At 38.8% G+C, this 144,179-nt stretch overlaps 1 long non-coding RNA gene and 1 other non-coding gene across 4 annotated transcripts; one reads left to right on the top strand and one right to left on the bottom strand.

Annotated features, from left to right (window-relative positions):
* Positions 1 to 15,285: 15,285 nt before the first annotated feature.
* Positions 15,286 to 99,621, bottom strand: LOC131819939 (uncharacterized). Of its 3 annotated transcripts, none has more exons than XR_009349397.1 (3): positions 99,417 to 99,621; positions 26,465 to 26,524; positions 15,286 to 15,486 (listed from the first exon to the last, which is right to left on the bottom strand). It is a non-coding gene; the product is annotated as an uncharacterized LOC131819939 (long non-coding RNA). The 3 variants fall into 3 exon arrangements; XR_009349396.1 differs by lacking the exon at positions 99,417 to 99,621 and adding an exon at positions 35,021 to 35,107; XR_009349398.1 differs by lacking the exon at positions 99,417 to 99,621 and adding an exon at positions 28,781 to 28,867.
* A 42,351-nt stretch (positions 99,622 to 141,972) lies between these two features.
* LOC131820266 (U6 spliceosomal RNA) lies at positions 141,973 to 142,079 on the top strand. Its single transcript, XR_009349561.1, has one exon. It is a non-coding gene; the product is annotated as a U6 spliceosomal RNA (small nuclear RNA).
* Positions 142,080 to 144,179: the final 2,100 nt, after the last annotated feature.

Consider the following 144,179-nt stretch of genomic DNA (forward strand, 5'->3'; position numbering starts at 1 on the left):
GGGCTTAATAGTGAGAACTCCAACAGCAATTTTTGCAACTGTGAATAAAAAGCCATGAAAACCTCTAAGATACTTCACTTGACTTTCTTAGGACTCTGAACCAACACCAGAAAACACTCTCTGTAGTCTTCTTGTTAAATGAAAAAATATGGTTAAACCACTTTTGACAGTCTACTACATACAGCAAAATGTAAATCTTAATTGAAATATGTCCTCTCAGCTGTGCTTAAGCAACTGAGTCCTGAGCTTTTCAGGTTTTCAGTCTGAAAGAGTACACCTCTGGTGCTCTGAAAGGGAAGAGAAAGGACACCCTGTTCTCCATATAAATTAAAGAAGAGAAATCTGTGCATTTAAGTGGGCCATATAAAATTTATCAAGCAATTATCTCCTAACTCCTTCCTATCCAAATTACCTGATATGCTCTCCCTACTCCTTTAATCCACGTTACTGCCTTTTCCAGGATTCTGTATCACATCACAACATGTCTTCTGTTATTTCCTTCTTGCAAGCTAGTTTTGTTTTCTCCATCTAAAAAAATCAACAATCATTGTGTATTTCAATTCCCATTTTCCTCAAATGCATTGATTCTTCTTATCTATTACTCTTTTCTCATACTCAGTGTCTTTGTCTTTATGGGGTTTGTACTTTGCTTTACCCCATCCTTTACTGCCCTTATATAATCAAATCTAATAACTTCTTAGAGAAAGTTAAAAATTCCTGCATAGCCACACGTGAACACAAAGTCACTGATTTTTAGCAAACCTATAAGATAGTCAGACATCCATTCAATTTCTTTTTTTAAAGATTTTATTTATTTATTTATTTGACAGAGAGAGATGACAAGCAGGCAGAGAGGCAGGCAGAGAGAGAGGAGGAAGCAGGCTCCCTGCTGAGCAGAGAGCCTGATTTGGGGCTCGGTCCCAGGACCCTGGGATCATGACCTGAGTCGAAGACAGTGGCTTAACCCACTGAGCCACCCAGGCGTCCCTCCATTCAATTTCTTAACTGAGTCTCAAATGCATCCTGAGTTCTAACCTAAACCTAAGTTCTACTTCTTACACGTTGTTCTATGACCAAATTCTTTCAGTTCAGTATTTTGTAACATGTAAATATTACTCAATTGATGCTTTGTTTGTGTATTTCTATGAAAATAATTTGAATGATTTATTGTTATATTTATAGATTTATAATCAAAGTTTCATCAGTTGAAGTTTTTGGAAATTTCAGATATAATGATTAACCTAAAATGATACTGCCTCAAATCCCTCTGATATCAAGGCCCAACACCTGATTATAGCCAAACCTGTGGTGGATAGTTCCATGGGAAATTGCAGCTACTTAACACTGATAGCATCTCATGTTCTCTCTCTCATTTTAGAATGTCTCCAACACAACCCAAAAGTGTAGGAGAGTTAATGTCCTCTGAGGACAGCTCTCAGTGAAGTGGAAATAAGAACCATAGGTAAAATTGTCAGTTTTCAGGTCTTCATGAGGACAACTTAAAGAAGTTTCTTAGGACCTTTCAGTAAAAGCAAGCCTTCATTTTCTATCCACAACAATTATATCAACAATGTACCTCTTTGACAAAGTTGCTTCTTCACTGTATCACTTTCCCATTCTTTTCTACCTTGGGTAATCTCCCAGATAAACTAACAGTACTCAAATCCTTTGTCCTACTCTTTGCTCTCAGGATAAATGGAGCCAAAAGTCTTAGATTAATATCAAGTTCTGAATGGGATCTTAGAGCTATTTCTGTCCAGATTTTCATAAACATAGGGACCTTTGAATTATCAGGCTATAAGTAAGTTCTAAATGGAGGGGGCAAAAGCAAAAAGTAGAAATTTTTATGTTTGATTTTTAATCATGATTAATTGACTTTATTGATTATTAAAAATACTAACATTATAAAAGCGTGGATCTTTGTAAAACAATGTCATTATGTAAGAAATAAGTTGCATAGTCCTTTTGAGAATATTAAACCAAGTGTTCAGGTGCCATCTAATTTCTTGTTTAATCCAGAACTTTGGTGTGCATTATCTTGAGGAATAGGATTTTGAAGTCCAGACAGACTAACAGAAAACTGATCGAAATGTGTGTGTTTATATTTCTGCTTTTGTTGTAAAAATCAAAGTGTGATTGCTGGTTTAAAATGGTAAAACTAATAATGTTCATGGACTCTATTATAAATTTTCTAATTGTATGGGAAGAATCCAATAAACATAGAATTAATTGATTTGCAAATCCTCAAAGAGCTACAGGATCAGGTAGTGGTATGTTCTGATTCAACAGCATCATAATGCAGCATTTTATATGTGTGGCTAATAGATATTTTCATGAGTGTTTGCTAGCTAGTCATCCAATACAGAGAAATATTAGGTAGGGTAATTACTCACAGTTGTGTTTAATAAAATGAGAGAAAATTATCAAATGACACTAATAATAATAATCCTATAGCAGGCTAAATAATTCAATGATAATTACAAGTATTAATCCGGCTTTCTTCCCTGATTATGACTCTTTTCTCCTTTATCCTAATGGGAGTAGCAGATTGTCTGCAATGAATTGTGAAAACCCAGCAGTGACTTTGGCAGTGAAGGCCTCCCATCAATTTTGATAGGTTAAAATGATTCTGGTTGGTCTTGAGCAAATGTGCCAATTTTTTTTTCGGTGTGTGTCAGAAAAGAAAGAAGCAATAGTAAATTCTTGCTGTTATTCCATGGAGCCAATAAAATCATACTGCCAACAAGAGGCTGTTGACACCGTAACTGTAGTTAACTGTCTTGAATACTAGGCCTGGAAATAAAATTCCAATATTTCACATAACCTCTTTTTTTTTTTAAAGAAAAAAACAAAACAAAACAAAACAACTATACAGCTTACATATAGGGCCCTGCTATTGTGTAACTATTTTTGAACATGTCTACTGTGTGTGTATATATATATGTATTTTTTTTCTGTGCAATAAATTCATTTGGAGATAAATTTGGATTGCAAATTATTTTGGGGGAGGCATGGTATTTGTGGCTAGTCTTACAAGTAAAAAGGACTAAAAGAAAGAAGAAAAACATTGTTTATTACAGCATATTTACATCTGTCCAAAGTACTTATTTACTATAATACTGACTAATGTATAATACTGTACACAAAGAAAGAAGTTAAATGAGTTATAATTCAGTTGAAGTATAGCTGGCCATTTTAAAACTTACCACTGAATCTTTCTGGTATGAAATGTGATATCTGGCAATCTGGTCCAGTTCATTACATCAGGTCATTTGTATGTTCTTATTACCATTTTGATAGCATAGCACATTTTATAACCCAGACATTTTACAATGGAACTATGATGCATGTATTTTCAAAAATATAGACATACATGAAGCTAAGAGGTCAAAAAAGATGAATGTCCGTAGTACCATATAGACTCAACAAATAAAAGTGTCCAAGGCTCTGAGTGAGATTTATGAATATTGTATAAGATTAGGCCAACATGTGGTTTTGATATAAATAATCTGTTCTTAAATTAGAATTACAGTCGTTGAGTACAGTGTTGAAAATGGCAGATAGATTTTAGCTATCTTTGCTCACTAGGGAAAATGGAAAAATGTTTAGTTTGGTCAGATTTTCACTTAACTTCTGAAAAATCTTAAGTTTGAGAGAACCCTTCTGAAATAAGAATCGTTAAAGACATAACCCCTTTGGCACAAGTTTTCAAGAAACTTGTTGGATGTTGTAGACAATTATATGGCACGCGTACTGCTCTAGATGTTTCATGCCAATAATATGTAATCCATACCAAGGCGACATATACATATAGAGATGTTCCTCAGCTTACAAGGGGGCTATGTACAGAGAAACACATAAAAAATTGAAAATGCATTTAATACCCCTAAACTATCAAATATCATAGCTTACCTTAAGCTTATTTAAACATACTCAGAACACTTACATTTGCCTGCATTTGGGAAAAATCATCTTAAGCAAAGCCTATTTTATAACAAAGTATCAAATATCACATGCAATTTATTAAATATTACACTAGGGACGCCTGGGTGGCTCGGTTGGTTAAGCAGCTGCCTTCGGCTCAGGTCATGATCCCAGCGTCCTGGGATCGAGTCCCACATCGGGCTCCTTGCTCCGCAGGGAGCCTGCTTCTCCCTCTGACTCTGCCTGCCACTGTGTCTGCCTGTGCTCGCTCTCGCTCGCTCTCTCTCTGACAAATAAATAAATCTTTAAAAAAAAAAAATAAAATAAATAAATATTACACTAAAAAAAAGAAGAATGGTTATATATAGAATGGTTGTAAGAATATCAGGTGTTCACCCCTGTAATCTTCTAGCTGACTGGGAGCTGTGGCTCACTGCCGCTGCCCAGCATCACAAGATGGCACCACCACATGTCACTGGCCCAAATTTATAAAGACCCAAATTCAAAATTCAAAGTACAGTTTCTACTGAATCACTTTCACTTTCACATCATTGCCAAATATATCATAAGTTGAATCACTGTAAATCAGGAGCCATCTTATTTGAAAGGTAAATCACAGTCACCCATATACACACAAAAAAAGGCCTTCATGTAGGGCCATCTATGGATCTCTAAACAACATAGCATGACATATCAACGGCAAAAAATGGACGTGAAGGGGACAATTGCTTTGCGTCAGTACTCTGAGCAGTAACATACATGGCCTTACTCACCTAGCAGAACTCCAGAGCTAGCTGATGGCAAGGAATTTTACAAATGTTTGCTGAACAGATGAAGCACTATTCTTTTTAAATTAGTGTGCATATCTGTTTTCTAAAAATATGTTAATTTATTTTATTGACTTATTACAAAACCAAATAATTTCCTCTTATTTAAGTGGCAGGTAAACAGAATTCTTTTTAATTTAAATCAAATGGCTTTTTAGGGAAAATATACTAAAAATTCTGAAACTTGTATTGCTTATGAATCTTTTATTGGAATCCTTATCAAGTTGTATTTTTCAAGTTTTTCCTAAATAATCTTCAATGAATTGAAAATATTTTTTGGATTTTATTCAAGGCTATTAACACACATTTTCACTTTGTTAAATATAGTGCTAAACTTTCAACCAAAACGTTGTTTCTTTTTTTTTCCACTACCACATCCTCCATCTACTGACTGGATTCTCTCCCCAACTAGCACATATATACCATTGTCTATCTTTAGGATAAGTAAGGGTCATCTTTTGTCTTTATTCTATTCCTCGTATGCTTCTGAACTTGTTGAATTTTAATATAGTCACACCATAAGCATCACATATTTGATTCCGCTTTAAATAGTAAACAGTGCACAACCAGAGCATACCTTCAAAGCTATCAATAGACTTACTCTGATATATTATTTTTGTATTTTTGTAAATTAAAATAATTAAATTATAGAACAAGAGTTTCAGGTGGTAGGTATTGTAAGTTTTACCCAAACTGACTTTTGTCAAACTCGTTTTTGTCATCATATATGTCAAGTAGTTTTCTCGGGTTTATTTTTAGAATATCCTTGTATAATGAATATTTACACTGATATCTAGTATAAAAATCTTGCAATTTATTTTAGAAACATTAAGATATTGAAAATCAATCTATTTCTTTAATTCATTGAAGACATTTTTGGCTTGTTTCTAGTACTTTCTTACTGGTTAAAAAATAAATTTGAAGTAGTCTGAATTTCATTATCATATGGCACTTGCCCTTTGATGAATACAAAGACGATATTCTATATTAGCTATCTGAGAAGAATTTATTTTTTTAATTTTATTTATTTGTAAGAGAGTGAGTGAGAGAGAGCACAAGCAGGGGTAGCAGCAGGGTGAGGGAGAAGCAAACTCCCGGCTAAGCAGGGAATCTGTTGCAGAACTGAGTGCCAGGACCCTAAGATCATGACCTGAGCTAAAGGCTCAGGCGTTTAACTGACTGAGCCACCCAGGTGTCCCAATCTGAGAAGAGTTCTGTATGTTATTCCTATTAATATGCAGTTTAAAGTCTAGGTAATTAACTTAATATTTAAGTGGCTATTACATAGATAGCACTATGTTCCAGGCAGAGGGTAAGAAAGAAATATTAAATCAACCATATTCTATGCATTCTAAATAAAAATAATTAATCAATCATAATAAATCCTTCTATTTATGGAATATCAACTTATAAGCTTTCCTCCATATGAACAATGCCAAATACCAGAATAAAGGGTCATCTAATACAAATAAAGGATAGAATTAAAGAATTCTGGTAAGCCATTTAATTTTGAAAAATGGTGTTCTATTGTTGCTGAGTTGTGGTTTTCAGTTACATAATATCTGATAAGTGTAGAAGTAACATGAGTGTTACGTGAGATGAGAAATGGTATATAATTAAGATATTTTTAAATGTACAGATAAATACAAATTTGTAAACATAGCATTATGGAGGAATAAAAATAAATGATAGCTACACACTCTAAAGTGAATAAATCTTGGAAAGCTAATAGAGAAGTAAAACAAGGACAGTGCAAAAAGTATGGTACATTTTTATGAAGTTCAAACAAATTCTGTGAAATCATAGATGGACTTAAAGATACTATTATGTATCAAATATTGTAAAAATTAAGCAAGGAAATAGCAAACATAAAATAACCAAAGCATACAAACTTGGGTAGATACAATAGGTGTGATCATGTTCTACTTCATAAAGAGATGAGTTAATAGATAAATAAAAGTAACTAGACTTTTTAGAAGTTAATAAAACTTTGCCTGTTATTTCTTAGTCATATAAAATATATGGTTTTCTAACAAAAACGTTTATCTTAAAAATATTTAAAAATAAATTTCAGGCTACTCATAAGGTTATATTTACTTTTCCACTGAAGGAAAAGCTGGTTGTTGTAGTTGTAGTTGTTTGTTTGTTTTAGTCTCCTTCTAGTTTTTATTATTATAATGTGGAATGAGGAATGTTAGATTGAAAAGGGAATTATTTTATAGACAAAAATCATTACTTGATTCACCTCCTGGTACAGCAGATGGAACTCCTGAATATATGCCCTTTTGCCTTACGGAAGAGTAACAGTTACGCTTACTTCTGAAACATACTTGGTGGTGGCCCTAAATAGTGACACCATAGTAAACATTTTGAATATTTGCAATTAATTTTTATAGTCATAGGGCTCCAAAAGGCACTGCTGGTATCGTAGCAGGTATTTCAATAAAGCTTAAAGTTGCCTGACTGTTAAAAATATTAACAAGGCACAAAACATGGCAGAAGTATTGTCCTCAGATATTATTTTTTCCATATGCTCCTGATTCCAGACATGACAAGTTATTTTTTAAAAAATTTTTTAATAAAAGATTTTATTTATTTATTTGACAGAGATCACAAGTAGGCAGAGTCAGGCAGAGAGAGAGAGGAGGAATCAGGCTCCCTGCTGAGCTGAGAGCCCGATGTGGGACTCGAACCAAGGATCCTGGGATCATGACCTGAGCCGAAGGCAGAGGCTTTAACCCACTGAGCCACCCAGGCGCCCCCATGACAAGTTATTTTTGATAGATATATATACAATGTATTTTCCAGTTATAAGAAAAATGGTTCTGCTATTTTAAACCTTTTTTTAAAATTACATAATTTTTTAATTAAAATTTTATTTTTTAATGTTTTACTTTTCTTTTCTTTTTTAAAGATTTTATTTATTTATTTGACAGACAGAGGTCACAAGTAGGCAGAGAGGCAGGCAGAGAGAGAGAGAGAGAGGGAAGCAGGCTCCCTGCAGAGCAGAGAGCCCGATGCGTGACTCAATCCCAGGTCCCTGAGATCATGACCCGAGCCGAAGGCAGCAGCCCAACCCACTGAGCCACCCAGGCGCCCCAATGGTTTACTTTTCAATATACTACTTAGAATATAAAACCTATTCCATTTTGTAAGAAGTTTAACCATTTAAAAAATGGTAATTTTCTCATTGTGTCTTCCCCTCACATTGCTTTATTTTGAAAAAAAATTTTCACAATAAACATAACTGATGCTTTCCTTCTGATGGTCCCTCTGTTGGTCATAGTGTATATGAGCCATGACAATTAGTTTTACAAAATTTATTGATGTTTGTTGATATGTTTTATCATAACTAATTTTCCCTCCCTTATCTAGATTCCCCAGCTTTCAGACAGGTGGACACTTCAATAAACCATACCCAAGGGTTGTATCAAGTACTTCTTAGACATTCTCTCAGATCCTTGAGGTCTAATTTTGCCTAGGGATTTGCAATAGGTTCTGCCAGAGGCACCACTGTGACAACTGATGTCCATGGTCTATCTCCTGCTAAGCTAAAGAGGTCACTGGTTTCCAAGTTTATCTATACAATTAATGCATTCCAGCAAGTTCTTTTTTTTTAATATTAACAAACTTATTTTAAAGTTTATATGGAGAGGCAAAGACTCACAGTAGTCAACATAGTGTTGAAGGAGAACAAAGACTGAGGACTGACTTAAAAGTTTACCATAACGATGGGGTGCCTGGGTGACTCAGTGGGTTAAGCCTCTGCCTTCGGCTCAGGTCATGATCCCAGGGGCTTGGGATCGAGTCCCGCATTGGGCTCTATGCTCAGCAGGGAGCCTGCTTCTCCTCATCTCTCTCTCTGTCTGTCTCTTGCCTATTTGTGATCTCTATCTCTGTCAAATAAATAAATAAAATCTTTAAAAAAGTTTACCATAACGATAATTGTAAGCAAGATATTGTAATACCACAGAAAGACTAGATTAAAGCAACAGAATATATATTATCAATTATATTTTATATTTAATATAAAAGCAAAAGCAATACAAGAGAGCAAAATACAATCTTGTAAACAAATGGTTCTGGAGTAATGGTGAAGCTAAATGTAAAAATATAAAATAAAATAAATTAAAAATATAAAATAAATCCAGGCAGATATCATACACTCTTCACAAAAATTAACTCAGATTGGATTATAAACCTAAACATGAAACATGTAGAAGGTAATATAGAAGAAAATTTAAATGACCTTGGTTTTGGCAATAACTTTAGCTACAAAAGCACAAGCCCTGAATTTAAAAATGTCTACTCTGTGAAACACAATGCCAAGAGAATGAAAAGGCAAAGCACAGACTATGAGAAAAAATTTGCAAAATACACATCTGGCAAAGGACTGTTAATCAAAAATACACAAAGACCCCTTAAAACTCAACAATGGGGGGAAAACCTGATTAAAAATGAGCCAAAGACCTTAGCAGATACCTCACAAAAGAAAATATTACAGATGGCAAATAAGCATATAAAAAGATGCTTCACATCATATGTCATCAGGAAAATGCAAATTAAAACAAAAAAGAGACACCAGTACATACCCAGAATCCAGAGCACTGACAACAGAACACGAAATGTTGGTGAGGATGTGGAGCAACAGGAATGTTCTTCCATGTCTATTGAGAATAAAGAATGGAAAACAACTTGGCAGTTTCTTAAAAAACTAAACATATTCTTGCCAGATGATTCAGCAGTAGCAGTTCTTGGTATTCATCCAAAGAAGATGAAATCTATACCCACAAAGATGTCTATAGTAGTTTTATTCATAACTGACAAAAGCTTGGAAGCAACCAAGATATCCTTCCATAGGTGAAAGGAAAAATAAAGTGTAGTATAGGCAAACAATGGAATATTATTTAATGCCAGAGAAATGAATTACCAAGCCATGAAAATATATGGATATAAATATTTAATAAATATTTGATTTTAGGCTTCTACCAGTCTATCAATAGTATTAGTATATTTTAACAGTGAATGCTCAGCATTCATGAATTTACCTAATAAAATATTTTGGTCTCAATATTTTAAATACTTCAACCTCTATGATTATATTCCTAATAATTTTGAATTGGGGTAAATAAACCTTAATTTTTTGTAACTTGTTTCTTATTGCAAAAGAGATCAATGAAATTTTAGAAAATACAAATTTACAAAAAAAAAGTTTAGTTTACTATTGCCAAATAATTTAAAACTTTATCTTATATTCAAATACATATATTTTTCTAAATTGATTTATATGCTACTAAAACCAAAAACTTTTAGTTATACTAGATTTCATATCATGCAATCAATGCCAGAAATCCATCTGGCAATGATTTGTCTTAAATAGAGTTAAGATGGGTGTTATTACAATGCAAGATGGAAACAAAGATAGTATAACAATTGGTGTTACATAACTTTTCCGTTTTGATCAAGTTACTAATCTACAAAAGGCTTTTATCAGTGACAGACTTGGGAATTTAACAAAACTTTTAAACTAGCATGTGCGACTCATTCCTAGAAAACAACACAAGAAAACAACACTTTATTTAGATTAAATCATGACTATTTCTCCATTTGAATAAAAAAGGTCGCAACCCCAATAAGTTTATTGAACATGAAAAGTTGAAATGCTATAATGCTCCTAAGGAATTAAATGATCCAGTCATGAATTACAAAAAAAGGATATAAATTACCAAAGTGTTTGTATAATTGGAATGTACAACTGCCCATTATCGTTCAATAGTGTAGGCTTGTACAAGAACTCTATAAAAGAACTCCACTTCTAAACTGTGGAACATATGTTCCCTTTCCCCCTATATACAACTATTAAGCCATTCATTTAGCTTTTAAAATATCCACTTAATACAGGCTTTTTACACATTTGAACAGGCAGCAGGGCTCTATTCTTATTGCTTACATCTGAAGGATAGACGTCTAGCGTAAGAGGTAAAGCCCATAAAGGAGCCCAATAATAACAACAAAATACAGTTTAGTGAGCCCTTACAATCTGCCAGCTACCTTTCTGAGAATACTTCAATTAATAAAACATATAAAATACCTGACCACAAAGAGCTTACATTCTTTTGAAATATAATAGTGAAATAAACCAATAATAGAGGGGCACCTCGGTGGCTCAGTCCATTGAGTGACTGCCTTTGGCTTGGGTCATGATCTCAGGGTCCTGGGATGTAACTCCCCAGCACGCTTTCTAGGCAGTGGGGTGTTTTCTTCTTCCTCTGCGCACCCTCCCAATTCTCTCTCTCTCTGTCTCAAATAAGAAAATAAACCAGTAATAGAATAATGATTGATGGTTGATGGTGATAAGTGTTACAAAGAAATACAAGAAAGGGAAAAGCCATTGCAGAATGCTGGGATGAAAGTTAATTTTATTTTGTGTTGGGTGGTTATATCTCATTTAGGAGATATTATTTGCACAAAGACCCAGGAAGTGAAGGAGAGTTTTATACAAATATTAAAGGAAAAGATTGCTCTAGGCAGAGCAAGTAAGTATATAGACTTTGTGTGAACAGCTTGTCTGTTGCTTTTGAGGAAAAGCAAGGAGGCCAATGTGGAGTTCATACTGGTAGAGAGAGGAAGAATGTATTGATGTATGACCTTCTAGTACATTGAAACGCCTTCAGTTTTTATTTAATATGAAAGGGGAACATACCAAAAGACTTTCAACAGCAGAATAAAATCATCTGACTTGATTTTTAGGTTAAATTGCTGTACCAAAATAAATTTGCAGGGAGAAAGGAGTGCAGTATGTGTGGAAGTGGGGTTATCAATCAAGTCAATAATTCAGGAACATATGATGGTGTTTTTAGCATGCTGGGTGTTAATAGAAGTGGTGAGGTATGGTTTTCATTTTGTATATATTTGGATGGTGAATATTCTGGTGAACGGGATGGGGTATGTGCAGGACAGACAATATCAACATTTATTTTACCTGCACAAACAGAAGGGTGGAGTCTTCATTTCCTGATATGGAGAGAACTCTGAGTTCAAATGTTCTTCCTCATTAAATGGCATAGTGATGATGAGGATTTAGTCAGACAGTGAAAGAGAGCAGTAAGCAAAGTGTTAAGCGGTAAGACATTATAATACATTTGAACATCAAAAAACGTTGTGTTGGATCATCTGTTTATGTGAGTAAATAAATAAATAAAGCTTCCTGGGGTTCTGATAGAGGTAAAGAAGACTGCTATATGATCCAAAGGGGCACGTGCACCAAATGTTTAAGGCAGTAATATCCACAATAGCCAAACTATGGAAAGAACCTAGATGTCCATCAACAAATGAATTTATATATATATATATATATATATATATATATATATATATATATATGCGATGGAATACTATGCAGCCATCAAAAGAAATGAAATCTTGCCATTTGCGTTGACATGGATGGAACTAGAGGGTATTATGCTTAGCAAAATAAGTCAACCAGAGAAAGACACTATCATATGATCTCCCTGATATGAGGAAATGGAGGTGCAATGTGGGGGGTTTGGGGGACAGGAAAAGAGTAAATGAAACAAGATGGGATCGGGAGGGAGACAAACCATAAGAGACTCTTCATCTCACAAAACAAACTGAGAGTTGCCGGGGTGGTGGGGAGGGTAGGGAGAGGGTGGTGGGGTTATGAACATTGGGGAGGGGATGTGCTGTGGTGAGTGCTGTGAAGTGTGTAAACCTGGCGATTCACAGACCTGTACCCCTGTGGCAAATAATACATTATATGTTAATTAAAAAAGAAGAAGAAGAAGAAGACTACTATAAATCATATGCTCTGGTGTTCAGCAAAGAGTGTGTAATCAGGCATATTTTATTAAAGTAACCAAGTAAAATGATGGTCGAAAATTGGAATAACAGAAAACATAAAAATCAGAGATTTTAAAAAAAATATGGGACAGTGTAGAGAATATAGTGAATGATATTATAATAGTGTTATATGGTGACAGATGGTGGCTATATTTGTAGTGATCATAGAATAATGTATGGAGATATTGAAAACCTGAAACCAATGTAACACTGAATATCAACTATACTCAAATGAAAAAATAGTAAAAATTAAACATTTTAATTTAAAAAGATAAAAAGAGGGACAAGAATTTGAAAAGTCAATTTCAAAAAGAGTAAGATGAGGCTAAGACATACTCTGAACCTTGAGGAAAACACCATTTTGAAAATTCTTCCCATTCTGAGAAAACTCAAATGAATCAGTACCATAAAAGAACCCATTTTAACTGAGAGATGTAATGAATGCTCAAGAAATAATTTTATGACAGGATAATTCCTCCCTCTGAAACAGCATACAGAAACCAGGGGAAACACCTGGAAGCAAAATAAGCTATACTGAAAATAAGAATTAGGAAAAAGATAAATGATGAAAGATAAGAAAATTAGACCTGCGACAAAGACCTAGTGAAGAGAATTTTTAGCTTGTGGTTTAATGTTTTTGAGGATAATCTAGAGTTCATAACTGCCTTTAGGCAGACTGGTTGTAGGCAGTTTAGGCAGACCCCTAAGACAGGCCTACTTTGGGCAGGTGGTGTTGGAGGAGGCCATTGGGCTGGACAAAGACAAATCCAACCATTTGACTAAAGTGTCTGTGAAGATGTTGAAGTCAGATGCAACAGAGAAAGACCTGTCAAACCTAATCTCAGAAATGGAGATGATGAAGATGATTGGACAGCACAAGGACACCATCAACCTGCTGGGTCCTGCACACAGGACGGTCCTTCGTACACTCTCATGGAATATGCCTCCAAAGACAACATACAGGAGTACCTGCAGGCCCAGAGGCCTCCTGACCTGGAGTACTGTTACAATATCAGCCACAATGCAGCAGAGCAACTCTCCTCCAAGGACCTGGTATCCTGTGCCTACCAGGTAGCCTGAGGCATGGAGTACCTTGCCTCCAAGAAGTGCATACACCAAGACCTGGCCACCAGGGAAGTGCTGGTGACAAAGGACAACATGATGAAGATCTCAGACTTCAGCCTTGCCAGAAATATCACCACATCAGTTACTATAAAAAGACAACCGACAGTGGACTGCCTGTGAAGTGGATGGTCCCTAAGGCCATGTTTGACCAGATCTACATCCACCAGAGTGACTTCTGGTCTTTTGGGGTGATCCTGGGCAAAATTTTCACTCTGGAAGCCTCCCATATCCTGGAGTGCCTGTGGAGGTGGTTTTCAAGCTGCTGAAGGAGTCATTTGATGGATAAGCCAATAAGTGCACCAGAGAGTTATACACAATAATGAGGGGTGGCTGGCATGTGGTACCTTCGAGCTGCTGGTAGAAGACCTGGATCATACTGTGGCCTTGACCTCCAACCAGGAGTACCCGGACCTGTCCTTGGCCCTGGAACAATACTGTCTATGCTTTCCCAACACCCAAAGCTCCACCTGCTCCTCAGAGAAGAATTCCACCTTCTCTCATGTGCCGTTGCCCAGGGAGGCCTATCTGCCCTGACACCCAGCCCAATTGCCAATGGTGGACTCAAATGACTAGTATCCCTATTACTCCTGTCCAGATTCTGTCATAAGCTGTAACCCTTACCCCCCACCCTCCCTGAAAGACTCACTGCCTTCTCCTTTGTCCCTTTCCTACTGGCAGGAGCCGGCTGCCTACCTGAGGCCTCCACCCGTTGAAGTTCACCTCTCTTCCCCTTTCTCTTCCTCCTCCTTACAACCTGCTCATGAAAGAAAGGCACAGAGAGGCAGGTACTTGCTCGTGGCTACTTCCTTCCCTCCCATATGTTGGACCAAGACCCCTCCCTGTCATCTGGTACTGCCTGGACGTCGAGGGAGTTGGAGATGAGGCATGCCAGTGAAAGCTGTCGGAGCTTTCCTGTTTTGGTTTTGTCTGCTTAGCATAACATGTAAGACTGAGTTCTGGTGGCAGGGACCTAGTCCTTGGGGCTATAGCACTAGCGAGGGGAGGTCAACTGCTCTGGGCCTTGGCTAAGAGCAACCCCTGCTCCAGAGATATGGTGCCAAGGGCTTATTAATTTTGATACTAATTTGCTTTTCTGACCAAATACCTGGTATCAAAAGATGGGAAGGCAAAGACTGGAAGCAGTGTTGTGACCATTGGGTCCAGCCCCAAACTATGAAGAAAACACAAAGTGTATAAATCTGAGTAAGTATATATTTACACACCTTTTTAAATAGGTTGTTATCAAAGATTTAATCAATGGGTAATATGCTTCTCGTGGCTGGGAAGCATCAGTTGCCATATATTAAAAACAAAGAAAAGAGGTGTCTGGGTGGCTTCCTCCATAAGTGTCCCTTCTTTTCAGGTCATGATCCCAGGGTCCTGGGATGGAGCCCCACATCAGGCCCTATGCTCAGTGGGAAACCTGCTTCTCCTTTTCCCTCTGCCCTGCTTATAGTTCCTCTTCCTGTCTCTCTGTCTGTCAAATAAATAAAATATTTAAAAAAATACAAGAAAGAAAAAAATGTTTTTAAAAGGTCTTTTTTTTTTTTTTTAATTTTCTAGGGGTGCCTGGAAGACTCAGTTGTTTAAGCAGATGTTTGCCTTTGGCTGAGGTCATGATTCCAGTGTACAGGGATCCAGCCCTGCATGGGACTACTTGCACCCCAAGGAGCTTGCTTCTTCCTCTCCCTTTGCACGTGATTCCCCCTGCTTGTGTGCTTCTTCTTCTTCTCTCTCTCTCTCTCTCTCTCTCTCCTGCTGTCAATAAACAAAATAAAATCTTTTACTAAATAAATAAATAAACAAACAAATAAATAAATAAATAAATAAATCTACTTTCACTCTAGGTCCCTTAACAAAAATTGGTACTGCTTTATTTAAAAAAAAAAAAAAAAGATAATTTAGAAAGATGCTTCCAGAGTTAAAAAGCTGTTTTGTTTCTTTGTCAGGATTAAATATATAAGTGCTTTAAAAAGTAAAAGAAAATATATGCTATATTAACACTAATCACACTATAACTTTGGTGGTTATATCAAGATAATGAAAAGTGATTTTAAAGCAAATTTCATTATCAGACATAAAGATCAATTCAAAATTACAGAAGAGTAAAAGGATGAATTCATCAGGGAGTATAATAATTCTTGACTTTTAATACTTAATAACAGGGCACCTGGGTGGCTCCGTGGGTTAAGCCGCTGCCTTCGGCTCAGGTCATGATCTCGGGGTCCTGGGATCGAGTCCCACATCGGGCTCTCTGCTCAGCAGGGAGCCTGCTTCTCTCTCTCTCTCTCTGCCTGCCTCTCTGTCTACTTGTGACCTCTGTCTGTCAAATAAACAAATAAAATCTTTAAAAAAAATACTTAATAACTGATTTGGGGATATATAGGGAAAAACTAAGAACAAAAATCATAACTTCTACCTTAGAAGAGAAATGGAAAAAAATTTCAACACCCTTATTTTAAGATTATATAAGATTATATAGACAAATGGTCATCAAATTGGTAAGATATGTAAGACTTGAACTAAATTATCAACTAACTAGATATGCTTGATATTACAGAACACTCCCAACAACTGCAGACTACATATATCTTAATCCATGATTTTCTTTGCAAAATCAACATTGATAATGTTCTAGTCATACCGCCGTGTACCAGGAAAGAAGTAGCATATTTCTTGAAAAACACAGCTATCAAAGCTCCATTGAGAAACCGTAAAGATGGAGAAGGGATTTGCAAATTATATATCTGATAATGGACATCTACTCTGATTATTAAAAAATGAATAAAAATAAAAAACCTTACTAATAACCAAACAGAGTATCCAATTTTACATGTGAAGAACATTATTGAAGAGACATGTCACCAAAAGTATATGGATGGCTTATAAGCACATGACAAATTTCTCAACATTTAGACATTGAAGAAATACAAATTAAAATCATAATGAGACATGCTTACATATCTATTAGAATGGCTAAAATTATGAAGGCTAATTGTACTTCGTCTGAGCTCGATTGGGAAGCAACAAAAAATCTAAACTGTTGTTGGCATATATCATGATACCACCACTTTGGAAAATAGTTTGAAAATTTTTTTAAATGCAAAATATGTTGCAGTTACACAAATAGCCATTTTACTTCTAGGCATTCAACCAAGAGAAACAAACCCTATGTTCATACAAGGACTTGTATATGAATTTCATAGCAGCTTTATTTTTAAGAATTGAAAACAGTGGAAATGTTCATCAATGTCCATCAATAGAGCAAAGACAAATTATGATCTTTTCATTAAAGAGATTACTGTTCAACATCAAAATGAACTATTTACAATTGGAGATTCTCAAAGTAATGATGCTGAGAAAAGAAAAGCCAGACAATGAATAGTATATACTGTGTGATTCCATGACTATAAAAAATCAAGAAAATACAAATTTATATATAGTCACAGTCATCAAATATATTGGTGTGATTTTAGTGCCTTCTTCTGTGCTCCCATAGCTTCCTCCACTTGGATCTCCGAGCATTTGTTACACCATGTGAAAATATGAACTCTTTTTCTTTATTCTGTATTACTAGAATAAGAATCCTTGAAATTTTATGGACATTTGAACTCTCCGTTATTAGCAGAAATTCTATCACACAGTAAGTTTCCAAATATAAAAGCCAGAGTTTTACAATGACTTCTAAGCTTTTACATGATCTAGCCACTCATTTAACCTCTGTGACCTCTTTCCCTGCTACTCTTCAGTCACTCACAGTGGCCTCCTTGCTATTCCTCAGATATGCCAGGCATGATCCAACCTTATGGCCTTCAAGATAGCCAATTCCTTTGTCTGGAGTGACCTTATTGCTGATAGTTCTGGGCAAATTCATCACCTTTCCATACCTTTGTTCAATTGTCAGCTTCATTGTAACTACCCTGATCTTCCTATTAAAAATTTTAACTCCCCATCCCCTGCCTAGCAATCTTGATTTTTCTCACCCTGATCGAATTTTTCTTTTTCCCCATTGTACTCATCATTTTTGAATGCACTATGCAATTTTTATTAAGGTGTATAGCTTTTGATTGTCTCACCCATTAAAATAAAAGTTCTACAAAGCCAAGTATTTCATTTACCAGTGTAGTCTGAAGTAATATCTGCCATATAATAGGTTCAGTAGACAACTGGTAAATTTCAAAATAAATTAATGTTGAGAGTATACTGAATTTCATAAGTCATTTCAATATTTTTTCCAAAAAATAAACTATGTAAAACATACTTTATATTTACTTTCAAAATATTTTATAGCATATAATGGACAATATACATAAGCCTTAAAGAAACAATCATATAAATAACCATTTCATACCTGCTTAAAAATTGCATAATACCACACTCCTAGATCCTCTCTGAACGCTCTAAAATAACCCATCAAAGGAAATACATTTTTAAAAATAACAGAGTTTTTGGCAAATAATTTAATAAAATTAAAGTTTCATTCATCTATGTAGATCATAATAAATGTTTTTAATAAGCATGAAATTATAACTCTGAAGTGTGCTAAAATGAAACCACCTGCGAAGGGTGAGAGAACAAAAATAAACATCATTTTTCCAAATAAGAGGAATTTATTGCCTTTGAATCAAAGCATGTGGATTTGTTCAAACTGGCAATAAAGGATTATGGAAACACAAACCATAGAAAGTCAGATTTTAGATTTCTAAAAGACTTCGAAGTGAAGAGTATACATTTTTTAAATGCTACATAATGCTACATAATGACAAGATGACAGGTTGTGACAAATAGCATTTTAAAAGCTCTACTCATAATGGAACGGAAGGTGTCATTTCCCTATAATTTTATATATATCATTAATTTACTATATCTGGATACAACATATTACCAAACAGATGTTCATCAAAGACTAAATCATTTCTAATGGAACATAATAATTTGAACCTACATGTATTAATCATTTTTTTCGATCTAACATTTATAGTCTCGCTAAACATTTTATCAGTTGTCGACAAAATTCAAATAAAATAGGATAAAAAGTCGTGTTTGGAAAAGTAGATTTTTTTTCAAATTTGCATTTAAATGAAAATATTTGCTGATATTTTTAAAACTTTAAATGTAATTTTATATATATCTGACCTATCAGATGATATAAAATTCTTAGAGAAAATATGACATATTTTTTTATCTTGGTTGAAGGTATTAATAAAGAGCAACTGTTTGTATTATTTGTATTGTGATATCTTAGTTAATAAACATGAATAACTGGTATAAAATATGTTTTTTTAAAAATTTTATTTATTTACTTGACAGAGATCACAGGAAGGCAGAGAGGCAGCCAGAGAGAGAGGAATGGAAGCAGGCTCCCTGCTGAGAAGAGAGCCCACTGTGGGACTCAATCCCAGGAACCTGGAATCATGACCTGAGCTGAAGGCAGAGATTTTAACCCACTGAGCCACCCAGGCGCCCTAAAATATGTTTTTTTTTTTTATATAGAATTATAGTTCTTGCCAAAATATGGAACTAGCTGGAACTGAATGCCTCCTTCAAAGTCCGCTCTGGAGAAATTATGCAAGTGTAATATGGAACTATTTCAGATATTAACCAAAAACAAAGAAATGATGATAAATTCCTTAAAAGACTCAAAGTTGCTCTTGACTGGTATGTTTCAAGCTCTATTCCTGGTTTGAAGACAGGTTTTAACAGGCCTGTCACTGTAGAAATCAGCTGGATGTTTAGAGGCTATCAGAACTGTACAAAAACCTTAAAGGGGTAAGGACTTGAAAATCCTTTAGAGAGATTAGATCCCTAAGGCATTATTCCTCCACACATTTTCCTCCAATCAATTAAGACTGATGGATGAGGGGCACCTGAGTGGCTCTCTCATCACGTGGGTGGTGGGTTAAGCCTCTGCCTTCATCTCAAGTCATGGTCTCTGGGTCCTGGGATCCAGCCCCACATCGGGCTCTACTCAAAAGGAAGCCTGCTTCCCTCCCTGCTTGCCTGCCTCTCTGCTTACTTGTGATCTCTCTCTCTCTCTCTCTTTCTCTCTCTCTGTGTCCAATAAATAAATAAAATCTTAAAAAATAAAGGCTGATGGATGATAAATTATGAAAACTGCTCCCTCCAAATGATGCTTCTTCATAAGGATTTAAGAATTTAAAATTTTAAGAATTTAAAATTGAAACTTGATCATAGGATTTATCTTATAGAATAACATCAAGTGAAGGCAGTTATTATTAGTTCTTAAGTATTTGTGATTCTGAACTCTTGGCCTCATTAGTAAATTTATTTTTAAATTCTCCCATGGAGTGGTGATTGGCCTTCAGTCTTTCATTGATGTACATCATTGGGTCAAATGAGATGTGTGTGCCCAGAACTATATATAATCTTCTTTGTATTTCACTGGAGATGGCATTTCTGAGTTTTGTTCAATTGAATTTGGACAGATGTTTTAATAGTCACTTCTAGAGTTGGCCCTGGAGAATATCTTCCTTTTTTTCTCTTCCCGATTCTCTGAAAAACCTAATTCACATTATCACAGTGATATCACAATTCAAGTTTTTCCAAGCACTATAGCTGCAAAATAGAAGGAAGCTACTCAGAATGTAATACTATTGTGAATGATTGAGAAAGAAAACATTATTATAATTAAGCTACCAGGTTTCAATGTATTTTATTGTTGCTTAGAAAATCCTAGCATACCCAGACTTTACAGAGATTTGATGATCCGAAGAGGAGCTGAACTCATGGACCAAAATAACTATGCACATAAAAAGTACAATTACTTACCTAAAAAAGATGATGTGGTTAACTTTATATGGCAATCCAAGTGTTATTGGAACAGGAATATAAAAAAAAGCTTAGGGGCGCCTAGGTGGCGCAGTGGATTAAGCCACTGCCTTCAGCTCAGGTCATGATCTCAGGGTCCTGGGATCAAGTCCTGCATCAGGCTCTCTGCTCAGCAGGGAATCTGCTTCCCTCTCTTTCTCTCTCTCTCTCTGCCTGCCCTCCTTCTACTTGTGATCTCTCTCTGTCAAATAAAGAAAGAAAGAAAATCTTAAAAAAAAAAAAAAAAGAATGACTGTACTTTTAAAAAATAGCTTAAAAGGGGCGCCTGGGTGGCTCAGTGGGTTAAGCCGCTGCCTTCGGTTCAGGTCATGATCTCAGGGTCCTGGGATCAAGCCCCACATCGGGCTTTCTGCTCAACAGGTAGCCTGCTTCCCTTCCTCTCTCTCTGCTCGCCTCTCTGCCTACTTGTGATCTCTCACTGTCAAATAAATAAATAAAATATTTTTAAAAATAGCTTAAAAGTATATGATAAAATAATGATATACATATACAAAGAAAAGATACTATACTGTGAATATAAATTAAGTGAAAATTGTTGAAATAAAGAATACAATAAATGGAGACTAAGATGAATATAGCTGTAAAATGAATAAATGAGTTGGGAAAAACAAACAAACAAACAAATTAATGACTTCTGCCCAAATGCAGCAGAAGAGAAAAAAAAATAAAGAAAATATTTAAATAAGTACTGAGATAAATTTTGGAGAATTAAAGAAAGATAAAAGACACCAGACTTAAAATGATGCCAAACATGAGAAATCAGAAACAAAACAAAACAAAAACCACACACACAAAAAAACCACTCATATACATTATGGTGAGTTTTAAGAATATCAAAAACAGAGAAGAGCATAAATGATGCCCAAGAGAAGAACAGATCACCTAAAATGTACAAGAATAATACTGACAACAGAATTCTCAATAGTAATAGCATATAAAGGAGACAGCTGGGTGTTTGTATAGATGGAAAAGATATTTGAAACTAGATATTATACATCAACCCAAATTATTTTTTTTAAAGATTTTATTTATTTATTTGACAGAGATCACAAGTAGGCATAGAGGCACAGAGGCAGGCAGAGAGAGAGAGAAGGAAGCAGGCTCCCCGCCAAGCAGAGAGCCCGATGCGGGACTCGATCCCAGGACCCTGAGATCATGACCTGAGCCGAAGGCAGCGGCTTAACCCACTGAGCCACCCAGGCGCCCCCATCAACCCAAATTATTGATTAAATTTGAGAGCACAGTAAAAATACAATGAAGCATGTTAGGTCTTAGAACATTTATCACACAGCGACACACATTTTAGAAAACTTCCTTGGAGGACAGCTCAATTTAGATAGAGAAAACAGAATTATGTACTCAAAGGCACATTTTGAAGGAAGGATTGAATATAGTCTGCACTGCAAATATTCTTTAATCGTATGTTCTGAATTTCCTAAATTTAAGAAGTATTTGTTTAAATATTTATCTTTAAATAAACCCTAGGAGACTTTTTCTTGGATTCTGGAAAATCAGTCCATTGGGATACAAATCTTTTTGCCACTGATGGAAATTGCCTAATGTATTGTTACAGCAATTGTGATTTGCCAATACATGGGTGATGTGTGTGTGTTGTGTGTGTTTATTTTTATTTTTGATGGTTTTACTCTTCTATGAGATTTTTAAGTAGACATAATTTTAATAAATTATGATTTGTTGAAATTTATCTGAGGTTATATATAATAAAATGAAATTTGTGTGAACTAAAGAAGTGCGTCTCCATTTTTTTGTTTTAAGAGTAGACTGGTCTTTAAATATTGTCCAAAGAAGTACATTATATTCATTATTAAATTTGATAATATACAATAAAGTATTTATGGGCATATGGAACCATATCAAATTCTACTATTAATTCATATTAATAATTACCATAAGAGGAAAAAGGGATATTTTTCAAAATGAAAATTAGCATATTCTTCGGAATATGATATAGTGTTATTCACTGAACAGAGGGAACAAATGTCAAAGTTTAACACAGTTTACAGAATGTTTTAACATAAATTGAAATTTAAATCTGACCAAATTTCACAGTTTTAAGTAAAATGGTAGCATTTTATATCCTTGAAAAGTGGTAAGTGACCCAGAACATTGCTTAGAAAAACAAATTTAACACTACACTAGTCTGCGATGGTTAAGTGATGGTACAACTTGCCATTGTGTATCATCAAATGGTATATTTTTTTCTTTTGGTCTTGTCATTATATTTTATTTTAGCCATTCTGGTAAGTGTGTAGTGATATCTCAGTGTCATTTTAATTGCATTTCCTTGATGTCTAATTATGTCAAAATATATTATTTTGATGTTTAATGTTCTGAGCTTTCTCAGTTCAAGACCATGAAGCCACTTGGGAAAAATACAGTTGCAGATGCACTCATAGACCAACTCTTATTTAGAAATAAGAAGAAACATTACTACCCATTCCAACAAAAAATAGACTTGTTATGCAGTAGGGATTTTATAAATTACCTGACACAACTTATATAGTAAGATGAAATGGGACAGGTGGCTTCTTGCAGCTATATACAACATCATTTTAATTTCAATTTTCAGTATAATTTTTCCAAGGTATACACAGAATATATATTTAATGTAAATTGTGAACATTTTAAACTCTGTATATGGAAATTAATCAATCTTAAGTTTATAACAATCAAAATTAACGGAAGTTTATTTAAAATTAGTTAGCTTTCTCTGCATTGCAAGACAGAATAATCAAGAATTGGTAAGAAAAAAATAATCTCTGTAAAATTACCGGGGGTGCATTAATAAGTGTTCGGTAACCGATCAAACTCACAATTTGGATTGAATGGCAAGTGATTTTTAAAATCTGGAACTCATTGTCAATTTTTTTTTCTTCATTGTGTCTTAATAAATTACTCTGTTCATTTGCATGGAAGTGAAGAAAAATGCATGACATTTCATCTCAACACTAACACTTTTAACTGGCAACTCTGAATGTACTTTACAGCAGTGTCACAAAGTAAAGATCAATGATGTTTCATGAAATATTTGTTATAATTCTCAAGGAGATAGGGAGTTTGTGCAAAAATGCAAATCACTTTGCGACTAAACACATTGTTTATTTCAGCTAATTTTAAGAAAGTATGCTAAGACTCTCTCAAAAAAGGAAGCAATGATTTAGGTTTTCCTTCAAACTCCTTATCTAATCCTGAACCAACAGCACATAGTTCAAAGAGCAACTAATTGGAGCAGCTCCAATTTACACGTTTCCTAACAATGCTTAATTTAGTGGAATTTCTGTCCAATTATGTTAATTTGGTGTAGTGAAAGACAAACACTCAAAAAGATCATCCTTAATTTATATAGATTGCCAAACTCTGCATTTTCTGAATGACGCCCAGGAACGTATTTTCAAAAACAAACAAACAATGGCAGAACCACTATTATGTCATCTCTAGGCAGAAAGTGACTCAGAGCCTACATTACTCTCTACCTGAAAGTATACTGTAGGCACTGAAACTACTACCCTGAGTCTGTGCTATCAAATTCCTTAAGTTAGAAAGTTTTAAACCCGTCTGTGTGGGAGTATTTCATTTACAGATAGAGACTTGGTTGTTTATACATTTTCATACTTGATTTTTAGGGTGTAATAACTATGTTTTAAAATTCATGGTGGTGGGACGCCTGGGTGGCTCAGTTGGTTAAGCAGCTGCCTTCCGCTCAGGTCATGATCCCAGCGTCCTGGGATCGAGTCCCACATCGGGCTCCTTGCTCGGCGGGGAGACTGCTTCTCCCTCTGCCTCTGCCTGCCACTCTATCTGCCTGTGCTCCTGCTCTCTCTCTCTCTCTAACAAATAAATAAATAAAATATTTTAAAAAAAATTCATGGTGGTTTTGAATACTGTTGGATACTTGTGCTAAAATGGTATATCCATTCCTCCTAGGAAACAGAAATTATAGAAAGGTAGTGCTTTTCAGATCTGACATCTTTGAGTCATTGCAGTTTCAGTATAAATGCAATAGGAAAAGTGACATTCATGTTTATGATATTTTCTATAAATAAATTAGAATGTACTGGAGGCCTGATATAAAGTGGGATGCCTAAACTTCAGTAAGATCTTGTTTTCAATTCAAAATAAATTTTATTTTTTATTTTTTTTATAATGTCCCTCAATTTCAGATAAGTACCCCCCATTAGGTCCACTCCATTTTTTTTTAAGATTTTATTTATTTTATTTGACTTATAGAGATCACAAGTAGGCAGAGAGGCAGGCAGAGAGAGAGGGAAGAGGAAGCAGGCTCCCTGCTAGGCAGAGAGCCCGATGCGGGGCTCGATCCCAGGACCCTGGGATCATGACCTGAGCCAAAGGCAGAGGCTTTAACCCACTGAGCCACCCAGGCGCCCCCAAAATAAATTTTAAAGTGAATTATGCACCTCTAAGTTCAGAGACAATAAACATCAACCAACACAATTAATAAGTTCTATTTCTTGAAATTTCGGGAGCATTGATAGTCTCATCTCCTGGAAGAACAACAGCTAAAATTTTTGGTCATGGATTCTTGCTAAAATATCACTTTCCCAAAGAAAATTAATCGAATTTTCATTGATTGTTATTGATCATGAAGAATATAACAACCACGATAAAAAGAATAGGAAAACCATGATATCTCATCTGTAAGGGCATGTGGAAAGTAGGAAATGCTAATAAAAATAACTACCATTATTTCCTAAGTTTACATAATATAACAGAACAAAAATATTTCATAACAATATTTTCTAGGCTCATTCTGATAACTCTTTTCTACATTCAAATTTAAAGGTTGAGGCATGTGATATATATTACACAAAAAACATCCCAAGGAATTTGTTAAAAAAAAAAAAAACTCTTAATAAAGGACAAATGCAAAGGAATTTTTTTCTAATTTAATTAACAAATTGTGAATCGACTTACCTATTTCATCACAGTGTATCAGGCACCAATAATATTTTTTAATCGTCATACCTGATGCAATAGTTACCATCTTTCAGACATACTGATCAGGAACAAGCAAATAAACAAGAGCACTGTAGCTTAAGATCTACCTGCATAAATATAGGACTACTTCAGACAATCTCTTCACCACAACATAGCAATGAATAGAAATCATACATGCTCTGTAATGGACATACAGATGAGATAGAAGGGGATGGGTGTTAATATATGCAGAATCTTTATTAATTACATTGTAAAACATAATATGGAAAAACAGAATACAATTTTAGAAATACCCAGGTCACCATCATTGTTTTATTTTTATATGTGTAGATAAGGAGTTTAATAAACAATCCATGACTATTCAACTTCTTATATTTTGTAAATTTTAGCAAAAGTAACAAACCTAGCAACTAGAAAATTGTATCGATCTGCAAAATACAGCTTTGCCAGTATGGTAGAGGAAAAGCAAAACAAAATAAGTAAGAAAAGTTTAACATTTCACAAGAGTTTTACTTTTATTTTTTTATTTATTATTTTTTATTTTTCATTTATTATTTACTTCTATTTTCTACTTTATTTTAATGAAAATGTCATGACCATAACATAAAAGCAGAATTAAACCAACATGAGAAATTATTTTTTCATAAGTTATAATAAACTAGCTTGGTGATTCATTCAAAAATTATATTACAAACTTCAGTGTTCTTGCAGTAAGTATCACTGCATAAACAAATGAGTCAGGAGTCATAAACTAATGATGATTCTAAATGTTATTTAGAGAGACATTCTGTTCTTAATATATTTCAAATATTCTACACAAGGCAAAGTGGATCCAAGTAATCTGTAGGCAAAATAAGATTTTAGAGAAGTATATATTTCCAACAGTATTTATAAAATATTACCTTTATGTAAGGCATCATCCTGGACTTTGTGGAGAACACACAAAGGAGTAAGAAGTGGCCCTTCAAGAAACATATACAATATCAAGGTTTAACATGAAGCAGCATGTCTTCTCTAAGTAAAAACACATTGTACCAACTGACTTTACTGAAACTTTATATTTATTGCTCTCGTTTTAGGTCATAGTGTCCTTCTGCATGCAGGCTGCTATAACGGACATGATATAGACTGAATAGCTTATAAAGAACAGGAATTTATTTCTCACAGTTCTAGAACTGAGAAGTTCAAGACTAAGGAAGGGGCAGATCCAGGGAGAGCCCACTTCCTCATAGATGGCTATCTTCTCACTGTAAACGTACATGATGAATGAATCAAGAGAACTCTCTGGGGTCTCCTTTAAAAGGACTGTCATCCCACTTATGACCTAATCACCTCCCAAAGGCCCCTATGTTTTAATACTATCACTTCCAGAGTTAGATTTCATAATATGATTTTGGGAGACACAAACATTCACACCATAGTATATATAAACAAAAAAAGACACAAAAACAACAAACAACAAAAATTATTTTAACTACCTATTATTTTCAACTACATAAAATTTTAATTTGTTTCTATATAATATTAAATAACTCATTTGAGTGATTCACTTATATCCAATGCATCTGAGTGCAATTAAATTTGCTTACCCAACATATCCAGCAGCACATTTCTTCAGACTATCCCATTCCCCACCTTACAGGATTTACCACAATTAGAAGACAGGGGATAGAGGATAGATAGATAGATGTATACGTAAACACACTTGTACATACACATATGCACAATTTTCCCTGTTAATGATACTCATGCAAATAAAATTGAAGCTCAAGGAAACCTGTCTTGTGTGTTACTTAATATCCAGTTTTTAGTCAACATCCAAAAACAAATAATCCAATAAAAACCTGGATAGAAGACATGAACAAGTGTTTCCCCAAAGAACACATTCAAATGTTCAGTAGATACATGAAAAGATGTCATCATCATGTATCATCAGGAAATTGCAAAGCAATACTAGAAAGACATACCACCTCACACCTGTCAGAATGGCTAAAATCAACACTACAAGAAACAAAAAGTGTTGGAGAGAATGTGAAAAAGTAACACTTGTGGGGGCTGCCTGGGTGGCTCAGTGGGTTAAGCCTCTGCTTTCAGGTCAGGTCATGATCTCAGGGTCCTGGAATCAAGTCCCACATCGGGCTCTCTGCCAGGCATGGAGCCTGCTCCCTCCTCTCTCTCTCTCTCTACTTGTGATCTCTCTCTGTCAAATGAATAAAATCTTAAAAAAAAAAAAGAAAAAGTAACAATTGTGAACTGTTGGTGGTGATGCAAACTGATACAGCCATATTTGAAAACAGTATGGAATTTCCATAAAATTTAAAAATAGAAGTCCTTTGTGATCCAACAATCCTGTTGGTGTGTATTTACCCAATGAATATAAGAAAACTTATTCAAAGGGATGCTAGCACCCCTATGTTTATAGCAGCATTATTTGTAAAGCTAAGATATGGAAAGAGCCCAAGTATCCATCAATTTATGAACAAATAAAGAATAAGTGGTATGTATATACAATGGAATTTTAATCTGCCATAAAAAAGACTGAAATCTTGCCATTTGCAATAACATGGATGGAACTAGACAGCATAATGCTAAAAGTGAAATAAGTCAGTCAGAGAAAGACAAATACCTTTACTCATATATGGAATAAAAGAAAAGGAAACAAACAAGCAAAGGGGAAAATAATAAGACATAGAAAGAGAAACAAAGCAAGAAACAGACATTTCATTACGGAGAGCAAACTGATGGTTACTTGAGGGGATCGGAAAGGAGTGATGGATTAAATAAGTGATGGGGGTTAATTAGAGCACTTGTCATGATGAGCACTGAGTGCTATATGTTATATTGTACACATGAAACTAATACAACCATATATGTTAACTAACTGGATTTCAAATGAAAACTTTTTTAAAATCCCAGTTTTTAGCTCACATTCTGGCTTACAAAAGGGATTTAGTCAGGAATTTGGAAATTAGTTAATGAACAAATAAGGGGTGAACAGGCAGTTGTTAGATAAAATTACTATCCTTTCTGGCATGATCTTATACCTTTTATCTAGAATTATTTTTAGCACATTAGACTCTTCTTATTTTATTTTGAGTCATTAAACAAAAATTTCCTCAAAAGACCTTAGACTCCATCCAATTTGAGCAACACTGTGAGAGAGGAAATGGTGTCAAGGAGGAAAAAAAAAAAAAAAAGATGAAACTACATGTGTTTACTAGTGAATGCATAGTTCTTCCACAGAAGAAGCTCTAAATGGTCATGGCTCCAGCTTTATATGTGTTCAGTCATATGTTCAGAAGTAGGTAACACTATCAAAAAATATAAAGCATCTGAGATTATTTTCCCTTATTTGAAAGCTGGTGTATGAGTCTGCCGTGGTTTCTTGGGTGTTGATAGAAGACGCAGACTCATGGTTCAGAAATAATATAGTTTATTATTCACAGCAATAGAGGTAGCCAGAATATTAACAGTATTTGTGTGTGTGTGTGTGTGTGTGTGTGTTTGTGTGTGTGTGTGTGTGTGTGTGTGTGTGTAGGGGTGGGAGTTATATATCAGTTCTGAGCCTCAGTTCCCACAAAAAGAATCAAAACAGAGGCAGATAATATTTGCAAACACAACAGGTTAAGTTAAAAAAAAAAAGATACTATTTCTGTCTTCCAAGTCTATTCAATACAACCATCTTCAAAGGATGGTCTAGAACAAATAATAAATGCAGAAATGTAAGCAACCAATTGAAAAGTGTCTCCCAAGAAACACACTTTGAGAGTCTTCATTTGACAAAAATACTATAGGATATTACATGGATCAGGTACATTGAATACTGGAAGGTTAAAATTACAAGGGACCAAATATTTTTAAGCAGTTCTGGCATCCAGTAGAGTTCAAATAGGTTTTATAAGATTGAGGAAAGAAGCCATCAAAACCTGGGCCCAGGGGCGCCTGGGTAGCTCAGTGGGTTAAGCCTCTGCCTTCGGCTCAGGCCATGATCTCAGGGTCCTGGGATCGAGCTCTGCATCAGGCTCTGTGTTCAGCAGGGAGCCTGCTTCCCCCTCTCTCTCTGCCTCTCTGCCTACTTGTGGTCTCTGTCTGTCAAATAAATAAATAAAATCATAAAACAAAACAAAAAACCTGGGCCCAATTTTCCCAAAAGTATGATTCTGATCCCAAAAGTATGATTCTGATTCTAGTCTCTATGATGTTATCCCTTGAAGACAATGTCTCTAATTGACTTGAATTAGTTTACTAAAGAGCATACCCCCATTTGTTGTAGGAGATGAACAATATTTTAACCTATGCTCACGTAAGTAACTTGGTGCATAATCCCTTTTCTATTAAACCATAGTGCAAGGACCAATGCCGCGTTTTTGAGAGAACCCCAAGCTATTTTTCTAGAATGGCCGTATGCCTATATATCAGGCGTCCTGTTTTCACTCCCTTTGTGGAGCACCTACCCTGGAGGTCATGTAATAACCAATGACCAAAAAACAATCAAAAAGCCCAAACATCCAGGTCGAAGTGCCATCCCTGCCTGGAGATGAGTAGACTGCTCAACAGATCCTGGGCAGGCATCTCAGCCCAGGCCTGTGCTGGGGAAGCTGGTTGCTGGCTTTGGGCGCAATCAGGAAGCCAGCAAACTGACTGGAGAGTGCAGCCAGGGTTAACAGGACTGATGACCTTTTCGCAGCCAGGCCATGGGCGGACACCCGCTCAGGGAGCCAGGCTAGGAGTCTGCCCAGAGCCGGCGCTGGCCACGCTTGCAGCCCCCCAGGGCTTCGGTCCCGCGCCCCAGCCCGGGCCGGCCTCAGGAGGGAGGGGGGCGGGGGCGGCGCAGAGAAGGGGCTTTGCTAATTGCCAAAGCGGGTAGTGAGCTCGGGGAGGACTCAGGAGGGATGGGGGCGGGGGCGGGTCGAGGGCGGCGGGAGAAGGGACGTTGCTAATTGCCAAAGCGGGAAGTAAGCTCTCGGAGGATGTGGCGGAGAGTCTGGGAGGAGGTGGAGCGGCTGGCGGAGGAAAGGCACGCAGCGCCGCGGTGCTGTGCTGCGGCCCAGTCGGGACTGCAGGACCCACCGGACTCGCCGTCCGTGGGCTCCTGCGTGAGGCCCTGCAGTCCCGCTCCTGCTGCCTGCTGCCCCTTCCCGCCCCAAGGCTTCTCCGAACCACCCTCTGCGCACAGGTAAAGTTACACCGCGCCGCGCCCTCACCAGGAGCAGAAAGCTGGGGACGCGACCTGGGGGCGGGGAGGGGGGTTGTCTAGGCCCAGCCTCCCAGGAACCCCAGGGCACCGGGACCACCCCGGACGCTGGGCCGAACCCGGGTCCGCATGGGGTCGGGCTGGGGACAGTGCCTTGCGAGGTGCCCCCCACCAGCGGGCGCACTAGCCCCCATCGTTGGGCACCCCCACTCCCGCGTGCTGAGGACCACCTTCCCTCCCCAGCCTTGGCCCCGCTGCTTTTGTTCTGGACTTGGGATCCCAGGTGGAAACTAGACCCTCAGACCTCCCTGGCAGCAAGGAGGGCAGGGAGGGATTCTTGGTCTTCTGCCCTGGCTCTTCCTCTCTCCCCATTCACAAGCCTTCTGGCTTCCCTTTCCTCTCCTCATTGTCAGTTTTATTAAATGGTTTTCTTCTGCATGTTGACCCGAAGAGCTATTTCATGAAAGAATATACACGAAACTGAGTCGGAGCCCACCTGTGAGAGCCCACCTGTAGAGGCCTTTCTTTAGAATGGTCTCTGGTTCTAGCCTCAGTTCAGAATACTGCATGTACCTGAGGACCTAGTCCAGATGTTTCTTTCATCTCTGACTTGAATTTGAAATCCTCCTCAGACTTCAGCTTCCAGGATTTCTCCAGTCCTTGCTCTCCCACTGTCTTGGTGGGGATCCGCCATGAGTGTTGAACCCAGGAATGAATGAATGATATATACCACAGATCGCTGGGGCTTTGTCTTGTTTTGCTGAGGTTGGAAAGGCTTGGGAGAGACCCCCTGTATGCAGATACAGAGCAGCATGCAATTGCTTAGATAAACGTGATCCCCACTATATTGCTTGGGCATTGAACATTTCGCCCTTAACCTGTGGCTTGAGCAGTTAGGAGGAGACAATCTGGAGGTGAATCAGAAGATGGCTGAATCCACATGGTGGTGGTCTGGGTTTGGGAGATTTTCCTGGAGATTCAAACGAAAGATCTAAATTCTTCCAGTGGGGAGTGGTAAACATTTTATGGATGGGAGATGGAAAATAAATGGTCTGGTTAACCTTTCCCTCCCCCTCAAAACCCATTATTTGAAAAAACAAAAAGAGAAGTGAAGGGAGAAATCCTCCCACTCCCATCCCCACTCACCTCCATAGCCACCTCCTCTTCCAAGAACCGAACAAACAAGGTGCCAAGAAGTGTTAGGTACCAGCAGTGGTCTCAGATCTCATTCAAGGATCATGGTGAAAGGCATTCAGAGATTGTGGGGGCACAGGGATCCAATTAAGGGGGACAAGTTTAAGGTTTGCCTGGCCCCCTAAAAATTAATGGCACTAGAGAAGATGAGTTTTGGGAACTATAGGTTAATGGATACAATGTGTAAAAAGCTTCAGTGAGTCATGGTGGGAAGAGGCCATGAGGGCAGCAAATACAGTCTTAGATGATGTTATTAATAGCACTACAGGCTCTAGATTTCCTGTGGTGGCAAGACCAGCCCGGCCAAAGTGGATACTCACAACCTGGAACAGAGGGTCTTGGAGATCCCAGCACGTGAGTTATGATGAGAAGGTAAAATGATAGGAGGTGTCCTTTGGAAGGGCTGTCTCCTTGACTTTAAAAGGGAGAACCCACATCTGTAGGTGAAATCTTTTTGGCTACAAAGAGGGCCGAGGCCTCCTAAGGTCAAGGTCTCCTCGTCACTTGCAAAGATGTTGAAGAACATATTCAGACATTTCAAAGATGTCCTCATGTCCATCGGTTCCCACTCTGGAATTCTATCAATAAGGTGAGAGTTCCTCTAGTTGCAAAAAAGATCTAAAAAGACGTCCCTTTCTCATGTAATTTCTGTAACCTCCAGGGCACACCCACCTCCACCTTCCAGCTCTGTAATGAAGCCACAGCTGGTGCCAATTTGTGGAACTCCTTAAAGGCTATTCTCCCTTATATACCCCCGGACCAAGTTCCCATGCTCCCTCACCTGATTTCCTGCACTCACCTCCCACCTGGTGTGTTCACACCTGCAAGTGCCTTTTACCAACCCCTTTGCCAAAAGGCAGCCAGAGTGACCTTTCAAAGACCTATCAGTTCCTGGCATTTGTCTCCATAGAAATCTGCACTGATCTTCTAACAAATTCCCAGTCCTCCAAAGGCACCCATAATCCTCGCATCAGTTTCTTCATAGCCCTCCAACTGACTGATGCCTGTTCTGCCCCATCTCTCTGCCCTTCAACCACACTGCCTCCCTCTTCCTGTGGAGACCCCTCATGGCGCCTGCCTCCAAGCACAGGTGATTCCCATTGATGGGAAGACCCTCTTCCTCTCCCCTATCTCCCCACTCCAGTTACTCCCAGTTATTCCTGAGCTCACAAGCCCCATGGTACACACTCTCCATGCAGCCTGCTCTCTCTTTTCTAGCACTGGCCTCCGTTTCTAGCTGTGGTTGTGTCATGGATGTCCCTCCCCAGCCAGCCTCCAAGCTCTCCTTCCCTTTAGCTCCAACACCTGACACAGTGCCTGGCACGTAGTAAGCCCTGGCTAGCTTCTAAGAGCCTCACTGAGGGACTGAAAGCATTTTAAAAACGTCACCACGTAGGCTCCAAACTGTAGGCAGAAAAATCTTTGCCTGGATTGACATTTTAGAGACGTATTCGTCAAGTTGGATATGTTCACTGACTTTACCTTGTAAAATTAAAAAAAAAAAAAAAGGACCTCTGTATCGCTTCGCATCTAACGAAGGCACATGTATACTATTAGACCACGTTATGAGCTTAATGGAAGGAGACAAGATGTTTTCGCTAAGAAAATGTATAAGACTGTTGAGGTCAAGTGGGAGGAAACAGTCCGTTTGTTGGAGCATTGCTATCTTACTCTATCACAGCCACTCATAAAAATCTGACACGGGGTGAGTCAGAATTGTCTGTCGGAGATGAGTTAGATCTTGCTCATGTTCCTACAGACATGAAATCCAGGAATGAAGAAGGAGGCTTTGAAAGCCTGGGTTGAGGAGGCGGTGTGGTTCACTGCGATGAGCTAAGTGCCCAGGGCCACCGGAGGACATGCGGGCCTGTGTCCTTCCTTTGTTCTGGGGTCCCTCTTGCACCATGTGGTGAGGCTGGTGGCTGGGAGCAGCTCAGGACAGGACCCGGTGGCATCTTACCTCTCCCACCCTCCTGTGGGCTCCAGTGGGCTCCAGTAGGTCCCAGGGGACAGCCTGCCTTCCTTGCAAAGCCCAGTAGCACTGGGAGCAGAAACTGGGACCAAAGAGTGAGCACCCTGTTTGACAAGCTGGACCAGCCACCTCTTCTCCAGATGCAGGGGGAGCCCTGGCATGCTGACTCCTCCCTTCTCCCTTTCCCCTTTCCTCTCTTCCTCCCTCTTCCCTTCCCCTCTCTCCTTCCCTGGTGGTGCCCTTTCCCAATGCCCACTTCATCCCTTTTCCTTTCTACATGCCTGTCTTCCAGAGTTTCTTCTCTTTCCTCCCCATTACTTCCCTTCATCTGAATCTCCTCTTTGGTCCCTTTGTCCCTGCTCTCTGCTCCTCCTCCCCTTCCCTGGCCCCTGTTCCCCTCCATCCCGACTGCAGGCAGAGCTGGACTAACATGCTCACTTGCTAGCTCAGCCACCCTCCAGAGAATCACTCCTTGGTGGCCACCTTCCTGACCCCCTGGTCCCTTCTCCACTTGTTCAGATATTGCTCTGAAGTCTGAGGAGGACAGAGGCGGGGCTGCCACAGAATCAGGCCAGAGGAGAACCAAACCATGTGTCCACACTGTCCCCCAGCACTGCTGCTCTGAGAGCTTTCAGAGTCCTCAACAGGGTTAGGATTTAGGGGCTTCTTCAGAACCGGGAGTGAAAACAACCATAGGTCAAAAGAAAAGCTATGGCCCCCACACAAAAATAATAATCACAAATGAAAACTATGTAAACTCTGAAGTCCCAAAGTCGAAGAATTGCCTTGAATCTGTCGCCAGAAAGCACCCAAGGCCTCACTCTCTGGGTTCTGGGTGCCCTGGGAATGGCAGGAGGCTCTGACATGCTCCTGCCAAACGATGGGGGCTAGCCCGCCCACTGGCGGGGGGGTGGGGGTTACTTCGTGCAGCGCTGTCCCCGGCCAGACCCCTGGCGGACGGGGTGCAGGGAGGCGTCCGGGGTGTTCCCGGTGCCCTGGGGTTCGCGGGAGGCTGGGCCCCGACACCCACCCACCCCGCTCGTGCTCGTGGCCCGGGTTTTCTGCTCCAGGTGAGGGCGCGGTGCGGTATCACTTTACCTGTGAGCAGAGGGTCCTCCGGAGAAGATATGGGGCGGGGAGGGGCAGCAGGCAGCGGGAACAGGACAGCGCGGCCTCGGAGGCTAGGCTGGAGCACGGGAGCGCAAGGGCGGCGAGTACTGTAGGTCCTGCAGTCCCGACTGGGCCGCAGCACAGCACCCTGGCGCTGCGCGCCCCTCCTCCGCCAGCCCCTCCACCTCCTCCCGGACTCTCCTCTGCATCCTCCTCGAGCTCACTTCCCCCCTCAGGAATTAGCAAAGCCCCTTCTCCGGGCCGCTCCCGCCCCGCCCCCCTCCCCCCTCCCTCCTGAGTCCTCCGCGAGCTCACTTCCCGCTTTGGAAATTAGCAAAGCCCCTCTCTGCGCCGCCCCCGCCCCCCTCCCGCCTGAGGCCCGGGCCCTGGCTGGGGTGCAGGGCAAAGCCCAGGCGGGCTGCGAGCATTGCCAGCGCCCACTCTGGGCAGCCTCCTAGCCTGGCTCCCTGAGCAGGTGTCCTCGCGCGGCCTGGCTGCAAAAAGATCATCAGTCCTAAACGCCAGCTGCACTCTTGGGTCAGTTTGCTGGCTTCCAGATTGCGCCCAAAGCCAGGAACCAGCTTCCCCAGCACAGGCCTGGGCTGAGATGCCTGCCCGGGATCTGTCTGAGCAGTCTCCTCTTCTCCATGCAGGGATGGCACTTCGACCTGGATGTTTGGGTTTTTTGTTTGTTTTTTTTGGTCATGGGTTATTACATGACCTCCAGGGTAGGTGCTCCACAAAGGGAGTGAAAACAGGACACCGTGATATATAGGCATACGGCCATTCTAGAAAAATAGCTTGGGGTTCTCTCGGAAACGCGGCATTGGTCCTTGCATTATGGTTTAATAGAAAAGGGATTATGCACCAAGTTACTTAAATGAGCATAGGTTGAAATCGTTTACTGAGAGTAAATATGTAAAATAGTTATATTTTAACTATAAATCTATCATCAATCATAAATCTATTACACGAAGGTTACAGGCAATTGAAATGCAAGAGCACTCTCTTCAGGGTTTTAAATAATCCGTGTCTGTCTTGGCACATGAGAATGCAAAGATAGGAAATGGTTTGTAAAAGATCATATAATAGCTTTTACTAATTCTATTTATTTGACAGACAGAGATCACAAGTAGGCAGAGAGGCAGGCAGAGAGAAAGATGGGGAAGCAGGCTCCCCGCCAAGCAGAGAGCCTGATGAAGGGCTGGATCCCAGGACCCTGAGATCATGACCTGAGCCCAAGGCAGAGGCTTAACACGCGGAGCCACCCAGGCGCCCCCAGATGAAATACATTTCTGACTTAGAAACTCCATATAGAATTTTTTTGTCCATGATGACAACTGAAGAAAATGTGTCATCCCTAAACCTAACCTTAACCCCTAACAACGCTGAAACCTAAGCTGACCTTAAAGCCCAAACTAGAACCCTGAATCCCAAACCTGAAATGGAACCCAAAGCCTGTACCTGAGCCCTGGATCCAAGCCCTGAACCACGAACCCAAACCCTAAACCAGACCTCCAAGTCATGAACCCTGAACCCAAATCTCAGCATGAAGCCAAACCCCAAATTTGACCTTGAACTTTATCCCCTAAGCCCTGAGTCTTAAAGCCTAAATCATAAACTTAAAGCCCTAAACTATAACTCTGTTCCCTTGTCCTTCACTCTAAATCCTCACCCTAACACTAAACCCAAAGCCTGATCTAGAACTCTGACTAAAACCTGAACCTGAACCCAAATTCAAACCCTTCACCACACTTTGCTTATGCACTTGCCATTGATGGATATTTGCAGTTTCTACCTTTTGATTCTTGTGAACATTGTTTGGGTTGGGGGCTAGGGTTAGGGTCTTGGATTAGGGTAGGGTCCAGGCTTGAGACCAAGTTGAGGTCAGAGTGTGGGTCTGCATCAGGGCCATGTTCAGTGCCACTCTTTGGGTCAAGGACTGTTGTAATTCCACATTGTTTCCAATTCATTGTTCCTTAGCTATTTGGGGGGAAGTTGGGGGGTATTGGGCTCCATGCAGCTTGAATTTCCGGAATGAAATGGCGTCAGCTGGACCCCGGGAGGGAGCAGGACCTTCCACTGAAGGGTGAGCTCCCACAGTCCTGCACTGCCTTCCACCGCCTGCAGAGGGCGCCAGACCGCAGCTCCCGCCCTGAGCCCAGGCTGCGCAGCCACAGCTGGGTTCGGAGCCCCGGAGCCCCGCCTCTTCAGGACCCACTGTGGAGACTTCTGGAGAATGTGGGGCGCCTCCCACCCTGACAGGACAAGCTGAGGAGGGTGTGGCTCTGCAGCCACACTGACCGGACCCGTTGTGGAGGACGCGCCCACACTGGCAGCAGTCCGACCTCCTAAGGACTCTGGAGGAGGTGAGGAGAAGCCGCCTGAGTGGACTGTCAAGGGGTTCGTGGTCTCAGGACCCCACAGAGGAAGGGCGCCCTGTGTAGACACTGGGGCTTCCGTCGTTTTGTGTGAGGAGACGTGGCCTCCTGCTGTGCTGTGCGCGGGGCTGTGGGGTCCCCCCTTTCTGGGCTCGGGTGCTCCTCGGTCCTTGTCTGTGTTTGTGTGCTCGCGGATTCGGTTCCTGGGGCTCCTCAGATGGTCTGCAGTCAGGGAGCGTCCGCCTGCTTCGGTGCTTGTGCTCCCCCCACCTCAGCCCTGCGGGGTCCTTCCCGTGTCCACACCCACTCCAGGCTTGTGCCGAGTCCCGAAATTCAGGAGCCAGAGTGAGGACTCTGTAGACGGTTTTGGGGAGAGTAGGTATTTTCCCAGTGTGGGTTCTTCCCTGAGCACAGTGCCTCCCCATCTCCGTGTGTCCCCCTCCCTGTCTGTCGTCATTGTTGCAGGGCTGTCAGAGGACAGGTCTGTCACCTTCTTGGTTCAGGGGCCTCCCGGGTATCTTGCTGCCTTGGATGCAGGTGTAAATGAGATCGTTCTCCGTAGTCTCTTTCTGATGGTTCCTTCTGAGCACGTAGGAGTGCCACTAATTTGTGCATATTGATTTTTTTCCTTGCAAGTTCTTGAATGTATTAGTTCGATTTGCCTTAAACTCCATCTGCCAGTTATTTGACCAGCAGCATGGGTTTATTTGGGAAGAGCAGAGAATGGCAGTCTGGGCTGAGCAAGCTACGGTCCCATCACAGGCAAGTGCGAGAAACAAAGGAGAGGAACATTATTTCATGGAGGAGGAAGAAGTTGGGAAGGGTGCTTGAAGGAAAGTCCCCTGGAGAAAGGCAGAGTGATGGAGAATTCTCACCAGCTGAGCTGCAAAGCTCCTACAAAAAGTCAGGAGATGAACCTCCGGCTTCCCCTGTGGGGCCTGGAATTGGTGAGTCTCTCCTGTGGGGGATTGCAATGTGGGGTCTGTAATGGGCACTGAGCACCAGGCGCCCCCTTCCAGCCTCCCCTTCTGGCATCCCCCGTCCACTTTACTGGGGCTTCCCTTCCTGCTTTTGCACAGTTCTAACCAGCTTGTGGTGGAAGGTTGTGGAAAACTGAAATTCCAAGTCCACTGCTTCTACTGCACCTGAGATACAGGGGTCCATTATTTAATCCTCCCATGAGTCTCTTGCTAACATGTGTCCTCTCCATGTTGGGTGACCTGGATCTGGGAGGGCTTGGCCTCCATCCCAAAGTCTGATGTTCTCCCTGCTTCCGTGTCGTCGTGCTAACATGGATGTTTGGAAGAGTCATTTCCTCTGCGGTGATTTCAAAGTGCAGTCAGCTTGTTATAGCAGCACAAATACGTGCTGTCTCCACACTCAGATTCCCCAGCCGTCATTTCTTTACCACGTTTGCCACTTCACACGGGATGCTTCAGTGTGTTTGATCCCACACCAGGACAATGTCCTGCAGAACCACCACATAACCTGAAATGAGGAGATCATTACAGAACCCATCCAAGGGTTAGTGTTAGGGACCAGGGACATGGCAGGACTAACCTGAAGACCCCATGGAGAGCTGTCTGGGTGGCTGAGTTGACAGTGTACGTGAGGGTGTCTGGCTCTGGCTTTGTGTCCAGGAGTCAGCTCTGTGTGGGTGTGTCCTCAGCTGGGCATGCAGATTTCTGCTCCTCTGAATCCTTTCCGGAGTTCCAAATGGCACAGTTTCCTTCTGGGCGGCAGGCTGAGTCCTCTGGGATTGCCCAGGTGTCCCCAAATTGTAGGGCACCTACTGCAAGGCCTTAGGGGTCAGAATCCTGAGAACCAAACCAAAGGTTATGGTTAGGGCCCACCACATGGCAGGCCCGATCTGCCAGCACTCTGTCCATCTTTCTGGGGGAGGGGGCAGTCGAGGGATTTGTTCAGGGTGAGTGTCAAGCTCCAGGTTTGCATCCAGGGGCCTGCTGAATATGGGGGTGTCCAGAGGTAGGAATGCAGATTTCAGTTCCTCTGAATCCTTTCTGGGGTTCCAAATGGCATGGTTCCTTTCAGGGTGGCAGGGTGAGTCCTATGGTGTTCCTACTGTCTTCAATCTCTGAGGCTTTGGAGCCAGGCCGTCGGGGACAGACCTCTCAGGACAGAATCTAGGCTTAAGAGTTTGTGCCTATGGGCATGGCTGCACTGATCTGAAAGCACTGTGGCGAGGATCACAGGGGTCTGAGTTGAGAGCATGGTTCAGGATCAGTATCAAGGTCTGGGTTTGTGTCCAGGGGACCGCTGAATGTGGGGGTGGTCTCAGATGTTCAAGACGATTTCCCCTACTCTGAATCCTTTCCAGCATTCCAAATAGCCGGTGGCAAGCTGAAATCTCTGGGATTTCTCAGGTCTTGCCCTTGCCCTTGCAAGGGCAAGATACTTTTTACAGTAAAAGAATTCACCAGATGAGCTGAACAGCAGAAAAGACACAGCTCAGGAGTAAATCAGTGAACAGGAATATCATGCCAAAATCTTCTTTGAGAACACACTACAGAGCAAGGGAAGATAGGAGAGAAAGCTGAGATATAAAGGACAAACCCTCCAACTTTCCAACATCATTCCCTACTTGTTTATTTCCATTGCTGTCAGCTCCTCCCCAGTCAAAAATAAGTCACCTGAGCCAGCCTTTTTTCTTCCTGAGTTTGGGGCACTGCAAAGCCCACCAGAGGGGCCAAGGGCACCCCTGTACCTGCTGAGCTGAGCCCATTTGTACCCCAACATGGAGAAGGTACCAGCCTGGCCCTCTGGTGCTCCATGGTCTGTGGCAGTCCTTCCTTCTGGACCCTGCTTTGCTGCTCTTCCTTCCCTAACCCTGGTCTCAAACTAGGGATTGCTCCTGGAGGAGGAACTCAGGGAGATGAGGCTCAGGAGGGCCTCCCTGCCTGGAATCTCCGTGTGAGGAGTGCACAGCCAACAGATTTTGCGCAGGGACTTGCAAAATGCAGAGAGGCAGATTTCCTTTCTCTCTTTCTCTCTCTCTCTCTCTAGCCTCATACCAGCCGGGAGTTCTTAGAACTTTCTTCAGTGACTTCTAGGTGTAGCTTGGCCACTATTTCCACAGAAAGGCCACTTGAGCATGATCAAACACACGTATAAGCAATTACATTAAAAAAAAAAAAAAACAATAAGCCAATGCACACAGACCTTTGACAGCAGCACAGGACGCTCAAGGGACCAGAGTTCCTACCTTGGGCAATAGTGGTAGAGGCCGGGTTCTGCCACGCAGGTCCCTAGACCTTTGGCAGTTTCCATGATTGCAAATCCAGACATTCAGAATCCTGAGGGGCAACATACTAACCACAAAAGAGCAAAAATTCATCAGGATTCAGAGAGTGGAAATCCATTTGTACTGGAAAAGAAAGAAGTAGGCTTGCTGTGAATCCAGCAGGGAGGACAGGCATAGATAAAGGCTGGTGTATGGGTCACGGAAACTATTGTTTCTCAAGGGTCATGCTGTCTCTGTAAAATGCTATGAGGACTGTCTCTTGGGGAACTCCTGCTTTCCTACCAGTGACGCCCCCAGATTCTGCTTTGCTAGTCCCATGGATTCCTGGGGATACCCAGTTGATAAGCTACGCTGTCCTCATGACAACACTTGCTAATGGACTGAATGTGTGTGTCTTGTCCCAATTCAGATGTTGAAGCCCTGACCCTCAAGGAGTGCCATCAGGAGGTATGGGCTTTGAGAGGTGATGAGGTCATGAGATTGGAACACTTGTGAATGAGATAAAAGCACTTCTGAGAAAAGACCTGAGAGATTGTTCTGCCAGCTGTCATCCATGCAAGGCTACAACAGAAATATGGGCATCTATAGATAATGAAGCAGTCTCTTGCTAGATATCAGATCTCCCAGGATCTTGCTTTTGGACTTCTCAGTCTCTAGAACTGCAAGGAATAGTACATGTTTTGCTGTTTCAGCCACCCAGTCTGTCATCATTTGTTGCAGCAACTTGAACTGAATAAGGCAGAGCCCAAGTCCTGGTTAATCCCTGCTTCTACTCATTTCCCCTCAGAAAGAGCTTCTAATCCAGAACTGACCTCTGCTTTCCATTCACGTGCTTCAGACTCCTTCTGTGAGAGCCCAGACTTTGTAAAAGACTCTTCCCTCATGGCAACCAGCATTCTGTGACTCCTGAGGAATGTCCTCCCTGACTATATTGAGTCAATCAATCTGATTTTGATTCTGGAGTCCCAGGATCAAGGACTGCATCAGGCTCCCAGCTTCATGGGGAGTCCGCTTCTCCCTCTGACCTTCTCCCCTCTCATGCTCTCTCTCTCACTCTCTCTCTCTCTCTCAAATAAATAAATAAAAATCTTTTAAAAATCTGATTTTAACGGACCATAAGCTTGTTCTTGCTGGTCTTTGGAAGATTAGGCATTAGCCCTTCGGAGAAAGTTCTGAATGTCTGCTTCATGAAGGGGTGAACTGTGTCCCCAAAGTCTAATCACAGATGCTGAGACAAATCCTCCCAGGTGCTGGTTTTTCAAAGCACTTAATGCTTTGGCTTTGAAGTTCCTCACTTGACAGTTCTGCTTTAATCAGTTTGTGACAAAACAACCAATTGGTGGTGGATGCAAAGTGCACTGATAAAGTTAATGTCAGGGAACAATTTTTTGAGTATCAAGCATGTGCATGTGTGTGCACACACATATCCATGTGCTAAGCATTATGGTAAATGTCTGACAAGAACTAAAACATCAAAATGTCAGGATACCCCATTAGCTGATATTTTTATTATTCCTACATCCTAAACTATGAAAATCAGGGTCAGAGAATAAGAAGTGGCAAAAAGAATCAAGATTTGAGGCAGTTCGATTTCACAGCCAGCCTTGATCAATAGGCATGTACACCTGTGTCTACTTTCAGCTCTGTGTAACCTTGCCATAACCTTGGATAAGCCATTCATCTCTCAAGTTCAGGTTCTTGGTCCAAAGAGGGAAGGGGCACAGGTTGAGTACCTCCGGTGGGACTTCCTGGCAGGCTTGTTCATCCAAGCATTCCTGTTTCAGTTTGAGTAATTGAATCAAGTCTTTGTTTTACCGAAGGCCAAGCTTGTCCAGTGTGTCCATGCCACCAGCCAACAACATTTGTCCATGCCATGTAACAACTGAGCAACGTTCATAGGAATGGGGGGAGGAAAAGATGTCCACAGGTGTTGACAGATGTTCTGCATGGAGGGACAGGAGCTGGGGCCATCACCTGCTGTTTCTAGTGGCCTTCTCTGTCGAGTTAAAATAAATGGCAATAATTTGCAACGACAGGGATGAAAGTAGAGGGTATTATGCCAAGCGAAATAAGTCAGTCAGAGAAAGACAATTATCATATGATCTCACTCATATGTGGAGTTTAAGAAACAAAACAGAATCATAGGGGAGTAAAGGAAAAAAATAAAACAAGATGAAGTCAAAGAGGGAGACAAACCAGAAGAGACTTTAAAAAAAAAAAGATTTTTATTTACTTATTTGACAAACAGAGATCACAAGTAGGCAGAGAGGCAGGAAGAGAGAGAGAGGAGGATGCAGACTCCCCAGGGAGCAGAGAGCCTGATGTGGGGCTCGATCCCAGGACCCTGAGATCATAACCTGAGTTGAAGGCAGAGGCTTTATCCCACTGAGCCAGCCAGGTACCCCTCAGAAGAGACTCTTAATCACAGTAAACAAACTGAGGGTTCTTGGAGGGGAGGGGGATGGGTGGATGGGGTAACTGGGTGATGGACATTAAGGAAGGCATGTGATACAGTGAGCACTGGGTGTTATAAAAGACTGATGAATCACTAACCTGTATGTCTGAAACTAGTATTATATGTTAATTAATTGTATTTAGATTAAAATTTTCTTTAAAAATAATTTTAAAATAAAATAAATAACAATCAAATAATGATCAGAGTTATCCAGCAGGGAGTATCAGATCTAGATGTCAGTTAAATTTAAGGGGCTTGCCGAAGTTTAGGAGAGTCACGCTAGGTCATTTTCCTGTGTGGGGAAGTCTTCAGGGGCAGTTCCAAAGACAAAGAATATTAATATTTCTCCTTCCCCCATTCCTCCTAGAGCCAAAGATGTTTCCTCCACTCACCCACTGGCCCTGTATGTAGGTGTTGCTTTCTCTCTACCAATCAAAAAATCAGTGAGTAACTAGAACTTCACCTTTTCCAGTATCCCCCTACCCCCGACCTTTTGTCTTTAATGGCCATGGGCAACAGGGACAAAGACATTTTTTAAAAACTTACAGAGATCTATTATGCTCTACTACCCTGGCCCGCATGGGCCACTGCAAAGGGATTCTGTGAACCGTGTACTCAGATGAATGGTCATTATCTTCAAAAAGGCAGGGGCAGTGATAGACACAGGAATCAAAAAAGCAAGAGTTAATGGACCATCAGAATAATGGAGTACCAACACTTTTTTGTCCTTGGCTTGAATCCTCAAGGTCCAGTGTCTCAACAGAATTTTCATTTTGGTCTCATCTGACTCACTTGTCCACCCCTGGGCCAGTTGGCAGTTATACTGAGAACTGGAAATTTTCCTTAGAAGAGAGAAAGAGTATTTGTCAGGTAAACCAAGGAAATGTCCATTATAGGAAGTTAGGCCTTTTGTCGTGGTACTCCATTAGCACCCTCCTGACTGTTAAAGAAAAAAAAAATTTGTGACACCCATTAAAGACAGTAAGGAAGATTTTATTCAAGGGATGCTACTACGATGGGATTTTATTTTATAGTATGGGAGAGAAATCTGGCTCATCTCAGACAAATGGAGATTTACAGCTAAAGAGCATGGTGGGGGTCACTGAATGTAAAATTAAGATGGAACATCAAGGGTAAGGATGAAGGGATTCTGGCTAAACCATCTGGACAGTAATATTGTTGAAGAAAGGCTAGGGTCATAAACTATTGAGATCAGGGGATAAGGAATTTTTTAAAAGACTTATTAATATATTTTAGAGAGAGGGAGCAGGGGTAGGGGTAGAGGGAGAGGGAAAGAGAATTTTAATCAGACTCTTCACTGAGCATAGAGCCTGAGGTGAGGCTTAATCTCAGGACCGTGAGATCATGACCAGAGCAGAAACCAAGAGTCAAACGTTCAACCAGCTGCACCAACCAGGTGCCCTGGGAATAAGGGATTTGATCAGATATTAAGCATTATAGATACTGAAGCACCTGGGTGGCTTAGTTGGTTAAATCTCTGGCTTTGGCTTAGGTCATGATCTGATCCCAGAATCAAGCCTGGCATTGGGCTTGCTGCTCAGTGGGGAGTCTGGTTCTCTCTCTCCCTCTGCTATTCCCCCTGCTCAGGCTCTCTCTCTGTCAAAATAAATAAATCTTAAAAAAAAAAAAAAAAAGAGTGGTAAGATACCAGGGGTGAGAGATAAGGAATTTGATCAGATATGAAGAGTAGGATAGGAGATTGCTGAAAAATTGACTAAGCAGATTTCTTGCTAAAACTGGGCTAAGTGGGCGGAGCCTGAGGTCAAGGCTGGACAGAAAGAGGACTCAGAGGAACTTGACTCCAGTCTGGTCAAGGAGAAAATCTTCATCATCCATGACCATTGTATTTTCTGCAGTCACACATTTTACTAATTCTTTTATCAGACATTCAGTGAACGAGAAACATGAACACAGCAGCAATAATATAACAAATGTAAGTGCTCTGGCAGAGACAAAGGCAGTATAGGAATCCACTTCATCAGATTTAGAATATGCATGACTCCATGACTGAATTACTATCACTGCTTGACTGTTGAGATTAAGATGTAGTACAGAGGATCAGAGGGAAGGAAGGGAAATCTGAATGGGAGTTATCAGAAAGGGAGACAAACCATGAGGCACCTTTAACTATAGGAAACAAACTGAGAGTTGCTGGGGCGGGAGGGGAGTGGGAGACATGGAGTAACTGGGTGATAGGCATTAAGGAGGACACGTGATGTGATGAGCACCAAGGGTTATCCACAACTGATGAGTTACTAAATTCTCTGAAACCAATGATGTACTATCTAATGGCTAATTGAATTTAAATATCTAAAAAAGACACTTAAAAAAAAGATGTAGCATAACTCACAATATCCTTTGAGTGGAAGAATGTGCGGACTTTCCACACCTCTGCTGTCCAAGTCCCATGGCTAGTAGCCACATGTGGCTAATGACCACTTAAAAGGTGGCCAGTTCAAATGGAGAAATGCTGTAAAAGCAGGATAAACACTGGCTTTCAAAGACATATTGTAACCAAAGGTCAGAGAGTATTGCCACCCTCACATCACAAACATCGCATGACTTCTACAGCTAATGAGAGTGGGACCCAAGATGGGAGAGGTCAACCTGAAAGTCCAGGATGTCAGAAAGAATATGGGGAAGAAAGAGTCACAATCCTGGAGTGGATGGGCTGAGGACTGTCAGATTGCCTTTCTTTTTTTTTTTTTTTTTTTTTTTTTTGGTGATTCTGTCTGTATACGGACAAGGATAATTCACTGGAGATGACATCTGTATGCCTCACCTTTTCAAGGGAAAATTATGAAAACGCATATACACCCACAGCCATAGTTTAATTATATTTGAAATGTATTCAGAACTACTCCAGTCAGTAAATTGCATATTTTCACATTTAGCTTCTCAATTTTCTCTTCGGCACCTCCCATTCTTGAAATGCCAACACAAATCCCATCTCTTGACTAAGGACCATAAACTACCTCACTATCAGAGTCTACACAGTTCATTCATTCATTTGATTCATTCAAAGCAACCTAATCTTGAGTGATGTCTTAGGCGCTCTTCTAGGGACTGGTGACACGGTGAACAAAATAGGTAAAGATCTCACTTTCATGGAGCCTATCTGGTATTTAGGGGAAAATCTTTCCTTATCAACATAAAAAGACTTATTATGGATGTTGCTTAGAATTTCAGTTTTTTTTTTTTTCTTGACAGTATCTCAGGTGATCATCTTTGAGGGGGTTCTCCTGAAAAATACCTTTGGGGGGTGCTGACTCGACTTTCTGAGTCAGACACTTTCCTAAAGACAGGGGTCACAGAAAAAGTGACAACTGTCACTCTTGCAGTAAGAACAGGGATCACAGTACTTGAAACAGAGATATGCTGCTCAGCTGTCAGAAAGTCCACAAGGCTCCAAATGTGTGTGGCCAACTAATGGAACCTGTAACTCAGAGGTTGTCATCCTGAGAGCAATGGGAAATCCCTCTATTTAAGGAATCTCCTTGACGGAAGCTTGACAATGGCCTTGATTTACTTACTATGATGTTTAGGTGATTATACACATTAAGAAAAGTGCACAAGGCACTTACATTTCCATGATACCATCAAAGATATTGTTGTTTTATTAAAATGTTACATCTAGAGCTGTAACGTATAGAGTAGTTAAGTCAATCAGTATGTGGTACAGGTGAGACTATTGTAACAGCCATACTTCCATAAAAAAGAAAAATTTTTTGTGGTTTCTGATCTAGGAATCAGCCAGTGAATAATTCTATATCAGTGTCCAGTTACCGGGCTAAACATGTAATCTATTTATATTTCTGAGGGTAAGCTGAATTGTGATCACTGAGCCAGCTGTGTTCTAGTAACTACTCATTTACCCAACATAACAGATATAAGAAGGTAAAAGGCTTCTAAGGAGACTGGTTACTTATATTTTGAACCACATTTTGGCAGGTATAACTTGCAACTTGTGCTTAGTGCTAAGATTTCTGATATTTACTTTCTCCTTCCTTTGGCAAGTCAAGTTAGTTAAAAAGTAATTAGAGTTGAGTCCATTGTTTTTCTTAAATGTTTACAGAGATATAGAACTCTCAAGTTTCTTTACTAGACAGGATTAGATCACATTAGTGATAAAGATCAGAATGATTTACATTGCTAAAACGAGAACTTCCTGTCAGTTTGGAGAAAGCTCATTTTTATAACCAACATATTGGCTGGGCTAGAGATTAATGAGTGCTATGGGTGGGGTGATGAAAGTGATATATTCAATGACCTGTGGAATTTGTTCTGTAATTTCCCCACTCCTCTGGTCAGCAGAGCGTCTTCTTCAGTACCCAGCACTGCCCATAACTGCATTCAGAAAATCACTCTCCAAAAATGGTTATTTGTTTTGCCTTTTTGATAATTTTTTAAAACATTTGATTTATTTACTTGTCAGAGAGAGAGAATGAGAGCATAAGCAGGGGGAGCAGCAGAGGGACGGGGAGAAGCAAGCTTCCTGCTTGGTGGGATTGCACAAGGGCTGAAGAAGACAGAATGGGAAGGGGACAAGGAGAATAGTGGGTTTCAGATTCTTGGGAACAAAGCCCACATTTATTTCTATGTTTATCTCACTGCTCTAAACCCAGGTCACAGCACAGTGCCTGCAGCAGAGTCATGGAAGTGCTCCAGAACTGATAACTATTGCTATTTATGCTACTCAAATTCCTCCACAAAGGGCCAAGTGTCATAGCTTCTCCCAGTTCCCCACACTGAACGCAATGAAGAATCAAACTATCGGGTTAAGGATGGCGAGGGGCATTTAACAGGACCCAGATCACAGGAGCCATATTGTATTGCAGGACCAGGGGTCTTACCAGTGACTAGGTATTCACTCCTCTTGAGAGGCTAGCTCCTTGGATCTCCCTCTTCAATCCTCTGAACCCATGTCTGGCATCAGAAACAAAAGTAAACATAACGTATCGCCCTCGTTTATTTTTTACTATTATTTGTTACAGAGGAAGAGAGAGATCACAAGCAAGGGGAGCAGCAGGCAGAGGGAAGGCAGGCCCCCTACTAGAGCCTGGTATGGGATCCAATCCCAGGACCCTGGGATCATGACCTGAACCAAAGGTAGATGCTTAACTGAGTAAGCTACCCAGGCATCCCTTATTGTCCTTCTTTAAAATTTAATGTATTCTCTCTCCCTCTCTCTTTGTCCCCACTCTGTCACTCATACTCACACAATCACAGAGTCACAGACAATAGCAAGGTATTTCCCATTCTAATTCGCTAAGGCACTATGAGCTTAAGCTCAACAGAATCACTTTGCCAGCTGCTGCTCTACCGTGCCCTGATCCCTGCTCTATCCCCAAGCTCGATCTGTAACTCAAGTGTCATGGTGGTGGCTCTTTCTGCCCTCCCTCCACAAGGCTGTCATCAGCACACTCTTCCCCGTGGCTCCACTCCCCGGCACTGGCTGCCTTTGGTCTACTGGTATGCCCTCTCCTAGAGCTTTTCCACTCTCCCTGAGGGGAAGACAACCCTTACTTCTCCCCTGTGGCTGTCACGTGTCCGCTATATATTGTGACGATCAGCCCAATTAAGAGATTGGGAACTAAAAGACCGGCTTCTGCTTATGGATAAAACTAACTCTGGGGTTTGGGACACATGACAGCAGCACATGGTGGTAGAACTGAGATGGTTAGGGAGTTAATCTGCATTTTCACATCTGGTCAGCAGCAGAACAAAGAGGACACCCCAGATCTCCTATCTCCCAGAACAGTACTCTTCAGGTAACTTACAGCACCATCCTTCTCCAGCTTTGGAAGTGGCACTTTTCCAACCCCAAAGTCTTGATTCTAGGCAGCACTCCGAGAGATACTCCCTCCAGAATCACCCCTGGCTGGAAGTAGTGGTTGGCCAAGGCCTCTCAAATATCTTCCCTTCAGAGTTGCGCTTGCATCAAACTCAAAACTGTGGCACGTACGGGACTTTCCTGTCGGCCTCTAGCTCTAATGACCTATTGGACTTCAGAGGTGCTCTTTTATACCCACTTACCTTATAACATCAACGTGTGACTCCTCTAGAATTCTCTCCATGGTTTTTCTCCTGTACTAATTGTTATGGACTGAATTGTGTCCCCACAAAAGTCATATGAAGAATTCCTAATCTCCAGTGTGACTGCATCTGGAGATAGGGCCTACCCAGAAGGGGGTACTGAAGGCTTGGTGAGGTCACAGGAGTCCTAATCTGCTAGGACTGGTGTCCTCATAAGGGCCCTCATAAGGGCCCCCTCTCTGGGGGCCCACAGAGAAGAGGTCATCTGAGGGCACAGTTGAAAAGATAGTGATCTATAGACCAACAAGAACATGCTCACTGGAGACCAACCTTGCTGGCACCTTGATCTGGAACTTCTGGCCTCCAGATCTGTGAGAAAATACATTTCTGCCATTTAAGCCCTCCAGCCTGTGTTTGGTATAGCATCCTGAGTAGACAAAAATATACTGATAAAGCCTTCTGTCAAGCTTGGGAGAAACTTTCTATACACTGTGCTCCATGCTTTTGGGTCTAACCCTTCTCTCCATAGCCATTGCTAATATTTGAGCCAGAGAAGTCATAAGTACTAGCAATGTTGGAATTGGATAGGGGATCAATAACCATCTAACACAGTATCCCCAGCTATGAAGAATTAACACACAGACACACAGACACACACACACACACACACACACACTACAAACATGGTTATCCCACTTAATTACATTGGTGATTTCTTGATACCCAAGCCCACATGCCAGCTCCCCTTCGGAGTACTAACCTCACTATCTCCCTGTGACCTACCCACCTCCATGCAGACCTAGGACCTTATAACTCAACTCCTGCTGAGCTAATGACAAAAGTTTATGATTCAGTTCCTATCTCTCCTGCTTTATTCATGACCTCTTAAAGTCTAGTGACCCATCCTCCTCTTCTTTCTAAAAAACAAAACAAAACAAAACCCACTGCTTCCTGGGAACCTTTCAGATTTTTAAAAAATTTTTAAAATTTTTTATTTCTTTTCAGCATAACAGTATCCAGTGTTTTTGCACCACACCCAGTGCTCCATGCAATACGTGCCCTCCCCAGTTCCCACCACCTCATTCCCCCTACCCCCCCACCCCTTTTAAATCCTCAGATTGTTTTTCAGAGTCCATACTCTCATGTTTCACCTCCCCTTCCAATTTCCCTCAACTCCCTTCTCCTCTCCATCTCCCCTTGTCCTCCATGCTATTTGTTATGCTCCACAAATAAGGGAAACCCTATGACCATTGACTCTCTCTGCTTGACTTATTTCACTCAGCATAATCTCTTCCAGTCCCGTCCATGTTGCTACAAAAGTTGGGTATTCATCCTTCTTTCAGATGTTTTTTACCTCTATAATCTACTGGAGGATAACAATGTACCAGAACCCTTGAGTGACCATTAATGCCTATTGGTCACATCGTGTATGCTACGTAGGACCCTATTCTGTGTTCTTAACAATCATGGCTTCGACTCGTTCTGAAGGTGGACTTTAACTGGAGTCTATTGTGCAAATACCTGAAGCAGGAAGTCCCCTGCCCAGTGAATGAGGCATGCAGACTTCCAGAGGTCTTGAGGTCCTCTCTTCAAATATACACATTCACTTTGAGAAATCAGGATTCCCACCCAAACGAGAGACAAATGAAAAGAAAAAAAGTAAAAAAAGAAAAGAGGAAAAAAGAGAGAGAGAGAGAGAGAGAGAGAGGGGAAAGAAAGGGAAGATGAAAAATAAGGTTCAGCCCAGATGGGCCCCAAAATAAGATTAATGAAGTAGACAAACAAAAAGAGATAAAAAGACTGATACAAGTATATGACAAGAGAAATATATATATATATATATATATATATATATATATATATACACACACACATATATGTATATATATACATGTGCAAATAAAGAAAGAACCTCGTCAAAAAGAACCACAAGTGTAAAATTTATATGCTATCAGGACAAACACAAAAAACACAGAAACACTGGTGGAAGAACATGGGAAAGTTCTTATAAATTCTCAGTGTGTGCGAGGAAGGTTGTTTTGATTCTTCCTGGATGTATCTTGATATCTTTGTTAAAGGACTCAACTTTCCTAAGATAATGGGGATTAAAAATTGGTTTACCTATAGGGGTAGTATTGATTGGGGAAAGGGGATTACTTTAGAGTTTAACTCTATATGAATATTAGAGGATAAAACTAAAAAGGAATAAACTAGACTAAACTAAAATTTTAAAAAGGGAATTCAAAAAATAAAAATGCAAAAGAAAAACATAGGTGTATGTATCGAAAAGTTAGGTTAGAAAGGTATTTGGAATTTGATGTACTGTACAACTCGCTGTGATGGTAAATAGGTTAAAAAAATTACCTATGTGTAAAAAAAAAAAAAAAAAAAAAGAACCGGAATAGTGGGAACAAGTGAACAATACAAGTTTTCCTATGAAGTAGTGGTTGTTCTCTTGTAGTCGTTTTTTTTTCTTTCTTGGTTTGTTTTCTCGGGGAGGGGCCTGCCACGTGGGTTGTCAGTCAATTATGAGTGGCTGCCTTCGGCTCAGGTCATGATCCCAGGATCCTGGGATCGAGTCCATCTTCAGTCTCTCTGCTCAGCAGAGAGCCTGCTTGTAACTCTCCCTTTGCCTGAAGCTCTGCCTACTTGTGCTCTCTCTGTCAAATAAATAAATAAATAAAATCTTTTTAAAAAACTGGAAGGGCTTCTCAGTCACTCTTTCCTACTATCCCCATTTGTACATAAGGAAAGGCAGTGCAAACCTGGAGGGAGGATCCAAGAATAAAAATGAAAGAAAGAAAGAGAGAAAGAAAGAAAGAAAGAAAATGAAAAAGAAAGAAAATGAAAGGAGAACTGGATGAGAGACTAGAACCAGAGCTTCACCAAAGTATAGCCTTCCAGGAAGTAGAAAATGGGATGTTTGCTTCCAGCTTGGAGAGTATTGGAGCTTGGGTAAAAGAAACAAGCAAAATCCCAATGATTACGAGGCTCTGGAGGAATGGGGTGGGGTACCCAGGTGACCAGTAGGTTACAAACACTGATTCTACCCATTTTCATTAGAAAGAAAAAAAAATACCCTGCAGTTCATCCTCTTCATGCCCCTCCCTCCTGAAAAGAGAGTACAAAGCAGTGACTCTCGAGGTACATAAAAATGAGTGAGACATAAACCAACAATCACAAATGTTTCAGAAAAATCAAGCCACGGAATAAAAGAACAGCTTTAATATGTTTTATCCTTTCTTTCAAGAGAGAATATGCACCTAAGGGGGGGAAAAAGTGTTAGACATTAACATCAATGTAATTAAATTAATCATATGGATAAGCCAGAATATCTTATCATGAAATGAGAGCAGGCAGTTATAAAAATAATTAACCGATATCTTGGAAATACAAATAGCAACAGAAGTAAAAAGAAACCTTTCAAAGAGATGGGTTGAATAGCAGAATGAGCACTGCTTAAAACCAAACCAGAGAGATGGAATATCAAGCTAAGGAATTCTCTAAGAAGGCAACCCAAGGAAGTAAAAGAAAAAACCTCTGAGTGACAGGTAAGGAATTACAGAAGACAGACCTAAAAGTTCCAGTAGAAGTCTACAGACATCCCATCGGTTTGTTATCCTTCCTGCTTATCTTCTCAGCCAAAAGTAAAGCACCTTAGCGCCGTTGGACATTTTCCCAGTTATTGTTGGCTTCTGGCTCAGAGGCTCAAGTGCTGGTTTGGGCCCCAGTTTTCCCCCAGGATTCCCCTACCAGCACCTGTGACTTTTTCAGACAGCCTCCTCAGGAAGCCCAGGACAACCAGCAGCTTCAGCGCTACCCAGTCCCTAGCACTGTGCCTCCTAAGCTAACACTTCGTTACACTCTACCCGTCGAGAGCCGGTCCGAGGCGACGCCCCAGGACTCCAATGAGTCCAGCTGCCAGATGCCAATCCAGCGATGAGAAAGCTCCTGAGCTCCAGAAAGCCACATGGGGACGCTGAGCCCCAAGACCCCTGCATCATGGTCCCGCCCCTCCACGCAGACCCCGCCCCTTTATCAGCCAGGCTCTGTTGGAGTGCGGGGCCTTGTGGGAGTTGTGGTCCCCGCAGGGCCTCCAGCCTCCTGCGGGAAGGTGGGGCTGGCAGCTGGAAGAACCCGGGAACCACAGCTGCGAAGGACGAAGGACGCCTCTGCCTCCCTGGGAACTCAGGCTCTATGGCGGCCAATTAGGCAGGACCACGTGAGTCTCCAAAACAAAGAGCAGGAGCAGGCTGGGCGCCTTCCCCTAGGCCCGCCGCCCTCCTGTCCTCCCACCCTCTCGCACTCCCTCACTCCCATGAGCCCCCTCTCAGGTTTGGGACTTGATGAGGGAGCAGGAGGCTGACTGAGGAAAAAGCAAAAGCTGGCACCTTGCACCCCCTCTCCACCCGCTCCCCTCTGTAATATGTGTAACATTCCTCAGGCACCCCTGACCGCCATAAACGAGAAACAAAGAGTTAACTTGCAGAGCTCACAATCCTGCAAGACAGGCATCTCCCAACTATCTTGATGTTAATGGCTTGGTAAAAGACAACTCCTCTTTAGCATATGAAAACTCCCTTGAAACCTCCCTTACCCTCACCTTCCCCCAACCACAGATTTCTTAACCTGCAGCTCTTCCTGCCCACAGGTGCTGTCCCCATGCCTCAATAAACCACCCTTTTGCAGCAAATATGTCTCAAGAATTCTTTCTTGGTCATCAGCGCCGGACCTCAGCCCACTGAACCTCGACATTAAAGAAATACAAATTAAAATCATAATGAGACATGCTTACATATTTATTAGAATGGCTAAAATTATAAAGGCTAATTGTACTTGGTCTGAGCTAGATTGAGAAGCAACAAAAAATCTAAACTGTTGTTGGCATATATCATGATACAACCACTTTGGAAAATAGTTTGAAATTTTTTTTAAATGACTACTAATATCACCTACATTATTTTAAAGCCTGTTTAAGGCTTCTGAAATACATAGGTTTTGTAAACACTTATTAAGCATCTTGTATATATCAAACACTTTAAAAATCTCTGCTTTAAAAACAAAACAAAACAAAAAAACTCTACCTCAATGGAACTTTGAGTCTGAAAAAGACACAGGCAATATACAAGGCAACAGATAGAATAATTACATATTTGATTATATACTCCGAGGATGTCACATTAAATTGATATGAAAATGATGAGAAGGATCTGGATTTCTTGTCAAAATTTTTTGCCTTAAAAAGAAATTGATATTTAGGGAAAGTTGTTACTGAAAGAGGTCCTGTGTCAACCAAAAATGTTAAACCATGATCTGACTAAATTTTCCAGTTGTGATCATTGCTTTGTTTAGCTGTCTTATATTAAGACTGAATTTAGTAATTCAGTCTCAAATTTCAGTAAGTCTTTTTTTAATGATTTTATTTATTTATTAGAGAGCGAGAGGGAGGGGCAGAGGGAGAGGAAGAACCAGACTCCTTGCTGAGCAGGCAGCTGATGCAGGACTGGATCCTAGTACCCTGGCATCATGGCCTAAGCTGAAGGAAGACACTTAACCAACTGAGCCACCCAGGCACTCTAGACTGTAAACTTCTTAAAGGTAAAAACGTTTATTCTTCTAGTAGTTCCACAGACATTTCTAACATCCATAAGAAAGCATGTACTGATGTAAAATGCCAGCAAATCCAATTATTTAGAAAAGAAAGAAAGAAAGAAAAGATATATCTGGATAAAGAGAAAAACAGAAAATCTAATAATACATTGAATTATTAGAGCAAAGAGTGGAGGAAGAGAAAATAAATATGAAATAGAGATTTCCACTAAAAGAAAAAAATTGAATAAGGCAGGAGATTTAGAAAATTATTATGACAGACTTGAGAAAAAAATAAAATGGGAATTTTTAGAAAATAGCAATGAATGAAAAGGTAAATTGCTCCTACCTCTATAATATTAGCTGTTTGTTGTTGTTGTTGTTGCTAATTTACCTATTTAAGCTAATAAACAAAGAAAGGTTTCATTTAGGGATAAGGTATATATATATATATATATATATATATATATATTGCATTTAGGGATAAGATATATATATATATATATATACATATATTAATTTTCATTGTTATAAAATGTGTCACAGGGCGCCTGGGTGGCTCAGTGGGTTAGGCCGCTGCCTTTGGCTCGGGTCATGATCTCAGGGTCCTGGGATCGAGTCCCGCGTCGGGCTCTCTGCTCGGCGGGGAGCCTGCTTCCTCCTCTCTCTCTCTCTGCCTGCCTCTCTGCCTGCTTGTGATCTCTCTCTGTCAAATGAATAAATAAAATCTTTTAAAAAAAATATGTGTCACAGAAAGTGTTTAAACTTTAAGATACAGATGCAACATGTAACGAACTACGTTGTTTGAACGTCCAATTTGTAAATGCTATTAGAGGAAACTTGGTGGAAATGTCCTTATGTGGTTGTGTTTCTGGAACTAAGTATATTTATTAATAAGGAATAGTTTAAAATTATGAAATGACCAGGAGTGGACAATTTTCCTAATCCTATCAGCTCTTTGCAGCTCTTTTATTAGCCCCCTTCAGGAATATCAGTTTTATTTATCTAATTAAATTTTATATTAATGTGCTTTTGACTTTTGGCCTTTCTCTTCCTTCTGTTCTTTTTTTCCCCCTAAATTACATGTTTCTGTTTAACAGCTACTATCAATTTTTTGATATGAATTCTCAGCATCAATTTACTAACTCCAGAGATGAAGCAGCATCAATATTTAGAAGCGAAGAATACAAAGCCTTGGGCATCTGGATGGCTCAGTCAGTTAAGCATCTGCCTTTGACTCAGGTGGTGATCCCAGGGTCGTGGGATGGAACCCCAGGTTGAACTTTCTGCTCAGCTGGGAGCCTACTTCTCCCTCTCCCTCTGCCTGCAGCTCCCTTTGCTTGCGTTCTCCCTCTTTTTGTCAACTAAATAAAATAAAATAAAATAATGTAAATAATACAATTATTTATTTATTAAAATGCATTTATTACACAATACATAATGTACTGCATAATTATAATAATGATTAAATAATTTATTAAATATTTATATTAAATATATCGATTTAATTAAATAAATATTTTTTAGAATTTAAAATATTTCAAATTTAGATTGTTAAATATTAAATCATTAAATTAATAAATATCTAAACATAATTAAATAAAATAATTTATTTATTAAAATGAATAAAATAATGTTGTCATTATCTGAGCATGTATTTTTAAATAGTCTAAAAAAACCATCTAATACAGTCTAAATACATTGAGTTCAGATATTTATACAAGTTAACCCAGACACTCAACCCACAGACAGTTTCAAAACATTTGTTTTTATCTACTACTCAAAATACGATTGTAATGTATTTATTTATAACTTTGACATAGCAAGGAAACTTGGAGGAAAAGGAGACATTTGCTTTTAATATTTGAAAATTATTTTGTTGATTTAAAAACAATAAAAACCTTAACACATGAGCATTTCTTCTTAAAAAACACTGTGAAGTTTCTGAGTCACATTCTATTAAAAGTGCTGATAAAATGGCCTCAGTTACTCATTTAAATTATCAGCTGAATGGGTAACAAATGAAGTAGAGAGCTTTTTAATTATTTATGAATGTATTGCTTGTGGATGGAGTGCCACATAGAGTTACCTCTCTTTTTGGCTTTGTTTTGTGAGCAGCAGTGGAATCTATGAATGAGATTAAACATAAGGACATTCACAGAAATTCTTAATGAACTTCTGGGGAAGGGCAATAAGTGCAAGGAAAAACTGCAGCAAGACTAATTACAAATTTCAAGTGGTCATCGCTTAATTATAGAAGCTTTTAAGTTCAAGTAATATATCTTTTTTATGAGCCTATCATATTGTATTAATTACCACAAACTGCACTCTTGAACACTTATCTTTTCACATATTTCTTATTCTTAGTACTTAAAATTACCCTTATGATTGATCAGTAAATGGATTTTACTGACAATGCATTTATTTACATAAATAAATAATGCTGTTTATATATATAAAAACAATTGAATATGTGTATGTGTTCAATGAAATTTTTTTTCAAATTAACATCTTAATTCTACCACATAGGTTACAAATAGATATAGACTTTATAGATTCATCAAATATTTTATTCTCAAATTTATATCTCCTTTGTGAAGTAAATGAAACTGTATATTTTAAATATAATCCTATCACATGTAACAGTTACTAGTGCATCCCAGGACATACATAGGTCAGGTCCTACTCAAGGCATCACGGATAACTGGATTTAACTTTCTATCCTGGGAGTCTTCTGTATATTTCTGTGGCTTTTATACTACAATCAGGAGGAAGAATTCTTTTGCTAAAAGCTTCCAAATCACTATGTGAGTAGATTATTTGTAGACTAGTGATATAATATTATAGTTTAATATGTAAAGCATGATAAAATAAAATGCTATTGCCATATTTAATTTGTTCAGTAAAGCATTCATTTAGTTATCAAGCATTCATTTGCTTTTTTTTAAGATTTTATTTATTTATTTGACAGACAGAGAGCACAAGTAGACAGAGAGGCAGGCAGAGAGAAAGGAAGGGAAGCAGGGTCCCTGCTGAGCAGAGAGCCTGATGTGGGGCTCTATCCCAGGACTCTGGGATCATGACCTGAGCAGAAGGCAGAGGCTTTAACGCACTGAGCCACCCAAGAGCCCCAAGCATTCATTTTCTTTATACAGAAGAGATAGAACAATATTATATAGTAGAAAATACAGTAAATAATCTAGAAACCTTGGTCATTTTGTTTTGGCAATTTTAGAACATAAAATTAGCTAAAGCTCAAGTGCAAGTTATATTTGTATCATAGGAGGAAAAGTTAATTAAAAGTTTGTTTATTACCATAGTTTAACACTTCAACAAAATGATAACGAGTCAAAAATTAATGAATATATGAAGTATACAATAAAAACAATAATCTTGAGTGTACGTGACTCACTGTAGGTATTGATAGGCTAGAAATCAAAGGGAAAGTATCTATAGGGTTTGTTCAGTTCCATGCTCATCAGATTAATAGGCTTTCTCATATTGCTTCCTTCACCACATTAATTTGTCTAATGAAGTTTTCAAGAGTAAAAGACAGTGATAGGTTCATGGCTGGAGAGAAGGTACAGAATCTAAGATAGTTCAGCAGTGCTTATTATTTAAGAGAAAGACAGCATGGGAGGTGAGGGGTGGAAGTAAAGGGATAAGAAGAGAGAATCTTAAGCAACCTCCTTGCCCAGCACAGAGCCTATAGGGGCTTCGTCTCATCGCCCTGAGATAACAACCTGAGCTGAAATCAAGAGTCAGATGCTTATCTAATTGAGTCACCCAAGTGCACCATTTTTTTTTCCTGTATCTTTATTTTCATCTCTTTCTGTAACTGAGTTTCCCTTCAAAATCAGGACTTGCATACACAATCTAAATAATTATTTTGGGATTTGATCACGTGGAAGAGGAGAGAATGAGAAGAGCTAAGTGGTCCAGGAGAAACATATATGAGTTCAGACTGAGTGGATTATGATTGTGGACAACTGAGCATCAATCCTAATGCACAGAATACATCTCAGAATTATTTTCCTGAAACAAGAAAGAATCTGTTTAACCCACTGGCTTCTGCATCCTATCCACAGTGGTTAAAATTCATCCCAGAAGTAATTAATGTCCCTGACTTTTCTATTACTGGGCATGAGAGAGGAGCTGAGTGGGCTTGGTCAGTGTCCCACCTAATGAAAGGCAGAGCAGATTCAGGCAAAAAAAAAAAAAATTATTAGTTCTTTCCAAATTAGATTTAATGGGATTCTATTTTTCATTCATGAATTCATTTTACATTTTATATTTTATCGATTTTTCTAAGCTTTGGCCAATATTCACTGCATTTTTGAATAGCTTTTATCTATTATTGTAAATCATTTTTCTGCTACATTTGTTTAGTCATGGTTATCCATTTCTTCTTCCAAGTTTTTCAGATATGTGATATCAATTTCCAAATAAATTATTTAAAATGTTTATTTTTTATACTAAACTTCTATGAAAAACATTGATATATGTATTATGGCATATTGTTCCCCTTTCAACTTATTTTTTAAAATGTGAATGTGCCTTGGCAAATATATATTGTTTCTTTTTATGTTTATGTAGATTCTTCATAATTTTCCCAAGTTCATTGGCTTATGGTTTCTATTTTTTAAATAATTTTCCTACTGCCAATTAATAGATTTTTTTCCATTACCTTGTCTAAGTTGCTATTGCCATTATAAGTAAAAAGCATCTGGAAATCTATATCCCTGTCCAGTTTCCTCAAATCACTCATTATTTTCAGGATCTAGTTGGATTTTCTTACAGGTTCCAGGTGGACAAGCTTTTGAACTGGTGCTAATTATTATTTCTGTTTCTGGCTTCCTGCATTTACCAGCTTAGGGATCATTTTTAACAATTATGATGAAATGAGGCATCCTATTCTTATTCTCAACTTCATTAATAATGATATTAGTGTAACATGTCCTACAAGATAATAATAGATACATGTAAAATAATTTCATTGACCAAAAAAGTGGTGGAAAATGTAAATAAAACACAGTGGCAACCAACTAGTCATTTCAAGTTGAGCTATTTTTTTCCCCCTTTATCTCCCTGTCTCTTTAATTTCCTGTAGCACATTCCTACAAAGTATTTTAAGGTGTTTTATATGCACATACATAGAGATCATCATGGAGTCTAAATCTAATAATTCCTTGTCAGTTTTAAATATTTTAAGTATTGTTCATTCCTATGTCAGTTGTCTATTAACTTTTTCTCCACACTGCACTTAATTGCAAGGAAATATTTAATTTTAATATAAATTAATTAATCACTTTAATAAATATTTTTACCTTATGGATTAATCTTTGATGCTTATTTCTTAATTTTTTTTAACTTTTAAAATTTTATTTATTGAGAGAGAGAGAGTGAGAGAGAGAGAGAGAACAAGCGCAAGCAGGGGAAGCTGCAGAGGGAGAGGGAAAAGAAGAAGCAGGTTCCCCACCAAGCAGGGAGTCAAGCTCAGTCTCAGGGCCTTGGGATCATGATCTGAGGTGAAGGCAGAGGCTTAGCTGACTGAGCCACTGAGTCTAATTGTTATCTTTGATATTTAAGGAAATACTTTATCATCTCTAATTGATCCCCTATGTCACAAATACAGTTTTCTCTATGGTGCTATTAATTTTATTGTCTTCAAATTAGACTCTTTTTCTAGAAGCATTTTTAATCAGTCTCTTAGGTCTATAATTTAGTTTTTATACATTTCATTTAGTATTTTATTTTATCTTCATCATTTCTGAGTATTCCTGACCAGTACTCATTGGTCAAATCTTTCTTATTAATCTATTCCAAAAATTTGTTTGTTTCTATAAGATTTTGTTATTACTGCTGTCGTTCTTAGGTTTTGCCTTTATATTCTTTTTGTTTTGTTTTGTTGTTTTATGCTTTGGTGTTTTTGTTGTATTGTTTTCTCTTTCTTTTGAATTAATACAATCAAAGCTTTAGATTTCCTTCATACCTTTAATTATTGTCACTTATTTTCACAAATGATATTACCATAGTACAGTGATTCTAAATATTTCTGAATTAGCTGTATTATTTCTTTTTAGGTATAAAGTTAACTTCCAGTTACATGGACTTAATATTTTGGTCATTCTATTCTAGTTTTATTGCCTTATCATTGGAAAATATAGCCTGATACTGAACTCTAGGTAATGATGTGGGAGAGCTAGGTTCTTGTCTCTTGGAGTCAAAGAAGGAATCTCGTGGGCAATGGAGAGTGAGTAAGTGACAGAAGTTTATCAAGTGAATATTCTTTTTGCACCACACCCAGTGCTCCATGCAAGCAGTTCCCTCTATAATACCCACCACCTGGTACCCCAACCTCCCAACCCCCCGCCCCTTCAAAACCCTCAGATTGTTTTTCTGAGTCCATAGTCTCTCATGGTTCAGCTCCCCTTCCAATTTCCCCCACCTCCCTTCTCTTCTCTAACTCCCCATGTCCATGAAAAATTAACTTAAAAGCATTCATCCACCAGAGTACCCAAAGGGCTCCCATATAAACTATCTGTCGTTACATTATGTCCCGATGTGGAGCTCGATCCCAGGATCCTGAGATCCTGAAGGCAGAGGCTTTATCCCACTGAGCCACCAGCCCCAATGTATTCTCTTCAGTACCAGAATCTGTAACCAATTGACAGATGAAAAAGGAGGCAGTCAAGTGAAAAACAATAGGTCTTAGACCTGCAAGAAATTCGAATTAGATGAATTCAGCTACTCAGGCACTGTTTTACATTTTCAGATCTCTGCAGAATAGGGGTTAACCTTTTCACAGCATGTAAAAGAGAAGACTATAACACATAATATGTGTAAGCATGTAAATATCAAAATATATCCCATTAGCTGCTAAGACACACAGGGCCTATTTTTTCTCTCAAATTCATGAATATGTAGGAGCAATAAGTGAGAAGTGAATGTATACTCTTCTCTTCGAAGTCTTTTAGAAATCTAAAATATGACTTTCTATGGTTTGTGTCTCCATATTCCTTTATTGCCAGTTTGAACAAATCCACATGCTTTGATTCAAAGGTAATAAATTCCTCTTATTTGGAAAAATGATGTTTATTTTTGTTCTCTCACCCTTCGCAGGTGGTTTCATTTTAGCACACTTCAGAGTTATAATTTAATGCTTATTAAAACATTTATTATGATCTACATAGATGAATGAAACTTTTGTTTTATTAAATTATTTGACAAAAAATCTGTTATTTTTAAAAATGTATTTCCTTTGAAGGGTTATTTTAGAGCATTCAGAGAGGATCTAGGAGTGTGGTATTATGCAGTTTTTAAGTAGGTATGAAATGGTTATTTATATGATTGTTTCTTTAAGGCTTATGTATATTGTCCATTATATGCTATAAAATATTTTGAAAGTAAATTTAAGGTATGTTTTACATAGTTTATTTTTTGGAAAAAATTATTGAAATGACTTATGAAATTCAGTATACTCTCAACATTTATTTATTCTGAAATTTACCAATTGTCTATTGAACCTATTATATGGCAGATATTACTTCAGACTACCCTGGTAAATGAAATGCTTGGCTTTGTAGAACTTTTATTTTAATGGGTGAGATGATTAAAAGCTATAAACCTTAATAAAAATTGCATAGTGCATTCAAAACTAATGAGTACAAGGGGGAAAAAGAAAAATTCGATCAGGGTGAGAAAAATCAAGGTTGCTAGGCAGGGGATGGGGAGTTAAAATTTTTAATAGGAAGATCAGGGTAGTTACAATGAAGCTGACAATTGAACAAAGGTATGGAAAGGTGATGAATTTGCCCAGAGCTATCAGCAATAAGGTCACTCCAGACAAAGAAATTGGCTATCTTGAAGGCCATAAGGTTGGATCGTGCCTGGCATCTGAGGAATAGCAAGGAGGCCACTGTGAGTAACTGAAGAGTAGCAGAGAAAGAGGTCACAGAGGTTAAATGAGTGGCTAGATCATGTAAAAGCTTAGAAGTCATTGTAAAACTCTGGCTTTTATATTTAGAAGTCATTGTAAAACTCTGGCTTTTATATTTGGAAACTTACTGTGTGATAGAATTTCTGCTAATAACGGAGAGTTCAAATGTCCATAAAATTTCAAGGATTCTTATTCTAGTAATACAGAATAAAGAAAAAGAGTTCATATTTTCACATGGTGTAACAAATGCTCGGAGATCCAAGTGGAGGAAGCTATGGGAGCACAGAAGAAGGCACTAAAATCACACCAATATATTTGATGACTGTGACTATATATAAATTTGTATTTTCTAGATTTTTTATAGTCATGGAATCACGCAGCATATACTATTCATTGCCTGGCTTTTCTTTGAGAAAAGCATCATTACATTGAGAATCTCCAATTGTAAATAGTTCATTTTGATGTTGAATAGTAATCTCTTTAATGAGTAGATCATAATTTGTCTTTGCTCTATTGATGGACATTGATGAACATTTCCACTGTTTTCAATTCTTAAAAATAAAGCTGCTATGAAATTCATATACAAGTCCTTGTATGAACATAGGGTTTGTTTCTCTTGGTTAAATGCCTAGAAGTAAAATGGCTATTTGTGTAACTCCAACATATTTTGCATTTCAAAAAATTTTCAAACTATTTTCCAAAGTGGTGGTATCATGATATATGCCAACAACAGTTTAGATTTTTTGTTGCTTCTCAATCTAACTCAGACCAAGCACAATTAGCCTTTATAATTTTAGCCATTCTAATAGATATGTAAGCATGTCTCATTATGATTTTAATTTGTATTTCTTTAATGTCTAAATGTTGAGAAATTTGTCATGTGCTTATAAGCCATCTATATCCTTTTGGTGACATGTCTCTTCAATAATGTTCTTCACATGTAAAATTGGATACTCTGTTTGGTTATTAGTAAGGTTTTTTATTTTTATTCATTTTTTAATAATCATAGTAGATGTCCATTATCAGATATATAATTTGCAAATCCCTTCTCCATCTTTACGGTTTCTCAATGGAGCTTTGATAGCTGTGTCTTTCAAGAAATATGCTACTTCTTTCCTGGTACACAGAGGTATGACTAGAACATTATCAATGTTGACCTTTGCAAAGAAAATCATGGCTTAAGATATATGTAGTCTGCAGTTCTTGGGAGTGTTCACCATCCTTGCCTCTAACTCATCTCTCACTGCCCACACATTCAGATATAGGGGAATATTGATTGACAAAATATTAATTGCCAAATAACACTAGTTGGAGAATAAGAAAAATGCAGGCACCTAATTATATAATATTACTTAAATAAAATATGTTTTTATAAGTGCTATTGGAAGTAAATTCCTCAATACTTTAATCACACAGAATGATGGAATCCTAGATTTTTTTTTCTTGTATTTACTAAGAAAATGATCATGCCTCAAGTATATTAAAATGGAATAGGGAAAATTAAAATTTGTTTTAAGTTGATTTGCATGTGTTGTGCATATGTGAGAGAGAAAGTGAGAGAGAAAGAGAAAGAGAGAAAAAGAGAAAGGGAAAGACAGAGAGGTGGCTGCAGTGAATTGATGAGTTGCAGGATAGATTTTAAAGATTTGTCTTTTGCTTTCTACATTTCCTTTTCCTTAGGTTCAAGAGAACAATCAGTAATATCTCAGATGACTGCTGGTAACATCAGCAGAAAGAGTGAGAGGTTCCCAGAAAATTAAAGATGAGATATAGTTTTCCTGACATAAGAAAAGTCATTTTTTGTCCCCAGCTATTTTCAATGATCTATACCCCACCTGTGTACTTGCCCAAGCACACTTCTTCCAAAACTCCCTGGGAGGTTCTTACAAAGAAATGCAAAAACCTCACTAGTTAAGGATTTTGAGGGAACAAGGCAATGGGAAAACTCACAGTCACCACCAGACCAGGAAATAGCCTAAGCTATTGAGACAATAAATCAGTGGTAAAACTCCTAGTGCTATTTCAAAAGTAATCAAGGCCTTGCATTCCTTGTCCCAGAAAATGAGCCCAAGACCCCATCTAGTTTATAGCTGCTCTTGAAGCCTGCAGAGTCCCTTTCCCTTGTCCAACAGTTACCTCTGCTTTATTCTAACGTTGAAGTTTCTGCCCTCGGTGGAATACAAGCTTCATTCAGGTGAACATGCAATACATATTGCACAAATACATATGTGGATGTGCATGCATCCACAACCTTATGACCAACCATACATGGGATAATAAAACTCTCCCTTCTGAGTATTCATCTTAAATACTAAATAAAAATGTCTCTCCTGTTCAAACAGTCAAGGCTTTGGAACTTATTCCCTGTGATCTCCTTGTATGTTGTAAACAAAGATTCCTTTGTTTGACAACTCCACCTGTTTCTGTGATTCACCAAAGACTGACCTCAGTTAGTTCCGTTACTGTAATGGCTTTCACTACTCTGATTCTACCTCTGCAAGTCTCCAAATTTAACTATTTTTTTCTCCCAATTCCGCATGTTCTTGGCTTTAAACTGCAACTCTGAAGAGATGATTTGCTTGTTTAAAAAAAAAAATCAAGAAAAGGGAGTAGTAGTCAACATTGTTACTTTGAACTTCCTGCCCTAAGGGGCTCTCCTGTTGTTTCTCTTTGACTTCCTGGACTGAAACGACAGAAATTTGGCAATGCATCACTCCCCAATCCAGATTACTGACAGAACAGTTTAGACTCTTAGAAAAATATTAGTTTAAAAGATCACATAGTTAAATACTTAAGCATGTAGTGTAATATAGTGGTTTACAAGAAATATATTTTGGTCATCTGAATATTTGGTTTTCAACCATGGCTACTGACTCACAGCTCCTAAAACTCTTGGGATTTCCTGTGATAAGGGTGAGACAGGTGTGTTTTGTTATGTTAATGAAGTGACCTTCAGACCTCACTCAAGGCAAGGGCTGTTTGCCTGAAGGACCAACCACTTGGTGAAAGCCTTCATAACTTTTTGCCCAACATGCCTCCCCTTCCTCCCAATTCAGGATTATCTGGGGAGGGAAGAGGAGCTGGAGATTAGATCAGCAAATGACAATGATTTAGTCAGTCATGACTATGTCATGAAGCCTCCACAGAAAACCTGAAAGGACTGGGTTCAGAAAGCTTTTAGTTTGTTAAATGTATGAAAAGGCAGGAAGAGTGGCAGTCTTACAGAAGGTAATAGAAACTCTGTGCCCATTCTCCATACCTTGCCCTGTGCACTTCTTTATCTATCTATTGATTTAAATCTTCTATTATATCTTTTAATAAGCTGGCAAACATAAAGTAAGTATTTTTCTGAGTTTTTTGAGTCCCTGTAGCAAATTAAAAGAACGTAAGAAGTAGGCCACTGGGACTTCCAACCTGTAGTTGCTCCGTCACAAGCACAGGTAATAACCTGGGGCCTACAGTGAGACTGGCATCTGAGATGGGGTTGGAGATAGTCTTGGAGGACTGATCCCTTAACTGATGAAATCTTAGGCTATGTTCAGGTAGATAGTGTCAGAATTTAGTCGAATTCTTGGAGATCCTGCTGTTGTCTGAAAATTATTTGGCATTGTTGGTATGATGTCCTAAAACCCAAAAAGATATAGCTACCTCAAAATAAGAATAAGGTTGACAGCTTATATATACTAAGTGAGTATATCAGGGATTTAAAATATACCCAATAAATAATGTAAGGAAATAAGGAAAGATTTTGAAATAAAAACAAGAATAAGAACCTAGTGGTACTACTAGATTAAATATATGTAATCTAGTTGAATTAAGAATACAATGGATAGAATACGTAATGGATTCAATAGAGATAAGAAGTCACTTAAGGATATAGTCATCTGGATACCAGCAAAGCATTAAAATTATCAATATAAAAGAGGTGTAAGATGTAGGTGATGTGTGTGGAACAAAAGCTAGAGAAAAAATTAGATTTCCTTACTACTCATAGCCTGTTGACAAGTCCTTGAAGTTCCTCTGGGGACTCAGCTGCTTCCATGTGGACACATCCACTCAGGGCAAAAAGCATTCTTAGTCCACCCCCCCAGGATACTGAAAATCTACTTTCACATGTAAAAATTACTTTGGAAACTTCTTTATCTCTACTCCCCACCCCTGCCCTCAAGATATACATTGGCAATCATCTCCCAAGCATATACCCACTGATACACATCAGAAGAGTCTCTTCCCTGAGTTTTTACTAAATAGTAATAAATGACCTTTCCCTAACAATAGCTAGCCCCCTCAAGGTCCTGGAAACCTTGTTTATAAACTACCTTGGAGGCTTGTGCTATCCCTAACCTCCTCCCAAATTGAAAGTATATAATCAGCCACTCTTCATGACCCTCTCTCTCTACTCCAAATAAATAAATAAATATTTTTTAAATAAAATAAAATAAATGACTTTTTTTAAATGAAAGAAGAAAACGGAAAGAAATATTTGAATATTAATGAACATCTATTTCTCAATCATAAAATAGTCAAGACACTGGATTAAAACTTACATACAAGAAAAGAAAGAAAATATTCATAACTATAGTTGAATCTATGAATCCGAAACTAGGGCATACATACCAAAGACAAAAAAAAATAAAAATCATAAGTGTTAGAGAGAAAAAAAAATAATTCATTAATAAAGAAACAAGAATCAGACTGACAGAAATTTTTTAAATAACATCAGATATAAAAAAGAATGAAGTAATAGCTTTATTATCTTGAAAAAAATAATCACAAATGTAAACATTTAGATCCTTATAAAATGTCATTGGATTAGGAAGGCATAATAAAAAAAAATATTTTCAGGAATACAGACCACAGATAATTTGCCTTAATTTGTGTAGGCAGCACTTAAATACTAATATTATTTTAACAGTTAAAATGTACTCTATGACCTATGGGGTGGGGGAAAAGAGGATGACCAAGTCATCTTGAAATAATTCAGTTTTATGAAAAAAGTAAAAAGATCGAAAAAAGACTTGAAGAAAAGAGAGATAAAACATATGCATAATAAAAATAAATAAATAAATAAACAACTGGAGTGCCTGGGTGACATAGTCGGTTCAAGTGTCTGTCTTCAGCTCAGGTGATGATCCCAGGGTCCTGGTATTGAGCCCTGCATCAGGCTCCCTGCTCAGTGGAGAGTCTGCTTCTCCCTCCCATTGAGAAAAAAATTTGACTTATTTATTTGAGAGAGATAATCTTTAAATTTTACTTATTTATTTGAGAGAGAGTGAGAAAAGGAAAACATGCACACAGCAGGGGGATTAAGAGAGGGAGAGGAAGAAGCACCCCACTGAGCAGGGAACCCCCTGCGGGGCTCTATCCCAGGACCCGGGTATTATGACCTGAGCTATAGTTAGACACTTAACTGACTGAGCCACTCAGGTACCCCAATAAATACAATCTTTAAAAATAATAATAATAATAATAATAATAAATAATATTTCAGATAGTATGATTTTTTTAAATGTAAACTTGGTATAAAAATAGGATGACATACTTGTCTAATTATAGCAAAAGACTTTGATAAGTTTAGATACAGTAGTACATAAAAAATTTAACTTCTTTCATTAACTGATAATTTAATTAGATTAAATTAAGAGACATTAAAATTTACAGAATCTAATAGTCCTGATTTATTAATAAATGTAGCAATCCTGACCCCAAAACTATAGTCTTCAGTAACTATATAAGCATAAGTTGAACATTTACACAAACAGGCCATTATTTAGGCCAGAAGTATATGCCAATAAATTCCTAGAGTTAAATATCAGGCTATATTTTCCAAGAATAAGGCAATATAATTAGAAAACAATGACCAAAATATTAAATTCATATAATTGGAAGTTAACTTCATACCTAAAAAGAAATAATACAGCTAATTCAGAAAATTTTAGAATTACAGTACTTGGTAATATCAACTCTCAAAATGAGTAATGGACATGTGGGGCTAAGGAAGAAGAGATCCACAGGGAACTTTGTGAACAGCCTCTCAGAAATCCCCAAAATGTGGTGTGGCAAAACCAGAGTAAAGAGATAAATTGGACCACCCTACCCCAGGGAAGAGCACCCTGATCTAGGCATGTGGGATGGAGGACCACCCTGCTCTAGGTGTATGGGGTGGGTCATGTGGGGTGGGTGTCTCTATGATAAACACCTGTAACCAAAAAAGAATAATCAGACCCTAAAAAGGAGGTAAGCCATTGCAGCAGTTATTGATAGAGATGTTAAAAGGATTAAAGTTGCCTGGTTACCTTTTTGTAAAAAATAAACCCTGAAGGCACTCATTGTTAACTGTGTGGGGATCCCTCTTAGTTGTGAGAGCTTTTTCTATATATTCACTTGGTAAACTTCTGTCACTTACTCACTCTCCATTGCCCACGAGATTCCTTCTTTGACTCCAAGAGACAAGAACCTAGCTCTCCCACATCATTACCTAGAGTTCAGTATCAGGCTATATTTTCCAATGATAAGGCAATAAAACTAGAATAGAATGACCAAAATATTAAGTCCATGTAACTGGAAGTTAACTTTATACCTAAAAAGAAATAATACAGCTAATTCAGAAATATTTAGAATCACTGTACTATGGTAATATCATTTGTGAAAATAAGTGACAATAATTAAAGGTATGAAGGAAATCTAAAGCTTTGATTGTATTAATTCAAAAGAAAGAGAAAACAATACAACAAAAACACCAAAGCATAAAACAACAAAACAAAACAAAAAGAATATAAAGGCAAAACCTAAGAACGACAGCAGTAATAACAAAATCTTATAGAAACAAACAAATTTTTGGAATAGATTAATAAGAAAGATTTGACCAATGAGTACTGGTCAGGAATACTCAGAAATGATGAAGATAAAATAAAATACTAAATGAAATGTATAAAAACTAAATTATAGACCTAAGAGACTGATTAAAAATGCTTCTAGAAAAAGAGTCTAATTTGAAGACAATAAAATTAATAGCACCATAGAGAAAACTGTATTTGTGACATAGGGGATCAATTAGAGATGATAAAGTATTTCCTTAAATATCAAAGATAACAATTAGACTCAGTGGCTCAGTCAGCTAAGCCTCTGCCTTCACCTCAGATCATGATCCCAAGGCCCTGAGACTGAGCTTGACTCCCTGCTTGGTGGGGAACCTGCTTCTTCTTTTCCCTCTCCCTCTGCAGCTTCCCCTGCTTGCGCTTGTTCTCTCTCTCTCTCTCACTCTCTCTCTCTCAATAAATAAAATTTTAAAAGTTAAAAAAAATTAAGAAATAAGCATCAAAGATTAATCCATAAGGTAAAAATATTTATTAAAGTGATTAATTAATTTATATTAAAATTAAATATTTCCTTGCAATTAAGTGCAGTGTGGAGAAAAAGTTAATAGACAACTGACATAGGAATGAACAATACTTAAAATATTTAAAACTGACAAGGAATTATTAGATTTAGACTCCATGATGATCTCTATGTATGTGCATATAAAACACCTTAAAATACTTTGTAGGAATGTGCTACAGGAAATTAAAGAGACAGGGAGATAAAGGGGGAAAAAAATAGCTCAACTTGAAATGACTAGTTGGTTGCCACTGTGTTTTATTTACATTTTCCACCACTTTTTTGGTCAATGAAATTATTTTACATGTATCTATTATTATCTTGTAGGACATGTTACACTAATATCATTATTAATGAAGTTGAGAATAAGAATAGGATGCCTCATTTCATCATAATTGTTAAAAATGATCCCTAAGCTGGTAAATGCAGGAAGCCAGAAACAGAAATAATAATTAGCACCAGTTCAAAAGCTTGTCCACCTGGAACCTGTAAGAAAATCCAACTAGATCCTGAAAATAATGAGTGATTTGAGGAAACTGGACAGGGATATAGATTTCCAGATGCTTTTTACTTATAATGGCAATAGCAACTTAGACAAGGTAATGGAAAAAAATCTATTAATTGGCAGTAGGAAAATTATTTAAAAAATAGAAACCATAAGCCAATGAACTTGGGAAAATTATGAAGAATCTACATAAACATAAAAAGAAACAATATATATTTGCCAAGGCACATTCACATTTTAAAAAATAAGTTGAAAGGGGAACAATATGCCATAATACATATATCAATGTTTTTCATAGAAGTTTAGTATAAAAAATAAACATTTTAAATAATTTATTTGGAAATTGATATCACATATCTGAAAAACTTGGAAGAAGAAATGGATAACCATGACTAAACAAATGTAGCAGAAAAATGATTTACAATAATAGATAAAAGCTATTCAAAAATGCAGTGAATATTGGCCAAAGCTTAGAAAAATCGATAAAATATAAAATGTAAAATGAATTCATGAATGAAAAATAGAATCCCATTAAATCTAATTTGGAAAGAACTAATAATTTTTTTTTTTTTTGCCTGAATCTGCTCTGCCTTTCATTAGGTGGGACACTGACCAAGCCCACTCAGCTCCTCTCTCATGCCCAGTAATAGAAAAGTCAGGGACATTAATTACTTCTGGGATGAATTTTAACCACTGTGGATAGGATGCAGAAGCCAGTGGGTTAAACAGATTCTTTCTTGTTTCAGGAAAATAATTCTGAGATGTATTCTGTGCATTAGGATTGATGCTCAGTTGTCCACAATCATAATCCACTCAGTCTGAACTCATATATGTTTCTCCTGGACCACTTAGCTCTTCTCATTCTCTCCTCTTCCACGTGATCAAATCCCAAAATAATTATTTAGATTGTGTATGCAAGTCCTGATTTTGAAGGGAAACTCAGTTACAGAAAGAGATGAAAATAAAGATACAGGAAAAAAAAATGGTGCACTTGGGTGACTCAATTAGATAAGCATCTGACTCTTGATTTCAGCTCAGGTTGTTATCTCAGGGCGATGAGACGAAGCCCCTATAGGCTCTGTGCTGGGCAAGGAGGTTGCTTAAGATTCTCTCTTCTTATCCCTTTACTTCCACCCCTCACCTCCCATGCTGTCTTTCTCTTAAATAATAAGCACTGCTGAACTATCTTAGATTCTGTACCTTCTCTCCAGCCATGAACCTATCACTGTCTTTTACTCTTGAAAACTTCATTAGACAAATTAATGTGGTGAAGGAAGCAATATGAGAAAGCCTATTAATCTGATGAGCATGGAACTGAACAAACCCTATAGATACTTTCCCTTTGATTTCTAGCCTATCAATACCTACAGTGAGTCACGTACACTCAAGATTATTGTTTTTATTGTATACTTCATATATTCATTAATTTTTGACTCGTTATCATTTTGTTGAAGTGTTAAACTATGGTAATAAACAAACTTTTAATTAACTTTTCCTCCTATGATACAAATATAACTTGCACTTGAGCTTTAGCTAATTTTATGTTCTAAAATTGCCAAAACAAAATGACCAAGGTTTCTAGATTATTTACTGTATTTTCTACTATATAATATTGTTCTATCTCTTCTGTATAAAGAAAATGAATGCTTGGGGCTCTTGGGTGGCTCAGTGCGTTAAAGCCTCTGCCTTCTGCTCAGGTCATGATCCCAGAGTCCTGGGATAGAGCCCCACATCAGGCTCTCTGCTCAGCAGGGACCCTGCTTCCCTTCCTTTCTCTCTGCCTGCCTCTCTGTCTACTTGTGCTCTCTGTCTGTCAAATAAATAAATAAAATCTTAAAAAAAAGCAAATGAATGCTTGATAACTAAATGAATGCTTTACTGAACAAATTAAATATGGCAATAGCATTTTATTTTATCATGCTTTACATATTAAACTATAATATTATATCACTAGTCTACAAATAATCTACTCACATAGTGATTTGGAAGCTTTTAGCAAAAGAATTCTTCCTCCTGATTGTAGTATAAAAGCCACAGAAATATACAGAAGACTCCCAGGATAGAAAGTTAAATCCAGTTATCCGTGATGCCTTGAGTAGGACCTGACCTATGTATGTCCTGGGATGCACTAGTAACTGTTACATGTGATAGGATTATATTTAAAATATACAGTTTCATTTACTTCACAAAGGAGATATAAATTTGAGAATAAAATATTTGATGAATCTATAAAGTCTATATCTATTTGTAACCTATGTGGTAGAATTAAGATGTTAATTTGAAAAAAAATTTCATTGAACACATACACATATTCAATTGTTTTTATATATATAAACAGCATTATTTATTTATGTAAATAAATGCATTGTCAGTAAAATCCATTTACTGATCAATCATAAGGGTAATTTTAAGTACTAAGAATAAGAAATATGTGAAAAGATAAGTGTTCAAGAGTGCAGTTTGTGGTAATTAATACAATATGATAGGCTCATAAAAAAGATATATTACTTGAACTTAAAAGCTTCTATAATTAAGCGATGACCACTTGAAATTTGTAATTAGTCTTGCTGCAGTTTTTCCTTGCACTTATTGCCCTTCCCCAGAAGTTCATTAAGAATTTCTGTGAATGTCCTTATGTTTAATCTCATTCATAGATTCCACTGCTGCTCACAAAACAAAGCCAAAAAGAGAGGTAACTCTATGTGGCACTCCATCCACAAGCAATACATTCATAAATAATTAAAAAGCTCTCTACTTCATTTGTTACCCATTCAGCTGATAATTTAAATGAGTAACTGAGGCCATTTTATCAGCACTTTTAATAGAATGTGACTCAGAAACTTCACAGTGTTTTTTAAGAAGAAATGCTCATGTGTTAAGGTTTTTATTGTTTTTAAATCAACAAAATAATTTTCAAATATTAAAAGCAAATGTCTCCTTTTCCTCCAAGTTTCCTTGCTATGTCAAAGTTATAAATAAATACATTACAATCGTATTTTGAGTAGTAGATAAAAACAAATGTTTTGAAACTGTCTGTGGGTTGAGTGTCTGGGTTAACTTGTATAAATATCTGAACTCAATGTATTTAGACTGTATTAGATGGTTTTTTTAGACTATTTAAAAATACATGCTCAGATAATGACAACATTATTTTATTCATTTTAATAAATAAATTATTTTATTTAATTATGTTTAGATATTTATTAATTTAATGATTTAATATTTAACAATCTAAATTTGAAATATTTTAAATTCTAAAAAATATTTATTTAATTAAATCGATATATTTAATATAAATATTTAATAAATTATTTAATCATTATTATAATTATGCAGTACATTATGTATTGTGTAATAAATGCATTTTAATAAATAAATAATTGTATTATTTACATTATTTTATTTTATTTTATTTAGTTGACAAAAAGAGGGAGAACGCAAGCAAAGGGAGCTGCAGGCAGAGGGAGAGGGAGAAGTAGGCTCCCAGCTGAGCAGAAAGTTCAACCTGGGGTTCCATCCCACGACCCTGGGATCACCACCTGAGTCAAAGGCAGATGCTTAACTGACTGAGCCATCCAGATGCCCAAGGCTTTGTATTCTTCGCTTCTAAATATTGATGCTGCTTCATCTCTGGAGTTAGTAAATTGATGCTGAGAATTCATATCAAAAAATTGATAGTAGCTGTTAAACAGAAACATGTAATTTAGGGGGAAAAAAAGAACAGAAGGAAGAGAAAGGCCAAAAGTCAAAAGCACATTAATATAAAATTTAATTAGATAAATAAAACTGATATTCCTGAAGGGGGCTAATAAAAGAGCTGCAAAGAGCTGATAGGATTAGGAAAATTGTCCACTCCTGGTCATTTCATAATTTTAAACTATTCCTTATTAATAAATATACTTAGTTCCAGAAACACAACCACATAAGGACATTTCCACCAAGTTTCCTCTAATAGCATTTACAAATTGGACGTTCAAACAACGTAGTTCGTTACATGTTGCATCTGTATCTTAAAGTTTAAACACTTTCTGTGACACATATTTTTTTTAAAAGATTTTATTTATTCATTTGACAGAGAGAGATCACAAGCAGGCAGAGAGGCAGGCAGAGAGAGAGAGAGGAGGAAGCAGGCTCCCCGCCGAGCAGAGAGCCCGACGCGGGACTCGATCCCAGGACCCTGAGATCATGACCCGAGCCAAAGGCAGCGGCCTAACCCACTGAGCCACCCAGGCGCCCTGTGACACATTTTATAACAATGAAAATTAATATATGTATATATATATATATATATATCTTATCCCTAAATGCAATATATATATATATATATATATATATATATATACCTTATCCCTAAATGAAACCTTTCTTTGTTTATTAGCTTAAATAGGTAAATTAGCAACAACAACAACAACAAACAGCTAATATTATAGAGGTAGGAGCAATTTACCTTTTCATTCATTGCTATTTTCTAAAAATTCCCATTTTATTTTTTTCTCAAGTCTGTCATAATAATTTTCTAAATCTCCTGCCTTATTCAATTTTTTTCTTTTAGTGGAAATCTCTATTTCATATTTATTTTCTCTTCCTCCACTCTTTGCTCTAATAATTCAATGTATTATTAGATTTTCTGTTTTTCTCTTTATCCAGATATATCTTTTCTTTCTTTCTTTCTTTTCTAAATAATTGGATTTGCTGGCATTTTACATCAGTACATGCTTTCTTATGGATGTTAGAAATGTCTGTGGAACTACTAGAAGAATAAACGTTTTTACCTTTAAGAAGTTTACAGTCTAGAGTGCCTGGGTGGCTCAGTTGGTTAAGTGTCTTCCTTCAGCTTAGGCCATGATGCCAGGGTACTAGGATCCAGTCCTGCATCAGCTGCCTGCTCAGCAAGGAGTCTGGTTCTTCCTCTCCCTCTGCCCCTCCCTCTCGCTCTCTAATAAATAAATAAAATCATTAAAAAAAGACTTACTGAAATTTGAGACTGAATTACTAAATTCAGTCTTAATATAAGACAGCTAAACAAAGCAATGATCACAACTGGAAAATTTAGTCAGATCATGGTTTAACATTTTTGGTTGACACAGGACCTCTTTCAGTAACAACTTTCCCTAAATATCAATTTCTTTTTAAGGCAAAAAATTTTGACAAGAAATCCAGATCCTTCTCATCATTTTCATATCAATTTAATGTGACATCCTCGGAGTATATAATCAAATATGTAATTATTCTATCTGTTGCCTTGTATATTGCCTGTGTCTTTTTCAGACTCAAAGTTCCATTGAGGTAGAGTTTTTTTGTTTTGTTTTGTTTTTAAAGCAGAGATTTTTAAAGTGTTTGATATATACAAGATGCTTAATAAGTGTTTACAAAACCTATGTATTTCAGAAGCCTTAAACAGGCTTTAAAATAATGTAGGTGATATTAGTAGTCATTTAAAAAAAATTTCAAACTATTTTCCAAAGTGGTTGTATCATGATATATGCCAACAACAGTTTAGATTTTTTGTTGCTTCTCAATCTAGCTCAGACCAAGTACAATTAGCCTTTATAATTTTAGCCATTCTAATAAATATGTAAGCATGTCTCATTATGATTTTAATTTGTATTTCTTTAATGTCGAGGTTCAGTGGGCTGAGGTCCGGCGCTGATGACCAAGAAAGAATTCTTGAGACATATTTGCTGCAAAAGGGTGGTTTATTGAGGCATGGGGACAGCACCTGTGGGCAGGAAGAGCTGCAGGTTAAGAAATCTGTGGTTGGGGGAAGGTGAGGGTAAGGGAGGTTTCAAGGGAGTTTTCATATGCTAAAGAGGAGTTGTCTTTTACCAAGCCATTAACATCAAGATAGTTGGGAGATGCCTGTCTTGCAGGATTGTGAGCTCTGCAAGTTAACTCTTTGTTTCTCGTTTATGGCGGTCAGGGGTGCCTGAGGAATGTTACACATATTACAGAGGGGAGCGGGTGGAGAGGGGGTGCAAGGTGCCAGCTTTTGCTTTTTCCTCAGTCAGCCTCCTGCTCCCTCATCAAGTCCCAAACCTGAGAGGGGGCTCATGGGAGTGAGGGAGTGCGAGAGGGTGGGAGGACAGGAGGGCGGCGGGCCTAGGGGAAGGCGCCCAGCCTGCTCCTGCTCTTTGTTTTGGAGACTCACGTGGTCCTGCCTAATTGGCCGCCATAGAGCCTGAGTTCCCAGGGAGGCAGAGGCGTCCTTCGTCCTTCGCAGCTGTGGTTCCCGGGTTCTTCCAGCTGCCAGCCCCACCTTCCCGCAGGAGGCTGGAGGCCCTGCGGGGACCACAACTCCCACAAGGCCCCGCACTCCAACAGAGCCTGGCTGATAAAGGGGCGGGGTCTGCGTGGAGGGGCGGGACCATGATGCAGGGGTCTTGGGGCTCAGCGTCCCCATGTGGCTTTCTGGAGCTCAGGAGCTTTCTCATCGCTGGATTGGCATCTGGCAGCTGGACTCATTGGAGTCCTGGGGCGTCGCCTCGGACCGGCTCTCGACGGGTAGAGTGTAACGAAGTGTTAGCTTAGGAGGCACAGTGCTAGGGACTGGGTAGCGCTGAAGCTGCTGGTTGTCCTGGGCTTCCTGAAGAGGCTGTCTGAAAAAGTCACAGGTGCTGGTAGGGGAATCCTGGGGGAAAACTGGGGCCCAAACCAGCACTTGAGCCTCTGAGCCAGAAGCCAACAATAACTGGGAAAATGTCCAACGGCGCTAAGGTGCTTTACTTTTGGCTGAGAAGATAAGCAGGAAGGATAACAAACCGATGGGATGTCTGTAGACTTCTACTGGAACTTTTAGGTCTGTCTTCTGTAATTCCTTACCTGTCACTCAGAGGTTTTTTCTTTTACTTCCTTGGGTTGCCTTCTTAGAGAATTCCTTAGCTTGATATTCCATCTCTCTGGTTTGGTTTTAAGCAGTGCTCATTCTGCTATTCAACCCATCTCTTTGAAAGGTTTCTTTTTACTTCTGTTGCTATTTGTATTTCCAAGATATCGGTTAATTATTTTTATAACTGCCTGCTCTCATTTCATGATAAGATATTCTGGCTTATCCATATGATTAATTTAATTACATTGATGTTAATGTCTAACACTTTTTCCCCCCCTTAGGTGCATATTCTCTCTTGAAAGAAAGGATAAAACATATTAAAGCTGTTCTTTTATTCCGTGGCTTGATTTTTCTGAAACATTTGTGATTGTTGGTTTATGTCTCACTCATTTTTATGTACCTCGAGAGTCACTGCTTTGTACTCTCTTTTCAGGAGGGAGGGGCATGAAGAGGATGAACTGCAGGGTATTTTTTTTTCTTTCTAATGAAAATGGGTAGAATCAGTGTTTGTAACCTACTGGTCACCTGGGTACCCCACCCCATTCCTCCAGAGCCTCGTAATCATTGGGATTTTGCTTGTTTCTTTTACCCAAGCTCCAATACTCTCCAAGCTGGAAGCAAACATCCCATTTTCTACTTCCTGGAAGGCTATACTTTGGTGAAGCTCTGGTTCTAGTCTCTCATCCAGTTCTCCTTTCATTTTCTTTCTTTTTCATTTTCTTTCTTTCTTTCTTTCTCTCTTTCTTTCTTTCATTTTTATTCTTGGATCCTCCCTCCAGGTTTGCACTGCCTTTCCTTATGTACAAATGGGGATAGTAGGAAAGAGTGACTGAGAAGCCCTTCCAGTTTTTTAAAAAGATTTTATTTATTTATTTATTTGACAGAGAGAGCACAAGTAGGCAGAGCTTCAGGCAAAGGGAGAGTTACAAGCAGGCTCTCTGCTGAGCAGAGAGACTGAAGATGGACTCGATCCCAGGATCCTGGGATCATGACCTGAGCCGAAGGCAGCCACTCATAATTGACTGACAACCCACGTGGCAGGCCCCTCCCCGAGAAAACAAACCAAGAAAGAAAAAAAAACGACTACAAGAGAACAACCACTACTTCATAGGAAAACTTGTATTGTTCACTTGTTCCCACTATTCCGGTTCATTTTTTTTTTTTTTTTTTTACACATAGGTAATTTTTTTAACCTATTTACCATCACAGCGAGTTGTACAGTACATCAAATTCCAAATACCTTTCTAACCTAACTTTTCGATACATACACCTATGTTTTTCTTTTGCATTTTTATTTTTTGAATTCCCTTTTTAAAATTTTAGTTTAGTCTAGTTTATTCCTTTTTAGTTTTATCCTCTAATATTCATATAGAGTTAAACTCTAAAGTAATCCCCTTTCCCCAATCAATACTACCCCTATAGGTAAACCAATTTTTAATCCCCATTATCTTAGGAAAGTTGAGTCCTTTAACAAAGATATCAAGATACATCCAGGAAGAATCAAAACAACCTTCCTCGCACACACTGAGAATTTATAAGAACTTTCCCATGTTCTTCCACCAGTGTTTCTGTGTTTTTTGTGTTTGTCCTGATAGCATATAAATTTTACACTTGTGGTTCTTTTTGACGAGGTTCTTTCTTTATTTGCACATGTATATATATACATATATGTGTGTGTGTATATATATATATATATATATATATATATATATATATTTCTCTTGTCATATACTTGTATCAGTCTTTTTATCTGTTTTTGTTTGTCTACTTCATTAATCTTATTTTGGGGCCCATCTGGGCTGAACCTTATTTTTCATCTTCCCTTTCTTTCCCCTCTCTCTCTCTCTCTCTCTCTCTCTTTTTTCCTCTTTTCTTTTTTTACTTTTTTTCTTTTCATTTGTCTCTCGTTTGGGTGGGAATCCTGATTTCTCAAAGTGAATGTGTATATTTGAAGAGAGGACCTCAAGACCTCTGGAAGTCTGCATGCCTCATTCACTGGGCAGGGGACTTCCTGCTTCAGGTATTTGCACAATAGACTCCAGTTAAAGTCCACCTTCAGAACGAGTCGAAGCCATGATTGTTAAGAACACAGAATAGGGTCCTACGTAGCATACACGATGTGACCAATAGGCATTAATGGTCACTCAAGGGTTCTGGTACATTGTTATCCTCCAGTAGATTATAGAGGTAAAAAACATCTGAAAGAAGGATGAATACCCAACTTTTGTAGCAACATGGACGGGACTGGAAGAGATTATGCTGAGTGAAATAAGTCAAGCAGAGAGAGTCAATGGTCATAGGGTTTCCCTTATTTGTGGAGCATAACAAATAGCATGGAGGACAAGGGGAGATGGAGAGGAGAAGGGAGTTGAGGGAAATTGGAAGGGGAGGTGAAACATGAGAGTATGGACTCTGAAAACCAATCTGAGGATTTAAAAGGGGTGGGGGGGTAGGGGGAATGAGGTGGTGGGAACTGGGGAGGGCACGTATTGCATGGAGCACTGGGTGTGGTGCAAAAACACTGGATACTGTTATGCTGAAAAGAAATAAAAAATTTTAAAAATTTTTTAAAAATCTGAAAGGTTCCCAGGAAGCAGTGGGTTTTGTTTTGTTTTGTTTTTTAGAAAGAAGAGGAGGATGGGTCACTAGACTTTAAGAGGTCATGAATAAAGCAGGAGAGATAGGAACTGAATCATAAACTTTTGTCATTAGCTCAGCAGGAGTTGAGTTATAAGGTCCTAGGTCTGCATGGAGGTGGGTAGGTCACAGGGAGATAGTGAGGTTAGTACTCCGAAGGGGAGCTGGCATGTGGGCTTGGGTATCAAGAAATCACCAATGTAATTAAGTGGGATAACCATGTTTGTAGTGTGTGTGTGTGTGTGTGTGTGTGTCTGTGTGTCTGTGTGTTAATTCTTCATAGCTGGGGATACTGTGTTAGATGGTTATTGATCCCCTATCCAATTCCAACATTGCTAGTACTTATGACTTCTCTGGCTCAAATATTAGCAATGGCTATGGAGAGAAGGGTTAGACCCAAAAGCATGGAGCACAGTGTATAGAAAGTTTCTCCCAAGCTTGACAGAAGGCTTTATCAGTATATTTTTGTCTACTCAGGATGCTATACCAAACACAGGCTGGAGGGCTTAAATGGCAGAAATGTATTTTCTCACAGATCTGGAGGCCAGAAGTTCCAGATCAAGGTGCCAGCAAGGTTGGTCTCCAGTGAGCATGTTCTTGTTGGTCTATAGATCACTATCTTTTCAACTGTGCCCTCAGATGACCTCTTCTCTGTGGGCCCCCAGAGAGGGGGCCCTTATGAGGGCCCTTATGAGGACACCAGTCCTAGCAGATTAGGACTCCTGTGACCTCACCAAGCCTTCAGTACCCCCTTCTGGGTAGGCCCTATCTCCAGATGCAGTCACACTGGAGATTAGGAATTCTTCATATGACTTTTGTGGGGACACAATTCAGTCCATAACAATTAGTACAGGAGAAAAACCATGGAGAGAATTCTAGAGGAGTCACACGTTGATGTTATAAGGTAAGTGGGTATAAAAGAGCACCTCTGAAGTCCAATAGGTCATTAGAGCTAGAGGCCGACAGGAAAGTCCCGTACGTGCCACAGTTTTGAGTTTGATGCAAGCGCAACTCTGAAGGGAAGATATTTGAGAGGCCTTGGCCAACCACTACTTCCAGCCAGGGGTGATTCTGGAGGGAGTATCTCTCGGAGTGCTGCCTAGAATCAAGACTTTGGGGTTGGAAAAGTGCCACTTCCAAAGCTGGAGAAGGATGGTGCTGTAAGTTACCTGAAGAGTACTGTTCTGGGAGATAGGAGATCTGGGGTGTCCTCTTTGTTCTGCTGCTGACCAGATGTGAAAATGCAGATTAACTCCCTAACCATCTCAGTTCTACCACCATGTGCTGCTGTCATGTGTCCCAAACCCCAGAGTTAGTTTTATCCATAAGCAGAAGCCGGTCTTTTAGTTCCCAATCTCTTAATTGGGCTGATCGTCACAATATATAGCGGACACGTGACAGCCACAGGGGAGAAGTAAGGGTTGTCTTCCCCTCAGGGAGAGTGGAAAAGCTCTAGGAGAGGGCATACCAGTAGACCAAAGGCAGCCAGTGCCGGGGAGTGGAGCCACGGGGAAGAGTGTGCTGATGACAGCCTTGTGGAGGGAGGGCAGAAAGAGCCACCACCATGACACTTGAGTTACAGATCGAGCTTGGGGATAGAGCAGGGATCAGGGCACGGTAGAGCAGCAGCTGGCAAAGTGATTCTGTTGAGCTTAAGCTCATAGTGCCTTAGCGAATTAGAATGGGAAATACCTTGCTATTGTCTGTGACTCTGTGATTGTGTGAGTATGAGTGACAGAGTGGGGACAAAGAGAGAGGGAGAGAGAATACATTAAATTTTAAAGAAGGACAATAAGGGATGCCTGGGTAGCTTACTCAGTTAAGCATCTACCTTTGGTTCAGGTCATGATCCCAGGGTCCTGGGATTGGATCCCATACCAGGCTCTAGTAGGGGGCCTGCCTTCCCTCTGCCTGCTGCTCCCCTTGCTTGTGATCTCTCTCTTCCTCTGTAACAAATAATAGTAAAAAATAAACGAGGGCGATACGTTATGTTTACTTTTGTTTCTGATGCCAGACATGGGTTCAGAGGATTGAAGAGGGAGATCCAAGGAGCTAGCCTCTCAAGAGGAGTGAATACCTAGTCACTGGTAAGACCCCTGGTCCTGCAATACAATATGGCTCCTGTGATCTGGGTCCTGTTAAATGCCCCTCGCCATCCTTAACCCGATAGTTTGATTCTTCATTGCGTTCAGTGTGGGGAACTGGGAGAAGCTATGACACTTGGCCCTTTGTGGAGGAATTTGAGTAGCATAAATAGCAATAGTTATCAGTTCTGGAGCACTTCCATGACTCTGCTGCAGGCACTGTGCTGTGACCTGGGTTTAGAGCAGTGAGATAAACATAGAAATAAATGTGGGCTTTGTTCCCAAGAATCTGAAACCCACTATTCTCCTTGTCCCCTTCCCATTCTGTCTTCTTCAGCCCTTGTGCAATCCCACCAAGCAGGAAGCTTGCTTCTCCCCGTCCCTCTGCTGCTCCCCCTGCTTATGCTCTCATTCTCTCTCTCTGACAAGTAAATAAATCAAATGTTTTAAAAAATTATCAAAAAGGCAAAACAAATAACCATTTTTGGAGAGTGATTTTCTGAATGCAGTTATGGGCAGTGCTGGGTACTGAAGAAGACGCTCTGCTGACCAGAGGAGTGGGGAAATTACAGAACAAATTCCACAGGTCATTGAATATATCACTTTCATCACCCCACCCATAGCACTCATTAATCTCTAGCCCAGCCAATATGTTGGTTATAAAAATGAGCTTTCTCCAAACTGACAGGAAGTTCTCGTTTTAGCAATGTAAATCATTCTGATCTTTATCACTAATGTGATCTAATCCTGTCTAGTAAAGAAACTTGAGAGTTCTATATCTCTGTAAACATTTAAGAAAAACAATGGACTCAACTCTAATTACTTTTTAACTAACTTGACTTGCCAAAGGAAGGAGAAAGTAAATATCAGAAATCTTAGCACTAAGCACAAGTTGCAAGTTATACCTGCCAAAATGTGGTTCAAAATATAAGTAACCAGTCTCCTTAGAAGCCTTTTACCTTCTTATATCTGTTATGTTGGGTAAATGAGTAGTTACTAGAACACAGCTGGCTCAGTGATCACAATTCAGCTTACCCTCAGAAATATAAATAGATTACATGTTTAGCCCGGTAACTGGACACTGATATAGAATTATTCACTGGCTGATTCCTAGATCAGAAACCACAAAAAATTTTTCTTTTTTATGGAAGTATGGCTGTTACAATAGTCTCACCTGTACCACATACTGATTGACTTAACTACTCTATACGTTACAGCTCTAGATGTAACATTTTAATAAAACAACAATATCTTTGATGGTATCATGGAAATGTAAGTGCCTTGTGCACTTTTCTTAATGTGTATAATCACCTAAACATCATAGTAAGTAAATCAAGGCCATTGTCAAGCTTCCGTCAAGGAGATTCCTTAAATAGAGGGATTTCCCATTGCTCTCAGGATGACAACCTCTGAGTTACAGGTTCCATTAGTTGGCCACACACATTTGGAGCCTTGTGGACTTTCTGACAGCTGAGCAGCATATCTCTGTTTCAAGTACTGTGATCCCTGTTCTTACTGCAAGAGTGACAGTTGTCACTTTTTCTGTGACCCCTGTCTTTAGGAAAGTGTCTGACTCAGAAAGTCGAGTCAGCACCCCCCAAAGGTATTTTTCAGGAGAACCCCCTCAAAGATGATCACCTGAGATACTGTCAAGAAAAAAAAAAAAACTGAAATTCTAAGCAACATCCATAATAAGTCTTTTTATGTTGATAAGGAAAGATTTTCCCCTAAATACCAGATAGGCTCCATGAAAGTGAGATCTTTACCTATTTTGTTCACCGTGTCACCAGTCCCTAGAAGAGCGCCTAAGACATCACTCAAGATTAGGTTGCTTTGAATGAATCAAATGAATGAATGAACTGTGTAGACTCTGATAGTGAGGTAGTTTATGGTCCTTAGTCAAGAGATGGGATTTGTGTTGGCATTTCAAGAATGGGAGGTGCCGAAGAGAAAATTGAGAAGCTAAATGTGAAAATATGCAATTTACTGACTGGAGTAGTTCTGAATACATTTCAAATATAATTAAACTATGGCTGTGGGTGTATATGCGTTTTCATAATTTTCCCTTGAAAAGGTGAGGCATACAGATGTCATCTCCAGTGAATTATCCTTGTCCGTATACAGACAGAATCACCAAAAAAAAAAAAAAAAAAAAAAAAAAGAAAGGCAATCTGACAGTCCTCAGCCCATCCACTCCAGGATTGTGACTCTTTCTTCCCCATATTCTTTCTGACATCCTGGACTTTCAGGTTGACCTCTCCCATCTTGGGTCCCACTCTCATTAGCTGTAGAAGTCATGCGATGTTTGTGATGTGAGGGTGGCAATACTCTCTGACCTTTGGTTACAATATGTCTTTGAAAGCCAGTGTTTATCCTGCTTTTACAGCATTTCTCCATTTGAACTGGCCACCTTTTAAGTGGTCATTAGCCACATGTGGCTACTAGCCATGGGACTTGGACAGCAGAGGTGTGGAAATTCCGCACATTCTTCCACTCAAAGGATATTGTGAGTTATGCTACATCTTTTTTTTAAGTGTCTTTTTTAGATATTTAAATTCAATTAGCCATTAGATAGTACATCATTGGTTTCAGAGAATTTAGTAACTCATCAGTTGTGGATAACCCTTGGTGCTCATCACATCACGTGTCCTCCTTAATGCCTATCACCCAGTTACTCCATGTCTCCCACTCCCCTCCCGCCCCAGCAACTCTCAGTTTGTTTCCTATAGTTAAAGGTGCCTCATGGTTTGTCTCCCTTTCTGATAACTCCCATTCAGATTTCCCTTCCTTCCCTCTGATCCTCTGTACTACATCTTAATCTCAACAGTCAAGCAGTGATAGTAATTCAGTCATGGAGTCATGCATATTCTAAATCTGATGAAGTGGATTCCTATACTGCCTTTGTCTCTGCCAGAGCACTTACATTTGTTATATTATTGCTGCTGTGTTCATGTTTCTCGTTCACTGAATGTCTGATAAAAGAATTAGTAAAATGTGTGACTGCAGAAAATACAATGGTCATGGATGATGAAGATTTTCTCCTTGACCAGACTGGAGTCAAGTTCCTCTGAGTCCTCTTTCTGTCCAGCCTTGACCTCAGGCTCCGCCCACTTAGCCCAGTTTTAGCAAGAAATCTGCTTAGTCAATTTTTCAGCAATCTCCTATCCTACTCTTCATATCTGATCAAATTCCTTATCTCTCACCCCTGGTATCTTACCACTCTTTTTTTTTTTTTTTTAAGATTTATTTATTTTGACAGAGAGAGAGCCTGAGCAGGGGGAATAGCAGAGGGAGAGAGAGAACCAGACTCCCCACTGAGCAGCAAGCCCAATGCCAGGCTTGATTCTGGGATCAGATCATGACCTAAGCCAAAGCCAGAGATTTAACCAACTAAGCCACCCAGGTGCTTCAGTATCTATAATGCTTAATATCTGATCAAATCCCTTATTCCCAGGGCACCTGGTTGGTGCAGCTGGTTGAACGTTTGACTCTTGGTTTCTGCTCTGGTCATGATCTCACGGTCCTGAGATTAAGCCTCACCTCAGGCTCTATGCTCAGTGAAGAGTCTGATTAAAATTCTCTTTCCCTCTCCCTCTACCCCTACCCCTGCTCCCTCTCTCTAAAATATATTAATAAGTCTTTTAAAAAATTCCTTATCCCCTGATCTCAATAGTTTATGACCCTAGCCTTTCTTCAACAATATTACTGTCCAGATGGTTTAGCCAGAATCCCTTCATCCTTACCCTTGATGTTCCATCTTAATTTTACATTCAGTGACCCCCACCATGCTCTTTAGCTGTAAATCTCCATTTGTCTGAGCTGAGCCAGATTTCTCTCCCATACTATAAAATAAAATCCCATCGTAGTAGCATCCCTTGAATAAAATCTTCCTTACTGTCTTTAATGGGTGTCACAAATTTTTTTTTTTCTTTAACAGTCAGGAGGGTGCTAATGGAGTACCACGACAAAAGGCCTAACTTCCTATAATGGACATTTCCTTGGTTTACCTGACAAATACTCTTTCTCTCTTCTAAGGAAAATTTCCAGTTCTCAGTATAACTGCCAACTGGCCCAGGGGTGGACAAGTGAGTCAGATGAGACCAAAATGAAAATTCTGTTGAGACACTGGACCTTGAGGATTCAAGCCAAGGACAAAAAAGTGTTGGTACTCCATTATTCTGATGGTCCATTAACTCTTGCTTTTTTGATTCCTGTGTCTATCACTGCCCCTGCCTTTTTGAAGATAATGACCATTCATCTGAGTACACGGTTCACAGAATCCCTTTGCAGTGGCCCATGCGGGCCAAGGTAGTAGAGCATAATAGATCTCTGTAAGTTTTTAAAAAATGTCTTTGTCCCTGTTGCCCATGGCCATTAAAGACAAAAGGTCGGGGGTAGGGGGATACTGGAAAAGGTGAAGTTCTAGTTACTCACTGATTTTTTGATTGGTAGAGAGAAAGCAACACCTACATACAGGGCCAGTGGGTGAGTGGAGGAAACATCTTTGGCTCTAGGAGGAATGGGGGAAGGAGAAATATTAATATTCTTTGTCTTTGGAACTGCCCCTGAAGACTTCCCCACACAGGAAAATGACCTAGCGTGACTCTCCTAAACTTCGGCAAGCCCCTTAAATTTAACTGACATCTAGATCTGATACTCCCTGCTGGATAACTCTGATCATTATTTGATTGTTATTTATTTTATTTTAAAATTATTTTTAAAGAAAATTTTAATCTAAATACAATTAATTAACATATAATACTAGTTTCAGACATACAGGTTAGTGATTCATCAGTCTTTTATAACACCCAGTGCTCACTGTATCACATGCCTTCCTTAATGTCCATCACCCAGTTACCCCATCCACCCATCCCCCTCCCCTCCAAGAACCCTCAGTTTGTTTACTGTGATTAAGAGTCTCTTCTGAGGGGTACCTGGCTGGCTCAGTGGGATAAAGCCTCTGCCTTCAACTCAGGTTATGATCTCAGGGTCCTGGGATCGAGCCCCACATCAGGCTCTCTGCTCCCTGGGGAGTCTGCATCCTCCTCTCTCTCTCTTCCTGCCTCTCTGCCTACTTGTGATCTCTGTTTGTCAAATAAGTAAATAAAAATCTTTTTTTTTTTTTAAAGACTCTTCTGGTTTGTCTCCCTCTTTGACTTCATCTTGTTTTATTTTTTTCCTTTACTCCCCTATGATTCTGTTTTGTTTCTTAAACTCCACATATGAGTGAGATCATATGATAATTGTCTTTCTCTGACTGACTTATTTCGCTTGGCATAATACCCTCTACTTTCATCCCTGTCGTTGCAAATTATTGCCATTTATTTTAACTCGACAGAGAAGGCCACTAGAAACAGCAGGTGATGGCCCCAGCTCCTGTCCCTCCATGCAGAACATCTGTCAACACCTGTGGACATCTTTTCCTCCCCCCATTCCTATGAACCGTTGCTTAGTTGTTACATGGCATGGACAAATGTTGTTGGCTGGTGGCATGGACACACTGGACAAGCTTGGCCTTCGGTAAAACAAAGACTTGATTCAATTACTCAAACTGAAACAGGAATGCTTGGATGAACAAGCCTGCCAGGAAGTCCCACCGGAGGTACTCAACCTGTGCCCCTTCCCTCTTTGGACCAAGAACCTGAACTTGAGAGATGAATGGCTTATCCAAGGTTATGGCAAGGTTACACAGAGCTGAAAGTAGACACAGGTGTACATGCCTATTGATCAAGGCTGGCTGTGAAATCGAACTGCCTCAAATCTTGATTCTTTTTGCCACTTCTTATTCTCTGACCCTGATTTTCATAGTTTAGGATGTAGGAATAATAAAAATATCAGCTAATGGGGTATCCTGACATTTTGATGTTTTAGTTCTTGTCAGACATTTACCATAATGCTTAGCACATGGATATGTGTGTGCACACACATGCACATGCTTGATACTCAAAAAATTGTTCCCTGACATTAACTTTATCAGTGCACTTTGCATCCACCACCAATTGGTTGTTTTGTCACAAACTGATTAAAGCAGAACTGTCAAGTGAGGAACTTCAAAGCCAAAGCATTAAGTGCTTTGAAAAACCAGCACCTGGGAGGATTTGTCTCAGCATCTGTGATTAGACTTTGGGGACACAGTTCACCCCTTCATGAAGCAGACATTCAGAACTTTCTCCGAAGGGCTAATGCCTAATCTTCCAAAGACCAGCAAGAACAAGCTTATGGTCCGTTAAAATCAGATTTTTAAAAGATTTTTATTTATTTATTTGAGAGAGAGAGAGAGAGTGAGAGAGAGAGCATGAGAGGGGAGAAGGTCAGAGGGAGAAGCGGACTCCCCATGAAGCTGGGAGCCTGATGCAGTCCTTGATCCTGGGACTCCAGAATCAAAATCAGATTGATTGACTCAATATAGTCAGGGAGGACATTCCTCAGGAGTCACAGAATGCTGGTTGCCATGAGGGAAGAGTCTTTTACAAAGTCTGGGCTCTCACAGAAGGAGTCTGAAGCACGTGAATGGAAAGCAGAGGTCAGTTCTGGATTAGAAGCTCTTTCTGAGGGGAAATGAGTAGAAGCAGGGATTAACCAGGACTTGGGCTCTGCCTTATTCAGTTCAAGTTGCTGCAACAAATGATGACAGACTGGGTGGCTGAAACAGCAAAACATGTACTATTCCTTGCAGTTCTAGAGACTGAGAAGTCCAAAAGCAAGATCCTGGGAGATCTGATATCTAGCAAGAGACTGCTTCATTATCTATAGATGCCCATATTTCTGTTGTAGCCTTGCATGGATGACAGCTGGCAGAACAATCTCTCAGGTCTTTTCTCAGAAGTGCTTTTATCTCATTCACAAGTGTTCCAATCTCATGACCTCATCACCTCTCAAAGCCCATACCTCCTGATGGCACTCCTTGAGGGTCAGGGCTTCAACATCTGAATTGGGACAAGACACACACATTCAGTCCATTAGCAAGTGTTGTCATGAGGACAGCGTAGCTTATCAACTGGGTATCCCCAGGAATCCATGGGACTAGCAAAGCAGAATCTGGGGGCGTCACTGGTAGGAAAGCAGGAGTTCCCCAAGAGACAGTCCTCATAGCATTTTACAGAGACAGCATGACCCTTGAGAAACAATAGTTTCCGTGACCCATACACCAGCCTTTATCTATGCCTGTCCTCCCTGCTGGATTCACAGCAAGCCTACTTCTTTCTTTTCCAGTACAAATGGATTTCCACTCTCTGAATCCTGATGAATTTTTGCTCTTTTGTGGTTAGTATGTTGCCCCTCAGGATTCTGAATGTCTGGATTTGCAATCATGGAAACTGCCAAAGGTCTAGGGACCTGCGTGGCAGAACCCGGCCTCTACCACTATTGCCCAAGGTAGGAACTCTGGTCCCTTGAGCGTCCTGTGCTGCTGTCAAAGGTCTGTGTGCATTGGCTTATTGTTTTTTTTTTTTTTTAATGTAATTGCTTATACGTGTGTTTGATCATGCTCAAGTGGCCTTTCTGTGGAAATAGTGGCCAAGCTACACCTAGAAGTCACTGAAGAAAGTTCTAAGAACTCCCGGCTGGTATGAGGCTAGAGAGAGAGAGAGAGAAAGAGAGAAAGGAAATCTGCCTCTCTGCATTTTGCAAGTCCCTGCGCAAAATCTGTTGGCTGTGCACTCCTCACACGGAGATTCCAGGCAGGGAGGCCCTCCTGAGCCTCATCTCCCTGAGTTCCTCCTCCAGGAGCAATCCCTAGTTTGAGACCAGGGTTAGGGAAGGAAGAGCAGCAAAGCAGGGTCCAGAAGGAAGGACTGCCACAGACCATGGAGCACCAGAGGGCCAGGCTGGTACCTTCTCCATGTTGGGGTACAAATGGGCTCAGCTCAGCAGGTACAGGGGTGCCCTTGGCCCCTCTGGTGGGCTTTGCAGTGCCCCAAACTCAGGAAGAAAAAAGGCTGGCTCAGGTGACTTATTTTTGACTGGGGAGGAGCTGACAGCAATGGAAATAAACAAGTAGGGAATGATGTTGGAAAGTTGGAGGGTTTGTCCTTTATATCTCAGCTTTCTCTCCTATCTTCCCTTGCTCTGTAGTGTGTTCTCAAAGAAGATTTTGGCATGATATTCCTGTTCACTGATTTACTCCTGAGCTGTGTCTTTTCTGCTGTTCAGCTCATCTGGTGAATTCTTTTACTGTAAAAAGTATCTTGCCCTTGCAAGGGCAAGGGCAAGACCTGAGAAATCCCAGAGATTTCAGCTTGCCACCGGCTATTTGGAATGCTGGAAAGGATTCAGAGTAGGGGAAATCGTCTTGAACATCTGAGACCACCCCCACATTCAGCGGTCCCCTGGACACAAACCCAGACCTTGATACTGATCCTGAACCATGCTCTCAACTCAGACCCCTGTGATCCTCGCCACAGTGCTTTCAGATCAGTGCAGCCATGCCCATAGGCACAAACTCTTAAGCCTAGATTCTGTCCTGAGAGGTCTGTCCCCGACGGCCTGGCTCCAAAGCCTCAGAGATTGAAGACAGTAGGAACACCATAGGACTCACCCTGCCACCCTGAAAGGAACCATGCCATTTGGAACCCCAGAAAGGATTCAGAGGAACTGAAATCTGCATTCCTACCTCTGGACACCCCCATATTCAGCAGGCCCCTGGATGCAAACCTGGAGCTTGACACTCACCCTGAACAAATCCCTCGACTGCCCCCTCCCCCAGAAAGATGGACAGAGTGCTGGCAGATCGGGCCTGCCATGTGGTGGGCCCTAACCATAACCTTTGGTTTGGTTCTCAGGATTCTGACCCCTAAGGCCTTGCAGTAGGTGCCCTACAATTTGGGGACACCTGGGCAATCCCAGAGGACTCAGCCTGCCGCCCAGAAGGAAACTGTGCCATTTGGAACTCCGGAAAGGATTCAGAGGAGCAGAAATCTGCATGCCCAGCTGAGGACACACCCACACAGAGCTGACTCCTGGACACAAAGCCAGAGCCAGACACCCTCACGTACACTGTCAACTCAGCCACCCAGACAGCTCTCCATGGGGTCTTCAGGTTAGTCCTGCCATGTCCCTGGTCCCTAACACTAACCCTTGGATGGGTTCTGTAATGATCTCCTCATTTCAGGTTATGTGGTGGTTCTGCAGGACATTGTCCTGGTGTGGGATCAAACACACTGAAGCATCCCGTGTGAAGTGGCAAACGTGGTAAAGAAATGACGGCTGGGGAATCTGAGTGTGGAGACAGCACGTATTTGTGCTGCTATAACAAGCTGACTGCACTTTGAAATCACCGCAGAGGAAATGACTCTTCCAAACATCCATGTTAGCACGACGACACGGAAGCAGGGAGAACATCAGACTTTGGGATGGAGGCCAAGCCCTCCCAGATCCAGGTCACCCAACATGGAGAGGACACATGTTAGCAAGAGACTCATGGGAGGATTAAATAATGGACCCCTGTATCTCAGGTGCAGTAGAAGCAGTGGACTTGGAATTTCAGTTTTCCACAACCTTCCACCACAAGCTGGTTAGAACTGTGCAAAAGCAGGAAGGGAAGCCCCAGTAAAGTGGACGGGGGATGCCAGAAGGGGAGGCTGGAAGGGGGCGCCTGGTGCTCAGTGCCCATTACAGACCCCACATTGCAATCCCCCACAGGAGAGACTCACCAATTCCAGGCCCCACAGGGGAAGCCGGAGGTTCATCTCCTGACTTTTTGTAGGAGCTTTGCAGCTCAGCTGGTGAGAATTCTCCATCACTCTGCCTTTCTCCAGGGGACTTTCCTTCAAGCACCCTTCCCAACTTCTTCCTCCTCCATGAAATAATGTTCCTCTCCTTTGTTTCTCGCACTTGCCTGTGATGGGACCGTAGCTTGCTCAGCCCAGACTGCCATTCTCTGCTCTTCCCAAATAAACCCATGCTGCTGGTCAAATAACTGGCAGATGGAGTTTAAGGCAAATCGAACTAATACATTCAAGAACTTGCAAGGAAAAAAATCAATATGCACAAATTAGTGGCACTCCTACGTGCTCAGAAGGAACCATCAGAAAGAGACTACGGAGAACGATCTCATTTACACCTGCATCCAAGGCAGCAAGATACCCGGGAGGCCCCTGAACCAAGAAGGTGACAGACCTGTCCTCTGACAGCCCTGCAACAATGACGACAGACAGGGAGGGGGACACACGGAGATGGGGAGGCACTGTGCTCAGGGAAGAACCCACACTGGGAAAATACCTACTCTCCCCAAAACCGTCTACAGAGTCCTCACTCTGGCTCCTGAATTTCGGGACTCGGCACAAGCCTGGAGTGGGTGTGGACACGGGAAGGACCCCGCAGGGCTGAGGTGGGGGGAGCACAAGCACCGAAGCAGGCGGACGCTCCCTGACTGCAGACCATCTGAGGAGCCCCAGGAACCGAATCCGCGAGCACACAAACACAGACAAGGACCGAGGAGCACCCGAGCCCAGAAAGGGGGGACCCCACAGCCCCGCGCACAGCACAGCAGGAGGCCACGTCTCCTCACACAAAACGACGGAAGCCCCAGTGTCTACACAGGGCGCCCTTCCTCTGTGGGGTCCTGAGACCACGAACCCCTTGACAGTCCACTCAGGCGGCTTCTCCTCACCTCCTCCAGAGTCCTTAGGAGGTCGGACTGCTGCCAGTGTGGGCGCGTCCTCCACAACGGGTCCGGTCAGTGTGGCTGCAGAGCCACACCCTCCTCAGCTTGTCCTGTCAGGGTGGGAGGCGCCCCACATTCTCCAGAAGTCTCCACAGTGGGTCCTGAAGAGGCGGGGCTCCGGGGCTCCGAACCCAGCTGTGGCTGCGCAGCCTGGGCTCAGGGCGGGAGCTGCGGTCTGGCGCCCTCTGCAGGCGGTGGAAGGCAGTGCAGGACTGTGGGAGCTCACCCTTCAGTGGAAGGTCCTGCTCCCTCCCGGGGTCCAGCTGACGCCATTTCATTCCGGAAATTCAAGCTGCATGGAGCCCAATACCCCCCAACTTCCCCCCAAATAGCTAAGGAACAATGAATTGGAAACAATGTGGAATTACAACAGTCCTTGACCCAAAGAGTGGCACTGAACATGGCCCTGATGCAGACCCACACTCTGACCTCAACTTGGTCTCAAGCCTGGACCCTACCCTAATCCAAGACCCTAACCCTAGCCCCCAACCCAAACAATGTTCACAAGAATCAAAAGGTAGAAACTGCAAATATCCATCAATGGCAAGTGCATAAGCAAAGTGTGGTGAAGGGTTTGAATTTGGGTTCAGGTTCAGGTTTTAGTCAGAGTTCTAGATCAGGCTTTGGGTTTAGTGTTAGGGTGAGGATTTAGAGTGAAGGACAAGGGAACAGAGTTATAGTTTAGGGCTTTAAGTTTATGATTTAGGCTTTAAGACTCAGGGCTTAGGGGATAAAGTTCAAGGTCAAATTTGGGGTTTGGCTTCATGCTGAGATTTGGGTTCAGGGTTCATGACTTGGAGGTCTGGTTTAGGGTTTGGGTTCGTGGTTCAGGGCTTGGATCCAGGGCTCAGGTACAGGCTTTGGGTTCCATTTCAGGTTTGGGATTCAGGGTTCTAGTTTGGGCTTTAAGGTCAGCTTAGGTTTCAGCGTTGTTAGGGGTTAAGGTTAGGTTTAGGGATGACACATTTTCTTCAGTTGTCATCATGGACAAAAAAATTCTATATGGAGTTTCTAAGTCAGAAATGTATTTCATCTGGGGGCGCCTGGGTGGCTCCGCGTGTTAAGCCTCTGCCTTGGGCTCAGGTCATGATCTCAGGGTCCTGGGATCCAGCCCTTCATCAGGCTCTCTGCTTGGCGGGGAGCCTGCTTCCCCATCTTTCTCTCTGCCTGCCTCTCTGCCTACTTGTGATCTCTGTCTGTCAAATAAATAGAATTAGTAAAAGCTATTATATGATCTTTTACAAACCATTTCCTATCTTTGCATTCTCATGTGCCAAGACAGACACGGATTATTTAAAACCCTGAAGAGAGTGCTCTTGCATTTCAATTGCCTGTAACCTTCGTGTAATAGATTTATGATTGATGATAGATTTATAGTTAAAATATAACTATTTTACATATTTACTCTCAGTAAACGATTTCAACCTATGCTCATTTAAGTAACTTGGTGCATAATCCCTTTTCTATTAAACCATAATGCAAGGACCAATGCCGCGTTTCCGAGAGAACCCCAAGCTATTTTTCTAGAATGGCCGTATGCCTATATATCACGGTGTCCTGTTTTCACTCCCTTTGTGGAGCACCTACCCTGGAGGTCATGTAATAACCCATGACCAAAAAAAACAAACAAAAAACCCAAACATCCAGGTCGAAGTGCCATCCCTGCATGGAGAAGAGGAGACTGCTCAGACAGATCCCGGGCAGGCATCTCAGCCCAGGCCTGTGCTGGGGAAGCTGGTTCCTGGCTTTGGGCGCAATCTGGAAGCCAGCAAACTGACCCAAGAGTGCAGCTGGCGTTTAGGACTGATGATCTTTTTGCAGCCAGGCCGCGCGAGGACACCTGCTCAGGGAGCCAGGCTAGGAGGCTGCCCAGAGTGGGCGCTGGCAATGCTCGCAGCCCGCCTGGGCTTTGCCCTGCACCCCAGCCAGGGCCCGGGCCTCAGGCGGGAGGGGGGCGGGGGCGGCGCAGAGAGGGGCTTTGCTAATTTCCAAAGCGGGAAGTGAGCTCGCGGAGGACTCAGGAGGGAGGGGGGAGGGGGGCGGGGCGGGAGCGGCCCGGAGAAGGGGCTTTGCTAATTCCTGAGGGGGGAAGTGAGCTCGAGGAGGATGCAGAGGAGAGTCCGGGAGGAGGTGGAGGGGCTGGCGGAGGAGGGGCGCGCAGCGCCAGGGTGCTGTGCTGCGGCCCAGTCGGGACTGCAGGACCTACAGTACTCGCCGCCCTTGCGCTCCCGTGCTCCAGCCTAGCCTCCGAGGCCGCGCTGTCCTGTTCCCGCTGCCTGCTGCCCCTCCCCGCCCCATATCTTCTCCGGAGGACCCTCTGCTCACAGGTAAAGTGATACCGCACCGCGCCCTCACCTGGAGCAGAAAACCCGGGCCACGAGCACGAGCGGGGTGGGTGGGTGTCGGGGCCCAGCCTCCCGCGAACCCCAGGGCACCGGGAACACCCCGGACGCCTCCCTGCACCCCGTCCGCCAGGGGTCTGGCCGGGGACAGCGCTGCACGAAGTAACCCCCACCCCCCCGCCAGTGGGCGGGCTAGCCCCCATCGTTTGGCAGGAGCATGTCAGAGCCTCCTGCCATTCCCAGGGCACCCAGAACCCAGAGAGTGAGGCCTTGGGTGCTTTCTGGCGACAGATTCAAGGCAATTCTTCGACTTTGGGACTTCAGAGTTTACATAGTTTTCATTTGTGATTATTATTTTTGTGTGGGGGCCATAGCTTTTCTTTTGACCTATGGTTGTTTTCACTCCCGGTTCTGAAGAAGCCCCTAAATCCTAACCCTGTTGAGGACTCTGAAAGCTCTCAGAGCAGCAGTGCTGGGGGACAGTGTGGACACATGGTTTGGTTCTCCTCTGGCCTGATTCTGTGGCAGCCCCGCCTCTGTCCTCCTCAGACTTCAGAGCAATATCTGAACAAGTGGAGAAGGGACCAGGGGGTCAGGAAGGTGGCCACCAAGGAGTGATTCTCTGGAGGGTGGCTGAGCTAGCAAGTGAGCATGTTAGTCCAGCTCTGCCTGCAGTCGGGATGGAGGGGAACAGGGGCCAGGGAAGGGGAGGAGGAGCAGAGAGCAGGGACAAAGGGACCAAAGAGGAGATTCAGATGAAGGGAAGTAATGGGGAGGAAAGAGAAGAAACTCTGGAAGACAGGCATGTAGAAAGGAAAAGGGATGAAGTGGGCATTGGGAAAGGGCACCACCAGGGAAGGAGAGAGGGGAAGGGAAGAGGGAGGAAGAGAGGAAAGGGGAAAGGGAGAAGGGAGGAGTCAGCATGCCAGGGCTCCCCCTGCATCTGGAGAAGAGGTGGCTGGTCCAGCTTGTCAAACAGGGTGCTCACTCTTTGGTCCCAGTTTCTGCTCCCAGTGCTACTGGGCTTTGCAAGGAAGGCAGGCTGTCCCCTGGGACCTACTGGAGCCCACTGGAGCCCACAGGAGGGTGGGAGAGGTAAGATGCCACCGGGTCCTGTCCTGAGCTGCTCCCAGCCACCAGCCTCACCACATGGTGCAAGAGGGACCCCAGAACAAAGGAAGGACACAGGCCCGCATGTCCTCCGGTGGCCCTGGGCACTTAGCTCATCGCAGTGAACCACACCGCCTCCTCAACCCAGGCTTTCAAAGCCTCCTTCTTCATTCCTGGATTTCATGTCTGTAGGAACATGAGCAAGATCTAACTCATCTCCGACAGACAATTCTGACTCACCCCGTGTCAGATTTTTATGAGTGGCTGTGATAGAGTAAGATAGCAATGCTCCAACAAACGGACTGTTTCCTCCCACTTGACCTCAACAGTCTTATACATTTTCTTAGCGAAAACATCTTGTCTCCTTCCATTAAGCTCATAACGTGGTCTAATAGTATACATGTGCCTTCGTTAGATGCGAAGCGATACAGAGGTCCTTTTTTTTTTTTTTTAATTTTACAAGGTAAAGTCAGTGAACATATCCAACTTGACGAATACGTCTCTAAAATGTCAATCCAGGCAAAGATTTTTCTGCCTACAGTTTGGAGCCTACGTGGTGACGTTTTTAAAATGCTTTCAGTCCCTCAGTGAGGCTCTTAGAAGCTAGCCAGGGCTTACTACGTGCCAGGCACTGTGTCAGGTGTTGGAGCTAAAGGGAAGGAGAGCTTGGAGGCTGGCTGGGGAGGGACATCCATGACACAACCACAGCTAGAAACGGAGGCCAGTGCTAGAAAAGAGAGAGCAGGCTGCATGGAGAGTGTGTACCATGGGGCTTGTGAGCTCAGGAATAACTGGGAGTAACTGGAGTGGGGAGATAGGGGAGAGGAAGAGGGTCTTCCCATCAATGGGAATCACCTGTGCTTGGAGGCAGGCGCCATGAGGGGTCTCCACAGGAAGAGGGAGGCAGTGTGGTTGAAGGGCAGAGAGATGGGGCAGAACAGGCATCAGTCAGTTGGAGGGCTATGAAGAAACTGATGCGAGGATTATGGGTGCCTTTGGAGGACTGGGAATTTGTTAGAAGATCAGTGCAGATTTCTATGGAGACAAATGCCAGGAACTGATAGGTCTTTGAAAGGTCACTCTGGCTGCCTTTTGGCAAAGGGGTTGGTAAAAGGCACTTGCAGGTGTGAACACACCAGGTGGGAGGTGAGTGCAGGAAATCAGGTGAGGGAGCATGGGAACTTGGTCCGGGGGTATATAAGGGAGAATAGCCTTTAAGGAGTTCCACAAATTGGCACCAGCTGTGGCTTCATTACAGAGCTGGAAGGTGGAGGTGGGTGTGCCCTGGAGGTTACAGAAATTACATGAGAAAGGGACGTCTTTTTAGATCTTTTTTGCAACTAGAGGAACTCTCACCTTATTGATAGAATTCCAGAGTGGGAACCGATGGACATGAGGACATCTTTGAAATGTCTGAATATGTTCTTCAACATCTTTGCAAGTGACGAGGAGACCTTGACCTTAGGAGGCCTCGGCCCTCTTTGTAGCCAAAAAGATTTCACCTACAGATGTGGGTTCTCCCTTTTAAAGTCAAGGAGACAGCCCTTCCAAAGGACACCTCCTATCATTTTACCTTCTCATCATAACTCACGTGCTGGGATCTCCAAGACCCTCTGTTCCAGGTTGTGAGTATCCACTTTGGCCGGGCTGGTCTTGCCACCACAGGAAATCTAGAGCCTGTAGTGCTATTAATAACATCATCTAAGACTGTATTTGCTGCCCTCATGGCCTCTTCCCACCATGACTCACTGAAGCTTTTTACACATTGTATCCATTAACCTATAGTTCCCAAAACTCATCTTCTCTAGTGCCATTAATTTTTAGGGGGCCAGGCAAACCTTAAACTTGTCCCCCTTAATTGGATCCCTGTGCCCCCACAATCTCTGAATGCCTTTCACCATGATCCTTGAATGAGATCTGAGACCACTGCTGGTACCTAACACTTCTTGGCACCTTGTTTGTTCGGTTCTTGGAAGAGGAGGTGGCTATGGAGGTGAGTGGGGATGGGAGTGGGAGGATTTCTCCCTTCACTTCTCTTTTTGTTTTTTCAAATAATGGGTTTTGAGGGGGAGGGAAAGGTTAACCAGACCATTTATTTTCCATCTCCCATCCATAAAATGTTTACCACTCCCCACTGGAAGAATTTAGATCTTTCGTTTGAATCTCCAGGAAAATCTCCCAAACCCAGACCACCACCATGTGGATTCAGCCATCTTCTGATTCACCTCCAGATTGTCTCCTCCTAACTGCTCAAGCCACAGGTTAAGGGCGAAATGTTCAATGCCCAAGCAATATAGTGGGGATCACGTTTATCTAAGCAATTGCATGCTGCTCTGTATCTGCATACAGGGGGTCTCTCCCAAGCCTTTCCAACCTCAGCAAAACAAGACAAAGCCCCAGCGATCTGTGGTATATATCATTCATTCATTCCTGGGTTCAACACTCATGGCGGATCCCCACCAAGACAGTGGGAGAGCAAGGACTGGAGAAATCCTGGAAGCTGAAGTCTGAGGAGGATTTCAAATTCAAGTCAGAGATGAAAGAAACATCTGGACTAGGTCCTCAGGTACATGCAGTATTCTGAACTGAGGCTAGAACCAGAGACCATTCTAAAGAAAGGCCTCTACAGGTGGGCTCTCACAGGTGGGCTCCGACTCAGTTTCGTGTATATTCTTTCATGAAATAGCTCTTCGGGTCAACATGCAGAAGAAAACCATTTAATAAAACTGACAATGAGGAGAGGAAAGGGAAGCCAGAAGGCTTGTGAATGGGGAGAGAGGAAGAGCCAGGGCAGAAGACCAAGAATCCCTCCCTGCCCTCCTTGCTGCCAGGGAGGTCTGAGGGTCTAGTTTCCACCTGGGATCCCAAGTCCAGAACAAAAGCAGCGGGGCCAAGGCTGGGGAGGGAAGGTGGTCCTCAGCACGCGGGAGTGGGGGTGCCCAACGATGGGGGCTAGTGCGCCCGCTGGTGGGGGGCACCTCGCAAGGCACTGTCCCCAGCCCGACCCCATGCGGACCCGGGTTCGGCCCAGCGTCCGGGGTGGTCCCGGTGCCCTGGGGTTCCTGGGAGGCTGGGCCTAGACAACCCCCCTCCCCGCCCCCAGGTCGCGTCCCCAGCTTTCTGCTCCTGGTGAGGGCGCGGCGCGGTGTAACTTTACCTGTGCGCAGAGGGTGGTTCGGAGAAGCCTTGGGGCGGGAAGGGGCAGCAGGCAGCAGGAGCGGGACTGCAGGGCCTCACGCAGGAGCCCACGGACGGCGAGTCCGGTGGGTCCTGCAGTCCCGACTGGGCCGCAGCACAGCACCGCGGCGCTGCGTGCCTTTCCTCCGCCAGCCGCTCCACCTCCTCCCAGACTCTCCGCCACATCCTCCGAGAGCTTACTTCCCGCTTTGGCAATTAGCAACGTCCCTTCTCCCGCCGCCCTCGACCCGCCCCCGCCCCCATCCCTCCTGAGTCCTCCCCGAGCTCACTACCCGCTTTGGCAATTAGCAAAGCCCCTTCTCTGCGCCGCCCCCGCCCCCCTCCCTCCTGAGGCCGGCCCGGGCTGGGGCGCGGGACCGAAGCCCTGGGGGGCTGCAAGCGTGGCCAGCGCCGGCTCTGGGCAGACTCCTAGCCTGGCTCCCTGAGCGGGTGTCCGCCCATGGCCTGGCTGCGAAAAGGTCATCAGTCCTGTTAACCCTGGCTGCACTCTCCAGTCAGTTTGCTGGCTTCCTGATTGCGCCCAAAGCCAGCAACCAGCTTCCCCAGCACAGGCCTGGGCTGAGATGCCTGCCCAGGATCTGTTGAGCAGTCTACTCATCTCCAGGCAGGGATGGCACTTCGACCTGGATGTTTGGGCTTTTTGATTGTTTTTTGGTCATTGGTTATTACATGACCTCCAGGGTAGGTGCTCCACAAAGGGAGTGAAAACAGGACGCCTGATATATAGGCATACGGCCATTCTAGAAAAATAGCTTGGGGTTCTCTCAAAAACGCGGCATTGGTCCTTGCACTATGGTTTAATAGAAAAGGGATTATGCACCAAGTTACTTACGTGAGCATAGGTTAAAATATTGTTCATCTCCTACAACAAATGGGGGTATGCTCTTTAGTAAACTAATTCAAGTCAATTAGAGACATTGTCTTCAAGGGATAACATCATAGAGACTAGAATCAGAATCATACTTTTGGGATCAGAATCATACTTTTGGGAAAATTGGGCCCAGGTTTTTTGTTTTGTTTTATGATTTTATTTATTTATTTGACAGACAGAGACCACAAGTAGGCAGAGAGGCAGAGAGAGAGGGGGAAGCAGGCTCCCTGCTGAACACAGAGCCTGATGCAGAGCTCGATCCCAGGACCCTGAGATCATGGCCTGAGCCGAAGGCAGAGGCTTAACCCACTGAGCTACCCAGGCGCCCCTGGGCCCAGGTTTTGATGGCTTCTTTCCTCAATCTTATAAAACCTATTTGAACTCTACTGGATGCCAGAACTGCTTAAAAATATTTGGTCCCTTGTAATTTTAACCTTCCAGTATTCAATGTACCTGATCCATGTAATATCCTATAGTATTTTTGTCAAATGAAGACTCTCAAAGTGTGTTTCTTGGGAGACACTTTTCAATTGGTTGCTTACATTTCTGCATTTATTATTTGTTCTAGACCATCCTTTGAAGATGGTTGTATTGAATAGACTTGGAAGACAGAAATAGTATCTTTTTTTTTTTAACTTAACCTGTTGTGTTTGCAAATATTATCTGCCTCTGTTTTGATTCTTTTTGTGGGAACTGAGGCTCAGAACTGATATATAACTCCCACCCCTACACACACACACACACACACACACACACACAAACACACACACACACACACACACACACAAATACTGTTAATATTCTGGCTACCTCTATTGCTGTGAATAATAAACTATATTATTTCTGAACCATGAGTCTGCGTCTTCTATCAACACCCAAGAAACCACGGCAGACTCATACACCAGCTTTCAAATAAGGGAAAATAATCTCAGATGCTTTATATTTTTTGATAGTGTTACCTACTTCTGAACATATGACTGAACACATATAAAGCTGGAGCCATGACCATTTAGAGCTTCTTCTGTGGAAGAACTATGCATTCACTAGTAAACACATGTAGTTTCATCTTTTTTTTTTTTTTTTCCTCCTTGACACCATTTCCTCTCTCACAGTGTTGCTCAAATTGGATGGAGTCTAAGGTCTTTTGAGGAAATTTTTGTTTAATGACTCAAAATAAAATAAGAAGAGTCTAATGTGCTAAAAATAATTCTAGATAAAAGGTATAAGATCATGCCAGAAAGGATAGTAATTTTATCTAACAACTGCCTGTTCACCCCTTATTTGTTCATTAACTAATTTCCAAATTCCTGACTAAATCCCTTTTGTAAGCCAGAATGTGAGCTAAAAACTGGGATTTTAAAAAAGTTTTCATTTGAAATCCAGTTAGTTAACATATATGGTTGTATTAGTTTCATGTGTACAATATAACATATAGCACTCAGTGCTCATCATGACAAGTGCTCTAATTAACCCCCATCACTTATTTAATCCATCACTCCTTTCCGATCCCCTCAAGTAACCATCAGTTTGCTCTCCGTAATGAAATGTCTGTTTCTTGCTTTGTTTCTCTTTCTATGTCTTATTATTTTCCCCTTTGCTTGTTTGTTTCCTTTTCTTTTATTCCATATATGAGTAAAGGTATTTGTCTTTCTCTGACTGACTTATTTCACTTTTAGCATTATGCTGTCTAGTTCCATCCATGTTATTGCAAATGGCAAGATTTCAGTCTTTTTTATGGCAGATTAAAATTCCATTGTATATACATACCACTTATTCTTTATTTGTTCATAAATTGATGGATACTTGGGCTCTTTCCATATCTTAGCTTTACAAATAATGCTGCTATAAACATAGGGGTGCTAGCATCCCTTTGAATAAGTTTTCTTATATTCATTGGGTAAATACACACCAACAGGATTGTTGGATCACAAAGGACTTCTATTTTTAAATTTTATGGAAATTCCATACTGTTTTCAAATATGGCTGTATCAGTTTGCATCACCACCAACAGTTCACAATTGTTACTTTTTCTTTTTTTTTTTTAAGATTTTATTCATTTGACAGAGAGAGATCACAAGTAGAGAGAGAGAGAGAGGAGGGAGCAGGCTCCATGCCTGGCAGAGAGCCCGATGTGGGACTTGATTCCAGGACCCTGAGATCATGACCTGACCTGAAAGCAGAGGCTTAACCCACTGAGCCACCCAGGCAGCCCCCACAAGTGTTACTTTTTCACATTCTCTCCAACACTTTTTGTTTCTTGTAGTGTTGATTTTAGCCATTCTGACAGGTGTGAGGTGGTATGTCTTTCTAGTATTGCTTTGCAATTTCCTGATGATACATGATGATGACATCTTTTCATGTATCTACTGAACATTTGAATGTGTTCTTTGGGGAAACACTTGTTCATGTCTTCTATCCAGGTTTTTATTGGATTATTTGTTTTTGGATGTTGACTAAAAACTGGATATTAAGTAACACACAAGACAGGTTTCCTTGAGCTTCAATTTTATTTGCATGAGTATCATTAACAGGGAAAATTGTGCATATGTGTATGTACAAGTGTGTTTACGTATACATCTATCTATCTATCCTCTATCCCCTGTCTTCTAATTGTGGTAAATCCTGTAAGGTGGGGAATGGGATAGTCTGAAGAAATGTGCTGCTGGATATGTTGGGTAAGCAAATTTAATTGCACTCAGATGCATTGGATATAAGTGAATCACTCAAATGAGTTATTTAATATTATATAGAAACAAATTAAAATTTTATGTAGTTGAAAATAATAGGTAGTTAAAATAATTTTTGTTGTTTGTTGTTTTTGTGTCTTTTTTTGTTTATATATACTATGGTGTGAATGTTTGTGTCTCCCAAAATCATATTATGAAATCTAACTCTGGAAGTGATAGTATTAAAACATAGGGGCCTTTGGGAGGTGATTAGGTCATAAGTGGGATGACAGTCCTTTTAAAGGAGACCCCAGAGAGTTCTCTTGATTCATTCATCATGTACGTTTACAGTGAGAAGATAGCCATCTATGAGGAAGTGGGCTCTCCCTGGATCTGCCCCTTCCTTAGTCTTGAACTTCTCAGTTCTAGAACTGTGAGAAATAAATTCCTGTTCTTTATAAGCTATTCAGTCTATATCATGTCCGTTATAGCAGCCTGCATGCAGAAGGACACTATGACCTAAAACGAGAGCAATAAATATAAAGTTTCAGTAAAGTCAGTTGGTACAATGTGTTTTTACTTAGAGAAGACATGCTGCTTCATGTTAAACCTTGATATTGTATATGTTTCTTGAAGGGCCACTTCTTACTCCTTTGTGTGTTCTCCACAAAGTCCAGGATGATGCCTTACATAAAGGTAATATTTTATAAATACTGTTGGAAATATATACTTCTCTAAAATCTTATTTTGCCTACAGATTACTTGGATCCACTTTGCCTTGTGTAGAATATTTGAAATATATTAAGAACAGAATGTCTCTCTAAATAACATTTAGAATCATCATTAGTTTATGACTCCTGACTCATTTGTTTATGCAGTGATACTTACTGCAAGAACACTGAAGTTTGTAATATAATTTTTGAATGAATCACCAAGCTAGTTTATTATAACTTATGAAAAAATAATTTCTCATGTTGGTTTAATTCTGCTTTTATGTTATGGTCATGACATTTTCATTAAAATAAAGTAGAAAATAGAAGTAAATAATAAATGAAAAATAAAAAATAATAAATAAAAAAATAAAAGTAAAACTCTTGTGAAATGTTAAACTTTTCTTACTTATTTTGTTTTGCTTTTCCTCTACCATACTGGCAAAGCTGTATTTTGCAGATCGATACAATTTTCTAGTTGCTAGGTTTGTTACTTTTGCTAAAATTTACAAAATATAAGAAGTTGAATAGTCATGGATTGTTTATTAAACTCCTTATCTACACATATAAAAATAAAACAATGATGGTGACCTGGGTATTTCTAAAATTGTATTCTGTTTTTCCATATTATGTTTTACAATGTAATTAATAAAGATTCTGCATATATTAACACCCATCCCCTTCTATCTCATCTGTATGTCCATTACAGAGCATGTATGATTTCTATTCATTGCTATGTTGTGGTGAAGAGATTGTCTGAAGTAGTCCTATATTTATGCAGGTAGATCTTAAGCTACAGTGCTCTTGTTTATTTGCTTGTTCCTGATCAGTATGTCTGAAAGATGGTAACTATTGCATCAGGTATGACGATTAAAAAATATTATTGGTGCCTGATACACTGTGATGAAATAGGTAAGTCGATTCACAATTTGTTAATTAAATTAGAAAAAAATTCCTTTGCATTTGTCCTTTATTAAGAGTTTTTTTTTTTTTTAACAAATTCCTTGGGATGTTTTTTGTGTAATATATATCACATGCCTCAACCTTTAAATTTGAATGTAGAAAAGAGTTATCAGAATGAGCCTAGAAAATATTGTTATGAAATATTTTTGTTCTGTTATATTATGTAAACTTAGGAAATAATGGTAGTTATTTTTATTAGCATTTCCTACTTTCCACATGCCCTTACAGATGAGATATCATGGTTTTCCTATTCTTTTTATCGTGGTTGTTATATTCTTCATGATCAATAACAATCAATGAAAATTCGATTAATTTTCTTTGGGAAAGTGATATTTTAGCAAGAATCCATGACCAAAAATTTTAGCTGTTGTTCTTCCAGGAGATGAGACTATCAATGCTCCCGAAATTTCAAGAAATAGAACTTATTAATTGTGTTGGTTGATGTTTATTGTCTCTGAACTTAGAGGTGCATAATTCACTTTAAAATTTATTTTGGGGGCGCCTGGGTGGCTCAGTGGGTTAAAGCCTCTGCCTTTGGCTCAGGTCATGATCCCAGGGTCCTGGGATCGAGCCCCGCATCGGGCTCTCTGCCTAGCAGGGAGCCTGCTTCCTCTTCCCTCTCTCTCTGCCTGCCTCTCTGCCTACTTGTGATCTCTATAAGTCAAATAAAATAAATAAAATCTTAAAAAAAAATGGAGTGGACCTAATGGGGGGTACTTATCTGAAATTGAGGGACATTATAAAAAAAATAAAAAATAAAATTTATTTTGAATTGAAAACAAGATCTTACTGAAGTTTAGGCATCCCACTTTATATCAGGCCTCCAGTACATTCTAATTTATTTATAGAAAATATCATAAACATGAATGTCACTTTTCCTATTGCATTTATACTGAAACTGCAATGACTCAAAGATGTCAGATCTGAAAAGCACTACCTTTCTATAATTTCTGTTTCCTAGGAGGAATGGATATACCATTTTAGCACAAGTATCCAACAGTATTCAAAACCACCATGAATTTTTTTTAAAATATTTTATTTATTTATTTGTTAGAGAGAGAGAGAGAGCAGGAGCACAGGCAGATAGAGTGGCAGGCAGAGGCAGAGGGAGAAGCAGTCTCCCCGCCGAGCAAGGAGCCCGATGTGGGACTCGATCCCAGGACGCTGGGATCATGACCTGAGCGGAAGGCAGCTGCTTAACCAACTGAGCCACCCAGGCGTCCCACCACCATGAATTTTAAAACATAGTTATTACACCCTAAAAATCAAGTATGAAAATGTATAAACAACCAAGTCTCTATCTGTAAATGAAATACTCCCACACAGACGGGTTTAAAACTTTCTAACTTAAGGAATTTGATAGCACAGACTCAGGGTAGTAGTTTCAGTGCCTACAGTATACTTTCAGGTAGAGAGTAATGTAGGCTCTGAGTCACTTTCTGCCTAGAGATGACATAATAGTGGTTCTGCCATTGTTTGTTTGTTTTTGAAAATACGTTCCTGGGCGTCATTCAGAAAATGCAGAGTTTGGCAATCTATATAAATTAAGGATGATCTTTTTGAGTGTTTGTCTTTCACTACACCAAATTAACATAATTGGACAGAAATTCCACTAAATTAAGCATTGTTAGGAAACGTGTAAATTGGAGCTGCTCCAATTAGTTGCTCTTTGAACTATGTGCTGTTGGTTCAGGATTAGATAAGGAGTTTGAAGGAAAACCTAAATCATTGCTTCCTTTTTTGAGAGAGTCTTAGCATACTTTCTTAAAATTAGCTGAAATAAACAATGTGTTTAGTCGCAAAGTGATTTGCATTTTTGCACAAACTCCCTATCTCCTTGAGAATTATAACAAATATTTCATGAAACATCATTGATCTTTACTTTGTGACACTGCTGTAAAGTACATTCAGAGTTGCCAGTTAAAAGTGTTAGTGTTGAGATGAAATGTCATGCATTTTTCTTCACTTCCATGCAAATGAACAGAGTAATTTATTAAGACACAATGAAGAAAAAAAAATTGACAATGAGTTCCAGATTTTAAAAATCACTTGCCATTCAATCCAAATTGTGAGTTTGATCGGTTACCGAACACTTATTAATGCACCCCCGGTAATTTTACAGAGATTATTTTTTTCTTACCAATTCTTGATTATTCTGTCTTGCAATGCAGAGAAAGCTAACTAATTTTAAATAAACTTCCGTTAATTTTGATTGTTATAAACTTAAGATTGATTAATTTCCATATACAGAGTTTAAAATGTTCACAATTTACATTAAATATATATTCTGTGTATACCTTGGAAAAATTATACTGAAAATTGAAATTAAAATGATGTTGTATATAGCTGCAAGAAGCCACCTGTCCCATTTCATCTTACTATATAAGTTGTGTCAGGTAATTTATAAAATCCCTACTGCATAACAAGTCTATTTTTTGTTGGAATGGGTAGTAATGTTTCTTCTTATTTCTAAATAAGAGTTGGTCTATGAGTGCATCTGCAACTGTATTTTTCCCAAGTGGCTTCATGGTCTTGAACTGAGAAAGCTCAGAACATTAAACATCAAAATAATATATTTTGACATAATTAGACATCAAGGAAATGCAATTAAAATGACACTGAGATATCACTACACACTTACCAGAATGGCTAAAATAAAATATAATGACAAGACCAAAAGAAAAAAATATACCATTTGATGATACACAATGGCAAGTTGTACCATCACTTAACCATCGCAGACTAGTGTAGTGTTAAATTTGTTTTTCTAAGCAATGTTCTGGGTCACTTACCACTTTTCAAGGATATAAAATGCTACCATTTTACTTAAAACTGTGAAATTTGGTCAGATTTAAATTTCAATTTATGTTAAAACATTCTGTAAACTGTGTTAAACTTTGACATTTGTTCCCTCTGTTCAGTGAATAACACTATATCATATTCCGAAGAATATGCTAATTTTCATTTTGAAAAATATCCCCTTTTCCTCTTATGGTAATTATTAATATGAATTAATAGTAGAATTTGATATGGTTCCATATGCCCATAAATACTTTATTGTATATTATCAAATTTAATAATGAATATAATGTACTTCTTTGGACAATATTTAAAGACCAGTCTACTCTTAAAACAAAAAAATGGAGACGCACTTCTTTAGTTCACACAAATTTCATTTTATTATATATAACCTCAGATAAATTTCAACAAATCATAATTTATTAAAATTATGTCTACTTAAAAATCTCATAGAAGAGTAAAACCATCAAAAATAAAAATAAACACACACAACACACACACATCACCCATGTATTGGCAAATCACAATTGCTGTAACAATACATTAGGCAATTTCCATCAGTGGCAAAAAGATTTGTATCCCAATGGACTGATTTTCCAGAATCCAAGAAAAAGTCTCCTAGGGTTTATTTAAAGATAAATATTTAAACAAATACTTCTTAAATTTAGGAAATTCAGAACATACGATTAAAGAATATTTGCAGTGCAGACTATATTCAATCCTTCCTTCAAAATGTGCCTTTGAGTACATAATTCTGTTTTCTCTATCTAAATTGAGCTGTCCTCCAAGGAAGTTTTCTAAAATGTGTGTCGCTGTGTGATAAATGTTCTAAGACCTAACATGCTTCATTGTATTTTTACTGTGCTCTCAAATTTAATCAATAATTTGGGTTGATGGGGGCGCCTGGGTGGCTCAGTGGGTTAAGCCGCTGCCTTCGGCTCAGGTCATGATCTCAGGGTCCTGGGATCGAGTCCCGCATCGGGCTCTCTGCTTGGCGGGGAGCCTGCTTCCTTCTCTCTCTCTCTGCCTGCCTCTGTGCCTCTATGCCTACTTGTGATCTCTGTCAAATAAATAAATAAAATCTTAAAAAAAAATAATTTGGGTTGATGTATAATATCTAGTTTCAAATATCTTTTCCATCTATACAAACACCCAGCTGTCTCCTTTATATGCTATTACTATTGAGAATTCTGTTGTCAGTATTATTCTTGTACATTTTAGGTGATCTGTTCTTCTCTTGGGCATCATTTATGCTCTTCTCTGTTTTTGATATTCTTAAAACTCACCATAATGTATATGAGTGGTTTTTTTTTGTGTGTGGTTTTTGTTTTGTTTTGTTTCTGATTTCTCATGTTTGGCATCATTTTAAGTCTGGTGTCTTTTATCTTTCTTTAATTCTCCAAAATTTATCTCAGTACTTATTTAAATATTTTCTTTATTTTTTTTTCTCTTCTGCTGCATTTGGGCAGAAGTCATTAATTTGTTTGTTTGTTTGTTTTTCCCAACTCATTTATTCATTTTACAGCTATATTCATCTTAGTCTCCATTTATTGTATTCTTTATTTCAACAATTTTCACTTAATTTATATTCACAGTATAGTATCTTTTCTTTGTATATGTATATCATTATTTTATCATATACTTTTAAGCTATTTTTAAAAATATTTTATTTATTTATTTGACAGTGAGAGATCACAAGTAGGCAGAGAGGCGAGCAGAGAGAGAGGAAGGGAAGCAGGCTACCTGTTGAGCAGAAAGCCCGATGTGGGGCTTGATCCCAGGACCCTGAGATCATGACCTGAACCGAAGGCAGCGGCTTAACCCACTGAGCCACCCAGGCGCCCCTTTTAAGCTATTTTTTAAAAGTACAGTCATTCTTTTTTTTTTTTTTTTAAGATTTTCTTTCTTTCTTTATTTGACAGAGAGAGATCACAAGTAGAAGGAGGGCAGGCAGAGAGAGAGAGAGAAAGAGAGGGAAGCAGATTCCCTGCTGAGCAGAGAGCCTGATGCAGGACTTGATCCCAGGACCCTGAGATCATGACCTGAGCTGAAGGCAGTGGCTTAATCCACTGCGCCACCTAGGCGTCCCTAAGCTATTTTTTAAATTCCTGTTCCAATAACACTTGGATTGCCATATAAAGTTAACCACATCATCTTTTTTAGGTAAGTAATTGTACTTTTTATGTGCATAGTTATTTTGGTCCATGAGTTCAGCTCCTCTTCGGATCATCAAATCTCTGTAAAGTCTGGGTATGCTAGGATTTTCTAAGCAACAATAAAATACATTGAAACCTGGTAGCTTAATTATAATAATGTTTTCTTTCTCAATCATTCACAATAGTATTACATTCTGAGTAGCTTCCTTCTATTTTGCAGCTATAGTGCTTGGAAAAACTTGAATTGTGATATCACTGTGATAATGTGAATTAGGTTTTTCAGAGAATCGGGAAGAGAAAAAAAGGAAGATATTCTCCAGGGCCAACTCTAGAAGTGACTATTAAAACATCTGTCCAAATTCAATTGAACAAAACTCAGAAATGCCATCTCCAGTGAAATACAAAGAAGATTATATATAGTTCTGGGCACACACATCTCATTTGACCCAATGATGTACATCAATGAAAGACTGAAGGCCAATCACCACTCCATGGGAGAATTTAAAAATAAATTTACTAATGAGGCCAAGAGTTCAGAATCACAAATACTTAAGAACTAATAATAACTGCCTTCACTTGATGTTATTCTATAAGATAAATCCTATGATCAAGTTTCAATTTTAAATTCTTAAAATTTTAAATTCTTAAATCCTTATGAAGAAGCATCATTTGGAGGGAGCAGTTTTCATAATTTATCATCCATCAGCCTTTATTTTTTAAGATTTTATTTATTTATTGGACACAGAGAGAGAGAAAGAGAGAGAGAGAGAGAGATCACAAGTAAGCAGAGAGGCAGGCAAGCAGGGAGGGAAGCAGGCTTCCTTTTGAGTAGAGCCCGATGTGGGGCTGGATCCCAGGACCCAGAGACCATGACTTGAGATGAAGGCAGAGGCTTAACCCACCACCCACGTGATGAGAGAGCCACTCAGGTGCCCCTCATCCATCAGTCTTAATTGATTGGAGGAAAATGTGTGGAGGAATAATGCCTTAGGGATCTAATCTCTCTAAAGGATTTTCAAGTCCTTACCCCTTTAAGGTTTTTGTACAGTTCTGATAGCCTCTAAACATCCAGCTGATTTCTACAGTGACAGGCCTGTTAAAACCTGTCTTCAAACCAGGAATAGAGCTTGAAACATACCAGTCAAGAGCAACTTTGAGTCTTTTAAGGAATTTATCATCATTTCTTTGTTTTTGGTTAATATCTGAAATAGTTCCATATTACACTTGCATAATTTCTCCAGAGCGGACTTTGAAGGAGGCATTCAGTTCCAGCTAGTTCCATATTTTGGCAAGAACTATAATTCTATATAAAAAAAAAACATATTTTAGGGCGCCTGGGTGGCTCAGTGGGTTAAAATCTCTGCCTTCAGCTCAGGTCATGATTCCAGGTTCCTGGGATTGAGTCCCACAGTGGGCTCTCTTCTCAGCAGGGAGCCTGCTTCCATTCCTCTCTCTCTGGCTGCCTCTCTGCCTTCCTGTGATCTCTGTCAAGTAAATAAATAAAATTTTTAAAAAAACATATTTTATACCAGTTATTCATGTTTATTAACTAAGATATCACAATACAAATAATACAAACAGTTGCTCTTTATTAATACCTTCAACCAAGATAAAAAAATATGTCATATTTTCTCTAAGAATTTTATATCATCTGATAGGTCAGATATATATAAAATTACATTTAAAGTTTTAAAAATATCAGCAAATATTTTCATTTAAATGCAAATTTGAAAAAAAATCTACTTTTCCAAACACGACTTTTTATCCTATTTTATTTGAATTTTGTCGACAACTGATAAAATGTTTAGCGAGACTATAAATGTTAGATCGGAAAAAATGATTAATACATGTAGGTTCAAATTATTATGTTCCATTAGAAATGATTTAGTCTTTGATGAACATCTGTTTGGTAATATGTTGTATCCAGATATAGTAAATTAATGATATATATAAAATTATAGGGAAATGACACCTTCCGTTCCATTATGAGTAGAGCTTTTAAAATGCTATTTGTCACAACCTGTCATCTTGTCATTATGTAGCATTATGTAGCATTTAAAAAATGTATACTCTTCACTTCGAAGTCTTTTAGAAATCTAAAATCTGACTTTCTATGGTTTGTGTTTCCATAATCCTTTATTGCCAGTTTGAACAAATCCACATGCTTTGATTCAAAGGCAATAAATTCCTCTTATTTGGAAAAATGATGTTTATTTTTGTTCTCTCACCCTTCGCAGGTGGTTTCATTTTAGCACACTTCAGAGTTATAATTTCATGCTTATTAAAAACATTTATTATGATCTACATAGATGAATGAAACTTTAATTTTATTAAATTATTTGCCAAAAACTCTGTTATTTTTAAAAATGTATTTCCTTTGATGGGTTATTTTAGAGCGTTCAGAGAGGATCTAGGAGTGTGGTATTATGCAATTTTTAAGCAGGTATGAAATGGTTATTTATATGATTGTTTCTTTAAGGCTTATGTATATTGTCCATTATATGCTATAAAATATTTTGAAAGTAAATATAAAGTATGTTTTACATAGTTTATTTTTTGGAAAAAATATTGAAATGACTTATGAAATTCAGTATACTCTCAACATTAATTTATTTTGAAATTTACCAGTTGTCTACTGAACCTATTATATGGCAGATATTACTTCAGACTACACTGGTAAATGAAATACTTGGCTTTGTAGAACTTTTATTTTAATGGGTGAGACAATCAAAAGCTATACACCTTAATAAAAATTGCATAGTGCATTCAAAAATGATGAGTACAATGGGGAAAAAGAAAAATTCGATCAGGGTGAGAAAAATCAAGATTGCTAGGCAGGGGATGGGGAGTTAAAATTTTTAATAGGAAGATCAGGGTAGTTACAATGAAGCTGACAATTGAACAAAGGTATGGAAAGGTGATGAATTTGCCCAGAACTATCAGCAATAAGGTCACTCCAGACAAAGGAATTGGCTATCTTGAAGGCCATAAGGTTGGATCATGCCTGGCATATCTGAGGAATAGCAAGGAGGCCACTGTGAGTGACTGAAGAGTAGCAGGGAAAGAGGTCACAGAGGTTAAATGAGTGGCTAGATCATGTAAAAGCTTAGAAGTCATTGTAAAACTCTGGCTTTTATATTTGGAAACTTACTGTGTGATAGAATTTCTGCTAATAACGGAGAGTTCAAATGTCCATAAAATTTCAAGGATTCTTATTCTAGTAATACAGAATAAAGAAAAAGAGTTCATATTTTCACATGGTGTAACAAATGCTCGGAGATCCAAGTGGAGGAAGCTATGGGAGCACAGAAGAAGGCACTAAAATCACACCAATATATTTGATGACTGTGACTATATATAAATTTGTATTTTCTTGATTTTTTATAGTCATGGAATCACACAGTATATACTATTCATTGTCTGGCTTTTCTTTTCTCAGCATCATTACTTTGAGAATCTCCAATTGTAAATAGTTCATTTTGATGTTGAACAGTAATCTCTTTAATGAAAAGATCATAATTTGTCTTTGCTCTATTGATGGACATTGATGAACATTTCCACTGTTTTCAATTCTTAAAAATAAAGCTGCTATGAAATTCATATACAAGTCCTTGTATGAACATAGGGTTTGTTTCTCTTGGTTGAATGCCTAGAAGTAAAATGGCTATTTGTGTAACTGCAACATATTTTGCATTTAAAAAAATTTTCAAACTATTTTCCAAAGTGGTGGTATCATGATATATGCCAACAACAGTTTAGATTTTTTGTTGCTTCCCAATCGAGCTCAGACGAAGTACAATTAGCCTTCATAATTTTAGCCATTCTAATAGATATGTAAGCATGTCTCATTATGATTTTAATTTGTATTTCTTCAATGTCTAAATGTTGAGAAATTTGTCATGTGCTTATAAGCCATCCATATACTTTTGGTGACATGTCTCTTCAATAATGTTCTTCACATGTAAAATTGGATACTCTGTTTGGTTATTAGTAAGGTTTTTTATTTTTATTCATTTTTTAATAATCAGAGTAGATGTCCATTATCAGATATATAATTTGCAAATCCCTTCTCCATCTTTACGGTTTCTCAATGGAGCTTTGATAGCTGTGTTTTTCAAGAAATATGCTACTTCTTTCCTGGTACACGGCGGTATGACTAGAACATTATCAATGTTGATTTTGCAAAGAAAATCATGGATTAAGATATATGTAGTCTGCAGTTGTTGGGAGTGTTCTGTAATATCAAGCATATCTAGTTAGTTGATAATTTAGTTCAAGTCTTACATATCTTACCAATTTGATGACCATTTGTCTATATAATCTTATATAATCTTAAAATAAGGGTGTTGAAATTTTTTTCCATTTCTCTTCTAAGGTAGAAGTTATGATTTTTGTTCTTAGTTTTTCCCTATATATCCCCAAATCAGTTATTAAGTATTTTTTTTAAAGATTTTATTTGTTTATTTGACAGACAGAGGTCACAAGTAGACAGAGAGGCAGGCAGAGAGAGAGAGAGAGAAGCAGGCTCCCTGCTGAGCAGAGAGCCCGATGTGGGACTCGATCCCAGGACCCCGAGATCATGACCTGAGCCGAAGGCAGCGGCTTAACCCACGGAGCCACCCAGGTGCCCTGTTATTAAGTATTAAAAGTCAAGAATTATTATACTCCCTGATGAATTCATCCTTTTACTCTTCTGTAATTTTGAATTGATCTTTATGTCTGATAATGAAATTTGCTTTAAAATCACTTTTCATTATCTTGATATAACCACCAAAGTTATAGTGTGATTAGTGTTAATATAGCATATATTTTCTTTTACTTTTTAAAGCACTTATATATTTAATCCTGACAAAGAAACAAAACAGCTTTTTAACTCTGGAAGCATCTTTCTAAATTATCTTTTTTTTTTTTTTAAATAAAGCAGTACCAATTTTTGTTAAGGGACCTAGAGTGAAAGTAGATTTATTTATTTATTTATTTGTTTGTTTGTTTATTTATTTATTTAGTAAAAGATTTTATTTTGTTTATTGACAGCAGGAGAGAGAGAGAGAGAGAGAGAGAGAGAGAGAGAGAAGAAGAAGCACACAAGCAGGGGGAATCACGTGCAAAGGGAGAGGAAGAAGCAAGCTCCTTGGGGTGCAAGTAGTCCCATGCAGGGCTGGATCCCTGTACACTGGAATCATGACCTCAGCCAAAGGCAAACATCTGCTTAAACAACTGAGTCTTCCAGGCACCCCTAGAAAATTAAAAAAAAAAAAAAAGACCTTTTAAAAACATTTTTTTCTTTCTTGTATTTTTTTAAATATTTTATTTATTTGACAGACAGAGAGACAGGAAGAGGAACTATAAGCAGGGCAGAGGGAAAAGGAGAAGCAGGTTTCCCACTGAGCATAGGGCCTGATGTGGGGCTCCATCCCAGGACCCTGGGATCATGACCTGAAAAGAAGGGACACTTATGGAGGAAGCCACCCAGACACCTCTTTTCTTTGTTTTTAATATATGGCAACTGATGCTTCCCAGCCACGAGAAGCATATTACCCATTGATTAAATCTTTGATAACAACCTATTTAAAAAGGTGTGTAAATATATACTTACTCAGATTTATACACTTTGTGTTTTCTTCATAGTTTGGGGCTGGACCCAATGGTCACAACACTGCTTCCAGTCTTTGCCTTCCCATCTTTTGATACCAGGTATTTGGTCAGAAAAGCAAATTAGTATCAAAATTAATAAGCCCTTGGCACCATATCTCTGGAGCAGGGGTTGCTCTTAGCCAAGGCCCAGAGCAGTTGACCTCCCCTCGCTAGTGCTATAGCCCCAAGGACTAGGTCCCTGCCACCAGAACTCAGTCTTACATGTTATGCTAAGCAGACAAAACCAAAACAGGAAAGCTCCAACAGCTTTCACTGGCATGCCTCATCTCCAACTCCCTCGACGTCCAGGCAGTACCAGATGACAGGGAGGGGTCTTGGTCCAACATATGGGAGGGAAGGAAGTAGCCACAAGCAAGTACCTGCCTCTCTGTGCCTTTCTTTCATGAGCAGGTTGTAAGGAGGAGGAAGAGAAAGGGGAAGAGAGGTGAACTTCAACGGGTGGAGGCCTCAGGTAGGCAGCCGGCTCCTGCCAGTAGGAAAGGGACAAAGGAGAAGGCAGTGAGTCTTTCAGGGAGGGTGGGGGGTAAGGGTTACAGCTTATGACAGAATCTGGACAGGAGTAATAAGGATACTAGTCATTTGAGTCCACCATTGGCAATTGGGCTGGGTGTCAGGGCAGATAGGCCTCCCTGGGCAACGGCACATGAGAGAAGGTGGAATTCTTCTCTGAGGAGCAGGTGGAGCTTTGGGTGTTGGGAAAGCATAGACAGTATTGTTCCAGGGCCAAGGACAGGTCCGGGTACTCCTGGTTGGAGGTCAAGGCCACAGTATGATCCAGGTCTTCTACCAGCAGCTCGAAGGTACCACATGCCAGCCACCCCTCATTATTGTGTATAACTCTCTGGTGCACTTATTGGCTTATCCATCAAATGACTCCTTCAGCAGCTTGAAAACCACCTCCACAGGCACTCCAGGATATGGGAGGCTTCCAGAGTGAAAATTTTGCCCAGGATCACCCCAAAAGACCAGAAGTCACTCTGGTGGATGTAGATCTGGTCAAACATGGCCTTAGGGACCATCCACTTCACAGGCAGTCCACTGTCGGTTGTCTTTTTATAGTAACTGATGTGGTGATATTTCTGGCAAGGCTGAAGTCTGAGATCTTCATCATGTTGTCCTTTGTCACCAGCACTTCCCTGGTGGCCAGGTCTTGGTGTATGCACTTCTTGGAGGCAAGGTACTCCATGCCTCAGGCTACCTGGTAGGCACAGGATACCAGGTCCTTGGAGGAGAGTTGCTCTGCTGCATTGTGGCTGATATTGTAACAGTACTCCAGGTCAGGAGGCCTCTGGGCCTGCAGGTACTCCTGTATGTTGTCTTTGGAGGCATATTCCATGAGAGTGTACGAAGGACCGTCCTGTGTGCAGGACCCAGCAGGTTGATGGTGTCCTTGTGCTGTCCAATCATCTTCATCATCTCCATTTCTGAGATTAGGTTTGACAGGTCTTTCTCTGTTGCATCTGACTTCAACATCTTCACAGACACTTTAGTCAAATGGTTGGATTTGTCTTTGTCCAGCCCAATGGCCTCCTCCAACACCACCTGCCCAAAGTAGGCCTGTCTTAGGGGTCTGCCTAAACTGCCTACAACCAGTCTGCCTAAAGGCAGTTATGAACTCTAGATTATCCTCAAAAACATTAAACCACAAGCTAAAAATTCTCTTCACTAGGTCTTTGTCGCAGGTCTAATTTTCTTATCTTTCATCATTTATCTTTTTCCTAATTCTTATTTTCAGTATAGCTTATTTTGCTTCCAGGTGTTTCCCCTGGTTTCTGTATGCTGTTTCAGAGGGAGGAATTATCCTGTCATAAAATTATTTCTTGAGCATTCATTACATCTCTCAGTTAAAATGGGTTCTTTTATGGTACTGATTCATTTGAGTTTTCTCAAAATGGGAAGAATTTTCAAAATGGTGTTTTCCTCAAGGTTCAGAGTATGTCTTAGCCTCATCTTACTCTTTTTGAAATTGACTTTTCAAATTCTTGTCCCTCTTTTTATCTTTTTAAATTAAAATGTTTAATTTTTACTATTTTTTCATTTGAGTATAGTTGATATTCAGTGTTACATTGGTTTCAGGTTTTCAATATCTCCATACATTATTCTATGATCACTACAAATATAGCCACCATCTGTCACCATATAACACTATTATAATATCATTCACTATATTCTCTACACTGTCCCATATTTTTTTTAAAATCTCTGATTTTTATGTTTTCTGTTATTCCAATTTTCGACCATCATTTTACTTGGTTACTTTAATAAAATATGCCTGATTACACACTCTTTGCTGAACACCAGAGCATATGATTTATAGTAGTCTTCTTCTTCTTCTTCTTTTTTAATTAACATATAATGTATTATTTGCCACAGGGGTACAGGTCTGTGAATCGCCAGGTTTACACACTTCACAGCACTCACCACAGCACATCCCCTCCCCAATGTTCATAACCCCACCACCCTCTCCCTACCCTCCCCACCACCCCGGCAACTCTCAGTTTGTTTTGTGAGATGAAGAGTCTCTTATGGTTTGTCTCCCTCCCGATCCCATCTTGTTTCATTTACTCTTTTCCTGTCCCCCAAACCCCCCACATTGCACCTCCATTTCCTCATATCAGGGAGATCATATGATAGTGTCTTTCTCTGGTTGACTTATTTTGCTAAGCATAATACCCTCTAGTTCCATCCATGTCAACGCAAATGGCAAGATTTCATTTCTTTTGATGGCTGCATAGTATTCCATCGCATATATATATATATATATATATATATATATATATATATATATAAATTCATTTGTTGATGGACATCTAGGTTCTTTCCATAGTTTGGCTATTGTGGATATTACTGCCTTAAACATTTGGTGCACGTGCCCCTTTGGATCATATAGCAGTCTTCTTTACCTCTATCAGAACCCCAGGAAGCTTTATTTATTTATTTACTCACATAAACAGATGATCCAACACAACGTTTTTTGATGTTCAAATGTATTATAATGTCTTACCGCTTAACACTTTGCTTACTGCTCTCTTTCACTGTCTGACTAAATCCTCATCATCACTATGCCATTTAATGAGGAAGAACATTTGAACTCAGAGTTCTCTCCATATCAGGAAATGAAGACTCCACCCTTCTGTTTGTGCAGGTAAAATAAATGTTGATATTGTCTGTCCTGCACATACCCCATCCCGTTCACCAGAATATTCACCATCCAAATATATACAAAATGAAAACCATACCTCACCACTTCTATTAACACCCAGCATGCTAAAAACACCATCATATGTTCCTGAATTATTGACTTGATTGATAACCCCACTTCCACACATACTGCACTCCTTTCTCCCTGCAAATTTATTTTGGTACAGCAATTTAACCTAAAAATCAAGTCAGATGATTTTATTCTGCTGTTGAAAGTCTTTTGGTATGTTCCCCTTTCATATTAAATAAAAACTGAAGGCGTTTCAATGTACTAGAAGGTCATACATCAATACATTCTTCCTCTCTCTACCAGTATGAACTCCACATTGGCCTCCTTGCTTTTCCTCAAAAGCAACAGACAAGCTGTTCACACAAAGTCTATATACTTACTTGCTCTGCCTAGAGCAATCTTTTCCTTTAATATTTGTATAAAACTCTCCTTCACTTCCTGGGTCTTTGTGCAAATAATATCTCCTAAATGAGATATAACCACCCAACACAAAATAAAATTAACTTTCATCCCAGCATTCTGCAATGGCTTTTCCCTTTCTTGTATTTCTTTGTAACACTTATCACCATCAACCATCAATCATTATTCTATTACTGGTTTATTTTCTTATTTGAGACAGAGAGAGAGAGAATTGGGAGGGTGCGCAGAGGAAGAAGAAAACACCCCACTGCCTAGAAAGCGTGCTGGGGAGTTACATCCCAGGACCCTGAGATCATGACCCAAGCCAAAGGCAGTCACTCAATGGACTGAGCCACCGAGGTGCCCCTCTATTATTGGTTTATTTCACTATTATATTTCAAAAGAATGTAAGCTCTTTGTGGTCAGGTATTTTATATGTTTTATTAATTGAAGTATTCTCAGAAAGGTAGCTGGCAGATTGTAAGGGCTCACTAAACTGTATTTTGTTGTTATTATTGGGCTCCTTTATGGGCTTTACCTCTTACGCTAGACGTCTATCCTTCAGATGTAAGCAATAAGAATAGAGCCCTGCTGCCTGTTCAAATGTGTAAAAAGCCTGTATTAAGTGGATATTTTAAAAGCTAAATGAATGGCTTAATAGTTGTATATAGGGGGAAAGGGAACATATGTTCCACAGTTTAGAAGTGGAGTTCTTTTATAGAGTTCTTGTACAAGCCTACACTATTGAACGATAATGGGCAGTTGTACATTCCAATTATACAAACACTTTGGTAATTTATATCCTTTTTTTGTAATTCATGACTGGATCATTTAATTCCTTAGGAGCATTATAGCATTTCAACTTTTCATGTTCAATAAACTTATTGGGGTTGCGACCTTTTTTATTCAAATGGAGAAATAGTCATGATTTAATCTAAATAAAGTGTTGTTTTCTTGTGTTGTTTTCTAGGAATGAGTCGCACATGCTAGTTTAAAAGTTTTGTTAAATTCCCAAGTCTGTCACTGATAAAAGCCTTTTGTAGATTAGTAACTTGATCAAAACGGAAAAGTTATGTAACACCAATTGTTATACTATCTTTGTTTCCATCTTGCATTGTAATAACACCCATCTTAACTCTATTTAAGACAAATCATTGCCAGATGGATTTCTGGCATTGATTGCATGATATGAAATCTAGTATAACTAAAAGTTTTTGGTTTTAGTAGCATATAAATCAATTTAGAAAAATATATGTATTTGAATATAAGATAAAGTTTTAAATTATTTGGCAATAGTAAACTAAACTTTTTTTTTGTAAATTTGTATTTTCTAAAATTTCATTGATCTCTTTTGCAATAAGAAACAAGTTACAAAAAATTAAGGTTTATTTACCCCAATTCAAAATTATTAGGAATATAATCATAGAGGTTGAAGTATTTAAAATATTGAGACCAAAATATTTTATTAGGTAAATTCATGAATGCTGAGCATTCACTGTTAAAATATACTAATACTATTGATAGACTGGTAGAAGCCTAAAATCAAATATTTATTAAATATTTATATCCATATATTTTCATGGCTTGGTAATTCATTTCTCTGGCATTAAATAATATTCCATTGTTTGCCTATACTACACTTTATTTTTCCTTTCACCTATGGAAGGATATCTTGGTTGCTTCCAAGCTTTTGTCAGTTATGAATAAAACTACTATAGACATCTTTGTGGGTATAGATTTCATCTTCTTTGGATGAATACCAAGAACTGCTACTGCTGAATCATCTGGCAAGAATATGTTTAGTTTTTTAAGAAACTGCCAAGTTGTTTTCCATTCTTTATTCTCAATAGACATGGAAGAACATTCCTGTTGCTCCACATCCTCACCAACATTTCGTGTTCTGTTGTCAGTGCTCTGGATTCTGGGTATGTACTGGTGTCTCTTTTTTGTTTTAATTTGCATTTTCCTGATGACATATGATGTGAAGCATCTTTTTATATGCTTATTTGCCATCTGTAATATTTTCTTTTGTGAGGTATCTGCTAAGGTCTTTGGCTCATTTTTAATCAGGTTTTTCCCCCATTGTTGAGTTTTAAGGGGTCTTTGTGTATTTTTGATTAACAGTCCTTTGCCAGATGTGTATTTTGCAAATTTTTTCTCATAGTCTGTGCTTTGCCTTTTCATTCTCTTGGCATTGTGTTTCACAGAGTAGACATTTTTAAATTCAGGGCTTGTGCTTTTGTAGCTAAAGTTATTGCCAAAACCAAGGTCATTTAAATTTTCTTCTATATTACCTTCTACATGTTTCATGTTTAGGTTTATAATCCAATCTGAGTTAATTTTTGTGAAGAGTGTATGATATCTGCCTGGATTTATTTTATATTTTTAATTTATTTTATTTTATATTTTTACATTTAGCTTCACCATTACTCCAGAACCATTTGTTTACAAGATTGTATTTTGCTCTCTTGTATTGCTTTTGCTTTTATATTAAATATAAAATATAATTGATAATATATATTCTGTTGCTTTAATCTAGTCTTTCTGTGGTATTACAATATCTTGCTTACAATTATCGTTATGGTAAACTTTTTTAAAGATTTTATTTATTTATTTGACAGAGATAGAGATCACAAATAGGCAAGAGACAGACAGAGAGAGAGATGAGGAGAAGCAGGCTCCCTGCTGAGCATAGAGCCCAATGCGGGACTCGATCCCAAGCCCCTGGGATCATGACCTGAGCCGAAGGCAGAGGCTTAACCCACTGAGTCACCCAGGCACCCCATCGTTATGGTAAACTTTTAAGTCAGTCCTCAGTCTTTGTTCTCCTTCAACACTATGTTGACTACTGTGAGTCTTTGCCTCTCCATATAAACTTTAAAATAAGTTTGTTAATATTAAAAAAAAAGAACTTGCTGGAATGCATTAATTGTATAGATAAACTTGGAAACCAGTGACCTCTTTAGCTTAGCAGGAGATAGACCATGGACATCAGTTGTCACAGTGGTGCCTCTGGCAGAACCTATTGCAAATCCCTAGGCAAAATTAGACCTCAAGGATCTGAGAGAATGTCTAAGAAGTACTTGATACAACCCTTGGGTATGGTTTATTGAAGTGTCCACCTGTCTGAAAGCTGGGGAATCTAGATAAGGGAGGGAAAATTAGTTATGATAAAACATATCAACAAACATCAATAAATTTTGTAAAACTAATTGTCATGGCTCATATACACTATGACCAACAGAGGGACCATCAGAAGGAAAGCATCAGTTATGTTTATTGTGAAAATTTTTTTTCAAAATAAAGCAATGTGAGGGGAAGACACAATGAGAAAATTACCATTTTTTAAATGGTTAAACTTCTTACAAAATGGAATAGGTTTTATATTCTAAGTAGTATATTGAAAAGTAAACCATTGGGGCGCCTGGGTGGCTCAGTGGGTTGGGCTGCTGCCTTTGGCTCGGGTCATGATCTCAGGGACCTGGGATTGAGTCACGCATCGGGCTCTCTGCTCTGCAGGGAGCCTGCTTCCCTCTCTCTCTCTCTCTCTGCCTGCCTCTCTGCCTACTTGTGATCTCTGTCTGTCAAATAAATAAATAAAATCTTTAAAAAAGAAAAGAAAAGTAAAACATTAAAAAATAAAATTTTAATTAAAAAATTATGTAATTTTAAAAAAAGGTTTAAAATAGCAGAACCATTTTTCTTATAACTGGAAAATACATTGTATATATATCTATCAAAAATAACTTGTCATGGGGGCGCCTGGGTGGCTCAGTGGGTTAAAGCCTCTGCCTTCGGCTCAGGTCATGATCCCAGGATCCTTGGTTCGAGTCCCACATCGGGCTCTCAGCTCAGCAGGGAGCCTGATTCCTCCTCTCTCTCTCTGCCTGACTCTGCCTACTTGTGATCTCTGTCAAATAAATAAATAAAATCTTTTATTAAAAAATTTTTTAAAAAATAACTTGTCATGTCTGGAATCAGGAGCATATGGAAAAAATAATATCTGAGGACAATACTTCTGCCATGTTTTGTGCCTTGTTAATATTTTTAACAGTCAGGCAACTTTAAGCTTTATTGAAATACCTGCTACGATACCAGCAGTGCCTTTTGGAGCCCTATGACTATAAAAATTAATTGCAAATATTCAAAATGTTTACTATGGTGTCACTATTTAGGGCCACCACCAAGTATGTTTCAGAAGTAAGCGTAACTGTTACTCTTCCGTAAGGCAAAAGGGCATATATTCAGGAGTTCCATCTGCTGTACCAGGAGGTGAATCAAGTAATGATTTTTGTCTATAAAATAATTCCCTTTTCAATCTAACATTCCTCATTCCACATTATAATAATAAAAACTAGAAGGAGACTAAAACAAACAAACAACTACAACTACAACAACCAGCTTTTCCTTCAGTGGAAAAGTAAATATAACCTTATGAGTAGCCTGAAATTTATTTTTAAATATTTTTAAGATAAACGTTTTTGTTAGAAAACCATATATTTTATATGACTAAGAAATAACAGGCAAAGTTTTATTAACTTCTAAAAAGTCTAGTTACTTTTATTTATCTATTAACTCATCTCTTTATGAAGTAGAACATGATCACACCTATTGTATCTACCCAAGTTTGTATGCTTTGGTTATTTTATGTTTGCTATTTCCTTGCTTAATTTTTACAATATTTGATACATAATAGTATCTTTAAGTCCATCTATGGTTTCACAGAATTTGTTTGAACTTCATAAAAATGTACCATACTTTTTGCACTGTCCTTGTTTTACTTCTCTATTAGCTTTCCAAGATTTATTCACTTTAGAGTGTGTAGCTATCATTTATTTTTATTCCTCCATAATGCTATGTTTACAAATTTGTATTTATCTGTACATTTAAAAATATCTTAATTATATACCATTTCTCATCTCACGTAACACTCATGTTACTTCTACACTTATCAGATATTATGTAACTGAAAACCACAACTCAGCAACAATAGAACACCATTTTTCAAAATTAAATGGCTTACCAGAATTCTTTAATTCTATCCTTTATTTGTATTAGATGACCCTTTATTCTGGTATTTGGCATTGTTCATATGGAGGAAAGCTTATAAGTTGATATTCCATAAATAGAAGGAGTTATTATGATTGATTAATTATTTTCATTTAGAATGCATAGAATATGGTTGATTTAATATTTCTTTCTTACCCTCTGCCTGGAACATAGTGCTATCTATGTAATAGCCACTTAAATATTAAGTTAATTACCTAGACTTTAAACTGCATATTAATAGGAATAACATACAGAACTCTTCTCAGATTGGGACACCTGGGTGGCTCAGTCAGTTAAACGCCTGAGCCTTTAGCTCAGGTCATGATCTTAGGGTCCTGGCACTCAGTTCTGCAACAGATTCCCTGCTTAGCCGGGAGTTTGCTTCTCCCTCACCCTGCTGCTACCCCTGCTTGTGCTCTCTCTCACTCACTCTCTTACAAATAAATAAAATTAAAAAAATAAATTCTTCTCAGATAGCTAATATAGAATATCGTCTTTGTATTCATCAAAGGGCAAGTGCCATATGATAATGAAATTCAGACTACTTCAAATTTATTTTTTAACCAGTAAGAAAGTACTAGAAACAAGCCAAAAATGTCTTCAATGAATTAAAGAAATAGATTGATTTTCAATATCTTAATGTTTCTAAAATAAATTGCAAGATTTTTATACTAGATATCAGTGTAAATATTCATTATACAAGGATATTCTAAAAATAAACCCGAGAAAACTACTTGACATATATGATGACAAAAACGAGTTTGACAAAAGTCAGTTTGGGTAAAACTTACAATACCTACCACCTGAAACTCTTGTTCTATAATTTAATTATTTTAATTTACAAAAATACAAAAATAATATATCAGAGTAAGCCTATTGATAGCTTTGAAGGTATGCTCTGTTTGTGCACTGTTTACTATTTAAAGCGGAATCAAATATGTGATGCTTATGGTGTGACTATATTAAAATTCAACAAGTTCAGAAGCATACGAGGAATAGAATAAAGACAAAAGATGACCCTTACTTATCCTAAAGATAGACAATGGTATATATGTGCTAGTTGGGGAGAGAATCCAGTCAGTAGATGGAGGATGTGGTAGTGGAAAAAAAAAGAAACAACGTTTTGGTTGAAAGTTTAGCACTATATTTAACAAAGTGAAATTGTGTGTTAATAGCCTTGAATAAAATCCAAAAAATATTTTCAATTCATTGAAGATTATTTAGGAAAAACTTGAAAAATACAACTTGATAAGGATTCCAATAAAAGATTCATAAGCAATACAAGTTTCAGAATTTTTAGTATATTTTCCCTAAAAAGCCATTTGATTTAAATTAAAAAGAATTCTGTTTACCTGCCACTTAAATAAGAGGAAATTATTTGGTTTTGTAATAAGTCAATAAAATAAATTAACATATTTTTAGAAAACAGATATGCACACTAATTTAAAAAGAATAGTGCTTCATCTGTTCAGCAAACATTTGTAAAATTCCTTGCCATCAGCTAGCTCTGGAGTTCTGCTAGGTGAGTAAGGCCATGTATGTTACTGCTCAGAGTACTGACGCAAAGCAATTGTCCCCTTCACGTCCATTTTTTGCCGTTGATATGTCATGCTATGTTGTTTAGAGATCCATAGATGGCCCTACATGAAGGCCTTTTTTTGTGTGTATATGGGTGACTGTGATTTACCTTTCAAATAAGATGGCTCCTGATTTACAGTGATTCAACTTATGATATATTTGGCAATGATGTGAAAGTGAAAGTGATTCAGTAGAAACTGTACTTTGAATTTTGAATTTGGGTCTTTATAAATTTGGGCCAGTGACATGTGGTGGTGCCATCTTGTGATGCTGGGCAGCGGCAGTGAGCCACAGCTCCCAGTCAGCTAGAAGATTACAGGGGTGAACACCTGATATTCTTACAACCATTCTATATATAACCATTCTTCTTTTTTTTAGTGTAATATTTAATAAATTGCATGTGATATTTGATACTTTGTTATAAAATAGGCTTTGCTTAAGATGATTTTTCCCAAATGCAGGCAAATGTAAGTGTTCTGAGTATGTTTAAATAAGCTTAAGGTAAGCTATGATATTTGATAGTTTAGGGGTATTAAATGCATTTTCAATTTTTTATGTGTTTCTCTGTACATAGCCCCCTTGTAAGCTGAGGAACATCTCTATATGTATATGTCGCCTTGGTATGGATTACATATTATTGGCATGAAACATCTAGAGCAGTACGCGTGCCATATAATTGTCTACAACATCCAACAAGTTTCTTGAAAACTTGTGCCAAAGGGGTTATGTCTTTAACGATTCTTATTTCAGAAGGGTTCTCTCAAACTTAAGATTTTTCAGAAGTTAAGTGAAAATCTGACCAAACTAAACATTTTTCCATTTTCCCTAGTGAGCAAAGATAGCTAAAATCTATCTGCCATTTTCAACACTGTACTCAACGACTGTAATTCTAATTTAAGAACAGATTATTTATATCAAAACCACATGTTGGCCTAATCTTATACAATATTCATAAATCTCACTCAGAGCCTTGGACACTTTTATTTGTTGAGTCTATATGGTACTACGGACATTCATCTTTTTTGACCTCTTAGCTTCATGTATGTCTATACTTTTGAAAATACATGCATCATAGTTCCATTGTAAAATGTCTGGGTTATAAAATGTGCTATGCTATCAAAATGGTAATAAGAACATACAAATGACCTGATGTAATGAACTGGACCAGATTGCCAGATATCACATTTCATACCAGAAAGATTCAGTGGTAAGTTTTAAAATGGCCAGCTATACTTCAACTGAATTATAACTCATTTAACTTCTTTCTTTGTGTACAGTATTATACATTAGTCAGTATTATAGTAAATAAGTACTTTGGACAGATGTAAATATGCTGTAATAAACAATGTTTTTCTTCTTTCTTTTAGTCCTTTTTACTTGTAAGACTAGCCACAAATACCATGCCTCCCCCAAAATAATTTGCAATCCAAATTTATCTCCAAATGAATTTATTGCACAGAAAAAAAATACATATATATATACACACACAGTAGACATGTTCAAAAATAGTTACACAATAGCAGGGCCCTATATGTAAGCTGTATAGTTGTTTTGTTTTGTTTTGTTTTTTTCTTTAAAAAAAAAAAGAGGTTATGTGAAATATTGGAATTTTATTTCCAGGCCTAGTATTCAAGACAGTTAACTACAGTTACGGTGTCAACAGCCTCTTGTTGGCAGTATGATTTTATTGGCTCCATGGAATAACAGCAAGAATTTACTATTGCTTCTTTCTTTTCTGACACACACCGAAAAAAAAATTGGCACATTTGCTCAAGACCAACCAGAATCATTTTAACCTATCAAAATTGATGGGAGGCCTTCACTGCCAAAGTCACTGCTGGGTTTTCACAATTCATTGCAGACAATCTGCTACTCCCATTAGGATAAAGGAGAGAAGAGTCATAATCAGGGAAGAAAGCCGGATTAATACTTGTAATTATCATTGAATTATTTAGCCTGCTATAGGATTATTATTATTAGTGTCATTTGATAATTTTCTCTCATTTTATTAAACAGAACTGTGAGTAATTACCCTACCTAATATTTCTCTGTATTGGATGACTAGCTAGCAAACACTCATGAAAATATCTATTAGCCACACATATAAAATGCTGCATTATGATGCTGTTGAATCAGAACATACCACTACCTGATCCTGTAGCTCTTTGAGGATTTGCAAATCAATTAATTCTATGTTTATTGGATTCTTCCCATACAATTAGAAAATTTATAATAGAGTCCATGAACATTATTAGTTTTACCATTTTAAACCAGCAATCACACTTTGATTTTTACAACAAAAGCAGAAATATAAACACACACATTTCGATCAGTTTTCTGTTAGTCTGTCTGGACTTCAAAATCCTATTCCTCAAGATAATGCACACCAAAGTTCTGGATTAAACAAGAAATTAGATGGCACCTGAACACTTGGTTTAATATTCTCAAAAGGACTATGCAACTTATTTCTTACATAATGACATTGTTTTACAAAGATCCACGCTTTTATAATGTTAGTATTTTTAATAATCAATAAAGTCAATTAATCATGATTAAAAATCAAACATAAAAATTTCTACTTTTTGCTTTTGCCCCCTCCATTTAGAACTTACTTATAGCCTGATAATTCAAAGGTCCCTATGTTTATGAAAATCTGGACAGAAATAGCTCTAAGATCCCATTCAGAACTTGATATTAATCTAAGACTTTTGGCTCCATTTATCCTGAGAGCAAAGAGTAGGACAAAGGATTTGAGTACTGTTAGTTTATCTGGGAGATTACCCAAGGTAGAAAAGAATGGGAAAGTGATACAGTGAAGAAGCAACTTTGTCAAAGAGGTACATTGTTGATATAATTGTTGTGGATAGAAAATGAAGGCTTGCTTTTACTGAAAGGTCCTAAGAAACTTCTTTAAGTTGTCCTCATGAAGACCTGAAAACTGACAATTTTACCTATGGTTCTTATTTCCACTTCACTGAGAGCTGTCCTCAGAGGACATTAACTCTCCTACACTTTTGGGTTGTGTTGGAGACATTCTAAAATGAGAGAGAGAACATGAGATGCTATCAGTGTTAAGTAGCTGCAATTTCCCATGGAACTATCCACCACAGGTTTGGCTATAATCAGGTGTTGGGCCTTGATATCAGAGGGATTTGAGGCAGTATCATTTTAGGTTAATCATTATATCTGAAATTTCCAAAAACTTCAACTGATGAAACTTTGATTATAAATCTATAAATATAACAATAAATCATTCAAATTATTTTCATAGAAATACACAAACAAAGCATCAATTGAGTAATATTTACATGTTACAAAATACTGAACTGAAAGAATTTGGTCATAGAACAACGTGTAAGAAGTAGAACTTAGGTTTAGGTTAGAACTCAGGATGCATTTGAGACTCAGTTAAGAAATTGAATGGAGGGACGCCTGGGTGGCTCAGTGGGTTAAGCCACTGTCTTCGACTCAGGTCATGATCCCAGGGTCCTGGGACCGAGCCCCAAATCAGGCTCTCTGCTCAGCAGGGAGCCTGCTTCCTCCTCTCTCTCTGCCTGCCTCTCTGCCTGCTTGTCATCTCTCTCTGTCAAATAAATAAATAAATAAAATCTTTAAAAAAAGAAATTGAATGGATGTCTGACTATCTTATAGGTTTGCTTAAAATCAGTGACTTTGTGTTCACGTGTGGCTATGCAGGAATTTTTAACTTTCTCTAAGAAGTTATTAGATTTGATTATATAAGGGCAGTAAAGGATGGGGTAAAGCAAAGTACAAACCCCATAAAGACAAAGACACTGAGTATGAGAAAAGAGTAATAGATAAGAAGAATCAATGCATTTGAGGAAAATGGGAATTGAAATACACAATGATTGTTGATTTTTTTAGATGGAGAAAACAAAACTAGCTTGCAAGAAGGAAATAACAGAAGACATGCTGTGATGTGATACAGAATCCTGGAAAAGGCAGTAACGTGGATTAAAGGAGGAGGGAGAGCATATCAGGTAATTTGGATAGGAAGGAGTTAGGAGATAATTGCTTGATAAATTTTATATGGCCCACTTAAATGCACAGATTTCTCTTCTTTAATTTATATGGAGAACAGGGTGTCCTTTCTCTTCCCTTTCAGAGCACCAGAGGTGTACTCTTTCAGACTGAAAACCTGAAAAGCTCAGGACTCAGTTGCTTAAGCACAGCTGAGAGGACATATTTCAATTAAGATTTACATTTTGCTGTATGTAGTAGACTGTCAAAAGTGGTTTAACCATATTTTTTCATTTAACAAGAAGACTACAGAGAGTGTTTTCTGGTGTTGGTTCAGAGTCCTAAGAAAGTCAAGTGAAGTATCTTAGAGGTTTTCATGGCTTTTTATTCACAGTTGCAAAAATTGCTGTTGGAGTTCTCACTATTAAGCCCACATTTCTGGCAGAAAGATAGAGGTAAAAGAGAATGATATCTTGTACGACTGATACTTTGTCATATGGTTACAATGTAACTAGAAAAGAGACAATAAAATATTTGATGTTGTTTTAAATTTCCTTGTTGTCAATCCCTCAGTGCTTTCTGATATTAAAGGAAAAAGTAAATGGATATTGACCTGGCAACTATCAACACCTGTCAGTTTCTCTTGGATAACCAATATCTCTATAATCTCTTCTTCCCAGTAAAAAAAATAAAATATATTCATAACCCACACTGTGCCATCTCAAGTTACTGCACCAAGATAAAATTACAACGATTTTCAGTTGTTCCAAATGGACAGAATACCCTTCCTTATGATATCATGTCTTATAAGATAGATAATTGGCTTGCTACCAATATACCCAGATGTGACTGTGGAAGAGACAGGAAAAAAATAATAATATTTATTCATTCCTTGGGTTGACCCTGTTTACACGGATGCATAACTATTAGAAAAGGTCGGTTTGGGACATTGGAATGAATTTACTTAATGGGTCTGTATGTAATTGGGTTGGAGGAAATTTTTAATTTCTACAAAAATTATTAGAGTTCTATCTTATTCTCTTTTGTTAATTTTCACATGTTAACAAAGCCAACATTTTTGTCTAGCAGACAAGATCTTAAATCCTAACAAAACTCAATTTTTTCCTTTTTTTTTTTAAGTTTGAGAGCCTCATGTTCTCTCATGCTGCTTTAAATACAACTGAAAAAAAAAGGAGCTAAATGGGGCAGTAAGACCAGACTTTTTATTTTATTTATCTTATTTTTAATTAAAAAATTAAAGATTGTATTTATTTATTTGAGAGAGAGAGAGAGCATGAGTGGGGCAGGGGGATGTAGCGGCAGAGAGAGACTGAGAAGTATATTCCGTAATGAGCAGGAAGCCCGATATGGGGCTCGATCCCAGGATCCTGACTGAGATCATGATCAGAGACAAATGCAGATATATGTGCAAAATCCTTTTTTTTCTGGGAAACAATACTTTACAAGAGATGTTTGAAAAAGTACTGGGGGATCAACTTTAATCGGAGATACAAAAATTTAATTGACTTTTGTAAAGCTACAGGGATCCAAATGATGGGAATCCCAGCCCGTTTAGGTTGTGGACCACAGAGTATTCTTCTCTGTAATATTTTATTTTCTTCCATGTCTACTAACTCCAGTCCAAGTTCACTGATCTCTTTTTAGATAGTGCAAAACATGGCAAAGAATACCAAACAAGTGCCCAATATTCTACATTTATTACATCATTTCTAACTTATAGAAGTGTGTTATCAAGGCTGGTTCTGTGAACGAACCTAGCTATGCTAAAGTGTGTTTTGTTCTCCATGAAATTAAATATGATTATCACACAATTATAAAATACTTGTGTCAATAATTTTTATTCAAAAAGTAATAAGAGAAGCAGATATTAAAACTAGTTCACATGGTTATTTGGGATATAAGCAGAGTTGTGCAGCAGAAGTGCTCTGGGCCCATAATTTGGGTTATAGAATTTATGTTCTCTAATGAAAAATCACTAACTTGCATTATTGTTACCAAGAATCTTGTGCATTACCATCAGTTTTCTACATTACAACCTCTTGCTCTACAGTTTGTAAATAACTTTTTCAATAGCAAGCTAATAAACGGGGTGACTCCAATGGATTGAGATAATCTCCAGAGTTTCTGCTACATAATGCCCAGGACTCCATTGAAAGGACACCTAAGAATTTATTTTGCCTAAAAATTTGATCATTTTTTTCACTGTCCTTACCTATTTTCCAAACCTAGTCCTTTTGCTTCACCTTTCAGTCTACGGACAACCCTGTATCTGACTGACTTGTTAGTTCTGGGAATGTTTTGCAGATTAGTTTGCTTGCCAGAGGTGGTTCCTCTAATTGATGTCTAAGAACCCTAATTAGTTAAGAAAACTTTTTTTTTAACATTTTCATTGCTACTTATTATTATTATTATTATTGCTAATATCTCTATTATAAATAATTCACAAGGGCATCTTTCTTTCAAAAAGTACATTTGACTCTGTCAGTGAAAGTGGTAAAGGGATTTGAGAAAATAAGGCAAAGCACTGGCATTATGTGTTAAAACTTTAAATATTATAGACACATTTACTTAATTTCTAATACTGTTGTTGCTTACAATTAAATAAGATGTTTTCCATGAACCATGCATTACAGCAAATATATTGTTTATACAGATTAAATTTTCATCAAAAGGGACGCCTGGGTGGCTCAGTTGGTTAAGCAGCTGCCTTTGGCTCAGGTCATGATCCCAGCATCCTGGGATCGAGTCCCGCATCGGGCTCCTTGCTCGGCCGGGAGCCTGCTTCTCCCTCTGCCTGCCATTCTGTCTGCCTGTGCTTGCTCTCTCGCCCACTCTCTCTGATAAAGAAATAAAATCTTAAAATAAGTAAATAAATTTTCATCTAAAAATTGTAAGTGTATTTTATTGTAGGATCCTGATAAGCATTTTGCAGATGAGAAAAGTGAAATTTAGAAAAGTATGTCTCTTCAAATCCCTCATACAATATCTGGCCTAGATAGAAGGATATACTATCACAATTGAGGAAGATAATTGAGATTACTTAAAATGAAACAAGATGGGATTGGGAGGGAGAGAAACCATAAGTGACTCTTATTCTCACAAAACAAACTGAGGGTTGCCGAGGGGAGGGGGTTTGGGAGAAGGGGTTGGGATTATGGACATTGGGGAGGGCATGTGATTTGGTGAGTGCTGTGAAGTGTGTAAACCTGGTGATTCACAGACCTGTACCCCTGGGGATAAAAATATATGTTTATAAAAAATAAAAAAATTATTAAAAAAAAATGATAAACTTTACTGTATTGGGTTTTTTAAAAGTTTGCCACAGATTCAGATTCTTTTAAAATATATATCTATTTTGTGTAAAGAGAATGCACTGAGAAGTAAAAAGAAAGTGATATATCAGTGCTACCAACTATGAACAATGAAAGTGTGCAATTTTAAATAAATTTAAATAAATTCCTATTTATTTTATATATTTATAAATTTAAATAAATTCCTATTTATTTATTATTAAAGAAATTCCTCTAACAAACAGTATGTTTTGATGGTTGCTAGCAGGAAAGTGTTGTACTACATGGAAGTAATCAGAAAATGTGATCTAAAAGTCTGCTTTCAAGGGCGCCTGGGTGGCTCAGTGGGTTAAAATTCTGCTTTCAAGAAGCTATAACAGTATGTACTGAGCATTAGCTATTATATGCTATGGATGAATAACTGAAATCTACATTTGAAACTAATGGTACACTATATGTTAACTAATTGAATTTTAAAAAGTTAATTTAAAAAACCACTATTTTATAAAACAATATTCCCAACAGGCTCTTTTGCTTTCAAATATTCACTTTGCAATGAGAGTCATTACTTTTGTCTAGCCAATTCTTACACCACTGTTTATCCCTTCCCTGCTTTATCCCTTCCCAGTATCAATAAAGGCTCACTTGGGTTACCTAGAAGCCATGAGAAAGCTTGTAATAGATCTGGCTGGTTTTCACCAGCAATTTGACCACCATGTGCACAGGGAAGTCTATTGATAAAGGCTTTATTGCAATAAGTTGCAAATACATGGATGATTTTGAATTCTCTTACTTGAGGTCTTGTTTCATGATAATAAATTTAGGGTGGCTTATTGGAATGGATGTTATTAACATATCTTCATAGTTCTAAGTACATGGAATTGTAAAATAGATTAATGAATGTGGCATTACTGACAACTGTCCTCATTTTGAAATCAAATTACAGTGTACTCAGATGAGGAAGCAAAGCAGATTTGGGATTATGAGTGAAATAATTTAAAAAAGTCTTAGGGGTATGATCACACTATTGGGTCATTCAGTAGAAAAATGTCAACTGATTGAGATTCTGTGTTCCCTGATTTCAGAGAGAAGTTAAGATAAATAAGTAACACGAGGAGACTAGGAAGCCAAACATAAGTGATAATTTTGTGCCAGGGTGCGTATACATCTGTTTATCTTCTTGCTTTACCACTAAGGTTGCTCCTAGAGGAGAGTTGAAATATGTGTTGGAGCTAATCTCTGTGGATTACACAAGAAACCACATCCTACAGCTCTCCCTGAAACACCCCTTATGATTTCAATGTAATTTGGTTTTTGCATTTTTAGAAATAACAAAATACTTTGCAAACTCATCTACTTTATTACCACCCCAAGTGAGTCAGCTGATTCCACATTTTAACACAGTGACAGTCACAGAGGAATGGAGGAATGAGTAGAGTTATCAATATATGTGCTTTTAAGAAGTATGACAGGGTAGCAGCTATTTCCAGGAACCAAAACATGGGTCAGCAGCTGTGCAGGAAAAGTGATGGAATAAATGACTCATTTCAGAGGAGTTCTATAACATATTAGTTCTATAATGTATCTTCAGCACCCAATTACGCGCTTTGATCTAAAGATAAGGATTTACAGTTAAGGTCCCATTTATGATTTGACTGGTAGGGTCTGAATCATTTTTACTATTGTTTTGACTATTACTTGAAACCTATAGTAGTACTTGGGATATGTGTTGTGTATTCTGTGAACATGTGCTATTTTTAGATTAGATAACTTCTGTCTCGAACCCCTGTAAATTTGTTTGTTTCTGTTTATTTGATAGTGGTTTCAGTAAATGGATATATCTGAAAAATTGCAAAGCCACTATTAAAATAAGTTATTATGATATATAGCATGGAATTGCACATTCCTCCTTTGAATCCGACAGAGCTTCACCATATCCTTAACAATTTGGGAAAAACATGCTATTATTTTTCTTTATAAAATTTCTCCTGTTAGGCTGTCATGGTTGTCATCAGCAGTAACTCCTCTTAAGGCTTTGTCAAAAGAGTTGAAAAAATTGGAAAGGTGTGAATGAAGCTGTTTGCTGAATATAAAGAAAAGAGCATTGAAGTACAATTCACACTCTTACTTCTCCTTCTATGCTTTCAGATGTTTGACATTTGAAAATTTTGCTTTTAGGAGAGATGCCCTATATAATTCTTACTTTAAGGAGCAAGTTGCTTTTATAATTTTTTAATTGTTCTACCATTCAAGTATTTCCATTTAAATTAAATTCAATACCATTTAAAAAAAATCAAAAGTGCAGCCAGTATTCAATTCCTGGGCTAAATAATTTTTTTTTTTTTTTTTTTTTTTTTAAAGATTTTTTATTTATTTGTCAGAGAGAGCGAGCGAGAGCGAGCACAGGCAGACAGAGTGGAAGGCAGAGTCAGACGGAGAAGCAGGCTCCCTGCGGAGCAAGGAGCCCAATATGGGACTCGATCCCAGGACGCTGGGATCATGACCTGAGCCGAAGGCAGCTGCTTAACCAACTGAGCCACCCAGGCGTCCCCTGGGCTAAATAATTTTAGAAAGCTTTGTGTTATTGAACCTACAGGGTTTTTCTGTTGTTTTAACTCTTTCTTTCTGTGATTTTTCCCATTAGTCACGTAAGGGACTGCAATATAACAGACATGGAGGATAAAGAAGGACTGAATAGAACAATCCTTGGCCTCATGAAGTTGAGAATCTAGCAAGGGAGTCAAACAATTCAATCATTCAGAGACAATTTATGGAGTGCCAGGCCTAAGATGAGCACAACAAAACCCCAGCACAGAGGAATCATTTTAGTGGGAGAGATAGATAATAGGTAAGCCAACTTAAAAAAAAAATCGTACTGGTTTTTCTTTAATAGTGATGCATATTTGAACTAAATTAGCACATTTTAAAAAGAGCAGTGATTGAGAAGAGGCTTTTTAACTGAGTGGTCCGAAAGGGCCTCCCTGAAAAAGTCTGTTTTGAACAGATTTCTGAATAATATCAGCTAGGAAGCTGCGTAAAAATCTCAGGGATGGGTGATTTTTCCAGTCAAAAAACTGTAAAGGCTCCAAAGTCACAATAGAGCTATAAGTTTCTCTAATAAAGTAACTTCTGACAAAGAATGAGAAGAAATAACTAACCCAGGTTTGAAAGAAAAGGGACAGACTTCCTATGGAATTCATATTTAATTAAAGCTCTAAAGGACAAAAATACAATAGAGCAAAATTCTGGTCACGCTGATATACCTAATGAAAGTTCATAAACAAGGTGTGGGTAGCAAAGAGTGTGTGGGAATGTTGGTAAGAACAGTGGGGAAGAGTCATCCCTGAACATGTTCTTAAATGAAGCAATTCTTGTGTTGTTTTAAAGGGTAAATTGGAGTTTGCCTAAGTGATTAGAGAAGGATGCCTCAGCTTACGGAAGTTCAAAGCCATAACGATGTGATAAACTACTGCAGACATTTTCATGTATATTTGTTGTTGCTTCTAGTAATGGTGATCTAAAAACTCCTACTTAAGACAACTAATAATCCAGACAAAATAGCTTTTAAAATTAAAAATATCAGAATGATTATAAAAATTAAGGTTGGGATTACTGGGCCAAAATACGAAATACAATGAGAGCCTAGAGATATATGCCCTGAAGCCATTTTAGCTATGAGAGCATTTGAAACTGCTAAAACACACTGAGCTGTGTTGTTAATAGACTCTTGATACTAGAGAAACAAAATTCAAAATCCAGCAGCAATCAAATTTGAGGACTTTGGTACAACCCAAATTTAAGTTGAGATCCCCAAAGCACAAGAAGAAGCAGAAATAAGACTATAGCCTACCATGCCTTCTGTGTAAACTGAGAAAGTCAATCATTGAATTTGGAGTATGATTGTCTTGTAGAGTCTCAGATATAAGAGAAAATCCTGCCAAGGAGGACCATACCATTATTATAGCTCTTAATTATCCCTACTCAATAAGAGTTTCAAATATAATGTCTTGAACATAGCAAAATGTAACAAAGCACACAAAGAAAAACCATTAACAAGATTTGATAGACAAAATGGGATTAAGTATGATGTTAAAATGATCAATAAAGATTGTAAAATGACTTGATTACTTTGCTCAAAGAAATGAGAGGGGAAGCAAATTGAACAAAAAACTGAAACTAAAAATGATATTGAGAAAGGTTTTATAAATGAACCAAATGGATACTCTAGAACTTTAAAGATATGACAGCTAATTTAAGATACCACAGGGGTGCCTGGGTGGCTCACTTAATTAAACCTCCAATTCATTTTCCTTTTTTTTTTAACACCTTAATTGTATTTTATTTCTTTCATTTTGGCTCAGGTCATGATGTCAGGGTTGTGAAATAGAGCCCAGAGTTGGGCTCTGTGCTGAGCCTGGAGCCTGCTTAAGATTCTTTCCCCTTCTTTTTCTATCCCTCCCTGCGCTCTCACTTGCTCGCTCTCTCTTGCTTGCAAATAGATAGATAGATAGATAGATAATAGACAAAGCAAAATAAAAGCAGATTATGAAAATAAATATAAAGATTTTGAAATGAAAACAAGTTCAAAATAAAATAGAGAAGACCTACACAGCTAAAAGTTCATTCAGAATATCTACTATTAAAGAAGTCAGTATGACACAAATCAAAAGATTTGAGCATGTACTTTACAGAAAGGGTAATCCAAATGGCCACTCATATATAAAAACTGTTTATCTTTATTATGAATCTGGAATTAAATTGAATTAAATTAAAAATAAATTAAAACCTAAAATGACATACTATTACACACTTACCATATTGGGCAACAGTAAAATTGTCTTGCAAGAATGTGAAAGAATGAAAGTGCCCATAATAAAAACATTTGAGGTAAGTTGGACAATATTTAGAAAACTTAAAAAACTTAAATAAAGATTTGGTCCATTCCTAGAAATACAACATGGAACTAAATGAATATTTTCACCAGGATATGCACACAGATGATTATAGCTATTTCATTCATAACGGCAGATCAGTAGTGGTCTATTTGCACAATGTTACATTAAATAAGAGAGAATATTAACAAACTGGGAGGAGGGGCTAGGTTGTTATCATAAACAGATCTTCTATGGTGCTGATTATGTTCTATTTCTCAAAATCTTTAAGTTAAAAAAGTTTTCAAATTTATATCTAGATAGATAGATAGATAGATAGATAGGTAGGTAGATGATAGATAGACAAATATACCAGAAGCTGCAATGCTAGGCTAAGACCAGGCTTTAAAGGGCTTTTCTATGCTCTACTAAATACTTTAAACCATTCATTATATCATAGCTCAGTGTTCAAATCTCCATTTGTTTCCTCAGTTTCCTCATATTTATCTTAAGGTGACCTGATCCAGACTTTTGATCACCTTTGTCTAAATATTTCTATTTTAACAAAGTCCTTTTTAACACTGAGAGTCTAAAACATAGAAAAATACTCTGATTGTTATCTCACTAGAGTGGAAAATATATAGTTACCCATTAACTAATGATATCCATGTCTACATTAGATCCATGACATTTTTAATTCTTGGGAGCTTTTGGTTAAATGAATTTTTTAAGCTTCCTTTAAATGAAGCTTTAAGCCATCACCACATGAATAAAATTAAAGAACTAAATGAAAACAAGCCAAGTATTTACAGAGTAATAGAATGTGCAGTGGAAAGAATACAATTCTGAAATCATAAAGCCTAAATTAGTGTGATGCATCTTTACTAGCCATGTAATCATAAACCAGTTATCTAAATGTGTTAGCCTCAGTTTTTTCACCCATGAAATGGTGATGATAATACTTATTATGCAGAGTTGTTGTGTGGATGTGATGAAGCATGGAGCATGAGAGTCTCATATTCCATGCTAAAATGATAGCTATTTTTATACTTATAATAATTCTAATAATAGTAATTAAATTGTTCAAAATGGTAATATTCATTTATATTGAGGCATTGTATTGACTATTCACAGATACATTTACCAAAATAAATTTCATTTTACTTTACCCCCTCTGAGGATATATATTCCCTAATTCAATATGAATCTCATTATGAATAATAATTATCATAATAAATATGCTGATTTTTCTTCTATTTATTTTTAGTGAAGTATCCTTTACTGAATAAGCAAGTCTGTCTAATTCAAAATTTGCATGCTGCTTTCTTATGAAACTAGATTATAGAGTTGTATGAAATAAATTCATGCAGTTAAGACATTTATGTTTGGAAAAATGGGTGGTCAGTTTAGTATTTCAAAAGAAGATTTTAAATTTAAACCTTAAAACTGAGCTCCTTCAGCCTTATTTATAGGCCATCCTTCATGCTTCATAAGTACTCCTTCATTGTAAACTAAGTAATAGTTTTTGTCACAGTGTCTATAACGAAAATGGATTTTATATTCTATTATTTCAGAGTTCGTTGCAGTTTCTACTTCCTTACTTCCTTTTTTGAAAAATAGATTAATTCTACAAAAAGTTTTTTCCAGCTTTATTGAAAAAAAACGACATATTATAATTTGTAAATGTAAGAAATGATTTCTTATAACATTGCAAACTTTTAACATTGTGTAAATTTTGTACAATTTGATAAATTGGTATACATCTTTATTGCAATATAATCTATATAAAAATGTTAATACATCTACTATCTTGTATAGTTGCCACTGTTTTTTATGCATGTATCGTAAGGAATTTTAAGATCTATTCTCTTAGCAACTTTTATGTATATAGTATAGTAGAGATAAACTTCAGAGGTCTTGTGGGTTTTGTTCCAGACTGCCTCAATAAAGTGATTATCTCAAAAAACTAAGTCAAATTATTATTTTTTTTTGGTTTCCCAGTGCAAATAAAAAATTATGTTTCCCAGTGCATATAAAAAATAATCACTATACTGTACTGTTCAAAAGCATTATGCTTTTTAAGAAAAACCATGTATATACCTTAAGTAAACTAGTTCTGAGTTTTCAGTGGGTCATAATTACTGATCACAGATCACCATAACAAATACAATAATAATGAAAAAACTTGAAATATTGCAAGAATTACCAACATGTGACAGAGAGACACAAAATGAACAAATGTTGTTAGAAAAATGGTGGCAGCAGACCTCTTTTATACAAGATTGCTATAAACTTTCAACTTGTAAGAATGTGATATATGCAAAGTTTAATAAAGGGAAGCACAATAAAAATGTATGTATATATTATTAACTATGATCATCATGCTGTACATTAGATCCCCAGAACTTTTTCATATTATAGTTGCAAGTTTGTACCCTTTGACCACCTTATTCCACCCAGGTTCACCTCTTGTCAACTCAACTCTAAGTTTCCATTAGTTTGCCTTTTCCTCAGATTCTGTATGTAAGGGATATCATAATACATAAATTTAAAAAATATATACAATCTTTGAAATATTTCACTTAGTATAACGCCTTCAAGATCCATCCATGCTGTTGTAAATGGCAGTATTTCTTAATTTTTCATGGTTAAGTAGTATTCCATAGTATATTTTTACCATACTTATTTTATTCTTTCATCCATTAATGGATACTGAAGTTATTTCCATCTCTTGCTTAGAGTTAATAATTTTATAATAAACATAAGAGTGCAGATATGTCTTTGAACAGTGATTTCGTTGCCTTTAGATATATACCTAGAAGTGGGATTATTGAATCATATGGTAATTTTACTTTTAATAATATGAATAATCTCCATACTGTTTTCCATACAAATTTATATCCCTATCACAGTGCATAAGTTCCCCATTTTCCCCAATATTTACCAAAATTTGTTAGTTTCAATTTTTGGGTAGTATGTATTATAAGAGGTAGTAATATCTTGCTGTGTTTTTCAGAGGTAAACAACAACAACAACAACATAATGACTTTGCCCTGAGTTTTTTACGTTGAGCACTTTTTAATGCTCCTGTTGGTCATTTATATAACTTTTTTGAAAAAAAAAAGTCTATTGAGATCCTTTTGCTATTTTTTAATTATATATATTTTTTCTATTTGTATCTGTTGGTTATTAACCTCTTTTCAGATATAAGATTTGTAAGTGTTTTCTTACATTCTGTGGATTGTGTTTTCATTCTCTCTCTCTTTTTTTTTTGGCAATGCAGAAACTTTAGTTTGATGTAGTACCATTTATTTATTTTTGCTTTTTTTTTGCTTGTGTTTTTGGTCTGGTATCCAGAAAACTATTGGCAAGACCAATGTCAAGGAGAATTTTTCCTATGTTTTCCTTTAGGAAATGTAGTTTCATGCATCACCTTTAAGTCTTTAATCTATTTCAAGTTAAGACTTATGAGTGATATAAGGTTCCAGTTTTACTGTTTATGTGACTATTCAGTTTTAAATATCATTTATTGAACAGACTATCTTTACCCATTACATATGTTGGCCCCTGTCAAATATTAGGTGACTATGAAAGGATTTATTTCTGGACTCTCAATTCTGTTCTACTTGTTTATGGGTCTTTTTTTATGCCAGTATACTTTATTGTTTTGAGCATGAGGGCTTTGTAGTATAGTTTCAAATCAAGAAGTGTAATTTCTCTTCTTCATTCTTTCTCAGAACTGCTTTGATTATTTGTCGTCTTTTATGGTCTCATATAAATTTTAGGATTCTTTACTTACTTCTGTAAAAAATTATATGGATTTTTTTTAAGATTTTTAATTTATTTATTTGACAGAGAGAGATGACAAGCAGGCAGAGAGGCAGGCAGAGAGAGAAGAGGAAGCAGGCTTCCTGCTGAGCAGAGAGTCTGATGCGGGGCTCGATCCCAGGACCCTGGGATCATGACCTGAGCCGAAAGCAGCGGCTTAACCCACTGAGCCACACATGCGCCCCTAACATTGGATTTTTGATAGGAATTGGATTTACAGATGGTTTTCGGTAGTATGGACATTTTAACAATGTTAATTCTTGCCATTCATAAATATGAGCTATCTTTCCGTTTGTGTCTCCTTCAATTTCTTTATCAATGTCATAGTTTATGGAGTACAGATCTTTCATCTTCTTAGTTAAATCTATTCCTAAGTATTTTATTATTTTTGATGCTATTGTGAATTAGATTGTTTTCTTTATTTTTTCAGATAGTTCATCATTAGAGTGTTAAAATGCTCCTGTCTTGTGCTTACTTTGGCAGCACATATACTAAAATTGGAATGATGCAGAGAAGATTAGCGTGATCACTAAACAAGGATGACATGAAAAACTGGGAAGCATTCCATATTAAAAAGAAATGAAACAAAACAAAATTCTTGTCTGTTATATATTGATCTTGTATTTGGCAGCTTTACTAAATTTGTTTATTCAAAATTTTTTGTGAAGTTTTTAGGATTTTTTAACATGTAAGTTCATGTTATCCAAAAAAATAAAATTTTACTTCTTCCTTTTTTTTTTTTTTTGGAGTCTCTTATTTCCTTGTGTTCCTTGTTTCTCTGGCTAGGACATCCAGTAGTATGTCAAATGAGAGTAGTGAAAGTGGATACACTTGTCTTTTTTCTGATCGTTAAGGGGAAAACTTTCAAACTTTTTTGATTGAATATGAGATTAGCTCTGGGCTTGCAATATGTGTTTTCTCTTTAATGGATTTTTAAAATTATTTTTTAAATTTTTTTATAAACATATAATGTGTTTTTATCCCTAGGGGTACAGGTATGTGAATCACCAGGTTCACACATTTCATAGCACTCACCATCACTCACCATAGCACTTGCCCTCCCCAATGTCCATACCCCCACCATCCTCTCCCAACACACCTCCCCCCAGCAACCCTCAGTCTGTCTTGTGAGATTCAGTCTTTTATGGTTTGTCTCCCTCCCAATCCCATCTTCTATTTTTCTTTTCGTACGCCCGAAACCGCCTATGTTGCATCTCTACTTCATCATATCAGGGAAATCATAGGATAGTTGTCTTTCTCAGATCGATTTATTTCGCCAAGCATAATACCCTCTAGTTCCATCCACGTCATCACAAATAGCAGGATTTCATTTCTTTTGATGGCTGCATAGTATTCCATTGTACATATATACCACATCTTATTTATTGATTCATCTGTTGAAGGACATTTAGGTTCTTTCCATAGTTTAACTATTGTGGACATTGCTGCTATAAACATTTGGGTGCATGTGCCCCTTCAGAATGCCACGTTTGTATCTTTAGGGTATATACTCAGTACTACAATCACTGGGTCATAGGGTAGTTCTATTTTCTGCTTTTTGAGGCACCTCCACGCTGTTTTCCAGAGTGGTTGCACCAGCTTGCATTCCCGCGTACAGTGTAGGAGGGTTGCCCTTTCTCCACATCCTCGCCAGCATCTGTCATTGACTGACTTGTTCATTTTAGCCATTCTGAAAGGTGTGAGGTGGTATCTCATTCTGGTTTTGATTTGTATTTCCCTGATGCCGAGTAATGTGGAGCATTTTTTCATGTGTCTGTTGGCCATTTAGATGTATTCTTTGCAGAAATGTCTGTTCATGTGCTCTGCCCATTTCTTCATTGGGTTATTTGTTCTTAGGGTGTTGAGTTTGATAAGCTCTTTATAAATTTTGGATACTGGCCCTTTATCTGGTATGTTATTTGCAAATATCTTCACCCAGATAACTTCTGACAGTCATCTTTTGGCTTTGTTAACTGTTTCCTTTGCTGGGCAAAAGCTTTTTGATCTGATGAAATCCCAATAGTTCATTCTTGCCCTTGCTTCCCTTGCCTTTGGTGATGTTCCTAGGAAGAAGTTGCTGCTGCTGAGGTCAAAGAGGTTGCTACCTGCTCTCTCCTCAAGGATTTTGATGGATTCTTTCTCACATTATACTTCTTCATCCATTTCCAGTCTATTTTCATGTATGGTGTAAGGAAATGATTCAATGTCATTTTTCTGCATGTGGCTGTTCAATTTTCCCGACTCTAAGGCCAGCGGCACCTTCTCTTCCCGGGGGTGGCGTGCTGTACCTTCCCACACTTGCTCCTGGGTACCGCGGTGACACAAGTGTGCGACCACGCTTCTCTCTCAAGTAGAGGGGATGCTAGGGCAAAGAGAATTTCGCTCCATGCGGGTATCTTCCAACCTGCTGTGGAGACTAGAACAGGCAAGCAGCAGCATCCCCAAACCCAACTCTGATTTCCCAACAAAAGATGTACTTTCCCAGGGGAGATGCCCAGGCAAAGAGGCTATCGCTGTATGCGGGTTTCTCCCACCCAGAGACTGGGCTCGGGCAAGCAGCAGCAGCCCGCAGAACATTTCTCAGGGAATGCGGTGCTTTCGCAGAGGCTTTGGCTTGGAGCGTACAGCACTTCGCCGCTGCTTCCTCAACAAGGCTTCATTCGCATCAGGGAAG

This window comes from Mustela lutreola, chromosome 17 (genome assembly GCF_030435805.1).
Source record: "Mustela lutreola isolate mMusLut2 chromosome 17, mMusLut2.pri, whole genome shotgun sequence".
Classification (NCBI taxonomy): domain Eukaryota; kingdom Metazoa; phylum Chordata; class Mammalia; order Carnivora; family Mustelidae; genus Mustela; species Mustela lutreola.